Source organism: Xiphophorus hellerii, chromosome 1 (genome assembly GCF_003331165.1).
Source record: "Xiphophorus hellerii strain 12219 chromosome 1, Xiphophorus_hellerii-4.1, whole genome shotgun sequence".
Lineage (NCBI taxonomy): Eukaryota > Metazoa > Chordata > Actinopteri > Cyprinodontiformes > Poeciliidae > Xiphophorus > Xiphophorus hellerii.
The window spans coordinates 13425109-13569287 of NC_045672.1; the positions used below are offsets into that span (position 1 = coordinate 13425109).

The 144179-nt window shown below is 39.3% G+C and overlaps 4 protein-coding genes across 8 annotated transcripts; all 4 read right to left on the minus strand.

Moving 5' to 3' along the window:
• Window positions 1–14091: 14091 nt before the first annotated feature.
• Window positions 14092–38823, minus strand: LOC116726012 (beta-catenin-interacting protein 1). The gene is made up of 4 exons (XM_032572470.1): window positions 38683–38823; window positions 27983–28097; window positions 26529–26619; window positions 14092–16736 (listed from the first exon to the last, which is right to left on the minus strand). The coding sequence occupies exons 2-4, from the start codon at window positions 28076–28078 to the stop codon at window positions 16678–16680; spliced, it is 246 nt and encodes an 81-aa protein (XP_032428361.1). The 5' UTR covers window positions 28079–28097; window positions 38683–38823; the 3' UTR covers window positions 14092–16677.
• A 1829-nt stretch (window positions 38824–40652) lies between these two features.
• On the minus strand, window positions 40653–67045 carry LOC116726019 (phosphatidylinositol 4,5-bisphosphate 3-kinase catalytic subunit delta isoform-like). Of its 5 annotated transcripts, none has more exons than XM_032572519.1 (23): window positions 66788–67045; window positions 65864–66041; window positions 65024–65252; window positions 63611–63843; window positions 63130–63306; window positions 59300–59455; window positions 57084–57170; window positions 55944–56165; window positions 53195–53291; window positions 52703–52833; window positions 52057–52107; window positions 51785–51952; window positions 50638–50759; window positions 50409–50552; window positions 50207–50306; window positions 49957–50123; window positions 49548–49657; window positions 47823–47901; window positions 47561–47728; window positions 44999–45122; window positions 44350–44495; window positions 44134–44266; window positions 40653–42761 (listed from the first exon to the last, which is right to left on the minus strand). In XM_032572519.1, exons 2-23 carry the CDS (start codon window positions 66002–66004, stop codon window positions 42624–42626), a joined length of 3123 nt encoding a protein of 1040 aa, XP_032428410.1. In that variant the 5' UTR covers window positions 66005–66041; window positions 66788–67045; the 3' UTR covers window positions 40653–42623. The 5 variants fall into 5 exon arrangements, with proteins under 5 accessions (XP_032428410.1, XP_032428401.1, XP_032428383.1 ...); XM_032572510.1 differs by having other exon boundaries at window positions 57084–57173; window positions 66849–67044; XM_032572492.1 differs by having other exon boundaries at window positions 57084–57173; window positions 66809–67044.
• A 6468-nt stretch (window positions 67046–73513) lies between these two features.
• Window positions 73514–86850, minus strand: tmem201 (transmembrane protein 201). Its single transcript, XM_032572532.1, has 11 exons — window positions 86640–86850; window positions 85456–85577; window positions 85147–85341; window positions 84857–85036; window positions 84221–84579; window positions 83931–84131; window positions 79336–79559; window positions 78254–78316; window positions 77874–78164; window positions 77569–77697; window positions 73514–74940 (listed from the first exon to the last, which is right to left on the minus strand). Exons 3-11 carry the CDS (start codon window positions 85303–85305, stop codon window positions 74843–74845), a joined length of 1704 nt encoding a protein of 567 aa, XP_032428423.1. The 5' UTR covers window positions 85306–85341; window positions 85456–85577; window positions 86640–86850; the 3' UTR covers window positions 73514–74842.
• Window positions 86851–87544: 694 nt separating this feature from the next.
• foxl2l (forkhead box L2-like) lies at window positions 87545–88874 on the minus strand. The gene has a single exon (XM_032562071.1). It carries the CDS (start codon window positions 88835–88837, stop codon window positions 88055–88057), a length of 783 nt encoding a protein of 260 aa, XP_032417962.1. The 5' UTR covers window positions 88838–88874; the 3' UTR covers window positions 87545–88054.
• Between the last annotated feature and the right edge of the window lie 55305 nt (window positions 88875–144179).

The window sequence follows — 144179 nt, forward strand, 5'->3', positions numbered from 1 at the left end:
TAAGCAAATGAGCTATAAAGAAATACAAACTAAAAGTTCAAACACCTACAGATCAGCTGTAGTACAGTGGAACATTTTGTCAGCCCAAAAAAATCTATATTTGTAAATATAGGTTTATGGAGTTCAAAGTCATTCTCAGTGAAAACGTCTCTTAAAGCTTTAATTGCAGCTCTCCTCGTCTCTCCCTGTGATCAATTAGAGGCCAGCTTTGGTTTCCCATTTGCCAAAAGGTGCTATTTAGCCAGGTATTCATCTGTGGTTTCTCGTGACCTTTTAATCATCGATTTTTACATCCTCTGACATCACCTCTCCTCTCATCCCTCCTTTTCTACCTCTCCCATCCTTGTTTTCTTTTTTTTTCCATTTCAAATTTGTTTTTTCTTAGCACAAAATCCACCAGAGCAACATAAACATCCGGTGCTCACTCACGCTCCCCGCTGTGTTCCCTCTCTCCCGCTCCTCTCCTGCCTCGTCTCCCGTTTTTAAAATGTGTGGCTGCGGGCTATGAGCTGCGATGTCAGCAGGGGGAGAATGAGAATGGTAATTCGTGCCCGACTGTCACCTCTGCTTGGAGGTGAGTAAGCACACCTTTCCCCCAATGAGACAGTTGGATTCGTCTGTAATCCTGCAGTGATGTCGGCCTCAAACAGTCTACAAATGGCAGCGCCACTGGAGTATTTAACTTGGAGTGAGATAACTTAGACATCTTTCCATTGGTGCTACGAAGTAGAATACTTGTTTACATGTAAGGTCAATGAGCAATATTACTAGAAAAAATAAAATATCTCAGAGAATATAGTGACGCATCCCCCCCTAGAAGAGATGTAGGTCCTGTGTGGGTCTGACAGTCCTTGGAAAACTCTTGAATTGTTAACAGGTGTGGATGTATTTTCCATAGAGGATACAGTGCAGCTCACTGGGGCACTTTTCAAAATAGACCGTCACACTTCTCATTGTGGCTCTATTACTGACTCCATGAGGACACACACACGCATATATATATATACAGTATATATATATATATATATATATATATATATATATATATTTTAATCGCTGCAACTTCATAAGTGACAAGTCCAAAACATAGAGTCCTAAGTAGGACTTAGGACTTCCTAAGTCCTTCCTCACTTAGGAAGGACTTGTCACTTCCTAAGTGACAAGTCCAAAACATGAAGCCTCGCCCAACTCTAACCTTAATGCTAAACTTTTATTAGCAGTTTATTTTTGAAACGCTTCACTGATTAAGAAAAAAAAATCTCCTAAAGCTTGTTTTTCTTTCAGTATGTTAAAAAGAAATGATGACTGGCAATGACTTGTTTGCATTTTTCGTGGAGGAAATATATATATATATATATATATATATATATATATGTTTTTAATTCAATAACATTTGAGGGAGAGTAAAGAGTTGGATCTCAACCAGAACTCTGTCAAGACTTTGACTGAGCCACTCCAAAACCTTCATTTTATTAACGAACTTGCTGGTCTGCTTCAAGTACTGGTCTTGCTGCATAGTATAAATGTGGCACAACGGTCACAAACTGATGGTCAAACACTTTCTGGCAGAGAGTAGCATTTACTGGTTCCATCAATTATGGCAGGTTATCCAGGTCATGAAACAGCGAAGCAGCCCCAGACCACCATGTCTGACTGTCGGCATATTGTAACAATCATCAAGATGCTTTCCGGGTTATTTTCGGTCTGTAGGGGTTTTCTCCTTTCTGTGGATGCTGTTTTTTTGTTATTATTGAATCACGAACACTGAGCATAATGGAGACAAGTGAAGCCTGTGGTGCTTTAACTGTTGGAACCATTCTCAGACTGAAAGATAGCAATGATTGTGTTTATTATCCGTAGCTGAATTTCTTTAGTGAAGAGCTTGATGTGTTACCGTTTGAGTTTTTAACCTTTGTCTTGTTGACAGGCTGTTTTAAAGGAAGTTCTTTATTCCAGGCATCATCAGGCAGTAGCCAGGCCTGGGTGTTGCTTGTGAAATAAAGTTCAGCCTTCACTGAAAATATATTTATTTGCAGTAATTCACTTAACAAGACGTCTTTTTTCTCTACAAAGAGCCAAGTTGAGCCTTAGGCTCAAATCTTTTTTCTTAGATATTTGAAGTCATCATTTGAGAAACATTTTATTTTATGTCTCTACATCTGACATAAAACATGTCTGATTTTCTGAAACATTTAAAGGTGACAAGGATAGCACAAATCTTTAAGAGGGCAAATACTTTTTCACAGCACTTAACTTTTAACCTCTGACCCTCACATGACCCACGCTAAAATTAGGCCTTAAAAAAAGATGCTGCAGGACAGGAGGTAAAGCGTAACGTCTTCCCTTTGGCAGATTCATTTCACTACACAAACAAACCAAACCTCCATGCCTCCCAGTGATACATTTCAAAATGATATTTTTGTACACTGAGCCGAATAAGTGGCTCCCGGCATTCCCCCGCCCCGCGTCGCCCTGCTGGTAAATCCGTCCGGAACATTTCAAGAATCTGTCTCAGGACAAGATAATCCTGGGACAGCTGCCCTCTAATTTTGAGTGCAGGACAGGAGGATCCGGGTGTTTCGGTCAGAGCTGAGAGATTGGCTGAAGTTAAAGTGGCAAAAGAAAAAAAGAAAACAGAAAAACACATTTTGCAACTGCAGGGCTTAACGGTTTCTGCGGCACAGTTTTATCAAGGGATGTGGAGAAGGTCAAGACCTGATCCCGAGGCGCAGAGTGAATGGTGAATGGACAGTCAGTTAATGATTCACCCAGGCAGTATCCTCCACTGTTGCCGTAGCAACAGCACCTGCGTTCAGGTAAAAAAAAAAAAAAAAAGCACGAGCCGGTGCCACCTTTCTGATCAGACAGTGGAAAAATGAGTACACTTCTCTGTGTGTGGCTGTTTATGCTTCTACCATCACCTCACAAGATCAGCTCACAAACAGCCTTCAGCTGCCGATGTGTCGAGGCGAAAATGTGCCGCTGCTGCGTCAGCTGTCACTTACAGTGTCGCATGAAGCCGAGTTGGATCGTTGGAGAGCATCGACGTCAGAACACTGGTGTACGGAAATGCCTTGACCGTCTTGCTCCACTGCTTTCTGTAAAGCTTTGGATTCAAGAAAATGCTATTCAAAATGGTTTTCTTTAGATTTATCCAAGTGTTACGTTGGACCCAAACTAACTTTTCGCTCATTATCATACTGCATATTGAATTGGCATATTGTGCTGCAAGAAGAACCGGTTCTAAAATCCAACGGGAGTAGATGGAGGTCATGTTTTTCAGCAGGCGGCTCTTTGGGAACCACACTGCCAGTTTTAGACTGCTTTCTTTATGCCTCTCAAACTACATCTTTGGAATATTTTATAGGTTCAGCTACACAGGTGTGCTAAGACAAAAAAAAAAAAACACAATAAAAAACATTCACATCCTAAATAGGTGGCAGGTGCTCAGCAATAATCGAGTTAAGAATATCTTGAATGGAGAAAGAAGCACACACTCATTAATGCATAATTTCTTTGTCTTATTTTATTGCACCAGTTGGTGACATGTTGAGAATTGCTTTTAGGTACACGCGAACCTCAGATCAAAAGTTTAAACTACCTAGAGAAGGTCATTTTTCTAGGGGAAACCAGTTCACAATATGAGAAGAAGCAACAAAACCCAGAGTATAGGAATAAAGACTATAACTTTGGAGGCTGTGTTCTGTAGTCTACATAAAGTTAAAACTGAAGGGGTTAACAAGAGGGATCATCAGTACATTTGGTCAAAAATGATGGAGAACAACATTCCAACTCTGAATAGGTGAGTGACGGCATCATGTGGTGGGGGTGTTTGGGTGGAGGAAATATGGGTGCACCTCCCAAAGAAGAAGGCATCATGAGGAAACTATGTGAAAATATAAAAAAAAACAAACTCTGAAGACATCAGGTCACGTGTCTTTTCATGGACTTTACGTGAACATCTGGTTATAACTATAACTGTCCAGCTCTGGGGTCAACATTGATTTTCTGCATAAGGAATAATCTTAAGTGAAAAACATTTAATATACATCTTATTGACTCGTTTGTCAATAAAATACATTTTCCAGTTGGTCTGTTACCACTGTAGCAACAAACCAACTTGTCACTGACCAGATGTTACTGAAGTGGGTTGTTGAATATAGTATGATAGAAGAATATTTTTTTTAACTTTATGTCTGCTGCATGCAACGTCTGTTGCTCTTTAAAGGAGCGACAATCCCATGCAGGTTGTCTGGTTTGGTGGTTCTAATCCAAAATTTCTGCAATTTTATGTTATTAAATAAAAATCTTATTAGACATTTTGAGGTTATTGTTTGTTAAATTTTTAGTAGTCCAGGTATGAGTCCCATTTTAAAGCTCTAACATTAGTCATTGTGAGATAAGCTATTGCTTTGGGTTGGAAACATATCTCTGCATGCTGCATCAAACTTCTGTGCTGTGAAATGAAATGAAATTAATTATGGGCCAGTCCATTTGTTACTAAGAACTGCTTAGCAGAATCCCTCCACTTACAGGTGCATTCCTCACACTAACGTGTTGAGTTCACTCTTTGAAAATGTAAGTTTAAAAGTCAGGTTTTTATTTAAACCATAAACAAAAGATGCCCAAGATGCCGAGCTAGATTTTTGGTAACGTCCACGATTGCTTTCTCTTTAACCTGCTCCCGACAAGGTCAGCTTTAATATTCTCCCCCCTGCAGCAGCGTCGCTTCCTCCGCCTGCCCAGACTCACTCTGTCAGAGCAGGCGGCCCCGCAGCCGACAGACTACTACAGCTGCCGGCATGATGGATGTCTGCCCTGAGAGCTCCAGCTGAGAGTGCTGAGTCATTCAGCAGATTCCTGCAGATCAGCAGGATGCTCCGGCGCTCCAATTATTTATTCGAGGTCAAATCCCCCTCTGCCCCCCATCCCACCACCCCCCCAAAAAAGAAGCCTACCTCCCAGTCAGGCATGACGTGCTGTGTGGATCCGAGCTGCTGGTTTTTACAGTGCGTAAACGTCAGAAGGAGTTAAACGGTTTCAATCAAGGGAAATGAGTCACACAAGCATAGTACGGTCTGTCTCTCTCTCTTTCTCTCTGTGACCGAGTTTGTGTTTTTGCAGACTCCATCATGTGCGGAGAGGAGAGCCGAGTAATAAATACAGTTTTGAACTTGAGAGCTCGGGGTCTGTTTCATTAATCAATGCTTGAGCTGTGGCTGCTGCTGCTGCTGCTGCTGCTGGCTCTGCATCAGTCTTTTCCCTCCCCTGCCTCTCTGGCTGGGGTTGAAGTGGCGGATGGGTGGAGATGTGTGTGTGTGGGGGGGGGGCTAACGTTCAGCTTTTTAGGATTCCTCCTTCAGGCTGTGGAACTAAAATAGAAGCCTTTGGGGAGTTTCAGCTTTATTTCCGCTTAATCTGAAAGAAAAGTGAAGCTCTTGGTGTCAAAATTTACAGATAATAATAAAAGCAGGATAAAGTTTGATTTAAGAAAAAAAAGAAAAGGAAGTTGTGGATAATATATTTCTTCAGCAGGGTGTTATTTTTGTAATGGGATCTTTTCTAAACATTGTCTAAATTTATGTCGGTCCTGCAGCAACAGGACGCGCTCAGCCTTTTTTTAGTCACCATGTTACATACTTCAGGCCTGCTGGCATTCCCTCAATCTGGCTCCGAGACGGTGGCGAGAGTCGATATTTTAGGCTCAAGTGATTATGTTAGTATCTCCCATCTGGAAATAAAAAAAATAAAAAAAACTACAGATTTTCTTCTCCCCTTCTTTCATGACAAAAAAAAAACACTTGGAAACATAAATTTTTTCTTCATTGTGTGAAGTCAGTTTCTTCCCCCTCCCCGTGTGCATCGTTTGCAGAAACCTCCTCAAAGCTGCAGCCCGCGTTATGAAATACGCCTCATGTTGACGGAAGCAGAGGAGTGGGAATCCTGGAGGTGGATAGTTATCCTGCGAATATATTGTGGAAATAAGCTGCTGTCAGAGCGAAATCGCAGCCACAAAGAGCAGGAGCAGATGGCAGGAGCCTTCAGGCTGAGCTGTGCGTCATTACCCTCAGGTGGGCAACAGAGTGGAAACCGCAGATCTTCCTGTTACTGATGTCGTCTCTCGTGGTCGGCGTTTGACTTGGTAGAAAATTTGAGCTTTTGTGTGTGTGTGTGTGTGTGTCCACTGCACAAGTAATTGAACATATTGACCGACGGAGGTGTTTGTGTTGCAGGATTAGACTCGTATTCGGACTAGGAGGTTAAACTTTTTCATGCCACAGCAATAAATCTGATTTGGAAGACATACTTGTGAAGTAGAAGGAAAAGGATAAAATTTCTATTATTTTCAAATAAAAACTAAAAAATGTAAAGAATAGAACAGAATAGAGTAGAACAGACATATCTTTTTGTCCGATAGTGGGGAACTCCAGGTGTCACTGGAGCAAGTTAAGCATGAATGCTCACAATGATGTAAAACAATATGAAAATAAGAACAAACTGTACAGTAAGGTCAAAGTGCATACAGAACAACACACTGTTTACAAGAGGCTGTGAAGAACAGCAGGGACGTGACGTAAACATGCCTGCAGTGGTTCAGTCAGGACTTTGTAAAAATATTTTTTTGCTGCTGTTACTTCTGCAGGTCCTCTTGGTTTTGTCTCTTTACATTTACAGACTCACACTTTTGCTGAGTCTTCTTTGCAAAATAGATCCAGGTCAGTCAGACTGGATGGAGACGAGTCTGTAAACAAGAGCCTCCTTTAGATTTATGTCTGGACTGCAACTGGTCCAGTTTGGGGTTGTTCAAGCTTCAGTCTGAGGTATGTTGCAGATTTTAACAGAATTCCCGCCAGGATTACAGGTTTCTCCCACAGCTTGATGGAGCCACCACCATGCATCATAGTGGTGCTGGTGCAAATCAGTGTTCTTCCCTCCTCCTGTTTGCCGTGTCTCAACTGCAAATGGCTTCTTCTCATCATTGGCTTCCTTCTCGCCACTTTTGTCTGATTCAGAAATCTGGGACACATTCTCTCACTTTTCCCAGAGTTAGGCCGACAGCGGGAACATCAGGATCCCGTTTTTTAGCACAGCGTGGCCCGGCCTCATGCAGAGATGTTTAGCTGTGATGCAACATTTCCGTCTTTCAAAACGATGAATTGAATCTTTTGGGTTTTTTTTTTTTTTTTTTTTTTTGCTTCTGCTTCAAAAAAAAAAAAGTTTGCCAGACCTAATATAAAGTAATCGTTACTCCCTTACATTTAAATCTATAAATTATGTAAACTTGAAGGTCTCCTTTTGGAAAGCATGTCAAATTTAAAAAAAAATCACGCTTTTACATGAGCACGCTAGGTTTACTAATGAATATGCATGAGAGAGCGACTGATCAAGGCTGATGAATAAAACGGGGCTCCGTTTCCTCTGTGGTGAAAACTTTCGACCGTTCGAGCTGCAGGAGCCGAGAGCGAATCTCATCCATTAGTCATGAGGCTCAGAGTGCAGGCATGGCTTCGTGTAGGACTGTTACTGATTCTGCAGCGCGGTACTGCGCCACATTCGTCCTCTCTCGTCCTCCTCCTCGCCTCTGGATCCCTCCCGGCTCAGCTTTAATATGTTGAGTCACAAAGTGGGAAGGAGGGACGACCCCCCTCCCTCTCTCTCTCTCTCTCTCTCCTCCGGCCGCCGTGCTCGCGCTTTTGAAGATGAAAGGTGCCGCCGATCAGATTATTTTTCCAATGAAGCTGCATCGATCCCACTTAGTTTTATCAGGGTGGGTGTATTTTAGTCGGGGCTTCTGTAAGTTGAGGTTTTCCTCCCTGGAGAAGTTTCCCACCCTTTTTTTTTTTTTTTATTATTTTTTTTTTTTATGACTCATTATGACTTTTTTTGTCCAGGTGTACAAAAAAAGAGAGAAAAGATTAGCTCTAGTGCTTCAGTTCTCACTCTAATATATGTTAAATACCTCGTCCTTTTGAAAATGAGAACCGGATCTCAAATGGGGTTTTTTTCCTGGTTAAATAAAGAAAAGGGAAAAATTAACACAACTGTGGGTTTTGTTAAGTAAACTTAATAATAAAAAACTCAGAAGACAAGAGAGATTTGTCACATAGAAGTACAAAATAAAGCAATGAAATAGAAAGTCAGGACATTCACCATATAGTTTTTTCCTCTGTTTTTTTTTAGGATTCTCTGTTTTTATTGTTTTATTCTGTTATAGTTGAGTTTATTTTTGTAGCTGTGTGCTTTAGAAAAATTCTCAATGCGTTTTCATCTCATCTTGCTCACTTTGTGTGATTTTAAACAAGCAACATTGGGCTGCTGACAAAAAATGAATAAAAAACATTTTTTCCTTCTGCGTCTTGATCACCTGAGGGCAGCTTCAGACTTTTGAATATTTTTTACAGGATTATATTTATCCAGAATATCATGTGGGTCACGTAAAACACTTTAAAACTGAGTCTGCTGAGGCTTGTTAGCGAACAGGCTTGAGCTCACGATGGGTTTGTTTGGATGGGCTCCAAGCTAAATGCAACCAGTGGCTAAAAGTAGGAAGAAAATTGATTCAAAGTGAGCAAAACATGCAGATTCCAGCCTGGATATTAAAGCAGATCTTTAGCTGCCAATGTTTACGCTTCAACCTCCAAATATGTAATGATAAATTATTATTCTCCAAGTCAGAGAGACCCAGTCAACAGAAGGTGAAGCAGGCATTCATTGTGCTGTTTGCGGCCGATGCAGGTTAGTCTGCAAGGATCACAACTGAAGATTAGAAACTAACTTTAGTCTAGAAAAAAAAAAAAAAGTCATGAAATAGGAAAATGTTAACTTCAAAGAGATGGATCATAATGCAAACTGGAAAGACGACAGCAGCAAAACTGAGCTGAAGATCTGGGGCTTACATATTTACTTTAAGCGAATGACTGAAATGAGGGAGAAAGGCTAGAAAACAAATCATGACTGAGATGAGGAGAGAGAAGAAAGTAAGACCAGGAACAAAAGAATTAAAACAAAAACAGTCCAGTGGGAAATCAAGACAATCTCGTCAAACACAGACCTAAGAAAACAACTAAGCAATAAAATGAACTTCAACAAAATTAGAGGAATTGATCTTTTTCTTTCCTCCTTATCAAAGTCATTACTTGTCCATTTCATAAAGCCATAAATTAAAGAGGAGGAATAGCTCAACGTCCCACTTTGGTGCAGTAAATCTACTCCTGACACTGTGAGGCGACCCGGGACCCATAGTTCTGCTGGCTAAACGAGCCATGAAAGAAAACAAAGAGAAGCAACCATTTTTATAGGTATTGTGTATTAACTGCTCAAACTAGAGATTTGCAGCGGCCGCCGGGCGAGAGGCGGGATACACTCTGAAGCTTTTGCATCAAAAATATATCCTGCAGATGAAATTAACCGACTGAAATTGTGTTTGCATTGACCCGAGTTAAAAAAAACAACAACAAAAAAACCCCAGAGCTGATCAATCAATCAATCAATCAATCAAATTTTATTTGTATAGCACATTTCAGCAGCAAGACATTTCAAAGTGCTTTACATCATAACAAACACAGAATCACAATGCAATATAGAATCAATCATTAAGTCAAGTTACATCAATAAATTTGTAATTGATTACATTTCAAATACAATTCTAAACAGGTGGGTTTTCAGTTGAGATTTAAAAGAAGTCAGTGTTTCAGCTGTTTTACAGTTTTCTGGAAGTTTGTTCCAAATTCGTGGTGCATAGATGCTGAAAGCTGCTTCTCCTCGTTTGGTTCTGGTTCTGGGGATGCAGAGCAGACCAGAACCGGAAGACCTGAGAGGTCTGGAAGGTTCATACAATAAAAGCATATCTTTAATGTATTGTGGTGCTAAGCCGTTCAGTGATTTATAAACTAACAACAGTATTTTAAAGTCTATTCTTTGAGCTACAGGGAGCCAGTGGAGGGACTTTAAAACTGGTGTTATGTGCTCTATCTTCCTGGTTTTAGTGAGAACGCGAGCAGCAGCATTCTGGATCAGCTGCAGCTGTTTGATTGATTTGTTGGACAGACCTGTGAAGACGCTGTTGCAATAATCAATACGACTGAAGATGAACGCATGGATGAGTTTCTCTAGATCTGGCTGAGACATTAGTCCTTTAATCCTGGAAATGTTCTTCAGGTGATAGAAGGCCGACTTTGTGACTGTCTTTATGTGGCTCTGGAGGTTCAGGTCAGAGTCCATCACTACTCCCAGGTTTCGGGCCTGATCGCTGGTATTCAGTTGTAATAACTGAAGCTGTGCGTTGACTCTAGATCGTTCCTCTTTAGGTCCAAAAATAATAACTTCAGTTTTGTTTCTGTTCAGCTGGAGAAAGTTTTGGCACATCCACACATTTATCTGTTCTAAGCATCTGTTCAGTGATTGGATGGGGTCAAAGGTCACCTGGTGACATCGTAATGTAGAGCTGTGTGTCATCTGCATAGTTATGGTAGCTGATGCAGTAAAGCGAGCCGGTGTTCTGTTCATCTGTGCTACTCATAAATCCGTTCTACCTTGTGGTAATGCGCACGCGCACATTGATGCTGCTTACTCAGCAGATTTCTTATAAATACATCCTACCTGTGGAAGTTTCGTTTCATGTGTTTTATTTCATCGCAGAGTACGGTAAGCTTTATTGAATTTATTTTATACCTGGCTTTCATGAAGCTGCTGTATTACTTCATGTTTTTAGTTTACATGGCAGGCAGCATGTAAACATATTTTAATGACTTTAGTTTGCCGTCTGCAATGTCGTTACTACTATAAACAAGTCATTGTTTGGCGGTTAATCAGGGCAAAATATGTTGTTTTGTGGGCTATTTTGTCCCTATACTTTAAAATATTTTAGTTTAATTACACTCTTTTTTGCACTAAACCTTGCTAAATAGATTTTTAGCGATATTATGTGAGATTGAAGGTGTGTAATAACATATCCTATCATTTCAGGAGCACTGTGACCTGAGCAGTTCTGCTGACAACAGACATACATTGTATGAATGCGCAACATGTGTCTGTTTAACTTAATTCCAATAAAACCCTGTTTCCCCTGTTTGATACTGTTTTATTCTTACAAACACCTCTGTACTTAAAATATTTTTTAAAAAGGTAGGATATTCTAGTAAAAGGATTAGTGCATACATCTATAGCTTTTCATTTTAAATGGGTAGGATATTCAGATGAAGGAAGTGATCTTCTTGTGGTTTCTTCATGTATGCAAATTGTTCCAATGCTAAGCTAAGTAGAGCTCCTAAGCTTCCACTTCAGTCCCGTCACTCAAATAATGTTATCCAATATATTTAACATTAGCACAACCCGGTTTTCGGTTTGGACGAGTAGCACTGCCAGATAGATTTAGCTATCTATCCGTGCTACTGTAGCAAAATCTGACGGGGTAGCACTGATAGTCAGAACGCCGGGCTCACACAGCTGCGTAACGTGACATGGCAGAGCTGGTATAGCAGCTCCATGCTGGCGGCTGCAGGGCGCAGAGCTCTGGATGTGATCCGTCTGACATCAGATAAACACAACGCCAGGGCCTCACGTGGATAAGAGAAAGAGAGAGAATGAGAGAAATGGAGCTTATGTTGCTGGAAGTGGAGGAAATGTGCTGCATGCTCTCTCTCTCTCTCTCTCTCTCTCTCACACACACACACACACAAGGTGCACTCTGTGTGTCTTTCAGCCAGCGGGAGCCAATTAGGTCCAGCGTAAGCAGGGCTCTGCTGGGCTTCTGTTTGTCTGAGGCCGTGTGGTAACACTAATGAATGTCATCGACACAGTGGGGCAGAAATCTGCTCTGTCATGCAGACAAAAAAAAAAATCTAATAACATTTCAGACCGTTTTTCCTTCACTAATAATTCATCCCTCCATTGTCCGTATACCCGTTTGTTATTATTGGGTCACAGGTGTGTCTATCAGGTGTCTACCTCCTGCAGCCATTAGGTGTACACTCTGGACAGGTGGCAGCAAGAGACATACAGGACAAACCACCATGCAGACACTCACACAGAGAGACCAGCTCAATTCGCCACGTTTTTGGACAGTGGGAGGAGGATACCCGTGTATTTAATTCCTCTTTGGGAGCAACGATGTATTTTTGAATTGGCAAGTCTATAGGAGAGACATTTTCTCAAAAATAATTTTCCCACTCACAAGTGAGAAAGGGATGTCCTCTTGTCCTTCCGTCTTTGTAGAGTTGCAAAAATACACCTGAGTCGTATATTGAAGGAAACACGAAGTCACGTGCGACTGAAACAGTATAGAAACCGTTCTCATTAGTCTAAAACATACTAATCTGCTATGATTGGATGTTGTGAACATCTGTTATGAAAACTATGAGAAATTAATTATTCCAAACATTAATCAAAAATTAAACACTAAAATATTAACAAAACGAGAAACAGGTCCCACAGAGTGTGTGTATGTTCTTGTGTAAGCTGCTGCAGGGATGCTGAAACACTGGCTGTCTGCTTGTTTGTATTTTCCCCGAGCTTGTTGGCTCTTAATGGAACAATTATTTCTTTTTCTCCATGTGTGAAAGAAGGTACAGGAACAGTGAACAGATGTTCATAATTAGCAGAAAGAAACTCTCTTTTCTCCCCACAAGTAGAGTGGCTAAGTAGCATCCTATTCAGAGATCTGACTCAATTAGCAGCTGAGTAAAAAAACGTGTGAAGATGTGCCAGGTTGGACTGGGGGGCAACAAGGCTCTGACTGCAAATGTCAGCTTTAAAATATACACATATATATAAATATATATGCTTACAAACAAATTTCTGTCAAAATGTATGCTGCTGTTGCTGTTGGTTTACAAAGCTTTCATTCTTCTGCCATGGGGTTTCAATCAGGACCTTCAATATGTCAATTGTTTGTCAATTTTGATCAGTCATGTCAACTATGGCGGCCCATATTGGCGGCCTACTGCATTGGATTTTTGACGAAAGGCTATCGAAATTCGTACCGCAGGTCCTGAGGCGGAACCAGCTCGCCAGATGCGTTCAAGGCACTTTTTAAAGTAGAAATTTAAAGTGAAACCTTAAAAATACCAATAAGCAACTCGTTTGTCGAATAAAAATGAAATGATAGATAAAATGAAGTATGATTAATGCATATTACACTTTTTCTTTTCGCTTTTCTAGGGTTGGCAGAGAAGACTTTGCTGGGCTTGACAGCCCACCACTGTTCTGTAGTTTTCAACTCTTGGATCTGAAGGCGTCTTTTGAACAGACATGCCTGGTACTCAATTAAACATTTCCAAATGTTCAATAAGTGAGACAGAACGTATCTATCGATGTGTTTCCAACAAAATGCAATGATTCATCACGTGAATGAATATGTTTTGATGTAAACTTGCATCTCTGGCTGTATGTTTGGGGTCACTGTCCTGCTGAAAGATGAATCACCGACCCAGGCTCAGCTTTTTACAACCTCTAACAGGTTTTCTTCCAGGACTCTTGCATATTTTGCTCCATTAATTTCCCCATCAGTTTGGACCAATCTCCAAAACAAACAAACAAAAAAAAAAACGTGGCCTTCTACTTTCTTGGTTCTGACTTGTTTTTGAAAACTTTCATCACTTTTTAGCTGAATCTGCGTGTTTGGACAATTACTCCTTCTGGTTTTGGACGGACTGCTGCAACAAATCTTTTATTTTTTTTTTCAACTGGGGGAGCTGATTGGTATCTTCAAAGCTCAACTATTACAGAGATTTAAAGAAAAGCAGCAAAAGCAAATGAGGTAGATTAGCTGCTGTTAAATATTGTCAAGCTGTTAGCATGTAATGAAACTGTCGTACAGAAACGGTGTCTTCAGTCAGAGGCTTCTTCAGATTTGTTGCAAGACTGACTGCTACCAAAGATCTGCCGATAGTATCAGAATCCACGACTCCTTGAAGATACTTGGATACTGTGAGTTACAACTAAATTTTATTTCCCTTTGGGACAAAGTAGCTTTTGCTTATACCTGAATTCCTTGTTGAAAGAAATGTTGGTGGTGAAAAGTCTCTGGTTATTTTGATACTTTTTCCACCCTAAAAGCTTGTTTTCTTAGAGTAAAAATAAAGAAATGTAAAGTTTTGCTTTTTAAAAGTTCTTTAATGGTTCAGTTGGATTTGGAAGCATTAGGGCAGTATGGTCAGCAGCCATACAAAACCAAAAAGAAACCAACTAATCAATGTAGACTGGAAAGGAAAATAAAATACAAGGCGACAAAATAAAAAGAACAAAAACAATTAAGCAACATCCGGTCACAGTAAGAAGATACACAATCCTGCCTTCAACTTAACAGCATGCTGAAAATCAAAACAGGGAGATTTTAAGTTCAATGAGGATCTCTTTCTCTCTCCTCTCTCACACACACACACACACACCCCCACCCCCACCCCCACCCCCACACACACAACTTGATCCAAGGCTGCAGTCCAGCCCTGATGGGTACAATGTACAGTAAGACACCTTAGAAAAAAAAAATGCATAGAGACAAATAAAGAATGTTTTATAATAAAGTAAACATAAAATACAGACAGACCTGTTGGCTGTTTACATTGCGATGATTCTTGGAAACATTCAGTCTGAACTTGAACTTACCGCCAACAACAACAAAAACAACAACAAAAAAACATTTCTAAGAAGCTGATAGCTTCCACAAATACCAACAATGTACAAACAATGGTCATTGTGACAAGGCTGAATAAACATGAGAAACCACAAAGCAGACATGCTTGGCTTTAAAACATCTTAAACCTAAATTAAATAAATCAGCATGTTGTTAAGAAATATGCCTGTTGAGACACAAATATTCTTTTTTTTTTTTTTCAAAGTCCAGCTGCATCAATTAAAGATTTAACTTGTTTTCTTTTTTTTTTTGTAAATGACAAATAAAAACACATTTACAACCATACTTTTCACCCCGCAGTGAATCAAACAAATAATCTTTGTCCTAGATATTAAAACGTTTTTCTTATTTTCTATTTTTAAAAACAAATATCCCGCTGATAATAGTGCAACAGATACAGTACAGTTAAAAAAAAAAAAAGAAGAAAAAAATAGCACACAGTTGTAATGTTTGGCGTTATGGGTTTGATTACAGGTAGTTAAAAGTTAGAGTTTGTGTGAATTTAGTGTAAAAGAGTCGCTGCTTGCTGGTTAAATTAATTCCTGATTTAGTGAAAACAATATTATCAATTCAGGAAACAATAAATTACACCCAAAGCTTGTTTGTTTTTTTTTATTAAATTGGCACATGGAATTCATTCTTCCTAGTTTCCAGCTAAACGTACAATAAAAAAAAAAACTATCATATTATAGTTTTACTCGTCACAATGAGTGAAAAAAAACAAAACAAGCAGAGAGGATGTTTACACCTGTGTTTCATGTTTGATTCGATAACGTCTGGTAGTGTCTGTAATTTCTGATCAATCGCTCATGATTAAAAATAAACACTGACAAGAATAAAGAAAGCAGCAGAAAGATGAATAATAAATGGGGCCTCATGCACAACATATCCAGATTTAAACAAAGACCTTCAGGCGTTTCTCCTTCATAAATAGCGTCGATTGATCCAGGACTAAACTAAACATGAACGATTGATACTCGCACTCTGCTCTACCGGCCTGTCGATACCTTGTCAGAAATCCTACGGTTCATACCATGATTCAGTAAAGCGTCACTGTTTTTCTTCTTTGCAGCTTCCAATTAGAAAACGAACGAGATCCAGCTGCGCCCGTCGCAGAGCACGGCTGAAGCCGACCAAAGCGGCAGACGGGGGTCGGGGGTCGATGCGTCGCTAAATGAGTTTATCTGAGTCCTGCAACCAAAATGTGAGCCTCATAATCAGGCCACAGTCCGGTGTGGATAGTTGATTAAATTTAAAACCATCCAAGCGAAAGCAGAAAATGTCTTCAAACACTGATGCGGTCATATGCAGCTGTTTTTGAGTAGTTACTCTTAAAATTAATGTTTTCACACCAGCTTCTTCTTATGAGTGACCGAATGAGATGAAGAAGTGGTAAATACTAAAGCTGGACTCCACCGGGGAGACTTTCTACCGGATCCTGAGACACGGTTGTAACTTTAAATCTGCTGAGAGTTTTTTTTTTTTTTTTTTTACAAAACGAGGCCCCTCGTTAACAAAACAACGCACAACAGCTAAAACCCGAAACTAACGGCAGGGCTTTTAAAAGCAGAAATACTTGCCAACCGTCTCCTCTAACACGATTATCACTTCTCTTCGCTTCGGGTCAGCTGTCGAAAAGGTCCGCCTCGGTGACCGCAGCAGACGTGACGCTGCCCGACACCTCGACGCTGACGGAACCTAACAAAAATCAACCCTCGATGCCACCACAGAAAATGAAAAGAAAACCAAAACCGACAATTACCCAATTTGTGAGTGTGTTCACAGATTGCCTTATTGCCAAGGCCACGGCCCACAGTGACCCGCTCGAGTGCATCCCAGGTGCCGTCAGTAGGTGAGGAAGGGGCAGGATGTAGGAGGCGAACGCCGCGTCTCCTCCTCCTCCTCCTCTGCCTCCTGCAGGCGCCCCTCTTCTCCTGAGCTCATCGGTGTGTGTGTTTGTTTGTGGAGTTGGATGTTGTTGTGAATCATGCACAGGGCGGGACAGTGGGTGGGTTTGTTTGGGAAGAGGTGGAGAGAGGCCTGGGTCACTGTCGTCGGTCTTCTGTCTCTGACCGTGAGAACGCCATCACCACGTCCTCTGCACCTGGGATACGGAAAAAAAAAAAAAGAAAGAAAGAAAATGAAACGTGTTCAGAGAAAACGGGTAAAGCATTTAAAGGAGATTGGAGAGTTTCCTTTTGTAATAAGAGATAAATGATTCAGAGAGGAAGTGATTCCATCTCATTTCCCAGTGTGTCAATCAGAGACTTTGACCTTCAAAGCCGAGTGTGAGACAAATGAAATGCAACAGACCTTCTACTTTAAAACGAGCATCAGTAAAATGCAATGACTGGTGCAGTTTCATCATATATTCATCTTCTTCTTGTTTAAGCTGCAGTATTTTAGATTTTATTTGGCTTAAAGCTGCAGTATGTAGCGTTTCTTTAAAAGAAAAAGAAGTAAAAAAAAAGAAAATTGGTTAAAAGAGCCGTGACAGTATAGACAGACATAATCTGTGAAAAGATCAATCTCCTCCACCCTTTTCCTTGTCTTCTATTGCCATGTGAAGATATGCACAGCTCTCAGTCAAAAACAACCAATCACAGTCAGGAGGAGTGTCTTAGCGCTGTCAATCACTCATGTACTCCTGGTGCTAATGGTGGAGAAACAATATTCTGTTACAGGAAAACTGTTTATCTGCCGTCATCGGTGGCTATGCTAACTAACCTGAGCATTCATGACATGCCGTTCTAGCTGCAGTAAAATGAAAATGTGTCAGATATTCTAAATGAATCATATATGCATATACTTTAGAAGCCTCTCTCAGGTACTCACTGAAAATCACTAATACTTGAGACCTGATCTACTGTCCTGGTAACTGCCTATTTTAGTAGTTCTAACACAATTAGTACTCAAATTAGAAACAGTCTAATATCTAAGGTTGTGCTTATTTTTGCTCTTGAAGGTTTAGCCAATCAATGTCGAGGAAAATGAGTGGGGCGTCTGGACTGTGCTAAGTGTTAAGTAGCATTGCATCTGAACATTTCAGCTTCCAAAGCTGCATTCTCTTTTAAACATTTTAGATATGTTTTACAAAAACATACATGAATAGGCAAATTTTCCATGAATCATTTAAAGTTATGGTGCACAAAAACACTGTAGTCCTTCAAACATGGACGTTGTGGGCCAAAAATATTTATTTGATTAAATAAAACAGCCCTACAACTCCGAAAATACCAGTGAAAACTAAAGCCTGTCTACTCTTTAGAAGGTATGTGTCATTGCCAACAAAAAATGGTATTTTTAAGGGTATAAATAATTTTCTTTTTCATTTAAAACAATTTTGTTTCAAAGAGAGCCTTTCATATTGCCGATCAGAAATAAACTTGAAAGAACATTTTAAATCTAAATCTGCCAGAGGTGTTTAACAACATTCACTAACGATCAGTTCTCCTCATTCGGTTATAGACTGGTTATCCTGTAAATTATGTAGTAGAGAAGACAGTAGAAAATAAGTGGGAGACAGAACACAGAGGGAACAGAGTGATTGTACAACATTTTGTAACATTATATGAAGAAGCTCAAGCGTTTTTTTTTTCTTTTCTTTTTCCATTCTGACACCCACGGCTCAAACACCAACTCTAGTTCGACACGTGAAACGTGGGTTCTTATGAATCCGGTCGGCTGCGACCGGTGAAGCTGGAGGAAACATCCCACTGTGAACGTCGGCTTGGTGGACGCAGGTAAACTCTTCCCTTGCCAGATACACCTGCAGCGTAAAGCTGCTCGGTCGTCTTGACGGGGACGTGGCGACGCTCTGAGTGGGCTGCTGACAGCAGAATCCTGATAACCTCCAGATCTGAAGCTTCACTGCCATTCAATCTCCTCCACTGAGGCGGCCTGAGGCGTGAGGCTGCCTGATACTAAAATCAACCGATATTATCACCATTAAGCATCATTTAGAGTCGACTCGCAAACATGACATGCTTGTATTTCTTCCCTGTTCCTTTTGTGTTATCGTAGATTATAATTACAGCCTCTTATGTGATTTATGTCAAATACACAATAAAACCTGTCTGCTGGCTTTTATTTAGAAACAAGCGATTCAGTAGTAGTTTGTCAAATTATTAAACTATTTATATGGCGTACAGCAGAACTGTTTAAGCAGCTTTCGTCTTTTAAATACCAGGATTTAAAAGACACAACATTAAATTAAATGTGCAGCTGTTCCTTCATATCACAATCAAATAATAGTCAATTTCAGCTCTTCTTAAATTTTCCGCAGGACAGTAATTTTTTTTAATAACATGCTATTGAAGAAAATATCTCAATCCACTATTTATAAAATTATTTTGGTTACATAAAACTAGAAATAAAAGGGAGGTTCTTTAAAAAAAATGAAACATTTCCAGTAGCAGATAATTTTCAGAAATTAAAAGTCACATTTTGAACAGTTTTACTGAGGGCAAAAATTGCTCTTTGGAGTGTAAAGTTTGTAGACCCTTATTCTAGACATTAACTCAGGAGAAATGAGTGGTTTAAAAATTCTTTGAAAACAGAAAAGAAAACTGTTTTGATGCTTTTACCACCTGGCTCAGTATCTGAATAAAAAGTACACAGATATTATGTGGTTCTGGTCATTAAAAGGAATAAAATGAAGGAGAAATCATGCTTTGAGTGCGATAGTCTACTGTCACCACCATCCTGTGCTGTAAAAACACACCTTACAGTCTCAAGCATGTTTAACACCAAGATCAACACCTTTTCAAAAGGCTAGGAAGCCGTTCTGACAGCAACCATTTTTTTTGCTTAAAAACCCCCACTTTCACCGCAGCTTTGAGGAGTGCCTGTTAGGTTTAATCATTAGAGATATGAAAGTAGGCCAAGAGACTGTGAGCCTCGATCCTCTCTTTGACACAAAGAGAGGATCATCTTCATTAGACATAACAGATCCTACAAACAAGTTTGTGTTTGACCTGGGTATCGCTTTCAGAGAACATTTATCCTAGGATACATTCAGTACATTTTAGAACAACAGCAAGGTTAAATCTATAGGGAGAGGATGTCTTTTTCTCTTTTGACTGGGAACGATGCAGGTAAATAAAGGAGGAACAGACAGAATCTACAAGACTAGACTAGTTTTGTGTGTTATTGTGCGTCAAATTGTTTTCTTTTGAAAGACTTTAATCTGGAACAATTCAAAATGGAGATAATTTTGCACCTGGACACATCTGTCACCTTCACTGCTGCACAACTAAAAACAGCTCCGACAAGGTCATGCTGCAGCACAGCTACCAATATTAGGCCAAGGAAAGGAGGAAGGACTGAAGGACGCAAGGACAGAAAGGAAAGAGGGAATGGAGGTACGACACAAAGAAGCAAGTTAGGATAAACAGTAGGGAGGACAGAAGAAGGGAAGGAAAAGGAACATTATAAAGAAAGAAAAGAAAGGATAGAAGAAGAGAGGAACTATGGAAGAAACCAAGAAAGGATGGATACAAGGAAGGGAATATAGAGGGATAAACAAAAGGAAGGGCACAAAAAGTATAGACATTAAATAATGGGAAAGGGCATAAAGCCTGGAAAACCAGAACTTTTCCTGAATCCTTATTTTCTTTTTCCAACCTTCTCCAGTCCTGAAAAATACAGAAACCAAGTTCCAGTTGCCGTAGGAACGCTGTAGATTGACGGAAATAAGCACCGTCTGAATTGTATGGTGTTTGTGTGAAAGATTTCTCCTCCCCGTAACAGACAGTTCAGGCCAAGGGCACAAAGCGACGCGAGCCAGAAACCAACAGATATTCTCTCAAAATACTCCCAGAGGCCGAGCTAAATCTGAACACAGCGCCTGAGAGTCATGTTCGGACCTCGCCCTGATACCAACACGCGCTCTCAGAGAACACACACAGCAACAAGCTCTAGCCGACGAGATGGAAACGTCAGGTCCCTCAACGCTGTTGCCTAGCAGCAGATAAGAATCGGGCCGCGCCGGAGCCGCTGCGCACGAGCGGGCGGCTTTTGGTGAGCTTTGATGCAGCTCTGCTTCCAGCCGTTCTCTCGCCTTCCCATCTGCCTCAGGCTGAACCGCTCCTTACCTCCGCCCCCCAGACAGAGGTGAACACAAAGACCTGCGAGGGTCGATTTGCTCAAAAAAAAGAAGAAAAAATAGCAGCACTATGTCTTTACCTGATATGTCCTCTACAAATCCCTCTGTAGAAGAAAACAAATGACCCAGAGTAATTATAGGAATCATTATTTTGATTGGGCAAATTTCTATCAGCATCTAGAGCTGAACAGTCTTGTTCACTAAACCACATATTTAAAAAGAAATACAGCTAAAGAATTTAAATTCTTAAATTTCCTATTAAGAAAAATTATCTAAAAGAGCAAAGAGTGGATCATTTTTACCGATATCCCTGCTTCAGGGTAGCATCATCAGGAACAACCTGAACACGCAGTTCTCCTCTACACTTCTGAGGCAGCATAAATCAATATTTAGCTTGCTTGAAATTAAAAAAAAAAAGCAACATGAAAGCTTCGGCGAAACCTCTGAGGAGACGAAATCTTTTATTAAGCTCAAAGGGAGCCTGTTTGAAGTGAGAGGAATGAAGCGCTTTCTGTCCGTCTTTCTAGATGGAAAAAAAAAAGCAGAGAAACGTCTGGATTGATGGCTCTGGTGTTGCAGTGGTGCAGCACCAACAACATTTAAGGTCACAATCTGTGCAGGGTCGGCTGAGGGGATAAAGGCGCCGAGAACAGCGGCGTTGGAAAGACTGTAGGGGCGGGTTATGTGAGGTTCAACACTCCATTTCCAAAGGTTTGGGCTGAAAATAAATAATCGATTATTGAAAAAAATTGTAAACTAATTTAGTAATCAATTAATTGTTAGCTGGAGTAACAAACTCAGAAAAAAAAGGCCAAAAAGTTTGAAAAAAAAAGTGTTTGAATGAACACAAAGCAGTAATTAAGCCAAAACTGTAAACAATATATATATACATTTTACATTTAAGATGAAAATCCTCCTTTGTCTCCAGTTTTAGCTTCATTTTTATTTAATTCACTAAATACTTCATGTAACAACTAAGATATCATGAACGAAGAGGAGCAGAGAAGCATAAGTATAAACTTTTAATCTGTGTCCCCTGGTTTAAAGTCTGTATAATGGTAAAAATATAAATAAAAAAATCCTATTTTTGCTAACAGAATTGCTAAAGAAGTCAAACAGAATGGCCTGAACTTTTCAAATGTTGCTGTAGAAGTATTTTTTAAGCTACAGATGCATCCTTTGGCAATTGTTTTCTCAAGTAAGTGCAAATTTCAGATGTTAGAAAGCGGTTGAGGTGTGTAATCCTACAGAATACAACAACAACAACAACAAAAAATCCACAAATTCCCATAACATAAACTGCACACACAACTAATTTTAGATCTTAGATGTGTCTAATTCAGTAATTTTTAGTAAAGGAAAACATTTCATCTCTCTGAATGGTAATTGTTTCAGAAGACGCCTTGAAATGATTTTTGCCATGATTTTGCATAACTATTAAATTTAACCTGCCAAATTTCAGATCTTTTATTTAAGCCATTTAAAGGTTACATAGTTAATTCAACATATTTATTGTATGACTGCATTAGTGTTCATTTTCATCTTCAACTGAAATTATTAAATTAAGTGAAACCCCCACACATGAAATCATCTTGCGCTAAAGATTTAGCTGTGTAGTCTGACAACAATTAGCATTCTCTCAGTTTATAGAGCAACTACAAATCCCTGAAGGAAACTCTGGTTTCCATGGATAACTGAGGTTTCTCTGGCAACTTTTCCTCGCCTCTCATTCGCCGAAGCCCTCCACTGGAGGCAACTGGTTTCCTTAAGAGAGAAACCAGTGGCCTCGTTCTGTAATACAACACAGATTCTACCAACTGTTGCCTTTGTGTGTTTAAATGAAATGTAAATACCGCAAAGCCGTAATTAAAACGGTTAATTAAGAGCACCAGCAGCCAGATTACAAAGGAAACGCAGTCACCACTGCGTAACAGAATTTCTGTTTCTTTGTGTCTTAATCCACTTAAAAAAAACAAAACAACACAGTCACATGAGTCAAGAATAAACTAATTTACACTAAAACAAGCCTCACTTAATGGGTTCATGCTCTTCCCAACATAATAACAGTGTTCATACAAAGACTACGGGGTCCTGCAAGGCCAAAGCAATAAGAATTCAGAACAAGACAGCTGAATAAAGAAAATCTCAGTGCCGGCGCCTTAGCAGATAAATCCTCCTTGGCTTTAATTAAAATCTGCAAAACAATTTTTTCCCCTCACTTTTTGCATTTATGCTAATGAGCCAATTAAAATAATCCAAGATGCAAATGAAGTGACCCATAAACAGAATGACAGCTGACTTTTAATCAGTGAGGGAATGACTGATTGGAACGGGGGAGAAATTAAATTTCTGCACAGATTAAGAAAATACAAGCAAATACTCTCATCACATTTTCCTCAATTGTAAATTTTAATCAATCACCAGATTATTCCTGGGACTCCTTGACTGTGCTGATAAGAGGGGATCCTGTCTCAACACGTTCATATTTTTCTTTAACTTTGCATCTCACTGCTGTGAACTAAAAGAAGCTGCAGCTCCTCAGACCTGACAGGGACCAACATGAACCAGTTCAGATCTATTAATCAATATTAAAACTGTTAACTGATCTTCTATATCAACTAATGTTATCAGTGGAAGTGTAATGTATCAGAATAACCTATTTTATAACCTTTAAAGATCTAAAACAATTGCATTTTAGTTTATTTTTATAGGATAATAATGTTGCCATTCACTGCATCCGAAAAAAGAACAAAAAAAATCCCTGAGATAAATTGGAAAGTTAAAAGAAACAAAAAACAATTGAAATGAGTGAAAATCATACAAAACTGGAATTGAAAATAATCCTTTTGCTACTGATTTAGATCAACTTGAAATAACAATAAAAAAAAATTACAATATTAAATCCTGCTGAAATGAAGTAATAGATACAGCAACATATCCATGTATCATTCAAATTAAATGTATTTATTAATTGTGTTTTGAGTCTGGGTTGCAATTTATTGCAGTTTTCTCGTTTCAAATAACATTGTTTCCGTAATTTGCAGTTTTTCCACTTCTTGTAAATACTATAGTTTTTTCTTCTCCAAATGACTTTACTCAGCTGCACATCACTATTAATCTGACTATGCCCCAATTTTTTTTTAAACTTGACAGTATCATCTTTCTTGTGTTGTAAATTTACCCGTACAGCACAGTCTTATTCCTATTTCTATATTGTTGGACTTTTGTGTGAATATGAGTGCTCCCACTTACCTTAAGTTCTTGCTGTGACACCCGATTGACAACAAAGCATGTTTCTATTCTACTGTACCAAAAATAGGCAGCTGGGAAACTGATATACTCTGTAGCGGTTTAACACACAACTGCAAAGTGTTAAAATAATCAAACATGAGCTGAGCTTCTCGTCTAAATGTTCCCTTAAACATTTTTTCTGAGATAATCCTGGCAGACAGATGTGGTAAGTTTCACGAAGTGCCTTCAGCAGCTTAAAATAAATTCATGTCTGACATTCAAGCATCACAATGTGCTCCTATGTGAAACCGTAAACCTTCTGTTCATCACCACCCAGCTGGAAAGACTCATCTTTGAAAAGACGTTTTAAACCTTGACAAACTTCGTCACTGCAGCAGATAATTTATCCACCATCATTGTTTTGACGTGGTTAGGTTGCTCACAGAGAGTGAGGTGAAAATAGAACATTATTTTTGCTTTATAACAAACAATATTGGTGCTGACAAATGTGATATAAACTGTTTTGTTACTATAAAGCAATGTCTCATCTCTTTTCTTCAGCTGTAGCATCTGATTCCTTAATTATATACACCAGCTTGGTCAGTCGGATCAGCGACATTATGAATTACCTTAAAAGTACTGTGAAGATTATCTGCTTTTTAAATTAAATACGGATTTCATTAAAATTAGCTGATTAACCGTCACTCACTTCAGCAACAGATGCTTGTGCTGTTACTGTAACAATGCAAAAACAAAAGAGTCCGAATGAAAGAAGTTAGAGATGTGCAACAGCCTTGCCCTCATTGCTTTTCATTTTGTTTATGGAGTAGCTAAAATCTCTCCTTAAAGTTTTAAGGAGAGGTCGAAGTTCACTTGGGGGGTGAACTGCAGCTGCTCACTCCCCAAAACGACGGCCATTAATCCCATCGGAATGAGAAACGGAGAGTTCAAGCATCTCAGGTAAAAAACAACAAACAATTTCACGTCAAAACTATCAGCCTATTTTAACACCAAACAGTTTTGTGTACAACACTGGACAACATCTGGCCGCTCTAACAGCCTTGTTATTTTCAGACAGACCACTGATGCACCATGAGAAACAAAACACCCTGCTGCTGGACTGAAGCAGAAGCATATTGATGGAGCAGCTGCTGCATATGACAACATGAACCAACACCAGAAACTAAAACCAGGACAGAATGGTTCGTTCCATCTAACGTTTAAACTCATCAGTAAAATACATTTTAAAGTTCATCATATTATTATTATTAGAAAGTGTAAATGGAAGAAACAAGGTTGCCAGACATTAAATATCAAATCCCATCAAACACACTCAGACTTGCCAACACACACCGAAACACCTCGTCCTTTGTGCAGCCTTGATTATTTAGAAACGGATTACCTCTCCAGCGTGTGTGTAATACCTAATCACAATACCTCGGACCAGTTCTGGACTGTGAATAATTCATGGGCGCACGAAGGACATTCAGTGCATCTGTTCTCTAACGTACGAAGAACAGAGCATCTTTCACGTCTTCCATCACTCCATAACTTATAAGAGATGATCCCATTGTATTGACAAAGCAGAGACGGCAGAACGTCTGTGAACTTATCACTGATGAGGCTTTTATAGATGCTATAAACCTCCTTAAATGGTGCCATGCTTCATGTTCTGCTGGTTAATGAACAAACGTGAGGCTGTAATGAAACCTGCACAGTCTTAACTGCATCTCGTATAGGAGTATAAAAAAAGAGAAATTATCTCCACTTCTCTCTGGTAGTGATTTTATCGTTACAGAGAAAGGACACAGGGAAGGACACCGACCTAACACTTTAAGACGTTGTAGGCAATTTTCTGTTTCCAACGCCCCCTGAAGGTGTGAACGTCATGAACAGGAAAGCAGGACCTGAGACACAGCAGGCCGCTGCCTAATACATGATTACTGGACTGGAAATCCAGCAGAACAAAAATATCTACACTTCTCTGCTGGATGACTGCAGTACCGCTGCACTTACACTGTTGCTTTAATGCAGCGCCATCTTGTGGTTTAACCTCAAGCAACCAGAGGGTGGGAGAAAAAGATCAACAGCGCACTCTAGTGGACTCCTCTGAAAAAGAATGAATGTTCACGAAGCAAAACGGCAGACCGGAGTGCTGATTTGGTTTACAGAGTAAAATACTTTCTGATAGCGAAAGAGAGAAATGACAGCGACGAGCGTTTCGCTCTTGCTGAGGGTGAGTCACTTGTTTCCAGCGATGCGCACCGTTTGTTGGGTGAGTAATCTCAAAGCTTGGTGGGCGGCTGGATGGTTCCCATGCACAGTCAGGGAACGCGATTGGTCTGCTGAGCTGTGCACTCTTTGAGAATGAGGTGTGTAGAGGGATTTTCTCTTGTTTTTAGATTAACCAGAGCAGCAGCTCTGCAGCATGTCAGAGTGGCAATGTTTGGATTACACCGCAGGGGGAAAAAATCCCAAAACATAAACATTTGAAAAGAAAAAAACCTTCTAACACAATTATTATTGACTTTATGAAGTGTGTGTGTGTTCCAGCCTTACCCTGGTCTATATTGTGCTGTGGTAGCTGGCTCATCTGACTGTGAACCACTCCTGCGTAACTCCGGAGAAAAGCTTCTTCGCTCTGTGTAAGCTGAGAAAGAGTAAACAGAGCAGCTTTATGAAGCCTAAAACAAGAACAAGCAGGCAGAAACTCTGATCCCACTGACCTGCATCCTGCTGCTTTGCTCAATAATAATAATAATTCTATAACAATTCTGGAAACCAATTTTCTCAAGGAAATTATTTTGCTCTCCCACTTTCTTCACATTTCATAGTCAGAAACATTTGCATGTATTTTCACTCTGCAGTCATATTTCTTTGTGTCACTGAGTTAAAGAGGTTTCTGTTGGTGTATGCTGGAAATACAGCATCCGTAAGTATTCAAATCTATAGAGTCTTTTCACATTTTGTCACATTACAACCACACATTTCAGTGCATTTCAATAACATTTATTGTGTTGACCAAAGACAAAATGAGACAATTACGATCACAACCAGTCAAATCTTTTGCCACTTTCAATTGGTCATTTTTCAAGATTTTCCAGTATTTAACTTCATCCATCTTTCCTTTAACTCTAACCAGCTTCCACAGCATATACAAATATCATGGTGCTGCCACCACCGTGTCCCATCATGGGATGGTGTTAGGGTGCTGTGCCAGTTGTAGTTTTCATCAAACAAAGTGTTTTGCTTGTAGGAGACGAAACGCTTCCTCCAGGCGTTTACCATGAGGCTTTCTTTGAACAGTGATTTTCTTGCTGCTCGTCTTCCATAACGACCAGATTTATGGCATGTATAATTTATATTTCTAATGTCCACAGACTTTGCCACCCGAACTGTAGGTTTCTGCAGCTCCTCCAGAGTTGACATCAAATGTTTTAGCTGCATTTCTGAATTATGCTACCCTTACCTGGTCATGTCTTTGTAGGTTTTTTCACTATCCTCTTTGTTTTCATATGATGCATAATGATGGATGGCTTGAACAAGATTCTGACAGACTCATAACTTGGCAAACAGTTTTATAACCTAACAGCTTTAAGCTTCTCTACATTTTTCTTCCTGACCTGTCTGCCGTGTTCATTGGTCTCTGTGATGCTTTTTGTTCTCTAACAAAGATCTGAAGCCTTCACAGAACATCTGGATTTATACTGAGATTAAATTAAATGTAGCTAGACCTTTAGGTGACTTCTCCAAATGCACATCACACTTTCTAGATTTTTACTGGTAAATAACTTAAAAAATGATTTATCATTTTCCTTCCACACTAGTTTTTGTTTGTCAAATGTAAAATCCCCACAAGTTTGTGAATATAATGCGACAAAAGTAAAGAAAACGCTATGAATACTTAATGAGATACTATATGAGAGTATATGGCAGAGGAATAGAAGCCCATTTGTTCTTATCCTACACCTAAAATGTGAAAACCAGCCTGCTGTTCCGGTCACCATACTTACATTTGAACCCATTTTCTTAAGCATGAGCAGGACCCGCACTTTATGCTGGATGTACATGTCTTCAGGAGACTTCCCCGGCGCCTCCTCGCGGTTCATCCCCTCTGCTCCTGTGGCTCTGGTGACACAAAACCCAGCAGCATTAACACAAATACTGCAACACATCCAATGTACATTAATGGTGCGAGTTAAAAATATGACGTTGTGGGGGTTTTTCCAGCCACAAAGTCAGACTACCGTTAGATAAGATTAGATGAGATCACAACTTTCGGCTACTGTTCATTTGCTGTAGATGATATTTTAGGTCTGGCGGTTCTAGCTCACCTTTCTCAATTTTTTTTTAAACACGTTCTGCGTTAAATTCTGATTTATAGGGGCTGGACAACAAATTATTTAAAAAATAGCCAAAGTACACACATGGATGCATAAACCGGAGTGTGACCACATGAAAGCCTCTGCATACATCCCGTCTGACCTCTTTGAACGGACTCTTATCTTTTAGTACAGTCACAGTGCAGTGCAGGTTAGGCGCCTCACCACTTCATTAATATTGCGAGGTAGTTTTCGCACAGATCTCACTTCTGCCTCTGACCTATTTTCACAGCCAGTCTGCAGAGATGCAGAATATAGGAAAAAAGGAGTGGAGAAAAAAAAAAAAACAGAGGGAGGAGGTGAAAGCAGGCGATAAAAAGGAGCTGCCAAATCTAATGTGGGTGATAAAAAAGGGAGAAGTTATGCTGTGATCGCGTGTACGCATCAAGGTCGGTTGATGTCGCATTGAATCTCACAATGCACCAACAATGAGCGCTGCTGGATATCCAGCTTAAATCTGCTAATTGAAAAACCAAATAAATAAACCCATTAAATACAAAAATGATGTAGAAAGAGAGCACATCACTATGCATGTCAGGATTTTCTCTCCCCAAAAAATATCTTGTATAAAAAGCCTGAGCAAACCACAGAAAATGATGATAGTTCTGGCAATTTATTTTGGCCTCTTATCTGAACAAAGGGCCGCTAACGCATGCTGACAGGTCGTTTGATGTTGGGTTATATTTAATTGAGGAGCCGGCTGATCAGCCCTCTTTTCCAGAACCCACCAGAGAGAGGAAGAGTGGGGGTCCTGCTGGACACTTAGTTGTCAAAGTGAGGCAGTGAAATCACCCAGATCAGAGCAGCGGGAGCTCATGCTACTAGCTACAACATCTGTAACTGGAGAAATCAACAGAGTCGCTTATTCGCCTCAACCTTGAGGCTGATCACGTTTTTTTATTTGGAGAGCTGCTGAAGACTCAAAGACAGACAGACAAAAAGATGGAGAGCTCTCTGGCGTCAGTTTAGCTGCTCAGGAAACCTCCAGGGGATTGGTGGCGGTGGGTTGGGGTTGGGGGTGGAGATGAAGGGAGGATGCTGGCGGCTCATGTAGGGAGGGAGGCTGGTGGCGGCAGCGTCTTTAGATCAGCCTCCGTGACGCTTTTGATCACGTCTCTGAGCTTCAGACGAATTGGAGAGCTCGTATGCCGAGCAAAGAGATTTGCAGCAAGGAGACGGAGTGAAACTCAGGAGCATCAATACGTCTTCCTCAGAGGTTCGAATCAAACGGTCACTCCAAATAACGGGACAAAAGATGAGCGGAGACTGTGGTTACTCGGCCAAAGGAGCCGTCTTGAGATAAGATCTTTAGACAGGTGATTTTACAACACCCACCACATTTATTGACTTCTTCTAAAAACTCTTAAATCATATTTAGATTTTATTGTAGTGGTACAACTTGGAATTAGAATGGGATAAAAAAAAAATCTGCAGTAGGAAATAATAGTTTTAAGAAAAATTAGTTGTGTTACACTTACTGGCACATTTGAACAATTCCTATAAAATAAATGCAACTAAAGCCTTTCCTAATTAGACATCACTTTTTTAGGATGATCAGTTTGAATGCTCCCCATCTGACACCCAGTCAGTCATTGCAACATTCACCTAAAATGTTGAAGACTACACATTTTTCATGTGTTGTGCAACATTTCAAATGATTATGGTAAAAATCTGCCCCTTTTTGATAAAAACTATCTGATGTTTTGAGAAACACAAAAACTGCCTGGGATTGTTATTTTAGATGTTTGAACAGATTTTCACAGGTTTTTTGTTTTACAGTTCAAGCTATGGTTAAATGTATCTATGGGGTAATTCAGCAGTAAAGTTTACAGCGATTCAACTCCTGTGATAATGGAGAAGTTTAACTTTTACAGCAATGTTGGTTTTTGGGCAGCTTTGACTGTGTGCAGTGACAGACTGATGAATGTTAATACTTCTTATCGTCACAACAGTTTGACTCCATGTTGTCAATCTTGTGGAATGTTTCAGGTGCAAACAAAGTGCTGTCTAGTTGACAAAAGCAGTTCGTACAAAGTATTTTAGTTTGATTTAATAAAAATAAGTAGATATTTCTTAACATGGATGTTTTCCTACTGAATATATAGGAAAAAAGTCTGGATTTGAAATGTTTCTGTTATACTGTGCTGCTGCAATAATAAGCTACATTTAAGGCTTTTCACACATCTTTACCAAGGATACCAACAGATATTTATAATAAATATTTTCCTGTCTTAACAATGATTTCTATGAGTTTGTTCGAACCCGGGAGCACTTCATTCCAAAATCACTTGCAGTATAAATAAACATTGATTTTATGACAAGGCTTTACAAATCCATGGAGGTTTGCTTTTGAAGCTTGAAAATCCATATTTAGCATCATATCCACGCAGGACTCTGCTTTGAGTGCTTCAGGTTTTATTTTTAACCAACCCTAAAAGTGTCACCCTTTCACAGCAATACACAAAAACGTGTGTATTGCTTGTAGCCTTGTAAATAAAACAAGGGCCACAAAAGCACAATATGAGAATGTTGGCTCAAAAATAAAAGTACTGCACGATTGTAGAGACGTGTCATCAGAAACGTGATGAGTACCGCAAACACAAAAAAGACAAAAAATCTGCCTCTTTCCCTGATGTGACGGAGAATAAACTCCGCTCCAAGTTTTTAAAATTTTTATTTATACATTACATCTTATTCTGAGCTACAGATGAAAATGAGCAGATGACTGGCATCATTTGCTCATCTATTGAAAGAAGCACTCTCTTTAGAAATATTTTCCTCCAAATAAATAAGCCTGATTTATTTTTACTTAAACCATTTCTTTCAATCTTGGACCCGACTGTCCCTAATTGAGGATATAAGTGGGTAACATTTTATTTAAGCCTCTTACAATAAGCATCTAATCATTCAATTACATGATAAACTAAAATGAGCTTGATCATTTTCATTCTGATAATTAACATTATTTAAAGGGCAATTTTGCTTGCAGAGACATTATAATCCATTTTATTTATGATTCCAGTTGTAAGTAGTTTTTATTTATGTTTTATTTATTGGTTTTTGGTTGCTATGTTTTATTTGGGATATTTAAAATATCTTCCAGTTAGATGTTAAGTGTGCTCTACAAAAGGTTTATTTATTTAAGACCAATAAATAATTACAATGATAATCAATAATGATAATAAAATTATCATTAAGGTAATGATATTGGAAACAGTCTCAAAAACAACATTAATGGGACCATTTATCATCCAACAAAATTTATTAGGAGTGACAGGCTTACTCCTAAAGGGTATTAATGATAAAACTTAAAAGAATTATGTAGCTTTATGTGTTGATATTGCATTACCCTGTCATTTGTTGTTAGTCTTAACTTTGGCTGTCATGCGACCATAATTAATACTTGTCACACATATCAGTATGACAAGATACTGTATGTGTCACACATAACAGATATGTGTGACAATATCTGTCACACATTTATAACAGATTATGATTTCTTGGTTAACATCCATTTGTCCCTACAAATAAATATTTGCCTTTGTTAATGCCATGTTGTCTCTTTGCATTAAATGTGATATTAGTTACTGACTTTAATTCTTAATATTAGTCATAAACATTTGTGAAGAGTCCATGATCATGACAAGTGTTAGGTCAAGGCTATAGCAGAGCCGTGTCAATATTATGCCCTGCCCTTCAAATAAAGTTGATTTTATGACTGCAAAATAAGAAACTTCATTACAAAATTGACAAAGACTGTAATTATGATCTAAACAGACCTATCAAATCTATAGTGAATAATTATTTACATGCACATATAAAAATCTGGAACATACAAACTGAGAGGTGTGCAAATTTAAAATAATTGCAGATTTACCATTTTAATCAGAGTAGATAAGCTACTTTGTACAAGTTTAAGAGCAACATTTAAACCCAAACCACAGGCCGTGTAGCCTTCCAGGAGCTTGGTACTATATTTCATGTCTTCCAACCCTTCAAGTACCCAATCAGGATCCTGTCAGATTCCTTTGTGTGTTCCTGAGGTTAGCATGTAGCGGTGGGCTGGCTCTGCATTAATCCCTCGAGGGACACTCAGTCTGCCTCGACTCAAACCGGGTAATATTCCAGACATAATCAAAGGCTTTCTTTAATGCTGATCCAGGTCTAATCCCCCTGAGACACACCCCTCCTTGCTTTCTCTGTACCAGCGCTGGGCTCTTGTTAAGAGTTGTGATGTTTATATTAATCAGTTAGGATATCAGGGGCTGCTAAACCAGGCTAAGAATTGTAATAATACAATTCTTTTAATCTAATCTTAATCTTCAGGGATGTAACAATTATGATTTCGTCTTAAAAATGACACATTTTTTAGCAATTTACTTCATATTTAAATGACAAACCTTTTCAATTTTCCTTCCTCACTATAATGAATGTCAAAATTTGACGATGTAGAGCACAGATTTGTTTCTTAAAAGGAAAATGTCCTGATTCTATGGGTACTACGGGAGTTAGACTGTTGTATTGTTCATTTTGACGTAAGTACACAGAGCAATTTAACTACACATGCATGTTAATGTCCCAAGAGTGGACCTCGCTAACTTTTAATTAAAGATCCTTCTCCTACATGCTAAATATAGCCTACCTTGGCTCAAAGTTTTGCAACAGGCTGCAAGCATTTCTAAATCCATTACACAATATTTGCAGTAGGCCAGGTTTACTGAAAAAATATATACATACATGTAAAATTAGGCATAATATGTTCCATCAAATCCAGACATCTCCAGGTTGGATGAGTAGAGTTTAATTTCAAATTAGATGAGGTTGAAGAGATTTGTGATATTGCATATATATGCCATTGAACACCGAATCTAGCACATCAGGTGTTGATGATCTGAGTCCGCATATGAATCCAAAGTGTTACCAAAGACCGGGTTTCCCCCAGTGTATTATAAGCCTGGTGGGCCACCAGGCTTTACTTGTGCCCCCGCCAGGCTAAACATTGCTTATTTATTTTAGTCTTTTTAAAATATTTGAATTTCTTAAAGTGTTATAGTTGTTGTTCAGGTGTTAATCTTCCAATCTTTCAATAACACATGATTATTAAGTGATATTTTCAAATTTCCTGTCAACTTTAAACGGTTTTTTTTTTTTAACTCAAAAGCATGACGAGCTGCTGGCCCGTCATTCGGGGATGAATGACTGCCCTGACACCCAACTCAAGGCTTAGCAAGTCTTCTGGCAGAAACCTTGAAAGAAGTGAACCTTTGCTTTCTTTTATTGTTGGCTAAACAACTGCTGTCAGCGCAACTACTAGTCATTAGACACTTTTGTACCTTTACAGTTTTGATCTGTTGTTTTTCTGTCTTTACAGCCACATATACTCGTACTGACGATTCAAAACCACAACCGCCTGAAGCACATGGGTCCAGTCTTCGAAAGTGGCCAAAAATAATGACATAAAATCCAATTACCGAGTTTTGGACAAAATGTTATATTTGTGATCTTTTGGAGACAGATTCAAAATTAAATAATACATTTTGTTATTTGCACAGCCCTACTTTAAACAATAGCTAATTGAGCTACAACTCTGGTAATGTGCAGCAACATGTGGGGGTGAGGGCAGGACTGTGTGAGGAGATGTATGCAAACAAAATCCTGCTCACTTTGAGATTTTTCCAGCAAAAAAATTATAAAGGACTTTAAACCAAAGTAACTCCATGAAAGAAGCTTAGAGCGGTTCTGAAACTGTAGCTTTTTAAAACCTCACTGTTTTGATATGGATACCCGGACCATACCAAGTTAAAAGCCTAAACGCAATCAGAGAAGTTATACAGAGGTGGCGTTCAACATTGATAAGAGACTGGAGAAAATAGCATTCCCAATTGTCTTTGCCTCCTTTGATTTTCTCCTAAACATCTTACTGACAGTAAAAGTAGAAAACTTTGAATCATTCTAACTTCAGCAGTATTTCTGTTTATGGGGCTCTGATTTATGAACAGTGTAGCCAAAAGGGCTTTTTACTGTTAAAGCAAAAAGATAAAATATTTTATGCGAGTCATCCTTAATCATAACTTTGAAAACTTTTCACAGTATAGATGTGCCGTTTAGAACAATTACTGGCTGCTTTAACAGCATCACATGATTTTTGGTTCTCCTTATTTGAAGAACGTCCAGTAATGGTAACCAAACAATCAAATGGTGCATCCATTACCAAAAGTATCAATTGTCATTTCTAAAAAGGGACAAAGATCATTTCTCAAAATCATTTCAGATTCCAGACACGCCACAAAGTGCAACTAGGGTACACATTATGCAACGTGATATGCTCACACATTTACAGGAGGTCAAGAAGGCCAGAGCCCGTCGGAGAGCATAGAAACAGTCGCACCCACCCCAGTTCGTTGCATGATGCTCGGACGACGCGAAACGTCCGGTTTACAAATCACATTCCTACAGCAAGCATGAGTCCTGCAATATGACTCGAACAGTTTGATGGCTTGAACAGATAGGAAAAACTGAGAGCAAAAAATAACCTGAATTCAATCATGAGCTGCTCCAACGTCCTGAGCAAATGTGTGAGAAACATTAGTAGGCCATGAGGCTGGTGTGGCTGCCAGCTGATCAGCCTGCCCTGGTTCTGCAGAGCAGCTGTGCCACTGCAGGTACACCCACACACACACACACACGCCCCCACACCCTGACAAACACACACACACTCTACCAACATCTTGTCATATCTTGCTCACTTTTCAGTCAATGGTTTTATTAATAAAAACATTTTAACATGTAAAATCAGTCAATACAGTTTTAACAGCAAGCCACGTTGATACTAATTTGTGTCATAAGCCTGTTTCTTTCACACTATTAAATCTAATTTAAGCCAATTTGTTCTTATGGAGACCTTCATTTGTGAAAAAAAAATTCTTTTTATTATTTTTAATGAACTTAAAGAATCATTTGAATCAAAGAATAGCTTAAAATTCTGGCTGCCACAGATCACAATCAACGAGTCAATCAGTAATTCTCTCAAACTCACCTGTTTTTGTGCAAAGCACACCTGCCTACAGAATCGATTCTTAATCATTTCTGGAGCAATATTTGGAAAAAATAAAAAAAATGGCAGACGGATATACGTAGATAGATAAATGATAGAGAGATAGACAGTGACAGGCAGAAAGACATAAGAGTTGTACTGCAGATTTTCCACGCCATTTTCTTTTTCCTAACTGATCCAGAGCTGGAAAAATTATTTTATCAAATGTCATACTACTCCAGGCTACAGGAACAGTGAAACACACCATAATGGATTTGAAATCTTCAAATGAATTAAAGATGCCCCCCTGTTCAGGTCCGTCTTAAATTCACCAGTGAAGATCTGAATGATTAATTTTGGGAGAACGTCTTGTGGACAGAAGGGAACGCATTTGAGCTCTTCTACATTCACCGGACCCGATCATAATCCCCACAGTCAGGCATGGAGATTGAAACTCTATGCTTTGGAGCTGTTTTTTCCGTTAAGGGTGGAGAAAGACTTAATTGCTTTTAGGGGCGTCTGGACAACATGTGCCGCAAAATCTCTGACAAGGATCTTCACCTCTAAATACAGGCAGTGTTGATGCAATCAGCTGTTCATGAACGAACACAGAAATTAGAGGAAAAAAACTGGCACAGTCATTGTCTTTATTAACTAATAAGTATGCAAATATATTAGAAGACTCTTCATTGAATAATACATATTTAAAATGTTACTGCTAATTTAAAATATGAGCTATCTAGGTCTAAACACATGACAAAAATATTTCCCTGAAGCACATATTTGTATTTGCCAACACAACATAAAATTTAAGGGAGGAAACATTTGGATTTCTTACATCAATTACTTTAGAGCAATGAATTGCTTATCCCTCTTCCAAAAAACCCAAAAAAATTATTATAATAATCTCCAGAGACTAAGAGTGGGTGACATGGAATGAGAATTTTATCACAATATTTTGTAGCATTAATGTGAAACGAATAAAGATGGTGATAAATAAAGTAATTTTATGGCACAGAATTTATAGTGCCACAAACACAAATACTGCCCTTGAAAAACGTTCCTATTTAAATTAGGCTTTTTTAGGATGCAATTTACCTTGAAAAAGTGTGATTTGTATATATCACTAAACTCCACAATAACAGCATTTAACCATATTTTAGTGATATTTATTGATGCTCTAGTAGAATAAACAGTGAAGGAAATAGTAAAAATAACCCATAAAACTGTCAGGTTTTGTTTAACTTTAACATCATCAATTGGAATTTATCAATACAATGACGAATCAAAATTCTTATCATGACAATAAATAATTAATAAATGATACGATAAATGCCCATCCCTACTCTAGACCCAAGCACTCATTCATTCTTTGATTAAATTCTCATCTGAACATTCACATCAAGTCAAGACAACACAAGTCATGCCCAGGTAGTAAATCATAAACCTGGCACTAGACACACACACACACACACTTCCTGGAGGTCAAACCAGTTTTGGTCCTCCAACACCGAGAGCGTGCCAAGCAGACACCAGAGGCTAGAAAAGGTCCGACAAGGACCTGCTGGTTGTATCGCAGGCATCTCTGCTCATGCAGTGGCCTTACAACAATAGTGACAGTATTTGGGACAATGGTGATGAACTAGATTGTGAAAACATCAGTGATAAGTGGGTCATGTTTTGTCGTCGTCATGTGATGCGTGAACTCAAATAATTTGGCAGAACTCAACAAACTTGAACAGATAAGTTGACAGATGCCTAAGATGAAGATACCATTTCCGTACTTACTCAGACCCCGAAAATAGCTAATGCTTAATTAAAATCTAGACTATTTCCATACATTTTCAGACTCCATTGAAACCCTGTGGAAAAAAAAAAAAGAACATCTCATCTGGTCTATGATCACAGAGCATCTATTCTCACTCCTCAGGGTCCCTCAAAGGACCTGAAACAGAAGCTGCTGCCTTAAGCTGGTCCCTTGGGGATGCAGCAGCACGATTTTCAAAAGCGCCAGCATCAAAGCAAGGCAGAAAATTCTGATTACAAACAGCTATATATATGTTCTATGTTCTGAGAACAATTTAATGCAAGTGGCTGTGAATAAGAGACGAGGAAACAAGGATATCTGGAAATGAGAAAAGGGGTAAAAAAAATATGAGTGACTGATTAAAATTATTCAAAAGATTTATAAGTGATTTTGTGAAAACATCAAGTGTGAGATGATGACACGCTGGATCTGGGTAGCAAGACCAGGACCAAAAACGGAGCAAGTGATTGCGGAGATTAACCAGCCGTTCCCCTTCCGGTGTGGGCTGCATGCAGGCAGCTGATGATGACCCCTCAGGGAGTATAAGGAGGCAAGTGGTCCTAATCTTTCCGCAAAAATCTAAACAGCTAAGAGAATGTGCAAACTAAGAGAGGCTTAACATGCTGTGGTACACGACCAAGTGTGCCAGTTGCCAGGGGGATTCTGTGTGTTTGCCCATGACCAAGGCCTGACACCTGCTGGCTGCAGCACTCATCAATGTCCTGCTGCCAACAGGGAGCCAGCTTTGCCACTAAAAGGGCTGTCAGATACTGGGGAGTGGGGGTGCAGCAGACACTCTAAAAGGCAGGGCAGCACAATGGATCTGTGGCTGCATTAAAAATAGAAAACCTCTTAAAAAGGGTGTATTTGTGGCACTAACTTAAGGGTAAAAAAACCCATTAAATATTAAGTTGTATCTACAATATCATGGTTGTCTTGTCGATATCTGTTATAACGTGTAGGAATTCATAATATATACTGCAGTTACTGTCAATTGAAATCTAATATAATTTAGAGAAAATGTACTTTCTATTAATATTTGTGGACAGAAAATGAAAAGTCACAGCTTCAGGAAGCCTAAATTGCTCCTTTAGCATATTAGTACTGCTCAGAAATCATGTTGCGGGACGTAGACAGTTTTAAACTGTAGCTCTATTAGCAAGCAGCAAACCTTTCAGCGATATCCCCCCGAACCGCTTCAGAGCTATAGCCATTGTTGCAACGCATATAAGCATGAGTCCTAACCAGTTATAAGTCCTCTGTGTTTTAATATGAACTGACATTTTAATTGGAGGGAACCAAAGCCGAGCCGCAGAGCTAACCAACCAAGCTAGCTCGCCTAGCATGCCACAGACAAAAGCCTGAATGAAGTTCCAGCGGAGGGAAACAGCATCCAGGTGCCGCCGCTACACGTCCGAGCACCGCGGTTCAAACTAGGAAAAAAATAACCCTATTGACAAACTAATACCCGTCAAGTAAACGACAGCTCACCCCTCCTGGTCCAGCTTTACTTTCTTGTGTGATCTGTTTGAATGGGGTGTTGTTGTATTAGCAGGGCGTCCTTTTCCGGGGTCACATCCCTCCAGTCGGCAGAGCTACGGCGGACTGAATCAACCAGCAGAGACCGCGGCTGGAGCTACAGTACCGCTGCATGCCGCAGGGGGCGCTCACGATCAAGCTGAGGATATTATTAATTTTGAATTAAACTTTTCCCCATTATTACAATCATTTGTTTATGGTTTTTATTCCTTCATTTCTTTTTTATTTAAACAGAGATGGGCAGTAACTAGCTACATTTATTCAAGTGGAAAAGAAAAAGAACAATTTTAAGAGCTACATTTTACTTTTTAGTATAAAGTATCGCTACTTGCATTACATTTCTGGATACTCCACCCACTGTGAGTGACTTCACTAAAATGAAAAACAAACATGTTTCACCAGACACGCACCAAATAGGCTGTGAAAAATACGAGACGTCACAAAAACTTTTTTTTTTTTTAATTAATGTTTGTTTTTTTTTATCTGCTGAGCCTGATGTACCAAAAGAGCAAGCACTAAATTGTCGCTGGAAGCATTTTAACTTGTTCTACTATACATTGCCTAGTGGAAGTGATAGCTGAATAAGTTTTAGATTGGAAAAGTATATTTAGAATACCTAATTTGTTATTTTATAATTATGTAGTTTATTTGTATTAATATTTTTAGTTTTTAAAATAGTAGAATTTGCACAAAACTATATTCTTTGCCTAAAGCATGACATAATAAAAAAAATACAAAGTTAGTGCTAGCTCTTTTACCAAATATTTTTTTTACTCTTACTGGAGTAATTTCTTGGATGACTGCTTTTTACTTTTATTTCAGTAAAAATGTGTTACAAGCATTGCTGCTCTTACAATTTTTGGGTTAATTCAAAAGATGCTTCAACAATATAGTGTACAACTAGCTTATTTAAACTTTCTTTTAACATTGACCTTGCACCATACGTATGCTTTTTTCACATGAAAAATACAAGATATACTTAGCAAAGGAGAAAAAAAAAGTTTAAAAAATTAGAGAGCTTTCAAAATGATTAGCTTAATGAACAGGTTGTGTTGTGGCATGTTTAAGAAGCCCACAACGGATACAGCACAGAGAAAACCAAGTGAGAATGCATAATAAAAAGTTCTGTTAATCTACTTATTGCAGTCTAATAAGTACGGACTAAAAATGAAAGCAGAAAAGCTTCATTAAAATAATATGTTGGGCAACGGTTGTGTTAGACTTTTTCCATTGTCATTTGTTATCAAAAAATTCTAATATAATCTATATCTACCTGTCCATTTTTAAAATGATATCGACAAATTCAATTGCATTTAATTTTCATCCAATTTAAAAAATATTCAACAAGCTAAACAGAGAATTCACATCTCGTCAGACATCAAGCAGATGAATATAATGAATATATTTAACTTTTTATCTACAGTGACAAGTTTTGAAATCAGGGAACATTTTTCAAAGTGAAGTGACCAGAAGTTGTCAAGACTCTCTGCACTAGGGGTTAAAAAAGCTGTCAAAGACAGAGGGAGAAGTAGTGGTGTCCCGATACAGATAACTGTATCCGTATCGGGACACCACTTTCCTGATACTGAAAGTGACATTTTCTAATGAAATGTAATTTTGTTGCCTTTTTGAACAATTCTTCTGATATCTTAAATTATGTAATGTAAAAAAAGGTGGTGTCCAATTTACAGAATTCATGTTGTAAAATCTAGAAAGTTGGGTCCTTTTACATTTGATTGCAAGTTCAAAATCATCTCTTTGAAATGTGAGCTTTCAATAAATTTGACCAGGAGGACATTGCTTGAAAATACAAATTATTTCTAAACCCCCACCCCAAAAAACAGAGACCAAGGACTTTAAAATAAATATTGACACAGCGAAGAAACATCCAGGCTGCAAAAAAATTCCTCCTGAAAGCCTCGGTGGTTGCAGACTTTTTTATTCGGAATTAAATTTCACTCATAAACAGCAAGTGTGGCAAATGTATAAAAAAGGAGTGCAAAAAAAAACGTCACATCAAACTTATGTTTTGATGATAATTTATTTGCTTTAGCTACACAACTGAAAATCTGGCATGGACCTTAAAGGAGCTTCTAACAATTTAAAAATGACAACCAGCATAAAAGGCAACAGCATCATACTTAATTAGCAAAAGGAGCGACTGATTTCCCCCAGTGTTGCTTAAAGAAGCAGTATTTAGTGAGGCCCCTTTTAAAGGACAGAAATGATAAGTATAGTCAACTCAGTGCTGTTAGATCTACAGCTACACTTGCTCTTCTTCTTGTCATGATTGCACAGAGACTCATAATAAGAAGAGACTGTTTAACAATATATATTTTTAAAAAGGCAAGCAGTCCTTTCAGGACATACAGTGGGGTATGCAGCATGTAAAGTAATAAAAATAATAAAAAAAAAACTTGTCTGGAAATAAAATCAAACCGTACACAGCCCCACTTAAGCTGACAAAAAGCACTTTGTGCTGCAGTTAAATTATGACAGTGATTGACCTTAAAAGCATGAAATATTTTCATGTTACCTGGCACATTTGACAAGAATGTCAATGGAAGTGCAAAACTTAAATATCACAACACACACAAACTCACAAACACAGTGAACACTCAGAGAGTCTGCATCGACCACGCTGACCTCTGACATGAACAGTGTGACCAAAATCACAGTATGAGAAGCGCATCCATAAGTAAATGGCTCTTTTTCTTTTGTTACAACCGATTGTCTCAAGAAGCAACCCTCAGCATTTTTCTCTTTCTTCACAAGACATCTTTGCTTTAGAGCATCTTGAGTTTCCTTCCTACCAGCTGCCAGTGGCATGCGTCTTTAAAAGCTGAGTTAAGGCATTTCAAATAAAATCCATCAGTTTTACACGAAGCACACGTTCAGGATGGTTCATTACCATCAACACTAGAGCAAGTTGCTATGTTTTGCAGAAGAAAAAAATATGAGGTAAACAAATGAGTCTGACTGTGTTTCTCTCTACAAGCAACTCTTATGATTGTGATTGTGAAATCTAGAGTTGTACGGAGGCAGATGCCAGGTTAGCCTGAACAGGTTACTTCCTCCTGCATCACACTCAAACTTAAGCTAATCTTTTCTTTTTTTATTTAAAGAAAAAAAAAAAGCCCCGTTAACAATGGCATTAAAAGCTTTAATGCAAAAATGACTCTATAGCTAGATTCTGGACAAAGCCTGGTCTTCTGGTGTGTTCATGAAAAACAGAAATGAGAAACTTTGTGCCTCGCATTAGGTTTAACGTATACTGGCACTCAGTAAAGCTTAAAGGCCAATGACACAACTATTTTAAATTAATTTAAAATAAACATCATGAATTTACAAGTTCTCTACACCAGTCTAATTAAATAAAGCACATTATAAAAATACACAACACTGTCGGAGAGAGGCCGTTCAAGACAATATGTGACGGCTCCATTGCCATCCGGTGCGTTGCCGTCTCCCCCGGTGAGCGACATCTAAAGTCATCCCACAGGCTGTCTGCAGCTTGCTCTCTGCTGAGTAATGCAGTTGCCGAGATGAACTTCCTGTTTCGGTGATGCGCTTTGCAGGAGCAGATGGTTTTCAAGTACCAATTTCCACTAAATCCAATATACATTTATGGTTTTGCTTGGGTAACACAGTTCATCTTGTAGATGGAAGAAAGATAACGGGAGCAAATGTCCTTGACTTTGAAAAGGCCTGTGTGGAAAGGACTGCTGGATGCCTCTGTTTAGTTGTTTCTCAGCCGCTGGCATGTAAACATTTGCTGCTGTCTGTGTTTGAATGCCATGTGTCAAATAAATTTAGATCCCTCATTTGTTTTTTTTTCTGTCTATAAGTTAAAAGTTATCATTTTTGGCAGGCTGCACCGGTGCGGTGCTCTTTCACGGCCTGTTGTCCTTGGCCAAGGAGTGCATCATCCAGTTGACTTTCGTCTTCCAGCTCTCCCGCAAAGCTTCGTTGAACTTCACTTTGAAATTCTTCAGTGCTTCGTCCTCCGATTTGCCCAGAGCTAAAGAATCCTGTTGAAAACGAGACGCAAATGAAAACATGATTCTCATCGTCACTAAACCACTGTAACTAAAAGGCGTACAAGTCTGATTTTTTTTTTTTCAGGATACCACTATTTAAAAAAAAGAAAAATCACCCTTTTTTTAAAAGACGTAAAAATTTTACATCTCAGTTTGTTTTAGTGGTGGAAGTGGCAGTATTCAAAGTGCTCAGACAGGAGAGGCAGAAGACTTGCAGGAAAGGTCCTGACACTAGGAGTCGAATCCTAGAGGGCTGCCTTCAGGACAAATAGTCTGTGTATCTGGGGCGCAGGCCCTCATGAAGCTCTTTTGATAACATGCCAGATAGCACAGCTCCCACCTCTCCAGATGTGAGAGACTGTAAGCTGTCAGTCAGCTATGTGTGCAAAGAAGGAAAACTCCACGAAGTTATGGTGTTGCGATCGCAACTATTGGAAGTAAATTCTCTCATCAGTCGCAATTCTGTGCAAACCTGCAATTTTTACCAGCCATCACAATTTTTCAGGCAAATCGGAACCAATCACCTTAATGTTTTCTGTACTTCCTTCTTTTCTGACCAATCACTGCAACTAGGTTGAATTTTGACCAATCTCCTTTGACCTCTTCTAATTTATTTTCCTGTTTCACGTCTCGATCGTCGAACCTGCCAGATGAAACCATGTGATGCTGGATGGTAACATCTGCCTTTTTAAAAATTTATTTACAATGTGTAAACATTTTTATGTTAACTTGAACAACCAATAAAGAATTCCTCTTTTGCACCTCAGGACAGGACTTTATTTGTTTTAAGGGTGTTATTTCAAGAAGGTCCATTAAATAATAACTATCTTGTTATTATTTAACAAGATAGTTAAATAATACCTATTTAACTATTATTATAGTTGATAATAACAACTATCTTGTTATTATTTAACAAGATAGTTATTATCTTGTTAAAGAATGCTACGTGTAGCAATTTAAACTTTTTGGTAAAACAATGTTATGGGAAAAATGAAGCTTAAAAAAATTTGCAACTTTGACCACAACCTTTTGAAAAAGGTGCCATAAAATCAGTAAGTGTCAGCTGCAATAATCACAAAAAAACATCGCAACGTCCTGAAGGGAATGCTTAGTCCTATAGCAGTAAAATAATCTCACATTGAAAATGATAGAAAATCCAACAAATTGTATGTGACATAATTATGGAATGTACAGTTATTGACATTCATTACAGTCCTTTTAGAATAAATGTCACAGGAAGCTTTTTTCAATAATATCACGCTTTTTTGGAGCAAACACTCCAGATAAAATGTAGTGCTTTTGATGTAGGTTATCACAGTCCTAATCATATACAGACTCACGCAAAATTAGCTGAGTTTTGTACCTTTAAATACTGGATATCTTTGGAGGAGGAGAGCTCCGGCAGCCCCGCTGCCTTCATCATGGCGAAGAGGTTGACAAACAGCGTCCCGTTTCGACACAGGATCTTGTAGGCCCGCTCACAGTATTCCCTGAACCTGGCAAAGCAGACAATCGCTGTAAGTATTTAAAGACATCCCCAAAGTCCCTTGGTAAATGCATTAGGCTTTATAATTTGTACCTTTCAAACTTCTCACTGTTGTTCGTCCTGCCTTGCTGGATCACATGGACAAAGTCGTACGTCAGGATAAAAGGCACACGCTCCCTGTTGATCCCGAGTTTCCGCTTGAAGTTTCCCAGGAAGTGTCCGAAATCAATGTGAAACAGCTAAATATGAAAGATTATTGTCTCTGTTAGAAAGATTCGCAATGGATAGAATTTGTTGAATATTTTACTTTGCAGGTCCACCTTGTTTAACTAGAATTTTCACCGTCGTATAAAGTTTGAGGCCTGCACATACTCCAAGAGAACAGAAATTATTATCTCTCCCATAAATGCAAGAATAGGACCTGACCAAATCTGACCTGCCCTCTGTTCTTGCAGGTCCGGTTTGGACGTTTTCGTCGGCTACTGAACAACTGCTGTGTTATTACTCCATAATTTGAAGTGGGTGTGACTACTAGTTTGAAATGTGCTGCAATGCTTCAGATGTTCTATGAAGACTTCCAGGAATTACGTTTCTTGTGAAGTCTGAAACCAACTTTGCTCCTCTTTCTGAAATCCGCTGCTCGTGGAGAATATGTGTAGGCCTTTTACCAGGCTCAGAATATCCAGACTAAATAACTCAACAGAAAAATAATATTGATTCATGTGAGTGCGTTAAATCTGACCTGTCCAGTTTCCCTGATCATGATGTTGTCATTGTGGCGATCTCCAATCCCCAGCACGTAAGTAGCTACACAGTAGCCAGCACAGGAGAGAGTGAACTCCTCTATCGCTTGATCGAGTTTGTCCCTGGAGAAACATGAAGTCAGAGAAGAAAAGAAAGACAGCATAAATGGGTTTTATTTGTGCAGCACATTCCTACTTTTCCAGTTTTTCCCTGCTGTTGCACACGATGCGTAAAGTATTCATAGAGGAGATCCTGTGGCAGCTTAATGATCGACCGTCACATCCTTTCAGTTTAGATGTGCATGGACTCCGCTGTATTATGTTCTTGCTAATTTCCCCTGCTCTTCTTCGGTCTCTGCAGCGTTTAAGATAATTACCTTTCTGTTCTGTCGTGCGGTCAGCTGTGCCTGTGCTGCCGAGTGACGTACAACACCTTTTTTCATTTCCTCCAACAGACCCGTTTCTTCAACAAGCTTTTAGAGAATACGAGACCTTCAGACGGTTTGGCACCAAATAAAAATGTACTCTCGTTTATTGCTCAAGGAGCTGCCGGTGCACTTCGTTCCGTCCTGCTGCAGCGTTGAAACACAGCTCGGAAAAGCAGCAGGATGAATGGGAATCCACCAACCGTACGCGTTGCAGCTTTTGGCTCAAACTTCATCGACACAAAGGTTATAAATTAGATATTTCAGTCACACAAAGAACTTTGAGAGGCAGGAAACAGAATGGCCTCTTTAAATACTGGCTATTTAAAGAGGCATCTTTAAATATGGCCTCTCAAAGGCCTCTCAAAGGCCATATTTAAAGAATGGCCTCTTTAAATGGCAGCTGGTTAGTAGAAGTAAAGATGAATATTTCACAGAGGGCTATAAGAATTAAAAAATGTTTTGGTGGAGAGACACATCTAAATGTCTAAAAGGTTGGAATAGGACACCACCATGCTACAGAGAGTAAACGAGGAGCCCATTTGGACTATATGACTAACATATTTATGTTGAGGAGGAAATATATTATGGATTATATTAGGTTTGAGTTTGGTTCATAGCTTTGTTCACAATCTGCTTAGGTCCAGAAAAAGATGGAGGCTGTGGAAAAAACTCTTTTAACTAAATTTTAATAATGATCAGGGTAAAACTCCCATTGAGGACACGTGGAAACCAAATAGGTCCCTGCAAAAAAATAAAAACGGTAATAAAAAAAAAACGGTAATAAAAAAAAATAAATATTTTTTTCCCCCACTTTAACGCTCAAGTCTTTCTTCAGCTTCAGGTCTAAACAGAACTATAAAAAATTGTAGATTTTTTTTTCTAACATTTTTTCTGTCATAATAGCAACTCCTACTTTATCAAGAAAAAATGCTAAATATAATTTATGGAGTGCAGAGTTGAATGCCTAGGTCGTATAGGGCTTGTTTTTGCAGCAATGCACAACAATATGGTAGAGCAGTGCAAGTTCTGCTGCCAACTAGTGGTTGAATATGTAATATCTTTACTGATTAATGTGTTCTTTGATATTTTTGTAAATCTGATGAAGTTGCCTGAACTTCACTTTGTTCCATGAAAAGATGTTAGCAAATTGTTCTGGCCTCAGCAGGAAACCATTTGAAAAAGACAGGTAATGTCTGACAAATCCATTTCAGCTTATGATTTAACCCATTGTTATATATTATAGTAATCTAATTTAAATCACTGAGCAGAAACCAGCTTTTATGAACCATCTTTAGCAGGAACTGTACACAAATTCAGACCAACAGTTTTAAATTATATTACATAGCCAAAAATATGTACATATTCATTTCCATTGACCGTAATAAGAAAACTCCCTGATGTAGAAATACATGTCGTCGTCTAAAAAAACCCTAATTATTTGAAATCCTCCTCAACATTTTTGAGATTTTAACACATTTTTTTCCCCCTCTATTCCAGCACTGGATCTATTGCTCCACTGCTGCAGCAAATTGTAGATTATTAACATGAATATGTTATAGCATTAGAGTTGATCTGACTGATGTTAACATTAATCCACAAAAAGTGTCAGAAAGTGCTTTTTACACATCCAGCAGTAAGGCTGCCACACTACGTCAGATTAGTGGTATTTTGTGCTAAAATAAAGTTATAACATAACACCACCTTAACATGTTTTAAACATAACGTTTCTATTAGTCTTTTCATCTTAACTTATTAACAGACAAAATCGGAAATAATGTCTTGTCTGCCTCCTTGAGATTTGAATTATTTTCCGGAGGCGAACACATTGCAGCTCATGCAGAAAGACGGCAGGAGCTACTTTCACATTCACAACTGGGACGGGCCTTGTGACGAAGCTGTCCTGGGAGCACTGGGGAGGCCCCTGTGTAGAACTGGAGCCATTTGCTAGTAAAAAATCTACATAAACAAACCCCACTGATCCTATGTGGCTTCTTAGAAGCTTAAAATAGTCCTTCGGCGCAAGCATAATGCACATAATGCTGTTTTTGAAATAAAAGGCAATTGCGTCTTCCATATCGAATGATAATGTATCAAGATGGTTTAATTCACATCGTTACTGTCGACTTTACTCACCCTGGATTCTTGGACTTAAGCCAGTTGAGCAAGGCGTCCTTGTTGAAGGCAGCGGTGGCCGCGCTGTTGCTGCTGTTCCTCTGGATGTTGGCGATCGTGTCGGAGCTCTTCACGACCTCAATGAGCCCCGTTTTGTTCCCGGTGGACAGGCAGCCGTATGGGATCATCCTGACAGCGCGGGGCGGAATCAGCAGGATTTAGTTTGAAAAGGAGTTCTTCTCGTTTTCAAAGCACCAAGCAGGATGAGAAAAGCGGATCCCACCTGAGATCCAGGCCTTCTTTCTTCCACAGGTTCTCCATGAGCCGGATCATCTGCAGGGTTAACATGTCCTGCCGGAGATCTGAGGAAACAAAGCAAGAAAATAAGTGAAAAAATGTAAAAATAAACCAAATGTATTGTAAAATTTACATCAGAGTCAAAAAGTATTCATGCCCCTTCAACTGCTATGCATTTTGCCATATTTCAAACAAAAACGTCAATGCATTTCTTTTTTTTGATAGTGTTATTATAATTAAATTCATGAACACACACTTTAAACATTTTTACACACAGGAAAAAAAAGCTCGATGTGACCTGCATTTGTATTTAGCTCCCTTTATTCTGCTACCCCTAAATAAATTGAAAGGAAAAAATATTTTAAGTAACATCATTGGTAAATAGAGTCTGTAATTTAATTTCAGCATGAACAGAACCGTTTGCTTTGCATTTATATTTAGCAACTATGAGTCAATACTTTGTCTAACTACTATCCATCGCAAAGAAGTTATTTAGGGTTCTGGTTTCATTCATATTAAGGATAAAAGAAATTTCACTTCCTCTTTGCAAAAAAGCCAAGTAAAACTGGATGGAGAAACGCTTCGCAATACTAATGTTTTGCCTCAACTTTTGGAGTCTCAGACAGATTTACTTCCTCCCACAAACTCTGACTGGCTTCCTTGATCCAGCTGAAGAAAACTTCACTGCAGCATGATGCTGCTACCACCACATGTTACCATGACAACTGTGCATTCAGGATCATTTGCAGTGTTAATTGAGTTCCACATAAAATCCACTTGACCCTGTGTTAGTCTCAGTTTATTATTCAAATTAACGTTTTCTATCTAAGGTAACCCAGCAGATTGCATTGAGACGTGGACTTGCAGAATTCACTCTTCCTAAAAAAAATGTAAAAACAACACATTATTTTTCTTTACCATTTACAATTATGTGCTGCTTTGTGTAAGTCAAACACATAAAATCCCAATGAAACACAAAGAGACGTTTGGTGGTAACGTTATAAAATGCGGGACAGACTAAGAGGTGTGAATTAGACCAGTCACAATAACAAATTTTGCCGGACAATAAATTGTCCACAGATGTTATTGGGATAAATGATAATATTGTTGTTTGAGACCATTTTCAAGTAATATTTAATGGTAATGGCAAAATAATAATAATAATAATGCAAGAACACCTTCTCAAAGATAAGTAAACGTTAAACTCTAATGAACACTTAACACTGGAGCTGGAAGAAATCTTAAATATCCAAAATAAAGAAACAAAGCAACAGAAATAACAAATTAAATGAATAAAAAAGTCTCTATAAACAAAACTGTCCTTCAAAAAAGGGGTTAGTTCAAACCAAAGCACCAGACTGAAGATTTTTGTCATCCAGGTTTGGTGGAAAAAGACAGAAAAAAAATTGTAAAATATTCAAATGGGAATTATTGAGTTTAAATTGATTATGTAATAATAAATATTATGTGATTTATTGCTTATTGCAACAGACGTAGTGTGAATACGTTTCTCAGGCAGAGTAGTTAGATTTTGTTTGTCATATTTTATGTTATAAGCTTTCAAATACAGAGGTATGTTTATCTTTCGTTTACAACTTAAGAGTTTTTCTTTTTCACCTTTTGTTAAATTAAAGTCACATTTACTTTCTAAGTTAACACAGGTCAAGTGTTCATGTGTGAGGAGACGTTTTAGCATCGTCTCATTTCTCACCGTCTCCGTTTTTGAAGATGATGCCGACCATGTCTGCTTGTTCCAAAGGGTTCTTGTACATAAGCCAGAGCGGCTTCATCTTTGAATCCATAAATCTGCACTTATCGGTGCTGTGAAAATAAAAAGCTCATGTCAATCATGCCACCTTTTAAATATGTCTCAGAGTTTACAAAAATACTTTTTGTTTTCTTATATTTCCTCTAAATTAATATCTAAAATACCTTTTAAAATATGCATTTGTACTGATAATTATTTATTGTAAGCAACTAATTCATAAAACAAAACTTGTAGGATTTTGGAGAGAGTAAATAAAGGTGGAAGCATTTCTTATTGTGAATTAACATTAAGACTTTGGTAATTAATCTTCAGAGGGCATAAACCGCTGTGCGTATGTGTGTGTAATGCTAACCAGATCTCAAACAGGATGACGCTGGGGTTGAGCGGCGACAGCAGGTCCGACAGCGCCTCCAGGTACGACTCCTGCCTGATGCACAGCTTCAGGTCGTCCACCGTCATTTTCTGGGAGCCCGTCTTGACGATGTCGCTCAGGGCCTTCATTTTACCCAGAGCCTCGTTCTGGGTGGCGCAGGTTGAGTTTTAGAACAGCAGATACGTTTAATGTGGGAGTCAAACGTCTGACTAAACGAGCGGCGTGTTACCTGTTTAGACAAAAGCTTGATGTGGTGGATGTTTCCCCTGCAGTAAGCCTCCAGAATCAAGCCAAAACGTAAACTGACCGATGCCACGTGAATCTCAGATCTACAATAAACAACAAAAAATGTCAAGAAAAAAAAAATTATCCTGTGTCTTTTAAAATATATATATAAATAAATACTATTATGAGATAAGACTATGGCTTACTTAAGATGCCAAAACAGAAAGTGTCCTATCCTCCTGTTGGACAGCGCCCTCTCCAGCAGGAAGGTGGTGAGGTCGCAGTCCAGGTAGGACTCATACTTCAGGACCTGGACCAGCTGGATCAAGTACTGCAGCAGCTCATCGTCACTGTGGAAGAAATTTTTATTATTTTTTTAAATTCTGATATTCAAAAATAGAAATCTTAAAGCCTGTTTTCTGCTAGTCGATGTACCTGAGCTTCTTGAGGCATCTGATAGTGAAGGACCGGACTGCTGGATCAGGAAAGCTGTAGTCCAACAGCTCCAAGGCGTGGATGGCAGGGAGTTCAGGCCAGCTTTTCAGCAAACCCACCATCTAACAAGTTCAAAAAGACAATTTTCACTTTAATTACCGATAAGGCTGCCATTTCGGTAAACTAGCTACGTTGAACCCCTCCACTGACAGGTATAAATAACAAATCTTTTTAATGCCATATCCAAAGTGTGATCAAAGCCACGGTGTTAGGGTGCATTTGAACTCATTAATAATGCTAGCAAGTAATATCAGGGTTTCCCCCAGTGTATTATAAGTCTGGTGGGCCACCAGGCTTTACTCGTGCCCCCACCAGGCTTAGCATTACTTATTTTTTTTAAGTCTTTTTTAAATGTTTGCATTTTTTAAAGACTTTTATAGTTGGTGTTCAGGTATTAATTTTCAATCTTTCAATAACACAAGACTATCAAGTGACATTTTCAAATTTCCTGTCAACTTTAAACATTTTTTAACTCAAAAACACGACGGGCCGCTGGAGGAATGACTGGGGAAACCATACATTCAAAATATTATTTGAAGATTTTATTTATTACTACTCATGTTAAAACTACTGGAACTGTGGAAAAACAAGCCTGGATGAGGATCCAAATTTATTTTGTCGCCAAGTCCTGTGGGCAGGATTACAAGGCTACAAAAAAGTGTTCAAAGTGTTAAGGTAAAGCCACAAAAAGTATGGAAGAGTGTGAAAATGTGTGCTTTTGAGGATCAAACACAAAATGAAACATAAAAAATATCTAATTTCTCTTAGTACTCTTCAAAATGGGAAAGACAAGAGAACATGGCACTTCAATTAGAGCAGAAAGTGAAACATATATGAAAGCTACATATGCAATAAGTCAACAGGCAAAAAGAAAAGAAGATAGAAATGCCAATGCCTTCAAAACGGGAAAGACAAGAGAACATGTAACTTCAAGTAAGACAGAGCACGGAGTCAGGATAAGACCCTCACAAGTTGAAAGTAAAATAAAATAAACAACCCATTAAAACTAATGTAGCGTGTGGAATATGTGTAAGCTACACGAGTTGAGTCAAAAAACAAACAAAAAAAAATCGAACTATCTCCACACCTGAGCTACATCCTCGCGCTTATTCCACTTAGTGATGAGAAGCAGCTTGGACAGGCACTCGGGGAAATAGTCGCGGACCTCGGCTCGGAGCTTCCACAGGAGCTCTTTCTCATCCTCAAAAAACTCGGTGTAGTTTTTGTTGTCCATGATTTCTTTTAGTTTCAAGTACTACAAAAAGACAAAGAAGCAGCACACAACTCACTCAGCAAGACACGCTTTGTTTCATTTTACTTTAACAGTGTTCAGGTTTTAGAAGGATTTTATTGTTTTACCTCGTCTTTGGAGGGAAAAACAGTGTTGCCGTTCATTTCTGGCTCGATGGTCTGAAATGGGTTGGAGACAGAAAAAAATCTATTTCAATAACCAGTTAACATGAAGTTGTTTTTGCGGCAAAATATCAAATTCACGTTTACGTGGTGTTTACGTGCTAAAAGGCAAAATAAAAATAAAAATGTTCTTTCATTACCGCAATGGTGCAAAATTACAGAGAATATTTATGAAAAATCCATCATTTCCAAACAATGAAATCCAACCAAACAATATAACATATTGTTCATTTCTTAATATTGTACTTAATATACAGTTAAATATTAATACTTTATGTCTGCACACCTTGAAAAGCTGAAGTCAAATTACTGTAATTGCTTGTGCGAACAGCGATAATGTGGGCCAATATCGCCGATTGTGATTTGTTATATTGAGTACATTTATCTAGTACAAAAATCGCTTCTTGAGATATAATTAATTCAAACTTCAGAGATGTCCAGTGGATCTGGTAACTTTGAAATTGCTATACACTACTTTCTGTTTTTAGAGGGTGTAAACCTGATGTGACATCTTGGAATAATAAATAATAATAATAATAATAATAATAATAATAATAATAATGCTGCCCATATACATTTAGGATAAAATGACCTTGTCAAGGGGAGGATAGTAGAGCGGATGGGGCCGGATGTTAGGGAAGCGAATGAGGAGTCCGGCGGCGCTGTCTACGTTGGGATTCCTCTGGACCGTTCCCATCGGGTTCAGCAGGTCACTTTTGTCATCTGTGGTGAACAAAATTGTGCATTAAAACATTTTGCATTGAAGGTAAACATGTTATGAGAAAAATGTTATCTGCGAATAACCCTTTAAGCTTTTACTGCGCGTTCAGACTGAGCATAAAAACAGTATATAAACAACTGAAAAACAAGAAGCGAGTGCATTTTAAATACCTCTGAATCTAACAGCTTGTCTGTCTGCAACCGACAACACAGAACGTGTGTAAATACGTTGGGTTTATTTTGCATCACTTCCCACTATGGGTATTTCTGATGGGATCACTTGCTACTAGGTGTCGGTGAAAGATGCTGTGATCATGTCAAGTGTTTTTAGAGATAGGGAAATGTGAGACTGAACAGGAAGTACCAGGTACAGATGGCCACATGGATAAGAGGAACTCCCCGGTCTTCAGCTGGTCCTTGTAGTCGAACAGCATGGTGTTTACCCAGGCAATCGGACAGTCCTGGAAACATGCAGCGTTGGTTAGGTTTCAGCGATAAACAAGTAGTCACAGCATATAAGAAATACAGCGAACAGGATTGGGTAGTGGCTTTTTAAATTGACCTAAAAAAACCTTTTTTATTCATTCAAACTTTTTTCAACTAATTCTGTTTTTTGACAGAACATCCTGATCTGATGGTGAATATATGCCTATCCTGTGCGTTTAAGCTCATGCGCAATTGGGTCATTCAGTAAATCCACCTTAAAATGGCAGTATATAAACCAAACTAAGGCTTTGGAGTGGCCTAATCAAAGGCTGGTCTTGTCCGATTGACATGGTATTGTGTTAACTTGAACAGGCTTTTCATGAAGGAAAACATTTCTGCAAAGAAGAGTGCGGAAATATTCTTCCACATTGATTTAAGATATCGCAACTTATGGAAAACTCTTAATGGAAGATGTTGCTGCCAAGATTTAGGGAGTAATTACTTTTTCAACATAAAGAATATGTTAACAAAAAATACTAATAGTTTGAGCCTACTTTTGTATTAAGTCATGTAATATGTTTGGTGAACTGACAAAAAAGCAAGAACATTATGTTTATCTATGTTAAATTAATAGTGTTCTCTTATAGCATTGCCTTTATGTTGTTCAGGTTGTGCCAATTATACGTTATGGACACAAAACCTTTGCGGCTTTAACAAAAAACATTCCCTGGTTGTCATTTCTGTCATGATGGATAAAAGGAACTAAGCTCCGGGCAGGTCTTAGAAATAACAACTTTCGTTCATAATTTCTCCAAAAAGCGCAAATATATCCGAGTCGAGATGCGCGCAGATAAAAACAGAGGCACAAACAAGTCGAGCTAAAATAGCCCAACTTCCGTCTGCCTGCAGGACTTCTCCTCCGGACATCAGAAAAGAGAAGTGGCTAAGAAAGCAGAAGTGGCTTCGATACCCTGGAAACACACCTGGGCAACTTGTTCAGGGAGGCGAACCCAAACATGCTGCCAGCAGCCGCTGCAGCGCTGTCATAACAAAAGATGCTCAGACCACAGCTGCAGAAAAAAGGGGAATTTGTTGTTCACCAAGTGGGTGTGGGGAAGCTTCTTTACCTTTCACATTGGTTTCACAGTTTAGTGCGGAAAACATCAGCTTGACAAATGGACAGAGGAGAAAATTGTTCACTTTGTTAGTTGCAGGGTGACTGGTTCGTGAAATAAGAAGAGAGCGGTTAGCGTTCTTCAGCTTTGATTCATTGCACTGAAGTTGTTGACGACTAGTTTCAGAAAGTGTGCTACGTCTTGAACTAAACACCTCCGTTTGTCCTTAAAGAAATGAGATGGCACCATGGTGCTCTGTATGTGAGGGGATTTGAAATCCCCTCACATCCAAGTTTATATTCTGACTCAAACTTTCTTTACATTGAATGTTTTGAGATTTGCAGAGACAGTGAGAGAATCATGTTCCTTCCAAATGATATTATGAAATATTAGGTCAATTTTTAGACCTTATTTAAATCTGTCATTAACCAAAACTGATCCATTTTAAAAAAAATTTTTTTTACATAATAACAATCTTGGTGAAAAGCGCCACATAACTCTGTCTCAATCATTCCTGGTCTTTAAATTCCATTTGCAACCATAAACTTTGCAATTATTATTTTTTTGACTATTCTGATCATTATGTTTGTAATTTGTATTAAGGGAATTAAATATTAGCAGTTTCTTTCTATGCATTCCACAGAATCCTCATAGTGCAACACTGTAGTGGAATCCGTGGAAAAACTTAAAAATCAATGTCCCACACACACTCTCCAGCAAACCTGACTGGGTTGGACAATTTTGCAAAGTAAAATGGGCCAAAATACAAATACAATCTAGACTTTTCCCATTTTTATTGGTAAAGACTTTTTACCAGATCATTTTCTTTCTACTTCACTACATTATGTTGGTCTTTCACATAAAATGCCAATAAAAGACAATGCGGTTTGTGGTTGTAATGTGACAAATTTCAATGGGTTTAAAGAATTAAGCAAGGCTCTTGTATGTTATTTGATCTTCATGCTGTTTGTGGATATAAAGGAGTGTGCTGGGTCTGAAATATGAAATAATTAGATTAGGTAAAAATGATTGCATCCAAAGTACAAACAATTAAACTGTGACATAAGCTGTGCATTAAGTCAAAACCTTTCTGACTCAAATGACTCAGAAATCAGTAACTCGCATCTTGATTTGTGAGTCTAATGTTTGCAACAAAAACTGACGTGCAGGTTTACATAGAAGCCAAAAAAAAAAAAAAAAAAAAAAAGGTTCCACAGTGGGAACGATTTGCTTTGTGCTTCTATAGGCCGTCGCAGCGCAAGCTCCAATATCTAGCAATGAAAAGTTCAACTTTAAGTGTGTGGGTGTCAACTGTGAGTATGTATTTAGAATTCCTTCCTTCCTTGGACTAATGTGCAGATAAAAGAGCAAAAGCGGATGAGACGCTAACCGCAGCCTTGCCACTGAACACACTTGCACAACCAGACGCAGCAGCAGAACACACCCACAGAGCACACACAAGACAATACGCACCAAAACACAAGCAGCAGAGCGTTTGTACCTGCCAACTCATTTACACCCGTCGGCCTGAGCATCAGCCTGCCAAATCCCAAACCCCGACGGGCCACTTACTGCTTTCTTGTTCTTCTTCTTCGTGCCGCGGGGTTTCTTGGTCTTCTCGATGACGGCGTAGAGCGCAAAGCAAAGGCGGCTCATGCGCGGCAGGTCGGACACGTTTATGTCGAACTCCAGCCTCTGGTCCCACGACGGCTCGGAGCACACCGTGACCTCCGAGCTCGTCATCATCTTGCACAGGAGCTCGCTGCCGTGGAAGAGGCCGGCCTGCACCACGAGCTGCGTTGGAGCAAAGACACGCAAACGCACATTTACACATGTGTGGGGGTGATTAGAACAAGGCCGCCAGCTGCAGTCTGGATGCTGCATCGCTTAGCTGTTGCGTGAGGATGATTGTTTTTGGAAGATTCACAGAATTGGCGATAGATGATTCAGAGCTTCCTGTGTCACTCGAGTTATGAGTCAAAGGGTCGACGCTCTCAATGTAAACAGGTTGCTGTGACTCTCGGGGTTAGTCCAGGCAGCATGACAAAAAGCATTGAATTACAATTGAACACCGCGCAAACAATATGTTCATCCTAAATTAGGAAAATCTTAAATCTATATTTTGTAATTGTTAATGTCTCTGTATGCCAGTGGCTGAATGGACCCAAAGGAAGGCAACACGGTAACTTTGGCATGAGTCACGAAGTTCACACTCTTGACAATAAAACGGCTGGGTAGTTACGCACTATGTCATGGAGTGGAAACACAATACACAAATGAAAGAGGAGGATAGTTTTTGCAGATCAGGCCGACACGCGAAGGTTAACAGAGCGTGTGCGACGTACAGCCATATAAAGAAGCGCATCTGAGAGCAAGAGAAGGGGAAAGAGCACGAAGCCCGCCTTTTTTCTTAGAATTAAGGCCTCAGAGTGAGACATAAAAAGCCAGATAGGCCCTCCCCACTTCCTGTTTTGAAGTTTTAACCAACCGACTTGATGAATTATGGGAAACGTGCGGTTTGGACATGTGACCCAACCCCCCCCCCACACACCCCTATCGGCGTGCCCCTCTCCCTTCCCCTCCTCCCCATTCTGTCATTTGCATGTCAACCTGACAGTTCCTATAACTGAAGTTGAGATATTGGTAAACAAACGAATGCCACATTTCAATGAGCAGCAAAGTGAGAGAAAACCTCCACGAAAACACACCGACCTTCATCCCCTCGTCTGCATTGACTCTGCTCCCCTGAAGGAGGTGAATGTAGAAGGGCTCATTTATGGACCAGAGGGAGGAGGTGTTCTGCTGCAGGAGAGGGAAAGAGAAAGAGGAGGAAAGATTATTCTCTCTTTTTTTTTTTTTCTATTTACCTAAAAATAAATTTGCATTCTCTGCCTTCGGTGTAATCTAAGTGGTGAAGCTCTTGGCGCAGTTTCCTGTTTGGCAAGAACGTTCAAAGTGCACAACAAACTTACTCTTTCAAAAGTAAGCAAACAAAACACCACTGCAGTATTGAGCTGTCAAAAAAAAAAAAAAAAAGAGAACAAGAAGCTCTCTACAAACGGTAGCCTAAGTTAATTTCCTCTGGTTTGAGTAACGGTTGGATTCCTTTATATTTAATTACAGCAAGTGAAAGTAAACTATCTACTTCATTTACTAAGGAGAAAGGCTTAGAGACGGTGATTTTGAGTGCAAGACTAAAACTCGAATTGGACTTGAATTACAAAAATAAAAACCTTCACACTTGACCTAGACTTGTGCCCTGAAGACACGAGACTTCACTTTGGCTCCTAGTATAAGACTCAAATATTGTTTACATGTATAAAGAAAAAAAGGAAGGAACTAAGTGAGCTACAGATCCTTCTGATAGGTGATGCACCGCAGCGTATGTTTTACTCAGAAAGAATGCGCTTGATTATTAGTCAGTGGCTAGGCCTGTCACGATAAGAAATTTTGCTGGACGATAAATTGTTCCAGAAGTTATCGCGATAAACGATACTATTGTTGTTTTGAGAGCATTTTTGAGTAATATAACGGTAATGGCAAAATAATAATGCAAGTACAAATTCTTGAAGGTCAATAAGCTTTAAATTATAACAAGCATTTAACACTGGAACTGAAAGACATTTTAAATATCCAAAAATAAATAAACAACACAGCAAATAAAATGAATTTTGTAAGCAAAATTATTCTTCATACAAAGGGGCATGTTTAGACCAAAGCACCAAACTGAAGACTTTTATCATCCAGTTTTTGGTAGAAAGAGGGAGAAAAAAAGAGATAAACGATAAATCATGCCAATGGAAATTATTGAGTTTGTTTTAACTTTTCATGCGATTAATTCATCTGTTGACTATTGTGACAGGCCTATCAGTGGCGTTTGTGAATTATGGGACGTTAATGGCTCATAACGATCATAATAATGACCACATGAATGGTTCTCCAAAGGAATAATTTGGATAATTTCATAACAAAATACACTTAAACATAACTTCCTACATTATCTCGTTTCTGTCTGAAATCATAAAACTAAAAGCACTTTCGGTTCCATTCATTCAGATGTTCAAAACTTATTTAATTTCTACACAGGAACTCAAAATTTTACTCTAAAAGGGAATATAAATATTCCATATTACATTTGATAACATTTTCAATATGATATGAAGAAGACTTCAGCAGATTAAAGTCAATGAGAAATTGATAAAGGATGACTGTTAATAAATATTCAAAATTGAAAGATAATTAACAATGTTCTAATAATTATCATAGTATAATTATTAGAGTCCTTAACCTATGATGATGCAGGGTTAAAGAATTGATGACTCTGACTTTAGGCAAAAAAGACTGAATCAGAAAAAAATGACTTGTGAACATCTCTGATACAAACATACAAGCTGACAACACATTTCTCTGCTTTTTCCACTTTCACACTCGTTTCCTAAATGAATCAGTTCAGTGTGCGCAACAGACTTACTGAGACATGTTGACAGAAATCAAACAGCCTAAACTATTTACTGCAACTATCACTAAGAATTATGTGCAAGGCAGCCATGTTGGATTTTTGGACAAGGTTGGTGCAAAACCTTGAAAGGATTACGATGTTCTGCTAATTTCTACCAACATCAAACCTGAAATTTTCAACCTCCCAGTAGCCTTTTAATCAGTGAACAAAATTGTTAAAATTTTGGCATTTTTACCGGTTCCTTAAATTTTTGTGAAAGTAAACATTCACTTTAATTCGATAACTTTACCAGAAAACTGGTAAAGTCTAAGCCCCGTTCAACCTTTGGATAATTTTGCATTTATTGAGACGCTCCGTCTGATCTGCGTAATTTTGCACTGTAGCCATAAGCATGCTAAAGTTCACAGGCTGGTGGAGGATTAACTGGAAACAGAGAGCGCTGCTGGGTTAAAGGGCGACGACTCCTTACCTTCTTCAGGGGCAGAGGTGGCGGTCTGGACAGGGAGCGGGTCTTGTACATCTGGCTGCACACTCTGCCCTGATCCTCCTGGTATTTGCTGATGGTGCAGTGGTGCACCATGGTAAGCTGGGGGTTCTGACCATTCCTCAAACAGGAGAAAATGTACTGGGGAGAAAACAAAAGCGACAAGAGGACTTTTTTTTTTGTTTTTGTTTACCGGTAGAGCAATCAGTCAGCTCAGCAGCCACAGATATTTCCCAGCGTCCTGATGGCACTGGTTAAACTCCTGAAGGCTGTTCATTTGTTGTAAGTTAATGCAGTGAAAATCTCATTATGTGTGGATGGAAGCAGTTCCTCTCTGCAGCACTGCCGGACAGATATGAGTCACTCCATCAGGTAGCTGGGGTTTCAAAATCAACAGGGGAGCCTCCTGCCACCTAAAGTCTCAACTCAAGCCGCCTCTGATGCGACAGCCGCCCCGGCTTTGTGTCGGACCACCCGCACAGGTCCAAACTCACATGCAGACGTGTGAATAAACACGCTTTCAGCTGCTGCAGTTTTTCCCTTAAGACCAAACTGCAGATCTGAAATGAAACCAACTGATTATGAACATTTTCACTTTTTGTCACAACTGTCTGCATAAGTGTGTTTCTTTTGTTGTTGTTTTTAAGTGACACCGCTTAAAATGAGCTACAAGCGTGTATATTTGCTTTGAATCCCTGTATAAGAAGGACATAAATGATGGGAGGATACTGGCAGCTCTGCCAGACATTTCTTCATGGAAAGAGAGAGAAGGAGAGCGAGAGAGAGAGAGAGAGAGAGACAGCCTGTTGGAGGAATTACTGTGACATCTGTGTTAACCGCCTCTCTGCAGCAGGTCCAGAAGGCTTGAGAGCGTAGGAACAAATACAGCAAACTATAAAAATATCTGATTCGGTCTAAATGAAACTACATTTTGGGAAACGTTGCTTCAGAAACACAAAACTCAACCGGGACGGCAACAATATTTGAGTCCAGGACAAACTGATTTCTTCATTTACACACCTAGCATCCATGTGAAGAATATTGGCAGTAACTTTCACTGCTACATGAAAGTGAGAAAAATGTGTCTTTAAAATATCTATACTATTTTGGATATTTATTTACAAACAGCATTCGTAGTTTAACAAACACTTAAATTTTCAACACGGCACATTTCTGCAGAGCAAAAATGTTTTGTTCCCGTCACTTTAAGGATCCCCCTCACCAAAAAGCAGTCCGATCTAATTGATCTGTGGATTTATTGATAAAAGGTTTATTGAAAAAAGAATAAATAGCAAACAAACAAAAAAAACAACAACTACTGTTTATTTGTTCTCAGAAAAGCCATCATATATTAAAGACTAAAGGAAACTAAAGACTAGCCAGAAGTTGAAATTAGTCAATTCTCTGTTCATTGCTTGGTCAGACAATTTAAAACGATATATTTTACCCCTAATTATTGAATATCTTCTAACTAAAAAAGCTGTTCCAGGTTATAAACCATAAATTGACTGCATAGACTCTGATGCACTTTTTTGAGTAAAATAAAATAAATTAAAGGTCAAGATCGTATGTCAAATTTTCCAGGATGATAAATTGTCCCAGAAGTTATCGCGATAAACGATAATATTGTTGCTTTGAGACCATTTTCAAGTAATATATAATGGTAATGGCATAATAATGCAAGAACGCATTCTTAAAGATCAATTAACTTTAAATCATAATGAAGATTTAACACTGGAACTGGAAGACATTTTAAATATCCACAATAATAATCAAAACAACAAATAAAATGACTTATGAAGTCTCTGTAAACAAATTCTCTGTATTGTATTGTATTGTATTGTAGTCTCTGTATTGCAATTTTTTTGCTCAGGTCCCTCTTGAAAATGAGATCTAGATCTCAACGGGGTTTACCTGATTAAATAAAGGAATATATAAAATCGTCCTTCAGAAAAAGAGGCTAGTTGAACCCAAAGCACCAGACTGGAGACTTTTGACATCCAGTTTTTGGTAGAAAGAGAGAAAGGAACGAGAAAAATGGAAAATTCTTGTTCTTACTTATGCAATTAAATTTATTGCTTATTGTGACAGGCCTGGCGCCTTCCCCAAGGACACACTGACATGTGGCCGCAGATTGAAGCTGATATTAGGCTCACAACTTTCTGATTACCCTTCAAGGACACCTTGAGAATTATTCTGTAATTTCTTTCTTCTTTTTTTTCCCCCAAAGTATTCAAAACTCCTAGCTCTAACCTGCAGCAAGTTTTTGCTCATTTTTGTGTCACAGTCCCCAAGAAAAATAGATCAAATCAGTTACAATGCGCAAAAGCAAATCTACAAGCTGAAGCAGGGAGTTGGATTTTCTGAAATGCTTGGGATTACAAGATAATAGAAATAGCAAAAGCAGAAAAAAAAACCCAAATGTATTGTATGCCATTAGTTTTGGACACTAAATAGTATCTCATAAAATTTGGAGAATATTTTCAAATTAAGGAGAAGGTGTAGGAGCTGCAGCAGCAGTGGAGCGGGTGGCGTTTCATCCTCATTCAGCTATCCCACTGCAGCACCATTTAGAAATCAGCATAGTATTGCAGCGTTGATAAAATCGCTTCTCTCTTACTGGTAAATTCTCAAGTGAAAGCCGATTAACGGAAAATGATGGCTGAAAAATCTAAAAATAGCTCCTTAAGATAACATAGTTCCTTGCAGAACGATAACGGAAAGCTATGAGAAGTTGACACGAAGCTTCAGCCAAGCTGAGCAAACGGCAGAGGTTGGTCTTTAAGTATTAAAAACACTGTTGAAATATATAATTTGAGGTTTTGTGGCACTGAAACAGACAAGGACGAGATCAGGGAGCCAGACGACATAATGTTTGGTCCAGGTGATAAAAAGCATGAATAGTTATGACTGCGAAGGCTTAAAACTGGAGACAAACCAATCAGGCGTCTTTTCTCGATCAATACCGATTATAGGTTTTATTTGGAGGACTGACCTGTTAAATCAGACCTTTTTCCAAGGATTATAAAACATAAAAGAGAAAAAATGTGCAGCAGCTTTTAATAGAAGCAATAGTTTTGAATTTAGCAGAAAATCAACATGTGGAATATAAAGTATTTATCAGTAACAGTATTTATTTATTTAATTTTGAATGAAACAGCTCTCCATATAGCCGTACATGCTGTTAATTTGTGTGTTTAAAGGTTAGAAACAGTGAGTGTTTTTGGTTTTCTATACATTTAATGAACAGAAAACAAAAAGTGGCAATGAAAGAAAAAGTCCAATTCCCGCCAGTGGCCGATCGATCGGTGCATCTCTATTCAAGCCCCCACATTATATAAACACAAACTGAAACATGAAGTAAAAATGACTTTCATCAGCGTACAGTCTGACTGAGCGCTCAAGGTCGAGGCCGACATCTCTTTACAGAGTTATAATCGTGCCGAGAGCTGGAACATGTTTTCATTCAGTTTAGATTTCTTTCTGCGAAAGCCTTGGCGCAAAAAAAAAAAAAACAACAAACAAACAAAAAAAAACAACTTTGTTAAGTTCACTCTGAAAAACTAAAAATGATTCACATGTGAGATAAAATCCACATTCCCACACTAAACTAAAGCCATCATGTTTTCTTCTTGTCTCTAGGAAGCTTAAAGGGACTGATCATGACAGCAGCAGTTGTTTTCAAAGATTGCAACTTTCAATTTGTCATAAATTACATGTTTATGTAGATTCATATGTTAACTGTGTTGGGTTGGATGCAGTTTTACCTTACCAGTTGAATGTAAACAACATTGGCCAGGCGTGTTTTTCCTCACCTTGAACTGGCCCAGCGGGTGTTGCCCGTAGATGAACTCCCATCTCCCGTTGACCTGCAGGGTGTAGTCCTCGGGTTCCTGTCGAACCGAGCGGAAGACGGTGGCCTTCTTTTTCAGAGCGCTCTTCATCAGAGCCACAGGGAGATCCTGGGAGTCCTGCTGCAGCATGAAGCTTTCCTGCAAGAGCCAAACGTTAAAAAAAAAAACAACAAAAAGAACAAATTTAGGTGACAACTTTAAATTAAGTAGCCGTCAAGCTTGTTTCTTGAGAGATGTTTAGAAGGCGGGGTTGTTGCAGTGGGTGGGGGATTTCCAATTTTTTTAATGCTGCCTAAAATTAAAAAAAAGAAATCAACCCCCACATTAAATCTACTCAAGTCGGAACTGTTGTTTTTCCAATCAAAGCGACAGCGCTCTTTGTGAGATCAACAAGTGTCTACCAAGTTGACTCATAACCCAGTAAAACAGCAGGACGACTCACATCGCTCGACTCAAACTTGACGTTGACGAAGAGCTTTTTGCCGTGCTTTGATTTGGAGCTCCCGCCGGCCGCCGGGGAGCTGCACGGCTCAAGCTCGCACGGGAAGCTGTACTCCATCCACCGTTGCCACGGCAAATTCTGCCGCTCCAGGGACTTCTCCTCGCAAAACGTCCGCATCTTGGTTCGAAACTCGTCCACCTCGTGGTTCTTCTGGGCTTCAAACTCGTGAAGACCTGGTGGTTTGTAAAGGAATAGGCTTTAGACGTGCGAGACGCTGCAAACACAAACAACCGATCTCTCTGGCAGAAATCAAGCTTCACTTTGTTGCAAAGTGATGAAAAAAATAAATAAACAACCGAAAGACCCTGGCTGAGGGCGATGCATGAATGGTCACTTGTTTTCATTTTCATTAATTCATTACATGTAATATATATACAAGTATCTAGCTTATTAAGAGCAACTCTTGCTAAATTCCTGCTTTATGCACAGAAATTTGTTAATTTTCTTTGGGGAAAAAAAAGCTCAACAAATTCTGCTAACCACTGCTTTAGCTTACTCATACATATCTGCTACAGCACTTTTTGAGATTCTTATTTCCCCTATCTGACAAAGAAACAAGCAGAAAAGAATGATAATTCAGTTTTCCTTCCCAAATGCATCAATGTGTGTAACATCGAAGGCTATAAAGGGACAGATAGGAGATTTTAAAATGAGGTTCAAACAATAAAAGGAACATGATCACATTCAGAGGTTGTAGAGAACCATCTGTGCCACTATGTTAATGTGATTCAAACAGTACGAAGTGATAATAAATAGACAAGATCCGCAACTTTTGAAGCAGCCATATTGGATATCGCCCTGCAACTTCCCAGAGATGCAAATCTTTCAGTGTCTAGCAATTCGATTACAATTTTCATGGTCAATTCGGAAATTATTTTTGATTCAGAAACCATGTTTTTGCAACATTTATTGTAATTCTCTACTGTGCCGTACAGTATCAAATCCCATCAATTGATATTTGAACAAAAATAGATTTGCGCATAAAATTCTGTGAGCGTTAGGCTAAGCTTCAGCTGGCTTTTTCTTAAATAAAAGAAAAATATCAAAGAATTATTCAAAATATATTTCTACAAAAACAATTAAGCGGCCTAAAATCGATTTTTGAATTCATTCAGAATTTCCAGGACTAGGAATTGTGACTCTCTACAGGTTCTCTACAACCTTCAGCGTTCCCACTCAGACTTCAGAGGATTTTCTTGCTCCACTTCAAACCGGAAACTCAGAAAATCCGACTTCCAGGCACCATTGTATTAAATGACTGGAGTTTTCTAGTTCAGGTAATACACTGACCTCTCATAACCTCAGAGCAGGTCATGCCAGTGACAAAGCACTCCAGCAGAACCGTGGGCTCACCTTTGCCGATGAGCAGACTGATCTGGGCGTTGGTGAGCTTCTCGCCGCGGTCCCCCTCCCTCGCCACCAGCCTCAAAACACACATGAAAGGCCGCACGTCGCTGATCCTCCTCGACTCTTCCTCCAGCTCCTCCCGCTCTGCCGTCTGGTTGATGCAGGTGAAGACGTACAGGTCCGGATCACGCAGTCCACAGAACATAGCCTCGCGACTGGCGTTTTTCCAAACCATCTGATACACATGCAAAAAAAAAAAAACAACAAAACTCAGAGCTCTCTGTTGCAGAAACCAGTAACACTTGGGGAAATCTGCTGATCACATCCAGAGTTATTCCAATAAAACCACTGAGTTCCCTTTGACCAGGAAGGGCCTTCGTCTTTCAATAATCTTCTCCGGGCCTCAGAGAGAGAATCATTACCTAACACGGCTGAATGAAGCAGCATGAAGTGGCAGAACTGTTGGCACACTCACACTTCGCAGCAGATCTGGCCGCGTTCGCTCTGGGAAGCATTTCTGCAGCTCCCTTCTCGAATCGCTGGATGAGAACCAGCGAGCACTGCTTGAACCGCGGCTTATTTAAAAAAAATTTTTTTTTATTAGCTTAATGTTTGAACCACATCTTAAGCCAGCCTAATTACTTTAAAAGGATGCATTGTGAGTGACAACAAACAGCTATAGTAGGCAGTCTGTGCAGGTCATCTGAGCCACAGAGAATATCTGCAGTCAATCGATTAAAGCCCATTAATGATACAGGGGCACCTTATGATCCTTTAACAATGTGGGATATAACAGAAAACACCAATATTGAACCAAGAGAGGTGAACTGAGGTGAGGAGACGTACTTTCTTGATGTTTCTGATGGTGTCGTTTCGAGACACGGGGAATTTCAGGAAGATCCCGGTGGGCAGCAGGAAGTCCATGAAGATCTCCTGGTCTCCGTCCTGCTCCCACTCCTCCTGCGTCCCATACTTCCCCGGGGGCATGATGGTGATGGCCTCTCATTTACCGTCAGCTCCCCTGCTGCTGGCCGGAAAACACAAGCCAGTCAGAGGAAGTGGCGGCCAAGCTCAACAAAATAGGCCCACGATTAATTTAAGAGCACTAAGCAGAACCGTCCCAGCTCATCTGATGGAGGAGGGGGATGTGTAGTTCAAGTGTAGAGCCAATGAATGACATGAAATATGACAGCAAAGTGGAATCTCTACTTATTCTCGTCAGGTTTGTTCTACAAAAACAGATTTCTAGTGAATATCATACATGTTTCTGTGCATGCTGCTCTCAGTTGGATGCCACTGGCCTTGATTTTTTATGTTTTTTTTAATAACTGCTCTAAGGTTCAGCCTTTCCACAGACAGAAATACTCAAAGGACAAATAAAGTCAGGACAAACAACACGTAAACTTCAGTTCAACTGAGCTGAACCGTAAAGTGCCTACAGTCTTGAAAGCTGCTTCTGCTTCCCACAAACCCCACCGAGCAGTTTGACGGTTTGCCTTGAACTCAAACTACCATGTTTGATTTTACTAAGAGGAAACGTGCGCTGAGAGCCGCTCTCTCTCCGCAGATCAGCTCTGTGGCGTAAAACAAAAACGCGTCTCACTTCAAGTCTATGATTCCGTATTCGTACATTTACTGAGCTGGTGCTGGGAAATATTCAATAAAAAAAAAAAAAACGCGAAGGGTTGGGGGGAGAGAGGGAGGGAAGCCGATATCGAAACGTTCAGCAACTCGGGTCCAGTTGACGTGATGGCGAAAAGCTTTGCCAACCTGTTGGCGCACATTCCTTGCCTGTCAGCGCCACAGCCCGGTCACCTCCTCATGGTCTCACCGCGGCGAACATGGAAGCTGGAGCATCCCGACGAATCTGGCCGCTGCTCGGAAATCCACCTGCTCGGGCCGGGCTGCGGGGCGTCCTGCGCGGCTCCAGCAGCTCCTGCGAGGCGGCGACGGCGGCGGTAAAGTGTCTCCCTGCCTCGACGCGACTCGCTGTCATTCATGCGGTGACGCTGTTGCGCTGCTGCGCGGCGGGGCCAAGGGACCGTCCGCAAAGAGACGCTGCAGAAACGCCTCCGCCTCCCCCTCCTCTTCCTCAGAGGTTGCGCTGTAAGATAAGCGCCGTTAGTTTAGCATCAGTAAACATGGAGTTAAAGGAAGCTGTAGAACCTGTTTGGGTTTTGTTTATCTTTTCTGAAGCTGATTAAAATACAAGGGGCTCCTCTAGAAAGTTTTGTGAATTGGGCACAACAAATTAAAAATGACTAAAATTCACATTTTAGTCATTTTGATTTGATTTGTTATGAAGAAACCCGATATGTAGATCCGATTTTTTATTTTATTTTTTTTAAAAGAAGGATCTTAATCTTCCTTTGGGATCCTGTCAAACACTATAGCGCTGAAATAAAGCTGCAGTATGGCACTCCTTTGGAAGAAAATATTTAATTTAATTTAATTTTTTACATATTTGCTAAAACTGTCACTATGTCTTGACAGTATAATATGAGACAAATAATTAGTGAAAAAAAAATCAAGCCCCTCTGCTTTCTCCCTGCAGTCCAGCTGCCATTTGCAGAAATTCACTGCTTGTCAGAAACAACCAATCAGAGGCAGGAGAAGGGTCTCAGTGGTGTCAATCATCCTCGTCCCACCATCCCCCTTTCTCTCTGCTACATTAGAGAGAAAGAGGATTCACAGCTGGTTCACCTGCAACATGAATCATAACTAAACTGCTACGAACACTCAGTCTAGTTAGCATAGCTACTGATAATGACAGGTGAAACAGTTTTCCTGGAGCGGTAAGTTGTTTCTCCACCATTATCATACTTAGCAGCGCATACACGAGATTGATTGACAGCGCTAAGCCACTCTTGCCTCTGATTGGTTGGTTTTGACAGGGATGGGTGCATTTCTGCTGACGCCAATAGTAGCACTTGGATGAGCTCGATATTTTTTTTTACAGATTATCTGTCTGATATTGTGCTGTCACAACATGATGATAGTTTTAACAAATATGAAAAAAAAAATTTCTTTAAAAAGTGCCCAGATTCAGACCTATGTATTTTTTTCCATTGAGGTTTGTCCAAACAAACTGCCTGATCTAAAAGGGATGTGTGCTCAGACTTTGAATTAAATAACTATAAGGTCCACAAAAAATATCAATAATATCAGAAAGAATGAACCATAACACAGATAGCTTCATTTGAACCAATGTTATCCTTGTTCCAGAGGAGGTGACAACATCAAAGTGTGTGTCAGCTTTTTTTTTTCATAAAAAATGTCCAACGTTCAGCACAAATCTTCATTTCCAGTCAGAACTACTAGACTTCCACTTCTGTGGCTGAGTTGTTCAGAGTTGTTCTGAGACACAGAGGACGTGATACTGACAAGAATATGACAGACGAGGAACAGAGTTGAACCTTTGCCTGCACATAAAAAAGAATTCGTTTTCATATGAAATGCCCACTACAGAAACTCTAGACCTAAATATTATCCAGCTAAGGTGAAGAGTACCGAAGCACAATCATTAGGTAAAAAGATATTGGGTGAGAAAGTGATCATGAGTTTGAGCCCCGGTCCTTCTGATGTTTTTTATGCTTGTCTAACTTGGTTGAAATAGGTTTGCATTTCTAGTAAACGTGTAAAAAATGAATTACTACGTGGAAAAAGGTCCTATCCAGACCAAATTTTAGCAAAGATGTCTACGAGGCAGTTTAGATCATGTTTTAATATCATTTAAATGCACACTGAGTAAACAGTGTAAAACAGCTAAGTCTAAAAATTCATGTTTTCAAATGCATTTAAAAGTCCAATGTATTGATAGTGTTAAAAATATGTAGATTCCTGCGTTACATTGTGCTCGTTTGCTATTCTTTCACTTCAGTATTTTTTGTTTTTGTTGTAGCAAAATCAAACAGTTGCTAACGAACACATTTAAGTTCTTAAAATGTGTTGTCTTTTTTAATCAAAACTCATCCTAAAGGGATACTTCAAAGGTCTTTGAAATGGGGTTCTGCTGAGAGGCTGTGAGTAGTTCCTATCTCCTGGTAGATAATTCTCTTAAAATAATCACCATGAAGTTATTTAAAAAAAATGAATGAATGAAAATCAATGACTTTCCAGGCAGTGTACCCTGCTCATTGTAGCCATTGGTGTAATCCTCACATGCAAAAACAATCTGTATTAATTAATAAAAGGGAAATTAATGCTGCTGTCGCATGGTTATGTCTTTTCTTGCATGGTGATTGCACATTATGTATTACTTCAAGTCCGTGAAGCACAAAGCTTTCAACAAGATTTGCTGGTTATTTATTAGCAGATAAATAACCAGTTTCATTTTTGCTGCAATGTATTCTGAGACGTATTGTGACCCAGAGCAGAGTGCCAGTGTTTCTGTAGATTTCAGCCTGCTTTTCTCCAATTCACTCAAAGATCAAGTCCCCACATCCGTGTGCAACACAGACATTTAAATGAATTCATAAATTTAAGATCGCTAGTCAAATCTGAATGCTAAGTAAATACATTTGTACAGAGCATTTCACGCTAAGAAGCCTTCTCTCTAAATAAACTCTATGGGAATCTCCCTTTCTGTTTTCTTCTTCTTCTTTGTGAGAACACGACAATCAACTACATTTCAGCTCTGCGGCGTTTTTGTGGCACTTCCATGAACAGTGAGTTCATGGAAGTGCAACATAAACCACAGTAGTAGCTACAACCGTACAGTAAGAAAGAGGAAATGTCAACAGTGTGACAATAGAGCGCTCTGCACAGCAAAGGGCTTCTTTTCAAACTGAATTTAACTAGGAATAACTCTGACTAAAACATACTAGAGTTAAATCAAGACACAAACAACTTGTCTGTTGTCCAGGTGAAGTTATCCAGTTTGCTTCAGCTTCTCTGTGGTACACATCTTCTGAAAGCCCCTTTTTTTTTACCGTTGAATTTCACAGAAGGCTGCTCCCCTGTGAACATAAGACTTGCTTTAGTAGATCTTATCAAGTGCTGTGAAAAAATGAAACATGAACTTGTGAGTTCAATTCAGACCAGCTGGTTAAAAAAAGAAGAAGAAAAGAAACAGGAAACGACTGTGCAGAAGAGAAACCTTTTTGGCCAGATCGGCAGACTGAAAGCATGAACATGCTTCCCACCTTTTCCCTCTACAAAGCCGGTAAACTATTTTTGACTGCTAGCCTAAAATTTAAAAAAAATTTAAAAATCCCCCGTCGGTAAATAAGGTGCAGAACTGACACTCTGGCCAAACATTTTCCTGATATATTGCTAAATTTCACTTTCTTTGATGGAAGCATCTCTGTTGGTGTCGATTTAAACTGGGGGCTTCAGCTTCAACATCGAGCTTTTACCACGATTCTCCTCCAGAGCAACAACACGATCATCTCACACAATAAACAAACACGCAATAATAGTTTGAACCAAGTGACGTTCAGATGGGTGTCTTTCAGCTGAAGCTACCTGCAGTGCTGTGGCGGAGACCCGAGAGGGTCTTTTACTTCCTGGATTTGAACTGCAAAACATAGTTAGCACAGGCTGAAGCATATATAGATTTTTTTTTCCTAACAAAACAAAAAAAGTGGGATTGATGAGAACAATTTAGGAGACACTTATGCAGAAAAGCATAGTGTCCAGGAATTGGATTTTAGAGTGCTCATAGTGTCTGACAAAAAAATATTCAAATCACCTAAAGTCTTCCACATATTTTTTCGCATCACAACTCCAAACTTTGATTTAAAAAAATTTAAACTCTCAATAATAATAATAAAAAAATCTTATATTAATTTTGTGTACAAGAAAATGTGTAGCTTAATTGTTAATATGAAAGAAACATGCTTCTCACTCTTTTTTTTTAGAAATACGAATCTGAAACATGCAGGGTGCATTTGAATTGAGCCTCTCTTACTATGATAACCTCACATAAAATCCAGGTCAATTACGGATTTCAGGAGACACTTGATTGTTAAACAGTCTGCCTGAGTGTAATTTAATGTCAGTATGAATCCATCTCATCTCAGAGGTGTGGTGTTCGAGAACATTAGAGGAATAAAAATAAAAAAAAACAGAACTGTTGGGCAATCTGCTAAAAGAACAAATAAGTTGTGCAAGAAGAACAATATCAAGTACTTACAAAATAGTGGCAAACTTCAATAAGCTATGTAAGGTATGCGGCAAACGTGAACGATTGTGCTCTGGTCAGACGAGCCCTAAGATGAACTTTTTGGCCTGAATGCAAAACTCTGCGTATTACCCCGAATGCACCACAGCGAAACATGGTGGTGGAAGAATCATCGACGCAGACATTTTCTCCTATGGAAACAGAGCCGATGGGAAAGTAGCTCAATAACACAGAGTGATCCTAAACACAACTAAAGACTTGAGCACATTGAATGGTTTAGAAATAAAACACATTTGTTGTTGGATAGAATGGTCCAAGAAATTGGTAATAAAATCTGTCTGGCAACACGAAGCTGGCTGAAGGGCCTCACAAAGCAACACATCAATCTCAAGAATGTCAAGAGCAGGTCGGAAACAAAATTTCAGTTTGGTTAAAGCTACAAAGTAATTTCTAAAACGGTGCGAAGCACACCAGCAAATTCTCCTCAAATACTTTTTCATATGGGCATCAGGCTGATTTTTGCCTTATTAAAAATTAGCATCATAAGGTTAATCAGGGTTATCTTTGTTTCATATTAAAAATGGTTTCAACATGCTTCATGCCACCATAGTCTTATCTTAGCAGTGCAGAGAATGACCGCCTCCTCAAGTCGTGAGCAACGCTGCAGAAACGGCCTTTATGGACAATATAACCCATAAAATAATAAACTTGTTTACATGTTTCCAAAAACCAGCTGTTTTCTGCATTCCTTTAACCACCCGGCTTCGCTGTGAAGCAAAGCCAGCGAATGCTCGAGCTTCCTCTTTTGAAACCAGTCGTTCAGAAAGGTTAAATAAGAGAGGCAGTTCCGAGAAAAAGTTATTCTGAGAGTTACAGAGAAGGGGGCCCAAATCAAACAAGTAAAAAAAAAAAAAAAAAAGGAAGCAAAACATGTACTAATTTAGAACAAAAGGAAAAAACAAAGTCAATACACAAGGCGGCCAGACGGAGCGATATTTAGAAATGAAGGAAATATGAAAACAAATAAAATTGAATGATTAAAAACAGAGTGCCACAGCTTACACTCATAATCCCATTGGTGATGTTTCGTTCAGAAATGTGTCTTAGAGGAAATCTGTGGATGTAAAAGCGATATAACATAGATTTGTAACCAGAACCCAGATATTTATTTTAATATTTACATATTTACGGTTCTGAGCTGATGCCACAGCAGCTTAGTCTGGTCACATTTTATTCTGAGAGAGGCTTCAGGGTCAGCAGAAAGACTGCTTACGCAAGAAGCCAAAAAAAAAAAAAGAAAAAAAGAACTGAGACTCCATAGAGAAGAATCTTGTTTAACACAAACAACCCCGAATGCAGGTGAACGTGCTTTTAAGAACACAAAGTAGAGATTTTACGTCCATCTAAAACAGAGAAATACAACTGGGAACAGTAGTTTTTACGAATGATAAAATTCATAAAACAATAAAGAAATTCGATGCTTTAGGTTTGATGGTCGAGTAGTTACCCATCAACAGTGATTAGATGAAGGGTAAATGAATGCAAAAGTAATGAAAGCTCATTAAATGCCATCTTCAACCATAAAAACCTAACTTTCAGTATAAGTGAAATGACGCGTCAGCATCAGTATCAATGACCTTATGGTTAATGTAAGGTAAAGTGTTCAGATCATTTTTCTTTGGACAGATGTCGTCTTCATTGCTTTGGATCAAACTGGCTTCACAGGCAGGAAGTTGAGGCTATTAAGATTCAACGTGAATCAACAACTTATAGAATATTTAGAGTTTCTTCCTCTTTTCAGGACCGTTTGGGACATCTGGAAACGTATCTTCTGTTTACCAGAAGATATTCACACATGCAGTGGACCATTTTGAGAACATTAATGTCTATTATGGGCTACATCTTCTGCACCCATTTTCACCCACGTAAATGGCTGAAAATGCCTCAGTGAATAAATAACTATCAAATTTAGAACAATATAAAAAACTTTAATGACTTTCTAAGTCGGGAGGACGAATGCGTTTTTCAGCATGAAGGAAGAGCACATAAGGTCATTTGGTACATGCAAAAACTAAGTGTTCAGAGGTCAAAACAATGAAACGTTGTGTCAGTTATCAGGAATTTCCCCCAGACAAATTTTGGTCTGGGGTCAAATTTTAAAAAGAAGGAATGCATCACTGTAAGCCAGGATCTCCAGCACAGCAGGGTAAATTAAAGACATAAAAATATTTGATGGATTTTCCTATTTAATGTGAAGTATCAGTATGCTTCAAAAAGGTTTGACAAAAATACTAAACCCTAAAGCAGAAAATTGTGTGAAAAAAGTAAATCTGTTGGTCTTTAAAAAAAGAAAAGAAGAAAAACGGCTCAAATCGAGTTACAAAAAATACATTTATTTAAAAATAGCACTGGTACAGATGAATATTATACCAGAGAGTAACACACTCAGCTGAACAGCAGAACCACAAACCTTCAAACCACTGATGTAAACAGACAACTTCATCTCATCAATATCTCTGATTTAGCACTAGTGAAGTCCAAAGAAAACAAAACATGCACCGTGTTCATTTTACCGATAAGAAAAAATCTTTTTGAAACAAATAAAAATGTTTTTTTTTTCCCTCTGTGAGGTTAATCTTGTTGGGAGTAGAAAAGATCATTTCTGTTTAAACATGATTTCAAACGTAAGCCCGTCACACATCAAGTATAAATGCGTAGGTACGTTCAGTGTACAGTGTGTTGAAAACCTAAAGGCTGCCTAATGAGAGCCTCATGCATCTGTCATTAAACAGTCATTCAGAGACCTTACAGTAGCATTTTTTTTTTTTTTACACTGCTACAAATCACTTAAAAAAAGGTGAATTAAAAATTCTAATTAGCATCATTTGTCTAAGAAAAAAAAAAGTCACGGCAAAAAAATAAAATAAAACTAAAATAGTCCCGATGTACACCAAAAAAGTCCTATACGATTTTCACAAGTGTAACTTACATCAAATCAACATTCACACTAAGCGTACCAAAACACCTGCACTCACGTTACACGATTTTAAACCCACATAGTCCAAGAATTCAATATTTAACTCAAACAGTCCAAGCAAACTTGCAATGACTAAATACTACTACTAATAAAAAAGATATTCTTCTTGATGGTGCTAATGGTTGACTGGATAAATAAATATAAACAAAGATACTTAATTTTCTGAGAACCTTTTCAGTAGTGAATAAATGTAACCTTTGCATCAGGCGAAGGTAACAACAGAGCGCCAGTGAACCGTTTCGCAGCTGAATGTACACGACAATACACATCAACACCACATATCTTTACATTTCAAAACAGAACACGTTTCATCTCAGGAACAAAGCGTGCCCCTTCATTTTGACAGAGAACCAGAAAAGATTTTCTGCTAATGAAAGGCACCCAATCACGATCACTGCCAGCAGGCTACATGTGACCCCTCGGCGACGAATCGGCATCGGCTCAATCGTGCATGGAGCTTATTTCAATCTAGACAAAACAGGAGGTCTTACTCGAACTGAAACGCGTCTGCTGAAATCTGCTGTGTTTTTAAGTCAAACGCCAGCAGATGGTGGGGCAAAGGGGGAGGTTTCTGGTATTGGAGGCCAGAGACATAAAAAAAGGTCCAGAGGCTCAGTCTCTCTGTTCAGTTCATGAGAAAACCAGCAGCAGACTCGCAGAGGCTTCAGCCCCAGTTGTGGTAGAGATAGAAGCAGCCGAACAACAGGTTGGCAGTCAGGCTCGTCAATAAAACCGAGGGTAAGATCAAATGTTTCACAAAACCTGAGGAGAGAAAAAAAAGAAGAAGAAGAATCTCAATTAGGCAACAGGAACTTTTCGGCTTGTTGTCAGCATTTAAAATTTCAATAAACCGGAAACAGGACTCTTCTAGACCAAGGTTTAAAAAAACGCTAAATATCTAAATATTGACATTCTCCCATTTACCATAAAACCCAGACAGACCTTGAGATGATGGGAATTGGTAAATAAGTACAGATCACATTAATTAAGCATGCAGCTGCAGGTTTTCTAATGGTGGGGAAATCTGCATAAGACTGAACAGCTCTCAGGGTAATACTGCTTTAGAAAAACATTACCACAAAAACTATGTGTGCATCTAAATGGTTTCCCAACTTTAACAATTTAAAGGGCAAAATTTGTGATTTTCCTTTTTAATTATGCTCAGGCTCACAATAGTCGCATTTATTACCATCCTGAAATTTAAGAAACATCTGAAACCCCCCCCAAAACAAAACAAAACAAAAAGAAAAAACGGAGCATTTAGCAGCAAACAACTCACTCAAAAGTTGGATTAGACTCGCCTCATGTACAGTTCGCAAAGCTCAGCCTTTATTACAAAACACCTGGGACCTCATGCATAAAGCGTGCGTACAAGTCGGCATGTATATAAATTAACTTTGAGTAAATATACGCACACTTTTTCGCTAGCGTGAAAATGTGCGGCAAACTTTTTCTGTGGAAAATAAACTACAAAGCGTCAAAACTCACCTAAACACACTGAAATCTGACTACATTCAGTGTTATTTAGACCAAGAAGCACCAAACCCGATGTTTTTCATGATTTTAATATTTTACTGTTTAAACGTAAACGATGAAACTGAACCGCATTTATCCTCAGACAATAAGCTAACACGCAGACACAATAAAGAAAATAAAAATAAAAGTATGTGTGAAATGCATCTGCGGGGTCATTTCATTCTCACTAAAAGAAGAAAACAGGGTTGGATCAGCAGATTAACTCAAACCTGCTGATTAAAAATAATCAACAGGTTTGACTATTTTTAAGGTGATCAAGGTGTGCATGCAGTCACACGTATATAAATAGCTGAGTAAAGGTGAGCCGCGTAATTGTGGAGCGCTTTGGCTCTGATGGAGAACAACGCCAAAGGAAGAATTCAGAGGGAGCGATTGATCAGAGATCATATTGATCTGCTGGGAAATGTTGATGATGGTTTACGAGCGTTTAGATTGCTCAGACTGATCATCCTGGATCTCTGAGCAAAAGAGCCGTGCGGTACCGGTACCGGTCCAGCTGCAGTCATCCTTCAGTCGAGCCGCCCGCTTTGTGAATGCGCCTTATGGACATAAAACATTCTAGTATTTAGAACAAACGTCCACTTTCCCCACTCAAAGGACTCTCTGTCTGTCTTTAAATGCCCAGCTGAACGCGCTACTGATTCAAACAGGCATTTGCACAATCTCTTTATTTCTTTAATTTGGATTTTTTTTTTCTTTAAAATATATTTTTTATTTTTGTGAGATGACATTATGTGCCCTCAAAGCACATTTTAAATAAAATCTATAATTATTATTATTATTGTAATTACTTATACTGCTTCGAACAAGGGACGTTGCCATGGTTATTGCTTCGTGGTGGCAGACTTCCAGGTATTTATACTAATTTACATATATATTTGTGGGTGGCGACAGGGCGGACCAGCAGCTACGCTCTATTTCCTGCAAATTAGGATTAAGAAAGGAAAGCTGCGTGGCCACGTGCGTGTACACGGCTTTATGCATCCGATTTTTTTTGTGCGCCGCACTTTTCTAAATTTTTACGTACGCCAAGTTTTAGTGTGAAAACTGCACACTCTTTTATGCATGAAGCCCCAGGACAATTGTGAGCCACACAATGAGGAGTTTTATAGAAATTTCTACAGTCAGTAGAAACAGCGTTTTGACAGCAGCAGCTTGGAGACCTTATAATCTGACACCTGACCAAGGAATTCAAAAGGTCCTGTGGTCAAACCCAATCTGCCCTGTAATTTACCACGTTGATATGGCCGATAGTCATAAATAATACAATTAAAAAATTTAATATGGCAACATTTAGACAGACCTTGCCATTTCTGCTTAAGCCTTGACTGTTCGTATTATCAGTAAAAAAAATAAATATTATTATTTGCACAGGCGTCAAACAATTTTCTAACATAGTGAATGGAAGCAGCTGAGAATTTTTTCTACAAATAATTAGTCCATCCTTGAGAGTGAACAGCATTAAATGGCAAACAGGTAACTATGCTATTCATTGGCCAACGTACAACAATATATATTCCCATGTAGCTATATTTTACATATTAATACATGCAATTTGATCCTACAGAGTTACATAAAGTCATTCATTTTGGGTGGAAAAGTTCAAATACTGACACAAAAGCAAGTCAAACACTGACTTCATCATTATTTCGCTGACACAATGACAAAAAAAAAAAAAGAAATCACTGTTTCAGCTTTTTTTGTCTGTAAATTCATGCACTGAACATCATCTGCAGTCTGGGAATAAAACTGATAAAAATGACAAATAATACTGCACAGATTAGTAAAATATTTTATCAGCAATTATTGACTTAATGAGTTACTCTTGCTTCTACTTACAAATAGGACCCCTACCTTTTTGAGGAGAGAAGCTCTCAGGACTTTGTGTTGTTGTTCCAACCTGGCAGGCGGAGGACGCTGAGGAGCTGCTTTGTTTCTCCTCTTCTTCTATCACACTTCCATCTCTCAGTAAGCAACTTAAATCTACAACACAATCACATCAAATTACCCAAAACCACTAGCTAAAGCATCTCAACCATGCCATAAACCTTAGCCTTACACACACTCGGGCTCGACAATGTTCTACACTGCCATCTAGTGATGCTACATCCAACCTACAACAAACACTACTCTGTCCAGGTCAACCGGAGGACTCCTACCGTTCTGGCTTTGGAAAGGAGAGAAGTCTCGTGAGAAGCAGCCGCTGTAAATTGAAGGTGTCGGCTCTACGCAAAAAGGAAACGAGGACAAAGGTGGAGAAACGAGCTTTGGATATGCTTCACTGGAAAAAAGACGGAGCTTCTGGCCGGTGATGTTGAGGCGAGCCGGACTGATGAGGGGACGGCGCTGCCTGGCCGAGCCAGAACTGGACGTGACCGACCCGGCCACTGAAGGCGTAGGAGAGGGGGCCGGGGACGATGGGCGGCTCCCGGACTTCAGAGAAAAGTAATCTGAGAAAAACAAACCGGTGAAAAACCCCCCAAAAAAACCAACAACTTCATTCTGTACTGTGGCGTCAGAGAAAACTAGAGTTTGGTACCTGATGACTGTGAGTCTTTGTATTGTGAGCCAGGTCTACTGCCACTAAAAAGATAGCCAGAACCTGAAGATGAGAAAAACACAAAATGTATACATTTTCTATAAATAAAATAAAATCCATAAAATTTATTTTTGTTAGCGAAAAAGAACAACTCTAAGTTTTGTCATGTAGAGCTCAAGGCAATGAGAGAAAACACCATGAAAACACACAAACACCTCACCTAAACCATTATAATGAAAGTTTTGAGGTTGTTTTTTTTTTCTGAATTATTTATTCAGATTTATTTGTGCAAATAACAAATTGTCAATTTGATATGGCGTTGCTATACGTTGGATGTTTTTATTCTTTGCCATGACAATCAGAACCAAACATGGAGAAGCAGGATTCAGTTTTATGCTCCTCTAATCTGGAACAGACTTCCGGAAAACTGCAAAGATTCTGGAAACTCTGAGGCTTGAAACTCAAACCTGTTTAGAGCTGCCTTTGATTAGTAGGTGGTTGAGCATTCATTAACATATTTGATGCATATTTGCTTGATGATTTTATTCATGATGTTTGACAAAATGTAATATTTATTGCTTGTTTTGCAATTGGTAACAATATTATGCTTTTATGGTGTAAAGCATTTTGAGCTGCTTTGCTACCGATATGTGCTACACAAATAAATTTGACTTCAATTTATATACTATACATATATATACATAACTATAACACTGAAAGTGTAAAAATGCCCTTGATCCCACATTAGCAGCAATTTTATTTTTTTTAAGTTTTCGCTTTTTAAATTTTCGCCCCCAGTTTCAATCTTAACTTAAAATGAAGCATTTTGTTCCATGTTTTAAAAGCCATACCATTTTCATAAAAACATTCAAGCTGGACATTTTTGAACCTTTTGTTTACTTTTTTTTTTTTTAATATAGTGCGGGATGATAAGTTAATGAGTTGATCACACTATTGCAAGAATAATCCAAATCTATTCAAAAAGAACTATAGCAAACTCCAACCTGTAAGTTGAATCCTACTCAGAAGCTGAAAAAAAAAAAAAAGGTTTTATAAACTCCATTTTAGATTTCCAACGTTACCTGTCCTTGTGAGGGAAGGGACCGTCCCGAGGCAGAGGGCTCTGCTGAGGCGTCCGGGCAGAGTGGAGGGGGAAGCTTTGCGCTCGCGAGGACCGTGCTGGCGGCTGATAAGCTCAGAAATGTTGGGGGGTGGGGTGAGGATGAAGTTGTCTGCCATGTCGGTTGGGTGAAAGGGAGGAGGCTGGCTGCTGAAGGGTGGGACTGCAGAGCTGCCTGAAAGGTATCTGCAACACAAAGGCAATGTAATGGTCTACTGACTGAAAACACGATCAGAACCAAACTGGTCCGTTGCTGAGAAATGATTCTGGGCAGCATCAATAATCGGTGTGGAAAACTAGACGGAACAACAAACGTTAAAAATAGCTGGGTTTTGTTGGAGTACAGTTGAGACAAAAACGGCAAGCAGACCCAACTACCTCAAACAATAAATTACTGCAGGTGGACATCCAAACCGGGGTCGTAACTCGAAGTGTGTTAATGCTGCATGTGAAGAAGAAAAGCAACCACATAGCATTGGCTTTACGAGAAAGAAAAGCATAAGAAAACACAAAAAACAGAGATTTGATCTCTGCAAAAAGGTGGAAAAACGATATAAAATGCTACATTAGGTGTGTATAGTGCAACATACAAAAGATAGAACATAGAAACATAGAAAAGAAGCGGAGAAAGAGACAAGAGCACAGATGTCACATGATGGTTGATAAATAAAATACCAGAAGTCAATTTTGTATTTATTTGTTTATTAAAGCCAACAACAGGAAGCACAAAAAAAGAAAAGAAAAATCAGCAAAGTAAAGCCAGACATCAAGATCACGCTAGTATCCATAACAATGTTTCTATGTGTAAACTCCAAGAAACCTCTCAACAGTGATGAAGCTCCCTTTTCATGGCTGCTACAGATCAGAAACCAGAGAACAGATTGATCGGAGACAAAACGTTGGAAACAGATACGACAATCTGTTAAAAAAACAAACAAAAAAACCCAGCCTTTATGTCTATGGGGTCCACACATCGCTGCAACATCCATGGATGAAATATCACATTTATTAGCTACATGCTACACATTCACAATAACAGGAGAAGGTGAAAAATATCAACATTTGCTGTTAAAGAGGAGCAATCAATATTTAAACCACACAAAATATGTTTGTGGTTCCCATAAATAGTACCTTATATGTGAAAATTACCATAAGGGTTTTAATACAGTGCTTTTACAGCTTAATGTTTACTTAGCAAAACTAACACTCAGACAGCTTATTTTACTGATACAGGAATTCACCCCAAAAGGCAAAAAAAGATAAATATGGAGGCTGGGGATAATTAATATCACAGCATACGAAACAAACAAACAAAATATTTACAGCCAGTTTTGGGCACAGTATGTAAAACTTTGGCAAGTTGTGCTTTTACATAAATACGTAAGACACAATTACTTAAGTAGTAATTTGGCATTTGAAGAAACAAATAAGGTTTTTCAGTCTGATGGGTTTTGAAAAAGGCCAATTTCTCCTTCAGTACTGCAATACTTACAGTATGGAAAGTTTTGTTTGCTACGACTGTAAGACGCACTTGAATTTTTCCACATTCATCTTGTTACAAACACAACATTTTACATATTCCTCTAGGATTTAGTGTAACACACAATTGAGAAGCAGAAAGGAAAATAACAAATTCTAAAGAAATTTTAGAGATGAAGATCTGAAAAATGAGACATGCATTTGAATTCAGCGCCCTTTACTCCAGGGGTGTCCAATGTGCGGCCTGGGAACATTTGCGGCCCTTAGAATAATTTTGTGCGGCCCCCGACTAATGGTCCATAACAGTACAAATTTGTTGTTGTAATGCGACAATGTGGAAAAACAAAGGGGCATGAATACTTCTAGAATGCAAATTTCATAATCAACAGACGTGGCATCAAATGCCAGTATATGCAATACTCTAAAATCACCGTAAAGCATCTAATTTATATGTGGGGTTCCACAGTTATGGGGAACCAAAAGTAAATTCACAGCAATAAATACAGAAAACTACAATAAGTCGATGTTTTTTCTAAAAACAAGCAAACTACTGGTACATTTCTCATCTTATGATTTTCACAGCCTGTCAAAACGCTGAAATGTATTTTTTATTTTCTTTGAAACGCCTAACACTACAGTTAATAACTGCACTAAAAGAAAACATCTGTGCAGTTGGAGACACATTTTCATCTGTTATTATCCATTTTCATTTAGTGAGGTTAAATAAAGTAATACTGAGAATTGGTGTGGTTTGACGTGTTAACTTCATGCAACGTTAGTGTTAGTACAAATGTATCAACAAATTAGAATGATGATTAGAGGAATATCAGTATTGTACAAATATTGTAGTAATCATTGCACTGCATTTTCAGAGCATCTCTGTGTACATAATCCCATAAAACACTTTAACAATGTTTTAATCTACAAAGCAAACCTAAACAAGCTGTTTAGTTGTCAGGTATTCCTCTATCAGATTGCTATGATCAAGTTAAACATGTTTAGATAACTACAAACAGTATTGTGCAAAAATGTAGGCACTTTACATGTTTTTGCTAATGGAAGGCATTTGATCAGATCCAATCATGTTACTATATAATCCAAGTGTCAAAGACTTAAAATGGTTGTTGGTAAGAGTATGCAGTCCTGCTTTAATTGACATCACCACTACCAACATGTTACCATACATCAGTCTACAATTATAAAGAAATGAAAAAGCCATGTGTAGCAGAGGACTTTCCACTCAAAATGAACTTCCTATGAACTTTCCACTCAAAATTAAAAACGTTCCAGATTCAGATTTATTTATCTTTTTACATTTTAGACACTTGAGTAACTGAATAGCCACCTAGCTGGATTTTACTATTTGTTCTACTAAGAAATAATGAAAGCACACACAGCTGAAGCTGGATTCCAGACTGCTAAAGGCAGCGTAGGAAGCCATGAAAAACAATCTTAATACTACTTTACGTTTCTACAATTTACAGTTGATCACTACGGACAAATAGCATTTCAGCTTCTTGCACAATATTGTACAGAGCAAATGTTTTCCAGTGATTAGAGGCATTTTGGTGGAGACAGATGGAGGATCATTTTAAAAGAGGAGAGGAGACAGTAAAATGTCAGAATATTCACATGGAAACCAGACAGAGACTATGACCGTGCACAGTTAATAATACTGGCAAATGCAAGAACTTATGGCAAAGGAAAAAGGTTCAAATTTTAATTTTAAAATATCAAACCTGATTATGACATTAATCATCTTAAATGCTTTACACATCATAATTTAAGATAAAAAAAAAAGCTAGAAATGTAACATATTTAGATGACATAACTGTCTGGTCTCCTAGCTACAAAGAGCTACTGTACAAACCGAAAACGTAACAAGATCTGCCTGAAACGGGCATCGTCCCCACAGTATGCTACCTATAAGATTACAGGCTTTTCTTTAGTATAGATTTTTAAAGTATTCAGCTAGTTCAAAGTTCTTGCTAAGTTTTCCGTTTTTTTCAGCTCTCAGTATTATGACAAGTAAAAGCTTTTTTGAGCAATTCTTAGATAAGTCAAACTTACATGGGCAACTTTTTTTTCTATACCAACACTGTGTAAGCAGCAAAGCTAACACACTGAGTGTTTGTATGAAACAAAACCGTCATTCAGCTTTAGAAGTCGCTGCTTTATGCGCTCAAGGTAAAACTTTTCTTTTGTGCAGCTGCGAGTGATTCGTACGAACACAGGCCGAGATTTGTTCACATTTTGAGAGTTAACATTAGTAATTCATGCAATGGCGTCTAGGTAGTGTTAATATTAATTAGTACATTCAAGACATTTTTAAACAGAAATCCTAGAGCTATAAAAACATACAGTAGCTAAAACTGATAGGAATGTGACTACAGTCCCGCAACACTATCACCTTAAATGTGATTTTGTTAATGGTTTGTATAGTTAATAATCTAAACTAGTAAAATAAATGTTAGTTTCACACAATGGATTATATAAATGTTTGTCCCACCTTTGAGAAACATGGAGAACATTTTCTAAAATCATCAGACCTCATCGGTTGAAGATGATCTCTTCAACTTTTTCTTGCATGATTCAGTTATTATGGCAAACCATGTGTCTATTGTAAATTATTACACTGTCCGTAAGTAAAGAGTTTGCTATTTGAATGTCATCAGTCGTTCTCACAACAGTATAGCAAAGGGACAGAATAAAAATAGACAGTGAAATAGGGAGAAATGACAAATAGATTTCCTCAAATAAAAACAAAGTCATTTAAAACACTTCTAGAGGACTGGATTTAGGTTAAGCTCTATAGTGTTGCATTATCCAATAAAGATGCCGTCATTCGTTCTGAGATCAGTCTGACAGTCACTGCAAGAAAATGACAACTTATTCAAACCACGATTGATAAATTAAAAGAGCTATTTATCTAATAAGGGGCAGGTACGGGTTTTTATTTGAGGAAAAACCGACCACAGCTATGTTCGTTCTTGTTACACAAACCACCCAGAGAAGACTACATTTAGACTCTCAACATTCAAACACAACGTGAACATGTATTACTGCTCAGAATCTGACCTTCGATATCTGGCTCTTCGATGACCCAGTGGCTTGTGAGTCGCGGCGGCGGCGGCGAGGCTGACGAGGCAACAGAGGGAGGTGCTAACAAGAATCACTGAGTTCATCCAGCTTGGCATATCGGTCAAGTAGCTCTCAGCCAGGCAGAGGCCCAAGACGACAAACCACAGGACAGAGGCTATAGCGTCGATTCTCCTCAACCTGGAAATTCAAACCACCAGAACTGTTTTTGTTGCAAATTATAAGTTAAAATATCGAACAGAAGCGACAAAGACGTGGTGGACGCTTACCGCATCGGTCCGGCTAAGAAAATAGCCGTGAGACAAGTCATCAGGCCCACGGACACCATCGCCAGCTGGTTGTCCCTGCCGTGCTGCCAGACTAGCTTGGCGTTTTCAACGGCCTTTTCTGGGATGACGTCCAGCAGACCCTGCCACACAGGCAAACCTGTGGCGTTGCTGGCGGTGGACTCATTGCTTGATTTTGGCTTTGGAGGAACAACGCCCCCACTTAAGGTCTGAGGCCCATTTGGAGAAAGAGGCTGTTCTGGCAATTTATAGACAAACGTAGTGAGAAGGAAAGCACAAATCAGGAAGGCCAGGGCCCGTAACAGCACGACTCCGGTGGGCGAGGTCAGAGAATGGGAGCTCTGTGGGAGAGAAAACATGGCTCCATTTCTACTCCTTCCATTGAAGAAAAACAAGGAACAATGCATCATTGGAACATAAGCAAAGGTTGACAAAATAAGACTTCAACAACTCTGTATGTTTGTGAAAATTCAGAGTAAATCTATCTACATGTTTCATATAACATGACAATTTTCATGGTGATATTTCCACGGCTGCCGACATATACTAATTTATTATGTTTTTCTTTGGCTAAAAGCTCTACTATATTGACCTATTTAGACTTTTGGTTGCACTCACCTTCACAAACCCCGAGTCCGATTCTCGGGAGCGCCAGAGCTGGTGGGTTAGGACCCTCGTACGAAGCTGGCGGTTTTGATATTTTATGTAATATTCCACCGCAGTCTGACATGGTCTGCATAATTTAAAAGTCTGCTCCAGGTGATGCTTGTAGGCTTCGATTTCCTCATCGTAATTGTCCTAGAAATGCAAAGAGAAAAACAAAAAAAGGGATCAGATATGGAATCCGTGCCCCACTTGAAAATTTGATGCTTAATTTTAATTTGAGCACATTCAAACTGATTACTTACGTCATCTCTGGGAACATATGAAGCCAACTGCTTGATTTTCACAGTCTGGTTATTGTTGCACTTCCTGCACAGCAGCATTTGACAGTTAACCCACTGCAGAGTCTTCGGTGTCTCAGATGAAGGAACGCTTCCAGATACACCGTGGTTAAGATGCTCCATGTACTGAGCTGGGATGGGTTTGTTGTAATCTCCATTCTTATAGAGATAAAACAAACAGAAAACAGAGAAAGTACATAAAAATGCACCTACGTGATAAAAAAAAAATAAAATAAAATTCCAAAGCTAAAAAAAAAATGTTTTGGAAATTACCTCTTGGAAGCCATTGTACTGGTCACAGTTGGGACAATCCCAGCAGTTCCTGTTTCCATAAGGCACCACTGTGTTCTGATTGCAGAACCAGCAGTTTACATTTGCATAAGCAGGGCTTCTTCCTGTAAGCAATAAGCAAGTTTTAGTTGATTCTGTTGTTTACCAAACACGCTGATGCACATTCCATCACGTTAGGTCCCAGAGGTACAGATGCTACAAGCGGAAGGTGTGGAAGAATTAAAAACTCATGGGCGTATGTGAACACACCCTGCAGAAGTTTTAAAAAGGTTACGCTAACAAGACCTGTTATATTACAAATGCAAGAGAAAAGTGGTGGAGTAAGTGGCAACAACTCCAGTTGTGAAAAGTTGTGACAGTCATGGTGTGTAAACTGAGGAAAAAGCTACTCATCACCCTCAGTAACAATACATGTTTAGGATTAAAAATGCATCAGTCAATAGGCAAGTGGGGAATAATTTTCCCCATTGCCTATTAATTTTCCTCTTGCTTGTTAAACATGGAAATTGAGATTTTTTTCCCCTGTTAATTTAATGTATTAAAACTAAGAACTCCCATCATCCTCAATAAGTAAACACATATAAGCAAGTGAGGTAATGTAAAGCAATTTTTAATTTTTAGGTTAATAGAAATCCGACAAAGCTGATGAGCGCAAGCTATGATGCATAACCGGATCAATCTTATAGTTCTTTCGTTATTTTTAACAAGTAAAAGCATACTACAAATATCAAGGCAGCTAGTAGCATTTTCTTAATTTACATGTTCCGCTACAAAAAAAATGGAAAAAGTAACTCTCAGGTTTGACAGCTGGGGAGCTCACAAGGTCGGAATGGGCCAGGAACGATTGGACAACACCTTATTAGCCCTTGTTCTTGCACTGGATAGCATCAGACTTGAGCAACATGAAGAAATTATATCTGTATGGAAGTGTTTGACAATAAGTTGGTACAGCTGTTAGCATCGTTAGCACACAGGCTAGCGCATGTTCGCAGACAAGTGCTAAACACGAGACAAAATGCACGTATGCATTCTTGACAAATAAGCACTTAATCTAAATAGTTGCAACAGTTCTTTAAAAAGCAAATTAAACGTAAAACATTTTTTTCCTAACCGTGTTAGAAACCATGGGACACTGGTTTAGATGGCCGAAAAGGCGGAGCGTTTACCTGGAAGCTATTTTGTAGATCAGCGATCCGCCTGCAATAAGCGCCGCAGCTCCAACCCCGCCGTACATTAGCTGAGGGTACTCCAACAGCAGCATGTTAAATGTCTCCATTTCTAAGCTGAAATATTGTCGTAGTGTTTTAAACTGCAGAGGTAAACACTCCGCGAGGGCGCACGCGGTGAAGAAATTCCTTTTGGTCACGCCCCCTTGTACAGGAAGCGGAAGTGCGTAGGAAACTACAGGACGCGTTCCATTCAGTTTATCCGCTGTTCTCTGGGGTAACATTTAGGCAAATATTTCAGTAAATGGGTCACATATTCAAAATTGTGGTATATTTGACCTATTTTCCGTTAAGGTACTCAATGACAATAAGCGTGTTATATATATTTTTTTTGGCAAACTGTTATTTACTTTACAAATTACAACGTAGGACGTTTAAATTTCATTTCATCATCTATTTCAGCAACAAAGCCAGGGTCAAATGAAAAATACATCGAAAACAGTTTTCCCAGTTTTTTCCCCCTCCAGATTTACTACTTCCGAGGTACCTCAAATGCAGCACCAAAATCTTTATCTGAGATTATGACTATTTATACATTTTTTATTTATGACTATTTTTTTTTTTTTTACATGTTGTTCAGAATTAAATCTTCCTCTTTTCAAAAACGTACAAATAAATCTCCAAAGAAATTCCCAGGAAACTTCAGTCAACTTCTATAATCGCAGAACGCAACAGCATCATTCAGCTGAACTTGTCGTTTTGCCTCGAAACAACTTTTTATTTAAAGTCAAAGATGTTTCCCTAGATGAGTTGCTTTAAAATATTTATGTTTTCTAGAAAAAAAATGAACATTTATTCTATAATTGAACAATAATTTCAGAACATACAGGAATTAGACAGTGAACGACAATATGCAAAACTATTTTATTTAAACAGTGGTACTGAAACATTCACAAACAAACAATATAAACGAGTCAGTGCATCAATAATGTAGCAGCTCAAAGAATTAGAACAATAAAAAAAAATCTGTAAATAACGTACATAAACAGCCTATTTCAGAGTTTTCTAAATACAAAAATAAAAGTTAATAAAATATGTAGGTTGACAACATTTTCCCTACACAACTGGAAAAAAAAATATCTGTGTATTTATTTCATGTCGTTCTGGGAGCCTTAATCTATTTAATTTTGAACAACTTCAATTAAATCGGTTACTGTCTTTTTGAAACCAGAGCCGTTGCGCCCCAAAAAGAAAGAAATGCTACAAATGTGTAAGAGCTAACATTTGAAAGTGTGATTTCATTAATTCATCCATTAAATAGTGAACTTAACGAACTTGATGAACGTCGGCCAGCTGACCTGAAATGAACCGTGAGTCTGTGAACAGGCGGCCACCGGTCAGAAAACATGCAGTCCTCACTGCTCCGAGAAATAAATCAGCGGCGACTCCGCTTGCCGAGAGTAGGAAGTGAACTGCGGGCAAGGCACAGACATGGTGCCACCGTCCGGACTCACCGGCTGGGTCACTCCTCCGTAAGGGTACCCGTTGTGTGGAACCAGCACGGGCGGGTGGTAGGCCCCGTAAACGGAGGGATGGAAGTGTGGCGGCGGGCAGTAGGAACCGCCGATGGGCAGACCGCGGGTGGATCCGGAGACGACCTGGCGCGCAGGGTACCCACTCGCCCAGGTGCCGCTCACATACGGCTGAAGGTAGAGAGACTCTGGATACTCCACAGGGTTTCCCGTCAGATAAGGCAGGCTGGCGGGTCTATAGGGTCTCCGCACCCTCCTCCGGCGCCGGTAGTTCCCTTTCTCGAACATGTCTTCAAAAGCCGGGTCCAGCATCCAGTAGTTGCCCTTCCTGTCCGCCCCGCTGTCCCTCGGGACCTTGATGAAGCACTCATTAAGAGACAAATTGTGCCGAATGCTGTTCTGCCATCCTTTCTTGTTCTTCTCATAGTATGGGAACTTTGATATGATGTATTCATAAATCCCGCTCAAAGTCCTTCTCTTATCCTGGCTCTCTTTGATTGCCATCGCGATCAGAGCCACGTATGAGTACGGCGGCTTCTCCAACTGGACGGTCCCGTCCTCATACTCTGTTTCCTCCGAACCTTTGGACTCTGTTTGGGGAGAGCTGGAGCTGATATCCAGCAGCTGCATTTCCTGGGTCCCGAGGGTTTTCGCCTCTGCCGCCATGGCTCAGCTAGACTGTCCGCCTATGCGTCCCTCTGATGGAAACGGGAGTGTTTTGAGTGGCATGTGCGTCCACAGGTGCAGAAACTCCGCCCACAGGTGGCTAAAATGTAACAAGCGCCTTCTTTCATGTCACACAGGCTCTCACGGTGTTTATGCCCAAGTGTGTGAATCTAATAAGAATGCTTTTGGTTAAAGTCACTGATCAAAGGATTGCTCTTTAATCACATTCATACTTCTGACTTTGAAGGGACTCTTGAAACAATAGCTCTCGTTTGAAATCGGTATTTTTGTTTAAAAGTCGTTGACCAAGAAATGAGCATATAGAATCGTCTGAATAAGGAGTTTATTGCATTTTATTACAGTAGTTCTTGTTGATCCGTAACACTTTTGCTACCTGAACTTTATGTATTTTAAACTAGAGGCAGGTTAATTCATTGCAATGTCATTAAAAGATTTAATGACATTAAATCATTAAATTACTCATTTCAGTAATTCAAGTGATAAACCAGTCAGCACACATTTATTTTCTTTATCCAAAAATGACCAAAGTGCAAAATACACCAAAAATAAAATAAAAAAATAAATAAAACAAAAGCACAGAGAATAGCTTCTTAAACACGTGAAATGCCATGTGTAGACAGATAGATTGAATTCATAGTTTACAATTTTTGCTTTCAGCAAATAAAAACTCAATATTCAGTTTTTCAGAAGATTACCTTACCTTTATATGTATATATATCATTACTGTTGCTTGTACGCCTTTTCCACCACATGTTTTCCTTCCACTCAACTTTCCATTAATACAGCACCCTGCGAACAGCCAGCTTCTCTAGGAACAATGTCTTGTTTCTCATGAAAGATACCAATGACTGTCCTAATGATGGTTAGTATCATTATATTGCATCCAATATTTTTCATTGATTTTCATATCTGTTTTTTGTTTGTTGTTGTTTTTTTTTTTGTTTTTTTTTTTTAGAAATTTGATTATGGTATTTAATTAGCTGTAAGCCGTAATGATGAAAAGAAAAAAAGATGCCTTGGAACATTTTATTGTCAGTAATGATTGTATCTACTGTATAGTGTAATAGGTTTTCATTTTGAAGTGAATTATTAAAGAGAATCAACCTGTCAGCAATATTGTGATTTATAAAGATGCAACTCAAAATCCGTCAAAAGAGATTAACATAAAATTCTACAATCCTGAATTTTCTTAACTGTACAGTTTTTTTTATGCTCTTTGATGCTTGCAATTTAGATTAATTTAACTAGGCCCAGCTGTAAGAAAAACACCTGTTTTATAAAACATTTCAAACACCGACAAGAAAGAAGGTATGTACTAATTTTACATATTACATGCAGATAAAATATGTATCATGTGGTAAAGAAATATATTAAGGTTATGGATTGAACGTGAGAAGTTATGATTTTCATCATGTTTCGTAAAATTTGATTTCCTTCATTTAAATAAAGTGCATTTGAGCAAAGTATTTTAAAAGGCAAAAGCAGGAAATCAGCTGTGGATATTGTGATATTTCTCTGACTTATTAAGACAATAAAGGGAAATTTAACCATTTGTGTTTCTGAACATTTTGTAAAGGCTTCAATAAACTGTTGACATTTATTTGTAAACAGACCAGCAAGTGTAAAATTTGATCTCGCTTCAGACAAATGTATGATAAATAATTTAAATATAGACACATCATTTGTTTGTGTCTATATTTTACTTTGATAGTAGAGAACAGACATTTTATAGTTTTACTTTGTGCCGACAATTGTCAGTTCTTTTAAAGCTTAAGTTTATGAAATTCTGCATTCATTCATGTGAATTACATAAAAATATTTAGCATGAGATGGATACTGAGTGGGAACTGGAGGGCTCTTGGAGGCCCCCTGCTGGCCTGGAGGTCTTAAGCAGCGATTCAATTTACGTTTGCCTGAAGCAGGTTATTCTACTGACTTATAAAACAGGGCTGATTCAAGGTGGGAGCCTTTAATAGAATTAGATTTGGGCCTGTCTTCCTGTGTAGACCATCATCACCCCCAACAGATTACAGATTTGGTAGAATCTGGGAGAGGAGACCAAGCTTAATTGGCTTTGATAAAAGCTTATTTTCTGCTGAGGTGTAATTTGTAATCAAACTGAGCTCCAACACAAAGAAAGGATTAAACTCGAGCAACAGATTGTAACTATGGTAACACAATAATCAAACAGTGACAATGATATTTAGCACTTTTAAAGAGTAAACTTGCCAATTCCTTTATATTTAAATTTTTACCCATTTAAAGTCCTTTATTTTATCTATGCTAAGAGTGTGTAATTTTTTTTACTAATATTCTCTTTACCAACAAAAAAATTGTAAAAATGTAGATTCATGATCAGACCTTTATGGGACGAATAGTTTAGAGGTCCTAAACAGCAGCTTAGTTCACTAATGCCTTGGTTTCAGCTCTGTTAAATGTAATTCTAATATGACCTCACTTAAAGTTGTCTTTTCATTTTTTGTTTGACTGGAACTCTAAAAGTATCCATGAATATAACCCATTACAGCACACAAAGACTCTTTTTTCCCCACCTTTTCCATGCAGGCGATTTTTTTTTACACAGTACACATCTATGGCAGTAAGCTGCTGGGAATTTCCGTGGACATGGTTGAGAAGGACTTTAGCAGGTTTTCAGGTTATCAGCGCCCAACTTCCCACCCACGTACGGTGAGGTATGAACAGCGGGCCTGTCGATATGCTGAGGGAAGCAGATAATGATCGCCCACTCTGCCCAGGCAGTCTGTCTGTCTGAACTGATCTATAAGGGAGCAGCCAGGTGAAAAACAAACATCTCCCCCAGGCAAAGGGCATTTTTTAAATGATTATCTTTGGCGCAAAACACATCTATTACAGTCATGTAATGCATGTTCAAACAAAAAGTGGATTGTGTAGGATAAAAAGATGGAAGTGTTGTAGTTCAGAATTAGGAATATTACCAATCTTCATCATTTTTACCAGGACCAGTCGTGTCCATACATACACAGGACGCCTGCTGCAGTCCAGATTGTGAGTTTGTTCAGTGCAAAGTTTTTATTTGTATTCAATGTGTGAACATAAAACAACTAACTTTAGGAAACCAAAGACAGATTCCCAAAGTTAGACACCAAATGAAAATAGAGACGGGAGGCTGTCTCTAATCATAATAACAATCACAATCATAATGAAACTGGATGGAAAAAACCTAATGTGCCCCTACAGAATAGTTCGCATAATGCACATAATGTGACCAGATGGACATATTTAACTTTGTGTAGTAATTAGAGTCAAAGGTGTTCCGATGGCGTAATCAGTCAATCTTTTCATGAGGTGAAAAGTGGTCACTGCAAGCTTGGGATCATGTTGTGAACAGGACAACAACCACCTTCTATCAGCAAGAAGAAAATTAAAAGTTGGACTATGCGAATGCTAGCCAAGAAGAACTTCCAAACAGATTACAGGTGAACTTGGAGGTAGCTAAGATTTGTTCAAAGCAAATCGTAAGCAAAGCAAGTCTTGAAATTGCCTAAATACATTTTAACCGGCTGCAAAGATTCCAACACACAAAATGGTGGATTTTTGTCAAGCCACGTCATTTCTTTGTGCACGAACCCATAAACGATGTTTTCAAAGTGAACAGTGCCATTCCGTCAATGAAACGCGAAGGGGCTCGGTCATCAGTCTGCGGCTGCAACATGCACAATGTGTCTTGAATCGATGCCATCAAGACTTTCTGGAGCAAAACGAACTGGCCAGTGTCAGAAAGCGTGGTCCCACCACAGACACATCCGGGGCTCGTTCAACAGCATAAATACAAACAGCTAAAAACAGACATTCATCCTGGCAGGACCAGGGTAACTGAGGCTGCACCTCTGTTTTCTGTTTTCATAGGAAATGTGTGGGTTTGTCTCCCAAAACCAAAAGATTGATATTTGAACTCATGAAACATAACTAGAGAGGCAATTTGAAGCTACGAGAACAATATGAATCATTGACAGCCTAAAAATGAAAAGTAATCATTAAAAATGACTGAAGTTCATATTCTAAGTCGGACAAACAACAGGAGACCACAAAAACTTATTTAGGCAAATTTGGAAAGACAAGTCTGCAGTTTATCTTTGGGTAAAAGGACAGAACCGTTCACTTCCCAGAAAAATAAACTTCAAATGTAAACAACTGAACCGAGAAAAGAAGGAGGGACATGACTGATTCCATCTTGTTTTGTAGCTGATAAGCAGCCGTTTTAGAGCCGATCTCTGATCATCCTCAAGTTTTAAACATTTTACCTGCTTACAGGAATTGTGCTGCCTTTTGTAAGTTAAGCTGGACCAGCAAGGTTGAAAACCGCACTAGAACGCCCCCTGGTGGATATTTTGTTTTGTTTTGATGACGCTAAAAAAGAATATAAATCCAAGATGGTGGAACGCGTCACCGAACAGCTCACGATTTAAGCTGATTATCATCCTAATACGTTGTGTTTCAGACAAGATTTGTTCGTAAGTGTTGGTTAATTGTAAAAGCAATAATTGTCTCTTTGTTTTATGTAACTGGTGTAAATAATTGTACGCTGGAGTCAGTTAGGAAAAGTTTTTATTTTTAGCTAGCAGCTAGAATAGCTAATTTGCTATGTTCGTTGGCTAATACTCAGTTTGTATGTTTCAGTTTACGATGGCCAAAGTGATGGCAGTGGTCAGAGGCCACTCTTCAATAAACAAGTAGAAAAGAAACAAGTTTGGTTATTGGAGCGTCGTTGTCTGGCTGTCTAGCTGCTGAAAACTCGAAATCTCAGGGCGAGGACAGCACAGTAAAGAACATCAGCGCAGCGGGCCACAACCACGAGGAGATATTCAGCACATTAACCATGAGCCTGCGGTCAGGTAAAGCAGATGACATGGAGAACAAGGATAATGCAAGCAATACAGACACAAGTTCTAAGTCTACACGCTCATGTACGTCCAAACGTTCGTCCACAAGTTCTGCAGCATTAAAAGCACGAGCAAAAGCAGAGGCTGCACGTGCTCAGTTGGCGTTTTCAGAAAAAGAAGCAGCCATAATGAAACAGAAAACTGAACTTGAAGCTAATTTGCACATTTTGAGTTCTCAGAAGGCTGTTGCAGCTGCAGAAGCAGAAGTTGCAGTTTATGAAGAGGAGGAGGTTCTCTCAAAAATTGAACAGGACTATCCATTAGCAGGACCACCTGCCAGCCCAAAGCAGCGTACGGCAGAGTATGTTCAAAAACATTCAGACATTAGTTTTGAAGGCTTCTCGTTGCCAGCAGATCCACTCACCTGTCATAAGGCTGCACATGAACAGTGTGAAAACACCATGAAAGAAGAAATGGACAATAACAGCTCACACAGTGCAGAAACAGCCAAGCCTAAAGTGGCGCACATAGCCCAACACAGAGAGCGACTGAACCCCCCCATACTATATCCGTTCCACACTCCTCCAACATCAACAGAGGCACAAGGTGTACAGGAGATTACTAAGTACCTTACACGGAGAGAAATGTTAAGTTCAGGACTTTTGCAGTTTGATGACCAGCCAGAGAATTACTGGGCGTGGAAAACGTCATTTCAAAATGCTATTAAAGATTTGAACGTTACAGCCCAAGAAGAGCTAGATTTAATGGTCAAATGGCTGGGAGCTGAGTCTGGACAACAGGCAAAAAGAATCCGCTCAGCCAACATCTTTAGTCCAACTAGAGCACTGGACCTTGTGTGGCAAAGACTGGAGGAATCTTACGGTTCTCCTGAAGTAGTGGAAAATGCACTCTTAAAAAAGATCGAACAGTTTCCCAAACTCAACAACAGAGACAACATAAAGTTAAGAGAGCTGGGTGACATTCTTCAGGAAATTGAATGTGCAAAAGATGGAGGATACTTACTAGGACTCTCATATTTGGACACGGCTCGCGGAGTCAATCCCATTGTGGAGAAGTTACCCTATGGACTACAGGAAAAATGGATCGCAACAGGTGCAAAGTACAAAGAGGAACATAAAGTTGCCTTTCCCCCTTTCAGTGTTTTTTCAAAGTTTGTAAGACAACAAGCCAAAATAAGAAATGACCCAAGCTTCGATATCACACCTGCCAACGCAAGCTTCAAAAAAGAGAAAAGCTTCAAAAGCAATAACAGGCAAGTGATTACTGTACACAAAACAGACGTCCCTATAGATGCTAGTACATTTCAAACTAGTTACAGTAAGCTTATAGAAAGCCCTGACAAGGTTTGTCCTATACATAAGAAGCCTCATCCACTTAAAAAGTGTAAAAGTTTCAGAGCAAAACCCATAGATGAGCGCAAGTCATTTTTAAAAGAAAACAGAATCTGTTTTAAATGCTGTGGCTCTACCCAGCATCTAGCAAGGGATTGCAAGGTGCAAATAAAGTGTATGGACTGTGGCAGCGACAGACATTTAGCAGTGCTACATCCAGGTCCACCGCCTCCTCCAGCTGAGAGCTTTGAAGCTGGTAAAGATGATGGCGGGGAGACGCAGGAAGATAGTGCAAATGTCTCAGTTGTTTCTAAGTGCACAGAAGTCTGTGGTGATGTAGATATCCCACATTCATGTTCAAAAATAAGTCCTGTGTTAGTCTACCCAGAGGGGAAAAGAAAACAGGCAAGAAAGATGTACGCAGTGCTTGACGAACAAAGTAACAAGTCTCTAGCTAAGTCTCAGTTTTTTGAGCTCTTTAATATTAAGACACGCTCAGACACTTACAAACTCAGGACATGCTCAGGACTGTCAGATAATGTTGGCAGAACAGCATTAAACTTCACGATTGAGTCAATAGATGGTAGAGTAAAGCTCCCACTTCCAAACCTCATTGAGTGTGACATGATTCCGGACGACAGAAGAGAGATCCCGTCTCCACATGTTGCTATGAAGTTCCCACACTTACAGAAAATAGCTGAAAAAGTACCTCCTGTAGAAGAACAGGTACCTATTCTTTTGCTCTTGGGAAGAGACATTATTCAGGTTCATAAGGTCAGAGAGAGAATCAATGGGCCACATAGTATGCCCTATGCACAGCGTTTAGATTTAGGCTGGGTTATCGTTGGGGAAGCCTGCATGGGGAAAACACATAGATCCCCTAATGTGAATGTGCTTAAAACACATGTTCTTCAGAATGGACGTGCTTCTTACCTCTGCCCATGCCCTAACATATTTCAAGTCAAGGAGTCAAGTGGTTGCAATTACCAACTCAGCACCACACCTGCCTTCCAAATGGATATCGAAAACACAGCTACCAGTCAACTGGGAGAAACGGTGTTTGACCGAACAAAAGATGACGACAAACCAGCACTGTCAGTAGAGGATAAAGAGTTTATTGACATTATGGTAAAGGAAGTGTACCAGAATGAAGGTAATAGCTGGGTGGCGCCTTTGCCATTCCGCTCTCCTAGACCAGAGCTTCCAAGTAACAGAGAGCAAGCACTCAAACGCCTCCAGTCGCTCAGAAAAACACTGGACCGGAAGCCTGAAATGAAAAGACAATACACAGAGTTCATTCAAAACATGCTGGACAACGACCACGCAGAGGTTGCTTCACCTTTGGACTCAGGCAAAGAACACTGGTACTTACCATCTTTTGGTGTGTACCACCCACAAAAACCGGAGCAGCTGAGAGTAGTTTTTGACTCAAGTGCGGAGTTTGAAGGACTGTCCCTTAACAAAGTCTTATTAAGGGGACCCGATCTAAACAACACTCTAATAGGTGTTCTTATGCGTTTTAGAAAAGAGCCAGTAGCATTTTCAGCTGATGTGCAACAAATGTTTTACTGTTTTGAAGTGAGAGAGGACCATAGGGATTATTTGAGATTCCTTTGGCATGTGGATAATGATACCAACAAAGGCATTTGTGACTACCGAATGAAAGTTCATGTCTTCGGTAATAGTCCATCACCAGCTGTGGCTATTTACTGTATGAGGCGCACTGCAGTTGAAGGAGAAAAAGAGTTTGGCCATGACGCAAAACAGTTCATATTGAGACATTTTTATGTTGATGACGGCCTTTCATCCACAGCAACAAGAGAAGAAGCTATTGAGATACTCACAAAAGCACAAAACATGCTGGCTCAGTCAAATCTAAAGCTACATAAAATAGCCTCTAATGATCACAAAGTAGTGGAAGCATTTCCTGCTGCAGAAAGAGCCAAAGATCTAAAAGACTTGGACTTGGACGACATACCCCTGCAAAGGAGCTTAGGGGTGCTGTGGAATCTCAGAAGTGACTGTTTCACTTTTCATGCTACAACTGAGAAAAAGCCATTCACCAGAAGAGGTGTCTTGGCCACCGTGAACAGTTTATACGACCCATTAGGATTTGTTTCACCCATCACAATGCAGGGAAAAGCTCTTCTCCGTGACCTATCCACAGAACGGAAAGACTGGGATGAACCACTTCCTGTAGAAAGAGAAGAGGAATGGGACAAATGGAGAAACTCGTTGAAAGATCTGGAGCAGCTACAAATACCAAGGTGCTACTTCTCATTCTCCCAGTCCATCGCTGCAAGGAAAGAACTGTGCATGTTTTCAGACGCCTCCACCATGGCCATAGGAGCAGTGGCATACCTGAGAGCTCTCGACAGTGAAGGTCAGTGGCATACAGGTTTCATCATTGGCAAGTCCAAAGTTGCCCCCCGACCCGCTCACACTGTTCCTAGATTGGAATTATGCGCAGCAGTTTTAGCTGTAGAAATGTATGAACTCATTAGAGATGAGATGGACATTGAAGTGGACACTGTAAGATTTTTCACAGATAGCAAAATCGTCCTTGGTTACATACACAACAACACAAAGAGATTCTATACCTATGTAGCCAATCGAGTGATCCGAATCAGGAAGACCACACATCCAACACAGTGGTTTTACATATCCACTTGTGACAATCCAGCAGACACAGCCACTAGACCGATCCCAGCTTCCACATTAGCTTCCACAAACTGGTTTAGTGGTCCTTCCTTTTTGACACGACATGATATTGAGACATCACACTGTGATAGTTTTACACTCATTGACCCTGACACAGATACAGAGATCAGGCCTGATGTGAAAACCTTTGTTACCAAAACCTCAGTAATGCAGCTGGAACCATCTCGTTTTGAAAGATTCTCTCATTGGATGAGATTGTGTTGCACTATTGCATCACTAAAGCGTGTGGCAGCATCATTCAAGAAAACAGACACAGAAAGTAAAGGCTGGAAGTGTTTCAGTGACAGTAACACTGCAGGAGAAATATCCAAAGCAGCCAAGTTTATCATTCACACAGTACAAAGTGAAACATTCAAAGAGGAGCTCAGGTGCATAAAAACAAATCAACCACTTCCAAAACAGAGTTGTCTACAGAAGTTGAACCCTGTCATTGATGAAGAAGGACTTCTCAGAATAGGAGGACGCTTGGCACCTGCTAACCTAACAAAAGAGGAGAAACATCCTGTCATTATTCCAAGGTCTCATCACATATCTATCCTTCTTATCAGATACCATCATGAGAAAGTAGCGCATCAGGGGCGTCATATAACAGAAGGAGCTCTCAGAGGAGCTGGATTTTGGATTACTGGCAGTAAAAGGCTTATTTCTTCCATCATTCACAAATGTGTCCTTTGTCGAAAACTTAGAGGACAAATGCAAACTCAAAAGATGGCAGATTTACCCATTGACAGACTGTCAACCATGCCACCATTCACTAGTGTGGGACTGGATGTCTTTGGGCCCTGGACAGTCTCCACACGTCGCACCAGAGGAGGAAGTGCAGACAGCAAGCGCTGGGCTGTACTTTTCACCTGCATGTCCACAAGAGCCGTGCACATTGAGCTCATTGAATCAATGTCAACATCGAGCTTCATTAATGCACTAAGAAGATTCTTCTGCATCCGTGGACCTGCTCAAATACTCCGTTCTGACAGAGGGACAAATTTTATTGGAGCATGCAATGAACTGCAAATTGATCAGACAGACACAGAGCTGACTTCTTACCTGCTAGAGAAAGGATGCACATGGCTGTTCAACTCTCCCCACTCCTCACATATGGGTGGATCGTGGGAGCGACTCATCGGAGTTGCAAGGCGCATCCTGGACGGTATTCTTTTGAAAGCCGGACACATCCAACTCACACATGAAGTGTTAAGTACATTCATGGCAGAAGTAATGGCAATAATGAATGCAAGACCACTTGTACCAATTTCAACAGATCCGGACAAACCAAACCTCCTCACTCCTGCAATGCTCCTCACCCAAAAGACAAATGCGCTATCTGCACCAGCAGGAAGCTTTGCACCACCAGACCTCTACTCGAGGCAATGGAAGCAAGTACAGTGTCTGGCGGACTCTTTTTGGAAACAGTGGAAAAGTGAATACTTGTCAACTTTGCAGAAACGGAGAAAATGGACTGATGATAAACCAAACATTAAAGTTGGTGACATTGTGTTATTGAAAGATGCTCTCGCTCACAGAAACAACTGGTCCATGGGAAAAGTTGTGAGAACATTTGAGAGTAAGGACACTAGGGTTCGAAAAGCAGAAGTAAAAACTGTAAAAGACGGAAACGAAAAAGTGTTTTTGAGACCCGTTACCGATATGGTTTTGCTTTTATTGGATGAAAATTAAAATGTTATAAGTGTAAACAGTTCATAATGTTTATTGGAAAAGGTTATTTGTAGTGGCACAATTGTATTGTACCAGGCGAGGAGTGTGCTGCCTTTTGTAAGTTAAGCTGGACCAGCAAGGTTGAAAACCGCACTAGAACGCCCCCTGGTGGATATTTTGTTTTGTTTTGATGACGCTAAAAAAGAATATAAATCCAAGATGGTGGAACGCGTCACCGAACAGCTCACGATTTAAGCTGATTATCATCCTAATACGTTGTGTTTCAGACAAGATTTGTTCGTAAGTGTTGGTTAATTGTAAAAGCAATAATTGTCTCTTTGTTTTATGTAACTGGTGTAAATAATTGTACGCTGGAGTCAGTTAGGAAAAGTTTTTATTTTTAGCTAGCAGCTAGAATAGCTAATTTGCTATGTTCGTTGGCTAATACTCAGTTTGTATGTTTCAGTTTACGATGGCCAAAGTGATGGCAGTGGTCAGAGGCCACTCTTCAATAAACAAGTAGAAAAGAAACAAGTTTGGTTATTGGAGCGTCGTTGTCTGGCTGTCTAGCTGCTGAAAACTCGAAATCTCAGGGCGAGGACAGCACAGGAATCAAAACAAGTTCTGAAATTGTCATGGATAAGCAAAGAATTGTACATTTTTTTTGTGAACGACATTTTCAGGGACCCGGCTGTTCTGTTATTTGTCCAGATCTATTGCTATGGATCGCACACAACTGGTAAAACGTGGTGGTGCAGGCATCATGCTAGAGGGGATGCTTTTCTTTAGCATTTTCTATTTGTGAAATCAAATTGAAAATTGTATTGTTTCTCTTCCTCTTTAGTACTTTGTGTCAGTATTTTGCATAAAAACCCATTAAAATGTCACAAAGTGTGCCACATAGCAAAATTTGGAAAAGTTCAAAGGGCATGAACACCTTAGCAAATCGCTGTAGATGTAAAGTATTTTTACGTTGAGCTCCTTTGTGTTTCCAAGAAGAAACATTTTGACCTTTTTCTTTACTTGCTTCAACCAGGAAATTTCCTGCTGTCATACCAAGAATACCTTTTGCGGGTTACAGCTGCAGCAATCCAGAACACCAACTCCCTTAAAGAGACCTGGTGGTTCAACACTTGGAGGGAGAATCCGACAGACGGTGGTTTGAAGACCAAAAAGGTCCAAAAGTTATAATCCTGAAAATTTTACGCCACTTCCATTTTCTCAGGTCTGTTGTCTCATTGCTATCTTATGATTTCTCCTGAACATAGAGCACAGCTGTAAAAACTACCTGCCTTCAGCTAATGTATCCAATATGTTGTTAAGTAAACACCAGTTACTCAAATAAAACAAATTATCCCAATAAGAATGAAAGAAACTGAATTCATGAACATACATTTTGTAAACTTGCAAGCAAAAACAAAGAACCCCTGTTCCTCTCAGACTCTCCAGACCACAGATTACATTTTAAATATCAAACAGATAAAATTTAAATGAGAAAAAAAACAAAGAACAAGGGTGGCTTGTTTGGACGGATTACCTGGACCAGGTGTTCTCTATAAATAGCATCTTGCAGCATAGAATATGCTTAGCAAAAATAGGGATTTAAACAACACAAAATACTTGTGGACCAATGTATTTATGTAGAAAGAGGAGATGTTTAAAATTAAGGGAGAACATTGTATTAGATATAAGCCAAACATATCATATCAGACACGTTTATCTTGATGTTTTTGTGCTTATAATCTTGGTTTGCTTAGCAGGATTTGAAGCTCACCACAAACTATTCTGTATGTCGTATTAAAGAGTCAAACATAAAGTCATCTGCTCTGAATCTGGTTGGACTGTGTTGACAATAGTAAATAATTATGTTTTTAAATTTACTTTATTAAAATCAATCAGCCTCAGATCACCAAGTTGAATAATTCACTGAATCCTCCCTGTCATTTTTTTTTTTTTAAATGAAATGGAGCAACAAAACATTCGATACAAATGATCTCCACCTCACGGCTTTTCAGATCAGTAGTGGAAGTCGATCTCTGAATGAAATAACAAAACAAAAACCCCACGTCTAACAGCTCTTGGATGAACACGCACTGAAACCTGAGTCGTCTCCAGGACACCTGCAAAGCTGAAGAGGTGATGAAAGGGAACGAAAGCCCAGTGATGGGGGTTCGTTCTGCACAGCGGCAGGTTTTGTAGTTCTCAGCCGACCGTAGTCATTTCATGCTCAAGAAGCAGACTTCCTTAATCCACAAGATTAAAAACAATGACAAGCCAAACAGGCTTGGCTGTAAATCAAACTACAAATTAACTACATGTAAGTGTAACAGTAACTTATACAAGATAAATCTCTCTCTCTCTCTCCTCTGCCTCTGATTGTTGCCCATTGTTAGGTGTGGCTGTATCTCATGCGATGAAAATATGAGTGTCATGATCAGGTCACAATCCAATTGACTTGTTCATCTTCTGAGAACATGTCACTCACTCTGCAGCGGTCTCGGTGACTGACTGTCAACCAGTCTTGCACCAGTCCTGTCCTGCCTGAACGCCTTTATTAGAACAACACTTTTAGCTGCAAACTTCCTGAATCTTTATGTGTAAGCTGTTGAAATATGAATGCACGTTCATTTTTTCTGTCCAATATAAAAAAAAAAAAAAGCAAGTTGGCCACAACTCAAGTTATTTGTTCAGATGCCATCAGAGCTGGTTTTGTTTTGTCAGTGTATTTTAACTGTTCATATTTAAAGAGTAAACGCAGAAAGCACAGGTGTAAGAAAACAAGCCAGTAAACACATTTCTGTAAATGACTTTTTACATGAGCTCCTGCTCAGTAAGTACACATCACTTGTAATTACACATTATTGCCAAGCTTGTTCATTTCAGAAAAGGTTCTTTTTAACATTTAAAATTCATAAACTGAAGCTTATGTGCTGTAGTTTAAGCCTCACTACAGAAAGTTTTCATCACCCCCCCCCCCCCCCCCCCACACACATACACTTTTTCCACATTTTGTTGAGAGCCACAAATTTTAAATTTTTCTTTCTTGCTTTTTTTGGGGGGGGGTGGGGGGAGGCAGGAGGTGTGGGAGGGATTTAAAACAGTTTTAATTTTTTTAAACAAGAATTCTCACCACCTTTGCATATTTACCTCTTTCCAAATAGCTCAAGCTCAGTCAGATCAAATGAAGAGCCTTTATCAAGATCAAACATTAAGTCTTGCCCCAGATTCTTAGCTGTAGCTCTGGCTGCATGTTTAGTTGTCCTGCTGTCAGATGAACCTCCATTCAGTCTCAAGTTGAGCCTCTAGCAGCTTTCCTTCAGGTTTGCCCCGGTGGCGAAAAGCAGTCCCACTGCACTCGTCTGCCTCCGCCATGTTGTGTCAGAATTAAGGATTCGCTGCATGTGCACAACAAGAAAGAGCTTTTGTATTTCAAGTCATGATGTAAAATTATTGAGCAAGTTAAATGAGGAGTTCAAACAAAATCAAAATTTAATACAATTTGAAAGGAAATTTAAGGAGGTCATTTTCACAAGATGTAGAAATATGGGTGAGAGATAGTACTCATGTGTATATGTAAAATGAGGCATGTGGGTATGGATGTAAGGATGTATATATTTAGACATGTAAACCCAGATAAGATGGAAAATTAATTAACATGTCATTTTCTTAATTTTTTTAAAATAACGAGGGTCCATCTGAATATATTGTATGTGTTTATGGGGTAGGAGTTCATAAATTTATTTCTTCCTCCTACTCCTTTTCAAGCAGTGGTACAAAAATATGAGTTTTCATATTCCTTGTTCATGTGTGGGATTTTGTACTTCTATCCTGTTCGAATGAGGCATAGAGCTGTAGTTTTCCTTCCCACATAACTCACTGCTGGTAGAGCAGAAAGTTCCATCGTCATCCTGCCTTCTTCATCATCCTTGCTTTGTCCCTTCACCGGTGTCTGTGGACTGCAGACAAATTTTTTTCTGACTTTACCCAAATAAGAAATGGCTTTCTTCTTGTCACTCTTGCACAAAAGCCAGATCAAACTCTTCAGAAAGTGCCTTTATTTACTGATGGACGCTGTTGTTTGTCATAGATTTTATCTAGTGGTATCTCAGTAAAGGTGCCTGCGTGCAAGTAAAACTGAAAACCTGTTATTTTCAGTTCTTTTGAGGTTCATAATTTTGTTGATCTATCACATCAAAAAATACATTAATGTTTATGGTGGCAACTTGACAAAATGTGTAAAAGTTTAAGCAATATGAATACTTTTAGCACATATTGTAAATCCGTTTAATTTCATGGTTCACTCTAAACACCTCCAGTCTATCTTCTACTTGCAAGCTTTTCCTCGAGTGAGAGTTCTGTCTTGTTGGCCTTTATAACTGACAAAGATATCAGCTTATGGGGTTTGTAGTGAAAATAACATTGTGTCTATCTGTTGTCGTTTCTCAAAATAACTTTTCTGCCAAGATAAAGTCAACATGGATTCCTGAGTGATGGATTGCAAAGATGACACTTTGTTTTTTCCACTGGCATTTTGAAAGCAAAATTCAGGTAGCCTTCTGTGTAGAAGCTAAAATCATCTCATCAGTGGCAAACAAAATATCCACTCTGACATATCTTTTCCAGAATGCTAGAACTGGTTTCCGATTTAGATTTTGAACCCTGTTACTGCTGCTCAGCGAAAATGACTGTGCCCAGGTTGGCTGGCTTGGCTCTTGCAGGTTCAACCTGCTGCCACATGCGTGCCCCACGCTGAAGGCTGTCTATGCAAAGATCTGCCTCAGCATTACTTTTCCGTTCTCACCTGTTTTCCACGGAACAGCTGGGAATACAGAGGCCATTCTGAGACAGCAGCAATGATTGTGACAAGCACACTGACAAATGATTTCTATCTAACTCAGAGCCTCTCCCACCTCTCCCACTTGTCAGGAGACACACGCAACTGAAGTGAGATTGCATTTGTAAGATAACAACGCTGCCAAAAGACACTGTTCAAGCCTAAACAAATGCATGTTGCTTCAGGCTTTTTTTTTTTTTTTAAATTTCACTTTACTTGGCAGTATTTTCAGCTTCCATCAGATCAAACTAAATATGCCCCCCCCAACTTTCAAAAAACACAAGTAGGCACTTATTACTAAGTTTATCGCCAGGGTAAACCGCATAGCTTTCAAGAAACAAAACAATGCACAAGATAAGCAGATTATACTTGATGTAGACAAAAAGAAGATAGATATTTGACCTATCTTTTAAATAAACAATGCACTGCGTTATGAAGCACTCTACATGTTAGTGTTGTGCTCAGTAATTGTTGAAGCGATACACAATTCTCCACCTGGAGCCCAAATAACTGGTGTACTTTTAACTCTCTACCGCCATCTTGTGGAGTTAGGGTAAAAAAAAAGAAAACATTGTTTCACACACCAGCCTGCAAGGATAAGAGGATGCAGCCAATGGATGGATGGATGCAGGAGAATATGAAACGCTAGCTTAGAGCCAGAAGCACCTCAGTAGACTGGGCTAACCAACTTCAAGGCCTTGTTCACATTTTTATTCCTCTGGAACATAAGATACTTTTAGAAAATTATTAAAAAACTAATTTGATCAGTAAGTTGTTTTACTGATGAAACACAAACGCTGAAAACCAGGCCCACTGCATTATAATGTTCCCACCTCTGACTTCACTATTTTAGGATGATGTAATGTCCTTTGACTTCCAAACATGGTGTGTTTCATTGCGCCCACACAAAAAAAGCTTTAGCCTCATCTACCAGACCATGTTCTTAGTGTTTCACAAGATTGTCTAAGTGTTTTAAACAGGTTTTTTACCTGCTTTTCCTTCTGCAGGGGGAGGGCTGCGTGATGAGTTGTTCTTTCCACCCCCCCAGATTATGACGCCTACAGTCTTCACTGAAACCTTTGGTAGTTTAGAAATTCTTCTGTAACCATTTTTATGTTTTTTTACAGCCAAAATTTTTTTGCAATGGTCTTGTGAGACCTCACAGGTTTTGTCCATCATGAAATTTTTGATCCAATAAACAAGCTAGTGGTTCAAATTCTTCTAGAGGTCAATGCTGCTTTATTGTCAATGAGGCTGTAAAGCTGCTCCTGATAAATCTATATATAAGGGCTTGAATTTTTTATCTAATTAGTAAATTACAGAAATAATTGTGTATTCAGAACCTTTCTCGATTCCCTCATTTCTAGCACACAGGTAACATTAATGCATTTACATTCTACGCCGATAGGTGGCGGTAATGCGCCGGAATGTTCCAAGCAGCCAAGATGATTATGAGAACTCAGTACCGGAAGCAATGTAAAAGTTCACATGACTGCTCATCAGTTCCTTACTACATAAAAAATACTTAATGCATCGAATTCGATAGACACGCAATTACATTGATATTAAATTCACAAATTAATTACATTAGCATTGCCCTCCACTAACATATGTATTCCTGACGTGACATTCGACGTCATGATGTAAATAAATCATAACTCTGTATTTTCAAACTTATAATTTTAAATATTTGAGATCAAATTAATATATTGAATCCCATCATTAATCCCCGACTCTGACTTTGTAAAGACTTATAAAGCAGCAGCTTTGTTTTTTATTTTTTGATTAAGCAGACTTGCATTTATTATAATACACAATCATTTTTCTGAACTTCTTAACTTTCTCAAGGCAAAAAGTCTTCAATAATAAAATGCCGTTTTATTAAAGTGTTTTAAAAAATTCTGTCAGAAGGGGGCAGCAAAGTGTAACTTAACATCACCACTTAGAGCAGGAATAACTTTAGTTTTAGTGCTGCTTGTGGAATTATTTTATCTTACAGAGTTTTGTTTTTAATAAATCTGAAATCCTATGCAACATGGCTGACTCAGTTGTTTTACATTTGTAATCAATTTTTATTTCAAATGCGCTTTATATAGTTGCTCTGAGCCAGCAAAAAGGCATGTAAGAAGGACTGTCATTCATGTGGAATTGGAGTAGATTTATGCCGATCATGACCTTATACCATGACCTCAGACATCAAACACAATGACTAAAAATGATCCTTTATGGGATTGATGCCCTGCAGGGAGCATCCCATCATAAAGATCATCAAAACAAAGGGGTCTTCTTACCCTGAAAGCACTTTGGTGCTTGAAAAATGTTTTGTGTTTGGCGCTGTGGGGACTACATAGTTTAAATGCTCCTAAACGGGTGGGGGTGTGACAGGTTTGGTAAACAACATCCAGCGGTGGACCTGGTAACACCTCCACCCTCTATCCCATCGCGTCCCCTAACATACAGCTTTGAAGTCAAAGACGGGAGTAAAATGTCACCAAGGGGTCTTTGGGATTCATGTGAAGAGCCACAAAAACAACACTTCATCAGGGGCACCATTCAGACTGGTGACCAGCAATATATGGGGAAATTCAAATGAGAAGCATTGTGTGAGGTAAAAGCCAAACAGATTTGTCTCGTCCCCGGCCCCTTCGTCCTCCTTACCGACTTTTTTCATGAGAGACTTTGATGGGGAGAAGATGACGGAAAAACAAAGCGGCGAGTCTCAATTGAGTTCAAATAGAAAATAGGTTGTCGTGAAATGAGTGGGTGGGACAAAGATGCCGCAGTTAGACATAAAACAACAATTGGGCCAGTACATCAATCTGTCAGAGACAGGAGAGAGGAGGGAGAGTAATCAGGATGAGAAGACATGCAGCACAGGTCAGAAAACACTGAGACAAGTTTAGTTCTCTTTAGAGAATCTTCCCCCTGCTCATCCTGCAGTGTTCATCCCAGGCCCCGTGCCCCTAAAATGCTGACGTATTGGCTGCACAACCCCTTAAAGAGTCTCCAAACCCCCCACCCAGCTGCCTTCATGTGCTAGGACTACACAGACAACATGGACCCCAGACCATGACATATGGAGGACAGGCCAAGTGACCCGCTCTTTAATGTGCTACCCAGCTGGAAGTCAACTGGATTGACTCATAGGGCATTCTGCCACCTCATGCTACCTGCCGACTCCCTCTTAAGCTTCAAATATAGCTCAAAACAGACAGAAAAATCCAATTTATGAAATTCAAATCCCAAAAAGGAAAGATATGTCCTTATTTTAATTATATGAAGCAATTTAGATACTAGAATTTGTGAATATCCTCAGTAAAGCAAGTAAAGACAGGACTTATGTGGTTGTGGTCTTGCAGACGTCTTTTGCTTCTTTGGGGGCAAGTAAAAAAGAATATTTGGATAATCCACCACCAGTTTTGTGGAACTGGCAAGGACAAACTAACGTAAAAAGTCTTAACGTAAAAAGTCTGATTGATTAGAAGCTAATCAATCCAAATGACAAAGGATTGTTGTAATTTGCAGATCACGGCGCCTTTAATCTGTTACATTAGACAAAACAGTTTAATTACAACATATTCTTGTCATATTCTTGTTTCCTGTGTTTTATGTCAAATGAATAAAGTATTCACACCCCTTCAACTTTCCCATGTTTTATCTCAGAGAACATAAAGTAGTGCATAATCGCAATGTGGAATGAAATTGATATAAGGATGTCATCTTTTTGGGCAAATACTGAAAAATAAAAAAACTTTCCCACTATTGTTGCAGAATAACACTGAAGCTGAAGTCAGACAGATAGTGATTTTCAAGTTTTACTACACTTTTGCAGTTTCTCAGCTGGACTTTGAATAGGCCACTCTAGAACAGGAATAGACTTTGGTCTAAGCCCTGGCTGCATGTTTAGTGTTGTTGTTGTGATGGAGGGTGAACATCAGCAACAGTCTCAAAACTTTTGGAGCTTCTATCAAGTTTTCCTTCCATCCATCTTTCCATTGACTTTAACCAGCTTTCCCAAACCTGCTGAGTGAAAACATCCCCACAGCATGACGCTGTCACCTCCATGTTACACCAACCGGATGGTGATTCAGGGTGCAAGTGGGAAATTTTTTGACTACACACAGAACATTGTATACAGGCTAAAAAGCCCCCTTTTCTACATATTTGATGTGTCCCCAACATGGTTTGTGACAAATTTCAAACAGGACTTATATCTTTCTTTCAACAGTGGCTTTCTTCTTGCCAGCCATTCATAAATACTAGGACTAATAGTTGTTGATAGATTCTCCCTCCTAACATGTGATGGTTCAGTATTGTTCTCTAGCAAACCTCTGACACATTCACAGTACAAATGCATTTACACTGAGACCCACCATTGGAGAAAACTCTATTTAGTTAGCAAAATCTGTTTGCACAAGGTTTAATTTAGTATCAGAGTAAAAGGGGCAGAATACAAATACTGTACATAATTCACTTGTCTAGATTTTCGTTTCTATAAGTTTTTGAAAACTGAATACTACTCCTTCAACAATTGTTCCTTTACATTTGTTCACAACTTACACGAATAATGCAATGTGGTCACAGTGTAACAAAATGAGAAAAAGTTCAAGTGACACAAATTAAGAGCAAAGAGCACTGGAGTAACACAAACATTTCATGAACGATGTCTTCCCAGGCATGCTGCTATAACACCGAATATTCAGACATCTTACAAAATAACCCAACAAGAAATAGCAGAAATTTTAAAACTGCATTTTGAACATACAGATTTCTTTTATTCACTTCTAATTGGAAAAATAATAAAACAACTACGTAGCCTACAAAGCATATTGGTAGAGTATTATATTGTATGCTCAGATAAACATTTACTAAAACAACTCTAGGAAGTGGTAAAATTGTGTCATGGCGCTTTATACCTGCCTACGTTCTTTTGGCCATCGCGCTAATGAAAGTGGAGATAAGGTCTCAGCAGCTACCGACCTGACCCAACAATAGCAGAGCTTGGCCTGGCGAGTCGTAGCAGCCAGAGCTGGAGAATGAACAGGTGGTCATTAAAACTGCTGCAGAGCCCTCCAAGACAATGCGAAGGGCAGGGAGGCCAGAGAAGAAAGTGGAAGACAAAAGGAAAGAGATAGAAGAGTAAGTAGAGGGTGGGGAGCGTTTGATGCCTGGACCGTGTGCTCCTTAGTTCAGTCTGAGGACTGTGCTTCAGAGCGGATGTGTTAACAGTTTCAGGCTCAATGGAGGGAGAAATCCCCACAAAGCGAGGTGTACAAATATTGTGGGAAATCCGTCCGCTCTTTAATATTTCATGAAGGCCCACAATCTATTCATAGGACTCCATTCCTTTGGAGGGGCCCACATTCAGGCTCACCCCGCAGGCTCAATGGGCAGCCCTTAATTGAGTGCCCGCTCATTCTTCGTCTCCCTGGCAGATTGTTCCCCATGAAAGCCCCCGGCTCTTCATCCTCCTCTTCTTCTCCATGAGAGGGGTGAAAGAAAAGGGGGCATGCCTTGCTGGTGGTGCATGTGGGAGGGAGGAATAAGCAAAGGGGCAGAGGTGGGGGGTAGGTGTGGATCAAATGTGATAATAGGGCAAGAGGTAGTGTCCTGAGATGTGGGGGCAGGGGGCTAATCCTCGGGGTGGGTGACGGAGGGGGGTGGCAAGGCAGGAGTGTTGTAACGTGTCTGTGGGTTGGTGTCTGAGGGCTAAGCATGATTGTGGATGTGGGATTGATTGGCAGGTTAATGCTGCGTCCCACACAAAGGGAAAGTCTGTTTGAGATTACATGTTCTTTTTATCTCTGCTGCTGCATCAAAAGCTATGAGGAAGACTACATCCTCAATATCCAGGTTTTCACTGGCGATGTCGTATAATTAGTCTGCAGACCATAATTTATAGATGAGGTAAAAGTTTCAGAAATCTGAGAAACAGATTACATTATACGGGAATATATTTCCTGATCTTATTTTTCTATACCATGTATGACATGAATAATTCTCAAAAGCACTGCTGTAGCAAATCCTATGCTTGTCTTCTACCCTCTGTTGGAGGACGTAAGTATTACAGTACAAGTTTTAGTCGAGATCCCAAGATGGCTGCACACACCTTTTTTTAGCAGTTACTTTTAATGGAGTACAAAGTGTTTTTGGAATGGTGAGAGTAAATCAAATCTAAAAAAATTGGATCATTCATAAAAATAAGTCTTTAATGAAGACTGACAATGTACATTGACTTCATGTACAACCTTTTATTGTCAACCTGTGGTCAAATAGTGATAGATTGGGCAACTTTTCTATATACATCAGTTATTTTATTAAACTGTCTGAACTCTTAGAATTATTAAATATTCACACTAAACTGTATTTGTTAGGTGCGTCATAAAACCTTAAAGATTAATATCTACTTCAAAATAGAGATAATATTTTTATCATTGGACACCAATATCTTTAGCCCATAGTATTTTTATTACCTCACTTCAAGTGTTAGGAACAATAGAGTGACTTTAGATCAGGTTATTTTCTTTATATGATTTGTCCTGGACAAAACTGATTAAAAAAACTACCCCGTCCCAAAGGGGGTCATATCTCCGATTGCTCCAGTATATGTCTTCACATTTCACATGTTTTATGCTACAATACCTGAAGATGCAGGATCTGGGGGAATGATGACTGCAGCAATGAATAGGATAACATGCTCTAGACCAGGGGTCCTCAATCCAGGCCTTGAGACCTCAAGTCCTGGAACTTTTAGATGCGAGTCAAATAATCAGGTCACTAGCAGAATTCGGGAGAACTTCCCTGCATGCTGAGGAGGTGATTCAGCCATTTGATTCAGGTGTTTTGGAAGAGGTCAATTATTGGGAGATATTTGAGTTTACAGTTAAAATAAATATAAAATAACACATCTAATTTTTGACTGAATGAAGTCTTCTCATCATGTCATGTCTGCAGTTGTCCTGGTTATAAATTATGTGATCAGAGCCATAAGGCATGTACAGTACAGACCAAAAGTTTGGACACACCTTTTAATTCAATGAGTTTCCTTCATTTTCATGACTATTGACATTGTAGATTCACACTGAAGGCATCAAAACTATGAATAACACATGTGGAAATATGCACTAAACAAAAAAGTGTAAAACAACTGAAAATACCTCTTATATTCTAGTTTCTTCAAAGTAGCAACATTTTACTACTTTGCACACACTCTGCATTTTCTTGATGAGCTTCAAGAGGTAGTCACCTGAAATGGTTTTCACTTCATAGGTGTGCCCTGTCAGGTTAATAAGTGGGATTTCTTGCCTTATAAATAGTCATGAAAATAAAGAAAACCCATTGAATTAGAAAGGTGTGTCCAAACTTTTGGTCTGTACTGTATGTCTGGAGGTTTTTCACCAAATAACACGCACACCCCCACACACAACATTTACCAGGCACAGTAAATGAACAAGCCCTTCATTGAAAGACAGAATAAGAAGTTGTGTTCAAAACCACTTCATGTGGATGTGTGAGCTGAAGCCTTGCAGAGAAACACGATCACTGCGTCATAAATTTACACCTCCGCAGGGAGCGCTTCATCCGGTCTACAGTTGAATCGGCGTACTGCCTCAAGGTGGACGACCAGCTGGGAGCCTGACCTCAGGGCTCGACTGCAGTCAGGGCTCCTGAGGGCCTCCAGCTGCAGCTCAGGCTCCTGATCCCTGATTAAAGGTCATCCCGCTTCTTCTAAGGGCCTGTAAGACCCTGGGAGCCCGGCTCACTCTTAGTGACACCCCTTCTCCACGCCAATGTGTGTCCAACAGGCTTATGCTGGCTGGTGATGGGTGGAGAGGACCTGCAGAGAGGAGAAAATCCTCCACCTCTACTTGCATTCACAACCCCCCCCCCAAACACACACGCACACACACCCCCACACACCGCCACACATACACACAGAGAAATCAAGCTAGGAGCTGCATACACAGACACTGGATGCATAATTTATCCTGGTGGTACCACCCCTGGGATCCAACACAAGCACCCCCCTGGTGGAGTGTGGCAAAGCCATGCTAAATGGATTGTGCAGAGGAAGAGATTTAAAGCTTTCATAGTGCTTAGTGTGTTCCAGGCGGCTGCATCTTGGGGCTTTGATGGATTGTTCTCAGGTTCATTTCAGGATTTTCGTGGGAGATTTTGGAATTGTCATGGACGTACACTGGAATTTGAAAACATAGGTATAATTTAAAATTTTAAGGGGAATGTTTGGACTCTTTCCGTTTTACATTTTGATCACATCAGATTCAATGTCACAAAATAACAGCAAAATGATCACGATGTAGCTAATCTTGCTGGTATGAAAACACCAGAATACTTCAGTCAGAGTTCACCTGTAACTTAACTTTCCTTTGAAGACAAAAGTTTTTAAAAAGTTTAACAAGATTGAATTAGAATGATGAGTCTTGTAACATGATTGCATTGTGCTTATTAACCTAACAAGTGTAGATTATTAAACCTTAATCCTTGGAGGCCCCCGGCTTCAGGAACACTTAAATCCAATCATCTCCGGATGCAGGACACTCCTGCCGCTCAGTTCCTGGGCCTTTGTATCAGAGGGTATTAACACCACAAGTACCGCCTGAGACGGAGATGCCCACATTATTACAGAACTGCTGACTGGATTGTCTGAATGCTCTAAGCAGGGGGAGTTTTATTTACCAGTGCAAGACTTTCCGCAAGTCCAAACTGTTTAATATACTTTAAAATAGACCAAAATATAAAAAATACACTGAAATGCAGATATTTATACATAGTGAAACTTAAAAAAAATTTTTTGCAATGGATCAATGGACACATGTTTAATTCTGGTCAAATGAGGAAGAATAGACAAAAATAGACAACTTTCTCCTTCTACACACACACACACACATTAATATACATGTATGTGTGTGTATATATATATATATATATATACAGTTGGACAATGATATATATATATATATATATGTATATATGTATGTATGTATGTATATATACATACAGTATATATATATACTGTATATATATATATTATTCAGGTCCAAGCTAAATAATAATAATTTAAATGTTTAGTTTTTGAAAATAAATATGTAATTTTTAGTTTGGCAAAAAAAAAGAAGACATTTTTTAAAAAGTATTTTAACAAAAATATTTATCTAACTAAATGTTTAATTTAATTTTAGTTCAGACCTAAATATTTAGTAGGTAAGTAAATATATTTTGTAAATTAAACATTTAGCTTATGAATTCAATATTTAGATTGGAACTACTGCATTTATAAATGTAAGAATAACATGGTGAAAACAATATGACTTTGAAAAATGAGCACACAGTTTTTTCCTCCATCATAGGCTAATTAAACCAAAAACATTGCTGTTTACTTGCTTTTACAGTGTAACTTCACAAATGACACCCCTTAAACTCACCCCAAGTCACCGATGGCAACTCTTAAAATCCACAACAGCCTTGGAAGTATTTGCCTATACTGTCTGTCCCCAGGGGTGGATCTGCATCATTTCGCACACAATACGCCATACCCCTGATCAGAACCATCTCCTGCTATTTGGTGCCCACAATCTTGATTTTACCACGCTCGTTGTGCGCTATTATTACCCCTAGCAACCGTCGCCATGCTGCTGACACTCAGACTTCTATGTCATCATGGGTGGAATTCTCTTCAAAGGATGATTGGTGATATCGTAGTCCATGACATCACCAACTGCATGTAATTATTGCCAAAGGATTTATTACCAAAGTTCAAATCAGAGTGTCAGACCTGCCTGCAAAATCAGCAAAATCGAAATGGAGATAGAGCGTGAATTTGTAAGTGACCTTTTGTGGCAAGTGATCGAGAAGGTTGCCAACGCACCTACTCTGCATCATGTCAGAAGAAACTTTGAGGGCGTCCATGATGTCCTCTTGTATCTAATTATGGGAGAAATTGAAGAATTAGATCTGGAAGTCTTGACTGCAATGTCAGAAGAGCTAAGTGAGAATATCTTCCAAAGCATCGCCAGCGATTCTTTTCAATTTGCTAGCGAATTGCATTTATTTACATCACTTACATACCCAGAAGTGCATCGAAGGTTAGTGAGAAAGTTCATGCGTCACCTGGAGAATCCCATTCCTCCAGAACCTACCAAAACGAAGAGATTTTTCTCATCTGTCAGAGCAAAGATCAAAAAGATTTTCTTTGACAGCGAGAGCTTATATTCAGATGAAAACTGCCTGAGTGACAGTTTTTCTGAGTCCACTGATCCTGAAGGTACAGAACCAGTGCAGGATGGCACAGACAAGAGAATCAGACGTGGAACAAAAGCAGAACGTGAAAGAATGGTAAGATTAGTTCTTTGGAAGCTAATTAGTAGGGCTAGTTATAGATCAGTCACGGCATATCAAATGAAAGACAGGGCACAACTCCACATTAGGCTTTTTGGAGTACTCTGGAAAGAACTAAAAGATCTAGACTTCGTCATTTTCCCTAAGATGGACAAAAAACTCAGTGCAGACATCTACCAACTTCTAACTGGAAACGACGATATAGTAAGGGAACGGCTTTTTTACCTCATGACAATGAACGACCCAATTGTTGATTTCAAGATTGTCACTTGTTTCAAAAGAACCCTGGCACATCCCAGAAAAGCTCATCTCCGACAAAACTGTCTGAAAATTGCTTGGAAACATTTCCGAAATGTTGTCTGTAACATGTTCTGTCTTAAACGAGTTCATCCATGCTCAAGAAGCCCTGAGCCTACGCCATCAACTGAACCCCCGACAGATTCAGTTGATGACTATGAAGGGCAGGACGCAACTGAATCCCCTGTCAGTGAACCTGAAACCTCAGAGCTGTTACAGCACAATTTCCCAGAACCTCAAAACTCATCCATGACACCTGTGGAGTGTGCTGAACATACACGCGTAGAAAGTGAAGACGTTGTGTCTGGGAAGTTCTGCAAAGTGCATCCTGATCTTGCTGCGTTAATTGCTGTGTGCCGTCCAATTTTTATACGGGTGGGTTCTTGTAAATCATGTTCTGAAAGATCCTGGAAGCCAACAGAGCACGAATGAAGACCCTACAAATTTGAACCTTTGTGATCTGGTTTCGGAAGATCTGGAATGATGAGGAAGCACACAATCCTGATCGGCTGAATGTTTGCTGAATGTTTCATGGTGTTTCTTTTTTAACCTTTGGCAAACTTTGTCTGCAAAAAATTGCATGTCAGTTGTCATGACAATTTGTCTTGTTATTTTTGTTTTTCCTTTTTATTGTCTGTTCAAAACAAACAAATAAATAAATAAATAAATACATATTCAATTATTTAGTTAATTAATCAATTGACCTATTAATCAATCAATGAATCAATCAATCAATCAATCAGTTGCTTGCTGGGTTGGTTGATTGATTGATAGATAAATTAATAAATGTCCACTATACATCCAGGATGAAGTTCAAGACATGTTTTCTGAATGTTCCATCCTGCTGGGTCCAGAATCATGAATGTGAGTTCATTTGATAAATTTAATCTCACTGTACTCACATTAAATTAAATTTATTAAGTTCATTCATAAATTACTCTTACATGGATGGCTGGTTAAAAAGCAGGACTGCATAGTGGAGTATTTTCTCTTACATGGACTAGTGGATAGTTAACCATACCATACCATACCAACTTTATTTATAAAGCACTTTAAAAACAACCACAGCTGATACAAAGTGCTGTACATCAAAACACAACATAACAATAAAAAAGCATAAAATAAAAACTTACAGTTTAAAAACAAAAACATACAATTTAAAACTAGATCCCGCTAGAGTTGAAAGCCAAATAAAATAGATGGGTTTTAAGACGAGCTTTAAAAGTGGACAGTGAAGGGGCCTCCCTGACCTGCAAAGGCAAGTTGTTCCATAATTTGGGGCCCATGACAGAGTTAAGTAGCAGAGTGACATGGTGGCAAGCTGCAGAATGCAGAAAGACCCTACCAGCTTCCCCCACAACCCCGCTAGCCAGCAAATGTTCAGAAAATGTTCAATAAATGTTGCCTGAAAGTTGAACATTCAGTGTTCAGGAATGGAGGTTCACGTTGATTGAACATTTACTTGCTGTAAGAAAAGAAAAGTTTTTCTTCGGGTTCAATTCCCGACCCGGGGCCTTTCTGCACGGAGTTTGCAGGTTCTCCCTGTGCATACGTGGGTTCTCTCCGGGTACTCCGGCTTCCTCTCACAGTACCCGTACTGTGAGAATTTAGAGTTAAATGGAAAATTTAGAGAGTGTGAGTGTGCGTGTGCATGGTTGTTTGTCTCTGTGTTGCCCTGCGACAGACTGGTGACCTGTCCAGCGTGTACCCCGCCTCTCGCCTGAAATGTCTCGCTAACGATAGGCACCATTAGGGACAAGAGTGTACAGAAAATGGATGGATGGATCTTATGACCGTTCTTTATTCTTGTCTTGGTAGAAACGGTGTGCACTCCTGATGTTCTCTAGACATTCTCTCGGCGTCAGCTATGTGCTGTTGGTAGTACTTTCCACCTCAGTAGACAAGAGATTGCCTACTGTTGCTACGTGCTCTTCCAGCAGGAGGGAACTCTATAACTTGCTTGTAGTGAACACAATTAATGTTCAGCCTTTTCACTGCAGATGCTGGGCGTTTTCAGGCTTCATGGACCAAAGAAGCAGCCTATAAATTAATTCTGCTAAGTGGCAGTTCACAATCCCCCTAATTATTTATACTTTTTCCATTGGTCGGGGTGTCACTTAGATAAACACTGCAGAGGTTCATCTCATCTGGCCCACAAAAACTCAGAGTGTGCCGTTACCAATGGCTCCGCTGAACTCTGACCCCACTGGGTCACAGTAAGCGTTTGTCCCTCGGTAATTGGACAGAAGGGGGCTTTCGCTCTTCATTTAACCTTTGGGGTCCAAATTTTTTTTTTCTTCCCTCAGCTCCCATAAAGTCCCTGGTCCTGACCCAGTGTTTTTCAGCCTATCTTTCCTCCCCCATCATGAGACCTTTGAAAGCTGGAGTGTGCTTGCCCTGTCATAGACAATGGCAGAGTTAGTGACCCCTGACCCAGCAGACTGAGGCCTTTCTTACCGGATAAGGCACTGCCTTTAGCTACGGTGGGTTATTGCCGCACAGCTTGGCAACAGAAAGAGGGTAAACACTTGTCAAGGTTCTCCTTGTCCAGACTCAACCCCCAACTTCTTTTCCGCTGTGGTTCTTTAGCACATATTCTCTCCTTTCGAAAAGATTTTTAGGTCTGTTGAAGGATGGGCAGAAGCAAAAGCAGGCCACTTGTTTGGATTTTAAGGCAGAACTTCAAAATCCATCATTCTGACAGTCCTTTGTTGCCTATCCAAAGGGAACAGGAGTCATCCTGGGTACATAATACACAATACACTAGCTAAAGTAATAAAGGCTTTGGGCATGCATCTGCTTGTGTACAGATGCATTTGGATGCTTTGTAGTAAAGGTTTTGTTTAAAAAAAAAACTGTTGCAAACTGCTCGAGTGGAACAGAAACCTCTTATCAAATCTATTTAATTCATTTCAGACCTACACCAGGCAACAAAACAAGACCTACAATAGTTAAAAATAAATAAAACACAAGTGGAAAAACAACACTAAATAGTCTTGAAAAAGGATTTTACATAAAATTAAGAAAATTATGGACAACCCTGACCATCCTCTTCATGAGACTGTCTCCGGGAGCCAGAGTGTCTTCAGTCACAGTCTTCTTCAAATTCGTTGTGATACAGACTGCTACAGGAGACGCCCACATCCATCACCACCTACAACAACTCTTTAAAGAGTCTGGAATAATTTGAGTTACCACAACATTTAATTCCCATTGGAATTAAAGTATTTTTAATTTAATTGAATAATGTGTGTGAGCTTGATCAACGGTGTGAAATTCACAAAGTTGTGCTGCATCAACACTGGCTACATGTTGCTATTCCATGAGGTCATCTTCTAATTTATTTTGTTTTTTAATAATAAATCACCAACTTACCATTGGAGTGTGGAATTGTAATGATCTTTTCCTTGTGATAAGTATTTTCCAAATTATTCAGACTTCAAGCATTCGCCATCAAGAGGCGAGTGAAGCATCTGTATATCATAACTGTGACAGGCTGGCTTATCAGGTGATCAGTTTGTGTATGCTACAGAGTTAATGGAGGGAATTATTTTCACTTTTACAAGCTACTAATATAAAAAAGATATGTTATGTTGGGACAGTTGTACTATATTTATAACTGACATTCATTTTGGACAGCAGGGCTCAAGGTTTTCCAACAGAACACTGCCTCACCCGAATGAGACTGAGCCACAAGCTCAGTCTCATTCCCACGGTGCATCCTGGTGCTGTGTGTGTAAGGTGTGCATCTATCCTCTGCAGGGCTCTCTATTTTGTCTTTTTTTCAAATTTCTTTTAACCATATTGTTATACTCACTTTATGCAAAATGGGCAAATACAAATAAATCTAGAACGATGAAGGACCTCTAGTGTTCTGAATAAAAAAAAAAACTGATCAATTTGATAAACACCACAAAATCAGCTTCTTCTGCATTAAAAAAAAAAACAAAGAAAAAACTTAATCGGCTGCTGCCATTTCTGTGCTATAAATGTCCTTAAAAATGAATGTTGGCTTTATATAACTTTCCTAGCCTCCATAAAATGAAGTGAGGGTTTGACATTTTCTCCAGACTTCAGTTTTGAGGGGTTTTTTTGTTGCTACTTTTAATTCAATAAAAGAAGAAGAAAAAAACCTACCGTGAAGTACTTCCTATTCATAATCCCTTGATTGCTGTCCCACATCCCAGTGTATTGCTGTGGTGTTACTGTGGAAACCCAGTAATCCTCCCTATTGCTCAAGTGGTCACTGAGGAGCGACCTCCCGTGTCCAGATGCTGAGCATGCGGCCGGGGCGAGTGGAGCATCCTGTCAGTGCTGCAGCCATATGGGCTGAATAGGAGGACTCCTCTGGGGCTGCTGGCCTTTATTTTTTTAGAGACAGAAGCTCATTGTCCCAGCCCTCTCCTCCGCGCCACTTAACGATGCAGAACAGCATTGTACAGTATTGTAAACTGCTTTCTGCTCTTTTTTCGCCCTGTCGGGTCTTCAATGGCAGAAGACCCTCTCTTGCTTTCCCTCTCGCACAGTGGGTGTTTTAGGGCCCTCTACTTTTATCCCATTCTTTAACCGCCTCCTGTCTTTTTCTACTTCTGCCATGCTTTCTCAGTGTACTCTTGAGTGATGGTCTAATTGTCGAGGAACAATTAAGCCATCTGATTTCTCCGCTCCGCTTTAGTTTCTTGCTTTAGATTGGAGCTGCACGAGTGCAAAATCTGTCCGAGAAAGCTACACCATGTTGTTTTCTCAATATTTTAAAGTTTTCACTTTGCTACAAGCAAAATGGAAGGGAAATCACATTGGGAACTAATATTCAGACACATTCCGGTCCATCTCTACGTGAAGAGCTGGGTCTCCTAGAAACATTAGGAGAGGTTATTTATAGGTTGTCTAATAATCAAACTGCTTTTAGGCTTCTTCCTTGTAAGCCCAGTAAATCTGTCTCTTCTCCTGTGTTCACCATGAAATGTGTTTCTTTTTAATAGACAGGTGAAGTAAACAGCTGGGGGACAGCTTTGCTTGGGATGTCTGCACACATTCACGCCCAGCCACTCCTTTTGTTCATGTAATGTCACATCTGTGACCCTGTCTGCTCCCTGCTCCCACTCGGCCTTTCATCCTCTTTTCTGCTCATAATTTCCGCTCAATTTCATACTGTCTCGGCTCCTCCCTGCGCGTGGAGACACATCTTTGCTTTGAATCAATGAATCGGACCCTCATTTCAAATCTTGATGAAATGTGATCCTTCTCGAACATGCAACGCTACTCCAAGTGAAGATTTTTGAAAGTGTAAAACAATACCGTGAACTTTTACACATTATCTTAATTTGTTGAATCAAATGCAACACTGCATCATTGTGAAGTTGAACAAATTCAATAATTAACACTGCAAGAGTGTTTTTCACTTGCATTCAGCCACTTTCGACTCCTACAGCTCAATGTAAATAATCTAATAAGTCCCTCTGCATAAAACGGAGAATTTCTACCATTTATCGCAATTATACAAGTTCTCATCTGTCAGCTGTGTGCCTAGCTGTAACAAAACAACTAGAACTAAAGATCTGAACATGTGAAGGTAGCGTCACAATTCAAAACTGTTGTGAGAAGCTTGTGGAAGATGGACACAGAGTTTAAAAAAGCAATTAAGCCTACCAAATACTATGGAAATGCATCTAGAGAAAAAGAAAACATTCTCTAAAAATGTATCTCTCATTAATCTAGTATTTAGCAAATAACAATACTTTTGGTGACCCTAGCTGACCTAAAGCAGGAAAGGTTTAGTGTGATTTGAAAACAATGTGGACAAAATGTTTTATGCCTATGTGTGTCTATTATGTAAGGGATTGGGATGTACTTCATTCCAATCCCCATTTTCATCAAAAAACTGAAAATGTATTTATATGATTGCATAGCAGTGGATCTTTTTGTCCTTGATAACTCACGAGGGTAGTAAATAAATAGACTGGTGACTTCACAAAACCTAATAATGCAACAAGAGCAACAATTTGGGAAACATGTATGATTTTTAAGACTGATTTGTAAAAAAAACAGCCACAAAAGTTTTGGTAAATGTGTTTTTTTTCATGTACAACAGCAGTGACAAGAAGTAGCCTGGCATTTAAAGCATTAAAATCATCAAAACTATTAAATATGCTGTTGTGTTTTGAAAGCGGTTTCTGATACTAAAAGCAGAAACAAAAATCTGTTAAGGTTTAGAAGACTCTTTGGAAGGAAATATTTTTGTCCTTAGTTATTTATTTTTCGATGTCTTACTAGTCTTCTACAAAATCAAAAGCAGCCTTAAGATGATCTAACAAAGAATAAGTTATGGTCTGATGAAGATTAAAATTTCAACACAAATGGCCAGAGTCACAGCTGAAGGCCCTAATATTTTTTTTTCATAAATATTTGAAAGCTGCTGTGTTTTTTAAGCAGACCTTTTCAACCCATTGAAGCCTAGATTATTTATCAAAACATCAAAGTTTACACATGATTATTACTGCATTTAGTTTGAGCTTTGATTTTCTATTTAATTTCTTTACTTTGTGCATCTGCAGCATTGTCTGCTCTTCAAAATAAAATAGACGTTTGAATTGGTTTGACATCCTAGATTCCAATAAATTCATACTGAAAGTTTTTAAAAAGAGGTTCAGCACTAAAATATAACCTGTTATACGTTTCAATATTAACTTTACTTCAAGGAGTAAAGTTAATGTTAAATGTTAACTTTACTCTTTATGTCGTATATTATGCCTATAAAATAAGTGGTTCGGTTTATGTTTTCAATTTTCCAAGTTATCATACAAGCCAGATAAATGTCAGAAAATGTAGGACTTTGTTGCTCACTGTACATTCACAGTGCAATGATGACGTCTGCTCAAATAAGAATACAAATAAAACCACAAGGTTTCATTTTATGAAGACTAATTTTGAGAAGCTTTCGGTGTATTTTCTCATGCCAGGGAGCAGCCAATGGTCGGCCTGTGGGGGCTCGCGCTGTGACAGGAGCTCGGTTGTGAGGTGCTAATGAGAGAAAAGGACGGCCCAGCCACCCCTCCCGCACATTCTGCGCTTTGTTTCTCCCTCTGCCCTCCCACCATCATTAGCTTAATGCGGCCTTCTCCCTCAACTAAGAAAACAGAAAGAAAAAAAAGACCACTGCCAGTTTGGTAAAAAGGTTCTCAGATGCAAATCTCTGCCCAGTGCTAATGGAGGTAAATGAAAATTAATTGATTCTCATTCAAAGGCCTTTTCGCTTGCCTGTTCTCCCTCCGTGTTTTCTTAAAATGCGAATAAATGTCACATCCAGCAAGTGAGGACGTTGTTGCAATACCTGGATGTATGTGTCAGATGGGAGCTGGTATTCTCTGACTACAACCACAGGCCTAATTTTTTAAAGTCCCACATTGCATGTAAATCATGTTGTTTTTAATGATACCTGACGGTTTCTCTCAGCCAGATAAATGCCAGAAATCTTTTGACTTTTTTCTCACTTTATCTACTTATTTTTCTGTAAATTCAGCTTGGTGGGATCAGAATCCAGCCAGATTTGTGGGATGCATGACTAATAGTTTTCCTGTGAGAGATTCTCTGCAGCTCCTCCAGAGTTATCACGAGCCTCTCAACTGCTTTTCTGATTTTCATTTGCAGCTAATGGACTTTGAAAATGCTCAGGGAGATTTTCAAAACTTTGGATATTGTTTTATACCCCAAAGTTGGGTAAAACTTAACCCACTCCTCCATTATTTTTCCCCCGTCATTGTTAGTCTGATGTGGACAGCATCAACATGTCAGCATGTTCTACCGAACAACTGACCAGAAAAGCTACTTCATGTTAGTGAACCAGGCAAGTCTTAGTTTTCTCCATATAATCAGACCATGTTGTACTCAACATGGTTTGACTTCACTAGCCTCCAAAACACCTGTAGCAACATCCACACTCTGTAAGTGCTATTAGCTAACTCACAACAACATGAACTCTGACCCCAATAAAGCAATTTAAGCTAATTCTATCATCAGACTGGAGCTGCAATCAGCGGTCATTCATTTGGCTCAGACACAGAGGAAAAATGCAGTCACAGCTGAAGAAAACATAGTAAGTAAATGTCCAGGATGACCACTGTGAGAGAGCAGTTAATGATTTGGCACCATGTGCAGACAAACACAGATGTTTTCTACTGACAGAAGGCACATAAAAAACAAAAACGTCAGTAAAAGAAAGGATTTTCTTACATGATAAACTTTATGTGAAAAACAACAGGAAGGCTAACTGATTTATTTGTGTTTCATGCTTTCAATACTTAAATGTTTTCTAAATTCTCCTTTCCTTTTGCAAATTTAATCCACTTTCTTTTAGGCCTGCCACAAAATAAAACCAATGAAATATACTGAAGACTGTGGTTATAAGGTGTCAAAACGTGAAAAATTCAACATGATATGGTTTCAATAAAAACATTTCCCACTTTCTTGTAACCAGAGACTAGATGTTAGATACAAAGCCACACAAAACAAGGAACTATCGCATGTAGAAGATAAGAACATTCTAATGCTGCAATCCTTCCTGCTCTTTGGATAGCATTTGCTTACCTATTAATCTATCAGATACTGTTTTCCTTTTTGTTAGTAACCAACCCTCGGTGGTACACCCTCTCCCCCTTTTTCTTCATTTTGAGGTGCAAAAGCGTAGAGTAGGAATGAAACATTAACCAGACAAAGAAGGGACAGCGACTAAATGAGCGAGCAGAGATTATGCCTAAACCTAACCCTACGCTAGGGTCAGCAGAGAGGTCACATTTTCAGTCAGGTTTTATTTTCTGATGAAGAAAAAGCCTCATTATATTGATAAACTAGTATATGTTGAGCAAGAGCTAAAAATACAGACCAATAATGAGCCCAATAGGCCTATAGCTGCCCAGGCCTATAGCTGGATGTTGGATGTTGGATGTTGTCCTACATCCAATAAAAATGCAGGAAAATCATAAAAATTCTGAGAGATAAAATTCTATTTAGTTCTGCACAAAGCAGATAAAGCAGTGTCACTACTCTCAGATACAGCTGATAGTGTAGCTCCAACTCCCCACTGACTACCCATGCATAAAGACCCATGGGTGGGTTGTTTAAGGTGTAGCTGATGAGTAAGTTGTGCTTTTTCAACTAATTCTTGCAAGCTCCCTCTTTTCTAATGCTGTCCTGTGTAAACGCCATGAAAAAACTATCACTGGCTAACTGGAAACCAGTTTCATCACTGGTCCAGTTTATTTCCCCCTGAGCTGATGAGAAGGGATGTAATCCTGTGTGAAAGTCTCGCTACTGCGCATCTGAATTTATGGAACGCTGTGAAAATTGTACACATGGCATTTAACTCATTGAGTGGAAAGAACTCCCGACCTCCCAGGAAGCGCTATTCATATAAAACTGAATCACATTCACTGGCTTTGACCGCTGACAGATAGCTTTACATCATTCCTCGGACCGTACCGTGAGACCGCGGCGTCCATCAATTTAACAACCAAAAAAAAAAAAAAAATAGGCACCCGTCAAAACGCCACCGCCGACAGATTTTCCTCCTCTGTGGCCCAAGAGTTCACACACACAAAATCAGACAAAAACCAACACGTTTCTGAATCCCAAACCAATCAAACCCAATAAAACTAACAAAGCTGGGCGAGGTTTTTGAGTAGGCCATGAAAGAAAAAGAAGAGATGGCCCTACAATGAAAGCTGGTGAAAGGAGGGCCATTTGCTAAGCTATCATTCATGAGGTATGGGTCCCATGCCTGTACAAGCTTGCTCCCAGCTCCACACACTTGTTGCCATTGTGACACAATGGCAGAGAGAAGCCTCTGTAGTCCCGGGGATCAATTCAAACCCTGACAACACCACACTAAACCAGGGTGCCATTTGTTCAGAAGGAACCCCCTGAAACCTCTCTCCCCATCTGTCAGGGGGCCTCCGAGCCACTTTGTGTCCGTGTGTGTGTGAGAATGTGAGTGGGTGGGAAAGAAGGAGTGAGCAGGGAGGTTAATCAAGATTTTGGATGTGGATGAGTGTGGGGAGGAGGTCTCCTCGCGTGAATGTGTGGCAGGGGAGCATGGTCATTATGCTGATTTTCCCTTTTTCTTTCAAGACGTTGGAAGAATACTTTCTTTCACCTTCCTTGTTCCCTCGGCCGGGCCAGTCTTCTGCCACCTATGCTGCCCACTTTTATGCTACGGCAGGGGTGGTCAAAGGAACAGAAATCTGGGAATCAGGTCAATTATGGATGGTGGCTTGCTGATAAGAGTGAAAGAAAGCTAGCGAGAGAAAGCGGCTGTGGCAGGGGAATGGAACCTGACAGCTGTTTGTTTCCTATTATATAATTTGGACGAACACTGCTGGGTCGATGCTGCGAGCTCGGCCCGACCCGACCTCTGTTTTGTCAGACCTGTTGTGACGCTCCTAACTAGATCCGTTCTCACACAGACCTCCCCCTCGAGTAAACGTTTTCCTCCTTCCTGTAACTTCACACGCATCCTTGCACACCTGCAAATTCTCCAGCCGCGCCTTCATTTTCCACTTTGTGCGCCGGCCATTGACGGCGTAGAAAAGAAGCAACAAAGCAGGACAGATATTTGTTCTTTACTTCATTAGGAAACCTGAAGGGTCCCTTTCAAGCGCTTCCGTTTGAAAGCACAACTCCTGTTCAGTTCACACATCCACGGTCCTAAAAAAAACCAAAAACAAAAAAACGGGCACCGCGTCCCGCTGACCGCCATATTCGGTCGAGGTTCGTGTTGGTTCTAGCTCACAATGGGACAAGTGGTGACCTATGGCCTTGGCACTGACCCCCTCTCTTCCAGGGGTTAGTAGCTGAGACAGATGTGGGTAAACTTCCCCACGTGAACAAGAAGAAGGGGCCCACTTGTTAAAAGACTCTGTTTTCTCCCTCGCCTTGGAGAAAGTAAACCTCAAAGTGGAAGGTGGGTCTAATTGGGAAAGGTCTGGATATGGGTTCAAATAGCAGCGGGTCTGCTAAAGGGGACAAAGAATATCAGTGAGGTGTTGGGATACTCAGGAGATGTCCCTTTGCCTTTAATTGGCACAAAAACATCCCCAAAATGTTTTATAATTGAAGACTTGTGATTATAAGTCTTTTTCAGAAAAGAAAAATTAAAGAAATCTTTCAACTAATGACATTTTTATGTGCATTTTTCAAGTCATTCTCAGACAGAGGTGCATTCATCGTAATTTAATGCGTTCCTAAACCAGATAGGGGCACAAATAATACCTTTAACAGATGATCTGGACCCATCTAGATAGACTAAACAACTCAAGACAGCCACTGATTTTACAATAAATCACCAGTAGGTGTCACTCTCGGTCTGACCGCTCCATGGTGCCACAGGCAGTTTGCCTTATTACAAAAGTGGGAGTTTTCTTTAAAAAATTATCCAGAAAAGACATTCAAGAAGCATTATGTGCTCTAAAATTTAGATCAACTCTGAACATAACATCTGTGACTTTAGTATATAATTTTTTATGTATTTAATAACTGTTGCTGAAATCCACACTTGATGCATGGCTAGGTGTGTTAAGCCCTCCATGGTCCAATGACATTTCTATAAGTCTTTATGAAATTGCATTTTTGCATAACTTTGACTGTGTTGATGTAAGCTGCATATAATGTGGCCAGACTGTGTATTTGTAGGGGAAATTTCTTTTTTTTTTCATATAATTTTAAACTAAACACAGCAATCTGACTCGTTAGCATTTTGTCAAGCTGTCTTAATATTTTAACTCAATACTGTAACAATTATAAATAATGGTGGTGCCTGGATTCTCATTTGTTTTACCCACTGAAAATTTACCAACTTTCTTCCTTCAGTTGCATCTGATTTTCAGACCTTAAGATCGGTGGATGAGATTGGTCTTACGTGTCAGTATTGGCCAATCGCTGGTCGCTTTGAATTAAGATAATGGGTGCTCATTTATCTGTGCACCTCTTCTTGAAAGGTTTGTTAAAGAACATTAGTTTAGTAGAAAAGTGGTGAGACGAATGCCATCGCTGTAGCTCTGATTTTCCATTTTTACACACCAGTATCAGGTCAGGTCACATCAGGTCAGAAAGTTGCTTTCTCCTGTGTAATAAACACCGGCACAGCAAATAATTAAAGACATTGTCAAGCTGGCATACCAGTTTAAGAGACAATGACTCAGAAATGTAATTACACCCCGTTTAAATCACCTCAAATGGGACAGCCAGGTTGGACACATCGGAGACCTTTTCTTCTGGATGCCTGACACAGCCCAAAAATGTGAGAGCGTTCAGCTGAGTGCAGCGTCTCTCCTAATGTGTCCAGGGGAGTACAACAGCCCCGAGTCCGAACTTCTCATTTTTGTCCCTGCTGATAAGTCATAAATGTCTTGTTCCTATTGTGTGGGAACTCATCTTGGACATTGTCCCCCCTGGCTTTGCCCACCGGTAGCCAATAAGTCGAACATGGTCTCCTATCGAGCAGCAGTCTAGCATTCCTGGCATTTTCAGTCGGCTGTCCGGTCATAAGGTCGAAAGAGACACCTTCAAGCAGAGAGACCGTGTTGTGGCGCATTTTCATGGAGAGGACGATCTGGTTGTCTCCACACTGGAATGCTTTTGTCTACAGCTGGTCTTCCAGCAGGCACACTGATGCTAAACTACTCAAAGCGCCAGTTAAAAGCCTCAACAAATAGAAAATGTGTTTGTATATCAAGATATTTTTTATCATTTCAGTCATTTTTTTACAATTAGATTATAGTGAAAATATGACTTTAAAGTCTAATGGGAAATTATACTCTTTTTTTTGTTGCATTTTATCAATGTGATACATGGGAATTTAGGCTGAAAAATCAACTATTTAAAATAATATTCATATCTAAGTAACAAATTAAATAGCAACATTTATTGTTAAACCCCCCCCCCAAAAAAACCTTCTGTTATTCGGACGAATCTAAAGCATTTCTGTACAAGTTAAAACCTTTAATTCAGTGGTGTTCAATGTGTTACCACAAACACAAGTAGGGTCCAGATATGAAACTGCTGGGTAACATTTTTTTGCAAAATGATTAGTAGAAATGAATAAAGTAACAGAAAATGTAAGCAATTTATAACTGAAAACACTGTAAGTTGTCGTTGCTGAGATGAGAATAGACCAGCAGAATAAACAAGACACTACAAGGATCTTTTGAAGCATACCAAAATATGGTAAAAGCATGAACGACAAAATTAAAACATTGCTTCTTTAATAATAACTATGTTTATTAATTCTCATGTGGAATAACATCCGGGACAATCAATAACTGTTGTATATTTTTGCTAAATTTACACATTTTATCCCCAAGGTTTAACTTTTAGCTGCTATTTTGAGTAATTGCTGAATATGATCCACACAGGAGTGAGTCAAGACAATGTGAAAAGATGGCAAACACATTTACAGAAACATATGATGGCAAAAGGAGTAGAAAAGAAGAAAGAACCTGCAGGACATGAAGCAGTAGCAAAGGGAGGCTCTGACAGTGACTGAAAACCAAAGAAAAACACACAAGGTGGAAGTGATCATTGGTATAAGGCTGAGGATAATTATCTGAATGTAGAGCAGCTGTGGGCAGACTCTGGCTAAATGGAAGCAGCTAATCTGAAGAAAACACTAAAGAAACGACAGGAAACACTGTCCAGTTCAAACATGCTTTGTTTTTTTTCTTACGTTTATTGTTTGCTACTGTAGAAATGTTATGGTTATCTGGTCTATTTTATGTGGGTTTGTGCCGTTAGAGGAAAACAGTTATGCAAAACAATGAAAATAGCTTCAAGTTTTTCTTTGTATGTCAGATACAAAGTGCAGCTGTGCATCTGACATGACGACACATGTATATAAATTTTAAAATTGGGCAGGTCAATATAAAAAGAGCCAAGAATTGCGGAGATAAACTGAATTCTGCAGAAAATTAACAGTAAAACACTTATGAAGACGCCTCTTATTCACCATTGTGTCTAAATATTTTTTTCATTAAATTGTATGAAAGAGCAATCCTGAGTAATTTATTCCCATCTGTCCCTGTCTATGTTAAACATTTAATACATTACATTTTACAATACGTTTTCTTGCTTCTTTTGAGACCAGTTTTTCCTGAAGTTCACCCACACTAACCGCTAACAGAATTTCTGATTGAAGGACTTGTATATTCAATAATGTGAGAGATACTACAACTGATAAACAAGCTGGAAATGTAAAGTCTCATCAGTTCAGAGTTAATGTCTGGTTAGTTCTGATTCATTTGACCCATAAAAAAAAATAGCAACAACACAACAGCATACATTTTCTAAAGCTTTCCGCTTACTTTTCGTTGATGAACACTTTTATCAACAATAGATGAAAGTGTTGAATTTAAACCATAAATTTATGATTTAAATTCATGGTTTAAATCTAAACCATAAATTTAAAGAAGAGTGACCTCTTCTTTAAACTTCTGAAAGCACTGTTACATTTGATGGCCGAATTTACATCTCTGTTGCAAAGGCTGCCAGAAATTTACCAGCGATGGTCATGTTAAATTAATTCAGAACCTATAGTTCCCCAGCAGACATGATGAAGTTGTAATTTTTAACTGAGTTCCCATCCAAACCAGCCTCTCTGAGTCTCATATCTTCCATCACCGGGGTTCCTTCCTGCTGCTGGTGCTTCAGGTCCTAATTAAATGAGAAGAGGTGGGGTGCATCATCCTGGACTATGTCTGTGCTGGACGGTGAATGATTGAACTGAGCTCCTGCAGGGAAAGAGACGAGCCTGAGACTGGGTCCTGTCTCCCAGCGAAAGCATCTGTCCAATTACCAGGCCAGTGGGAGGACCTACTTCATTACAGCCTCAACAGGCTTCTGAGGGCTACGTCGTTTTTACTTGACCTGGCCTGATAATTAGAATTGAAGATAAACTACATGTGGAAATTTATTTTGTCTCTGCAGTGTGAACACCTCTGAATCAAGCCCTTTAAGAGCAACAGATTACTGTTGTCAGGTAAATTCCCGCAGTTTAAATGATAGAGTAATGTACCTCATGCTAAAACACGCGGGAAGCGGTATGGATGAATGAAAAAAAAAAAAAGAAACAGTTAAGAAAAAGTGTTTCACTGTAAAGATGGTTTGTAGTGTGTTTTGTTGCAACGTGAAGTGTGAAATAAACTTCAGGGGAGTCTGAAAACAAAATATGTGTATAGGCTTATGGTTGAACGATGAGTGCGCCCAGTTGATTTTTTTTTTTTTCTTTATTGGGGGGGATTTTATTGTAATCCATAGGGGGGCCCAGAAAATCTTTGGGAAACACTGCATTTGCGATTGGGTAACAATTAAAACTTTAACAGAGTCGAGCAAGCAACCGTTTCCCCATAGCCGAGGATCCAGATACTCGGTACGAAGCAAAGCGAAGGGACAGTCTATGAGGGCCACGACTCTCACAGCCATAAAACACAGAGTTAACAGCAGAAAACAGTTTTCAGTGAGTGTTGGTGAACTCTGAGGCCCGGTGTTTTACCACTCTGCACTGAAAGCCTCGTTAATGGGAGATGATTAGATTTAATCTAGTAAAGAGGAGCGTGACGTTCAGATCGCCCTGGGGCTCATCAGAGTCTTCTGAAACAGTGGGGAAATTCATCCAAGCAGGCCATATGTTGCCTCTCTCATGCCCCTGGCTCTGAGGGTTGGGGGGGGGGAGTTGTGGTTGATTGTGAAGTCGAGGCCTTTCAAACACCACCTGAGGCACTTAACTGGAAGGTAGCGGTCAGCGAGTTTCTGTGTTGTGTTTTGTTGATGCATCTCCGGATTACCTGTGGAGAGGAGTAGGGAGAGCCTTGCCTCAAGGCAGGGGGTCCGCAGGACAGCAGAGGAGCAGTGAGGTACGGAGGGCAATCCTCCTGGGAGTCCTTTGAGTAGCTGGCTGCAAGTGGAATGTGCTTAGTCAGCAGGCTGCTGTTTTCATCCTGCTTAAGGAGTGACAATGGAGAGTCAAGCTGATGCTAATTGTCGCTGATCTGGCGGCCCGTGACTGAGATTTACCAATCCACTGTTCATAATAATCAACGCTGACTCGTCCTCTTTGATCAATTCAATTAAGAATCCAGGGTTTCTAAATGTTCTGTCCTTCCAAAACAATTTGGATTATAGAAATGAAAGAAGTGAAGACACTTTTTATTATCTGCTCTTTATTTTTTCTTTCCAACATATAAAACAAATTGTTTCTTTAAAGTGTTCAGTAACGAGTTGCAACAGAGTATTTTGGACCATAACAGTCTGTTCTTGTTTCTCAGAGCAAAATGCTTCCAAAAACCGAAATCTAGCTCAAGACTGTCAAGAACTGTTATCCTGTGACTGAGAATCTAAAAAACAAATTTCAGAGGGTTTGCTTCAGTCAGCTTTAGTAAAACTGAGATTGTGGAAAAATGTGAAACAATAATTGTGTATTAATATAATGTCTCTTTTATTCTGTAAAGTATTTCATCTCACCTGGGGGAACCAGGGATTTTAGTGAACATTGTTATTTTAATGAGTAACCCTCAAAACTTTCCCATGTAAAATGTAGCACTAATCTGTTATGATTCTAATAAAAAGAAAATAGCAAATGTCTAATCAAGAATTGTTCATTATCTCTATGTAGTTAACCTAACAGTCATGTTTTTGTACTGTGGGAGGAAGACGGAAACCCAGGAGAGAATCCAAACATATACAGGGAGAACATTCAAACGCTATGCAGAACGATCCCAGGCCGGGATCAAACCCAGAACTTCCTGCTGCAAGGGAACGGTACTACAAACTGTGCTGACCCTCCTTGAAAAACATTACAATACACCTGACCATCTGGAGCAATTTATCAGCATTCAGTCTCCTTTGGTTTAATTCTTCCAGCTTTCACATCTCAACTTCACTGTATTTGCCAACTTAAACTTGTTAAAGTCTTTCAAATGTATTTTGTTTTGAGGCCATCTTTTCTCTGCATTCCTCCTGAGGTCACCTGACTGTCCGGGTTCTGGTTAGTCAAGTCTTGATCTGAGTTTTCTTCAATGGTGTCCTTCTCATTGCTACTTTAGCATAAAGTTTAAACCTGTAAAGAACCTGGACAGCAGTGTCTCCTATCTCAGCTGCTGAAGCTTGTAACGCCTTCAGTGTAGTCATGGTAACCTCGTGTTTCTCACGACTTTCACTCGGTTTGTGAGGACGGTCTGATCACGGCAGTTTTACAGCTTGGCCATGTTCCTTTCAATTCCTGATGATGGTTTTCACTGAACTCAGATAAATGCTGACTTGACAGAATGGATATTTATTCAGTCACTTATTTAATGTTTTATATTTTTATTAATTGTCATTATTTCGTTGAAATCAATGTTCACTTTTTTCATATTTTTTGTGATTTTTTTTGTTTTGTTTTTGTCATTTCGTTGATCATAATTTCTATGTGAAAGAAGTAAGCTTAAAACATCCAAGGAGGTGAACGGTTTTTGTAGACACTATATTTCTACCTTGACAGGAAACAAATGGGACAGACTCAGTGACACAAAGCGGGCGCAATAAAAAAAAAACATGGAAACATTGACTCACAAAACACAGAAAAACAACTTTTTTAAAAAAAAAATCCAGAATTAACAACAGAAACTATGGTTTACATCCGCGTTCGAAAACTGGCTTTATAAATAAAAATTGCTTCAAGATTATTGCAAATTACGGCCTGGATGTAATGCCGCATTCCTGTGGATGGTATGTTCTCCAACATGACTCCATGGATGCAGTCTGCAGCCACATGACTCAGTAGCCTTTCTGTTCCCTGACTGGAATCCCTTTGTTTCTCTTTGGACACGGTACGACTAAACCGCAGGGGCTCCAGACCACTGAAGTACACACACAGACACACAAGCATACCTCAACGCCAGCCCTCCGTACCCACAACTGATGGAGTGAAGGTCATTCACGGCATACTGCGTTCCTTGAACAAGGCTGAGATTTACTGGCTGGAATAATGATGGGAGGGCAGCATTGAGGCACTGATGAGATTTTAAATTTGCATAAGGTCCTGGAACTTCAAAGAACACCAAAGGGTTTTGTTTCCATAATTGTTTAATGCGCTGTTTGCACTGCGGTGATACCATCAAGGGAAACTGTTATAAAAGTGACTTTTATTGAAGGAAGATGTTGAAAGGGTTTTTTTGTTTGTTTTTTTTTTACTCAGAGGGACAATTACATAGATTATACTCAAGCGTCAGGATCAACGTGTGTTCGATGGCGCTGTGAGCTGCATCGCACCAGCCTGCAGAAACCTTGTCCCCGCTGTGTGCCACAACGCTGCGCACAGCCAGCAGATTAAAGGCCTCGGCCCCCTTCGTCCCCCTGTTTGTCCCCATCCAGCCTCCAGGTGGGCACTGCTAATGAGCCCCAGTTTTAACTCCAGAGAGGGCCTCTTCTTCCCAGGGTTGGCGGGGGCCAAAGAGGGGGCAGAAGGGGGTCTACTGGCTGGGTCAGTACCAGGCAGGGGGCCGGGGGATTGGACAAGGCTGAGGTATACAAGAGTGAGAGCTAAAAAAAAATAAAAAATCACACTTTTCAGACCCCGTTAATGGCGATTTTGTCTACGAGTGTGGGAAGATCGAGAGTGAGAGCTTTAGGAGGAGAAAAGGTTGTGCCGCATGGTGCTTTCTGAAACAGAAGTCCACTTTGTGCTCTTTGATCTGTGTTGATTGTAAATGACCACACAGCATCGTGCTTGTTTGCATGCGTGCTCAATGCGCCGGCGGTAGGTTCCCTTTTGCCTTTACAGTGTGGGAGATATTCCTGAGCAAACAAGCCCTCCTTCATCCGTGACGTGACACAAGAGGAGAGCAGTGACTAATGGCAGTGTTTGTCCGACGCTGCCAGCCTCCACTTTTGTTTCCCAGCTGTTTGATGTGATTGATACAAGAGGTTTCAAAGACACAACTTGACTTGTGGGCAATGTTTGGCCCAAAATAAAAGTTAAAAGGAGGAGGGCTTAGCTGTGATCCCTGTGAAATCTCCACATCACAGGGAAGAGGAAGGGGTGCTACGAAAAGGGCTTTGATGGTGGGATGAAGTTTGAAGTGACCACAAACAGAAATGTGTTACAAGTAGGCCTGTCACGATAAACGATAAATCAATTAATCGTACAATAAATTCAAACAATCGACGTCATTTTAATTATCGGCATTATCGTCTCTTCCGGCCTTTTTCTCTTTCTGTTAATGACACTGAATGAAAAAAGGCTCAACTCCGGTGCTCTCCACTGACCCTCCCTTCCTCATTTCCTTAGTGTAAAGTCCAACGCACACTATCTTATCCTGCACGATCTTAGAGCTGTCGGCCGATTGTCGGCTCATTTTCAAAACCTGAGAGACCACACATTAGCCGACAGAAATCCTAGGTATAACTATTACCTACATCACACTTGGACATCGTGTGGTGTCCAACAATGGGCACCAAATAATGGCTACAAGTCCAGTTAACTAATTTTAAAACCAGGCATTACCGTAATAAATGCTTTACTACAATCTACCTGCAATGCATGTGGCTAGTGTCAGCGTAAAGTTCTGACTGAATGAAAATCATTATAACCTATTTATGTCACGTTAACGAAGAACAGCTGAAAAGTTACCGGGTTTATCAACTGCGGTAGCAGTTTCGCTCCAACTCCTCTCCTTGTCATTTCTATATTCTTTGCATGTTGAATAAACATTAATGTTGTTTCCACATATCATCTCCGCTGGACTTGGTGTTGCGCCATGTCAGCTGTTTGGGATTCCCCGAAGTAATTTCACCTCAGAAAGCAGGAGGAGAATCCGCGCTTTCTGATTGGCTACCTGTCACATTCAACAGGTGTCCTTAAAGCTCCCAGTCGGGGAAAACCCCTGATTTAGATCGGAGCGGTAACGACGACACACCACACAATCTTAGAAAGACCAACGTTTTAAGATTGTCGTAAGGGGAAAAATAGGAGCAAAAAATCATGTAGTGTGAACTATTGCATCAGGTAGTCGATGTGCCCATCTTCTCTATTTAAATCTAATTATTACTGAAGGGCAATATAATATGCAGACTTCATAATCTGCACTCTTTTGGTTGAATGCAGTATTTATTTCCACTTTGGCTTTATGTTTAGTTTTTTTTCAAGTGTGTTTTTTGTTAATGGAGACTGAGAATCCATTTTATTTTTGTTTTTGGTTGTTTTGTTTATTTTGTTCATCAGTTCCAGTGTTTAGTGTTCTTTTGAAAATAAAGTGTATCTATCTTTGGCAGGAAATCGCATGCATTATTACGTCATTTTCATTAAATCAGCGTAAAAAGGTCTTCAAACAATATTATCGTTTATCGCAATAATTTTTGAGACAATTAATCGTTGAGCAAAATTTGCTATCGTGACAGGCCTAGTTACAAGGAAGTCAGACCATGGGGCGATTCTGGGTGAACTTAGCAATGATCACAAAATACTTTTAAATCAAGACGTGAACGAAAACACTAACTGATACCAATCAACCTCGGAGAGGAAACGGCGATGATAAAGGACGACCACAAGTCAACGTGTTTGGCTCCAGGTGGCGACTGCTCTCGTATTGAAAAAGTAGAAACGTAAAAACTCATAAAAGCAGTGTAATATTTGATAATCTTACATCAGGACAAAGCAGGACAGATCTAATTTTGATATCTTACGTACCATTACTGTTGATTTAACTGCAGCAGATCTATAAAGTCAATGAAACGTTGAATTGTTCAAGGTCCAAATGAATTCAGTTTCGAAACTCTTAATAACGAGTTGAGTTATTATCTCAACTCTTTGAGATAGTAACTCTCTTTGAGGGTTTTTATCGCACAGAGATGGCACCAGATCCAAAACAGATTTCACAATCAAGCAGAATTGAGCATTTTATGGCCTTAAGGCCCTTTAGACGATGTCCTTCCCTGAAATTAGAATTCAAACATATTGATTATGGTTAGGATTGCAGAAGTGCTACTTTTATTTTTTTTTTTTTAAATAACTTTTACTCTTAAGGAATTATATTTTCTTTCATATGTAGACAACCAAGCGCAGTTACAGTATTGTACCACTATAATCGAGTTCTGCAGTGATGAACAATGCGTAGTCGGGCTCATACACAAGAAATACAACTAGAATTTATCTCATCGAAATAAAAGCACGGTAAAATATGAGGCAGCCTGAACATTTTTTATTTTATTTTTTATTTTGCTAAACTTTGGCCAAGTTGATGAAAATATCTTGATTACATGTTTACAGTCAACAGCAGGTGAAGTTCAACTCTTTTACTTTCTCTTGCATGTCTTCTTCTTCCATAATCCCCCTGAAGAGCACTCCCACAACATAATGCTGCCACCGCCATGCTTTACTGTTTGTCAGCGTGACGTGAGTCAGTTTAGACTAACAAAAACGTGTGCCATCAAAACAATAATTAGGCTCCTTAAACCAGCAAAAATGTCAAAGGAACCAGCCTCAGGATTGAAGAGATTCACATGAGCATTTACGTTCGTGTTAATATTCCGTAACCAGTATATTTCTCTATTGTAATAAAGGAGTAGCCCAGCCGCTGACCATTCGGTCACCACGTCTCTGAGACTCTGCACATGAGAATAAGCAGTGATCTTTTTTTTTTTGGTTGCTCTCTATCCTCCTTTGTGTGTCAGAGCAGTTGGTTTTACTGGGGCACCATCTTCACACATGTTGGACCCCCTGCCATGTTGGTCAGTCACAGTGGAATACCCCAGTTTCACAGGTTCATACCACAGCCATAGAGTCTTTGTCACCCGGTAAAGCGGGGTCATCTCTTCTTTCCGCTGGCCAATAAACGCTCACATTCATCGCCACTTTCTTATGATTTTGCTTAGCTCACGGCGCCCAAACAAAAGTGCACACACTTGAATTATTCACAGGGAAATGAATAAAGGATTCATTTGCATTGATTTTGCACCAGCATAATGGGGAGTCATTTTTATGAAGAAGAGTGAGAGAGTCCCACATTTCTTTCGCCAACAAAACTGGACAAAAAGATCAATGGCACCTTTAATATGGTATATAATCGAGAGGGGAAATCTCCAAACTGCTGCTTTGTATTTACTAGTCAGAGGGATTTTCCACTTAATCTGCGTAAGCATGGGTGGACTGTGACTTTTGTGTTTGGAAATGGTACTCTTTGGCCATGAACTGACAAGATATCAGTCTACATTTAAATAATTTGGCCTGAGAAGATTTGGAAGGGTTCTTTATAAAATCCAGACAAACTGATGGGCTGGTATGTTAATGCAGCAACAAATGTTCCCCTTTTTTAAGTCTAGTTCACCAAAAGCCTGTGAAAAATCTTGTTCTCCATTAGCTGTGTTAGGTTTTGTGTGGAACGGATTAGACACAAGCTCAATTTGGGCCAAAAGAGTTTTAAAAAAGGACAATTTTCTGCTTCATTTTATCTCAGTGTTTGTTTGGTGCTTGCATTTGATACACAGGAGCTTTCTGAAACAGTCACACATGACTTTTACATAGAGTTTGAAAAGTTTTGATCAACAATGATTATTTAACCAATAACAAGACACTTATTGGCTGAATAGAGTCTGAAATAACTTATTTTCCTTAATCTTATTTTCACACTCTGGTTTTTATTCGCACTTTGTTACATTTTAAACCCAAAAGTTGGTGTACTCTATTGGGATCTTTTGAGAAATTGATAATTATAGCTGCAAGTCCTTTGAATAAATCGTTACCAACTTTCTATACAAAAACACAGTCATTTTTGCCAATTTTTTGTTGCAAAAGGAAGATTCCTCATTGTATTTAGGTTGGGAATTTGACCGGGCCATTCTAGCTCGTCAGTACACTTTGATCCAAATGGCCTCATTGGATCAAACTGGGACCATGTTGATCCAAGTGAATGTCAAGCGAGGTGAGTTCCAATCTTTGCAGCCTCTTTCAGATCTTTTTTCTACATTGTCCTGTATTGAGCTCTATCCATCAATTTCTATCAGCTTCAATGTCTATACTGAAGCAAAGCATTGCCACAGCATGATGCTGCCATCACCATGCTTCACTGAGGTGGTGGTGTGACTGGGGTAATTGCCAGTGTTAACCTTTTGGTGTACATAGAATTTTGCATGCAGTAAAGGAGAAACATTTTTGGTGTGTTTTGACCTTATTTGCTGTGTCCTCTAATTGACTTATTGAGAACGAACTACAAACAACATTGAAACACGGCTTGGTAGGTTTCAAAATCTAAATGTGGAAAAAACATTGAAAACCACGCACTACTTTTCTTCTACTTCACACCTTTTAAAGGAAACGCTTTCAAGAACTTTTCCACAAATTCTGCTGTAAATTGAGAACTAATAAATCAAGAATTGATTCGAAGGAAACTGACTCATCTGCATTTCTTTGAGAGTAAATAGACTATACAAAAATATAGTTTTTACTTTCAGTGTCTGACTGGTTTTTTTTTGTGTGTGTGTGTGCCTAGAGGATGAGGAAAGTGGGGGCGGATCACCTGTTTCATGAAGCCCAACCTTTTTTTCTCAGAGTTCCCAGAAGGGCCAGATCTGTCACAGCACATTGCACTTCGTAGCCGTGACTGAGGTGCCGCGGTGTGGCCGATGGCAGAGCTCAAAGGCCTGCCGAAAGGCTGTAATGTAATTAAGTGGACAGTCTCTCAGACCCATTAGCTCCAAATGGCTCTGCAGCCCCGACACGTTCATGCAGTCGGTGGGCTGCCGTGTGTTTTGGAAAGGCAGGGCGCTGAAGTCATCTGAAAAGGGCCTCCTGTTGCACTCATGGAGCCCATTGTCTTTATAAGAATGTTATTAGCTGGTGAATCAGGTTTCTGCTCCCTCCTGAGGGCGACTGTAGAGATTTATTTGGCAAAATGCAGGAAGGTTTTGTTCTTGCAAATCACTTCAGATGAATTTTAAGGGGAAAAAAAAGACTTTGTTGTGAACTAGGCCAGACTTTAGATAGGCCTTACAGGATCAGTATCCCAGGGCCCCACAGATTTTTTGTAATATTTGCTTTATATAAAACTCATAAGCCCATATCACATAAGTTGTATAAATATTTTTATGAATATAAGCAATACCAAAGTATTTCAAAATAATAAAGTTTTGACATTTTTGGGGGAACAAAATGGAGTTACTGGCCAGGAGATGTATGAAATCTACCATGCTTCAGTTTATACCCGGACTTTTTATTAATGTACTGTAATTTGCATAATTAAAATTGATTTCCATCAGTGGATGGGGCACCAAAAGCAGACTCCAGCCCAGGGACGCACAACGTTGTAAATTCAACTGTGGTTGTGAAAGGAGAGGCTATTTTTTAACTGTTAAATCTAATTTAGCAAGAATTATTCAATAGTATTTACAAATATGTAGAAACACGATTTAATCAGATGAATTCTTTGGTTCACTTCATCCCTTATTTCTCCTCAATTATCCTCTACAAATTCAAACAAATTTAAATGCATAATCTTTTCTAAAACTTTTTTTTCTTTTTTTTTTTTACAGAATCGCCGAGTCTGATTTCTTGAGGGATTTACGTTTATTATCCCGTTCACAACATCCGTCTCATCTTGTGAGATATCCCTTCTAAATCTTCGTGATTTGACGTAAAAACTATTTAACAAGCGAGCCGTGAAAGCCCCGCTCCCTTCTAATCGCCTACTATATAAAAGCGTAGCTTGCATTAGCCATGTCGTTTGCGAAACAACCCTCAAACATTTATATAGGAATCAAATTAAAGGTTCCAGCGATTTCCAGAATTCGATTTAGTGCTTTGTGTTTACCTAATCTCTGGCATTCACACAGACACCAGTGGAAATGTCCAAATGCGTCACTGCACAGCTTTAAAGACCTTTCCCATGTATAGCAATCTAGTGACCCATTCTAAATAACCTATATCATTGGGGGGACTGCTGTTTATAAAGGAGTCCATTGGGATTTCTGCTGAAAGGCTTTTTTTGGGGGGGGGGTGAAAGCCTGGATGAAAAGTGCAAAGAGACGGATAAAGGAAGAGTATAGGAGATGTCAGAACGCCTTTGGGAAGAAAACAAACTGCAGAGGCCAATGTGAGCTGACTTAATCTGATTAGACTAACCTCATCAACAGCCCACTTAAAAGGAAGAAGAAAGCCCCGGATTGGGGCGAGGAGCAGGAGAAAAGGGTCTCTCTCCCCACTGCTCTGAAAGCCACAGAGAGCCAGTGAAACCAGTGAAAACACCACATTGTACTGGACATGCTGGTCCGCAGATGGCAAAATGACAACAAGCTGCTTGAAAAGCGAGGCAAATATAATTGATCACAGACTTTTTTTTCCCCCCCTCTCTTTCTCTCTCTCTTTCCCCTGCAGGTATGAAATCAGCTGGGGGAGTAATGAGATTAAGGGAGAATAAAATGAAAAACTACCACTTTCACCCCCGTTTGTGGTGCAAACATGCAGCTTTGAAGCCTTTCACCGAATGCACACAAGGCCATGAGAAATATCCCCAAATTTATATTAATTTATTCAAATTGGGGGAATTTCAGCAGAGCACCCCACTGTCTGTGTAAAACATCAAAGTGGGAACTATCGAACAACAGAATTGTTTTTTGGGGGGTTTTTTTGATAAAAGCTCAGTGGACGGCTGTAAAAAAAAATTAATAAAATAATGCATCGGGCGTCTCCCCAGATGTGTGAAATTTCCCTCAACACTACATGTGAAATATCTCACTCTGCTCTGATTGTTTCCTAAACCCCAGGAAGGAGAAATTATTGAATTATTCTACAGGAAAAAGTTAAACTTTTTATGCCTTAGAATTTCATAAGCCAGAGTTTTAGACACTTTTGTTAATCCCTGTTATCTGGGCAAAATGTGGACACAGAAGTGCTGGAGGTCTTTTGATTCAGAAGATCAGGCCTGTCGCTGTCAGGGAGCTTGTTTAAAAATGCAAAATTAGATATAAAAAAAATAGACTTTTGATGTTTCATTTATATTTTTAATTTAAAATCTTCAACATTTTTGCTGATTCGTTTTTTTGTAAAATACCTCAAGCTCAGTTTGACTGGGTGGAGAAGAAATGTACATTTTCAAGTCATGCAATGGTTTCTTGATTGGATTTACATCTGTACTTTCGACTGGACTCTACCCATCTTTCCATCTCCTCTGTCTGGCTCAGTTCTCCCGGATAAATAGGATGTGTGACCGCTATGTGTTTTTTGGGGGATGGTATGCAGATCTCTGCAGCTCCTCCAGAGTTACGATAGTCAATGCCCGCCTTTCCAAGTCTGGTAACAGAGGTGGAGATCAGAGTCTTGGTAGGATTGCTGTGGTGCCTTACTGTTTCTATTTCTGGGTATTGGATTGAACAGTACTCAATTTGAAGCTCAAATCCATTGACTTACAACCTAAATCTGCTTTAAAGTTATCCACAACCTTATTTCTGACTTATCCGTTGCTTCCTTTGGTAGGAGTGTAAGATGTATTCAGGGGTATCTGTCTTGTCAATAAATTGCTAAGTCTAATGAATTCATTTCAGGTCTCATTTAACCAGAACACCACAGCTTTTATGTTTTACGACTTTCTTGCAAACCACAGCTGTATTCTTCCCCTTTTTTCTAAGATTAAAAACCCAAAGGTTAGATATATTAACTAACTGGATTAACTCCGAGTTCAGTCGTTTGCCCTGGATTTTAAGGGAGCGTCAGAATAAAGGAGGTTCATATTTTTATCTAATGTAAAGTTTTGAAAGACAAGTATCGTTTCACTTCTAATTCACAATTATGCACTACTCTGTGTTTGTATTGGTCTATCACTTAAATTCTCAATACTCAAATTGAGGTTTGTGGCTGCAAAGTGCCGCAGTGTGAAAAAGTTCAAGGGGCATGAATACCTTTGTGATGCTTTGCATATTTCTGGAGTGACGAGGCTGCTCCGTCTGAAACAAATCCACAGCCACCCAGAGAGGCAGTGTAGCGACTCGGTGTTGAGGCTCCGTCGCTGTAAACACGTCACCTACAGCACTTGATTTGGGAGCGTGTGTATGAAGGGATTGCCCGGCCAACTCCGGCTAATGCAGATATAATTGACTCTCCGTCTGCATTCTGCTCGTGGATTTGGAGAAGTGCACAGACTCATTGTAGAACAACAAATTAAGCCTGCAGCAGTCAAAGGGAGCTGCTGAGCCCTCTGCGAATCCGGACAACAGACCGCTGAACTCTGCTAAATCTGCAAACATGGCTACTCCCTCCTTTTGGCTCCACTTTCATCTCCACCGACATCTCCTCCTGCAGACCTTTGTGCCTCGTAAAGCCAAGTCGAAAGCAAGTACTTCTGGCCCTCAACTGGTGAATGCAGATCAGCAGAAGAGTTACTTTTCTACATTCCTCAGTCCAGCAAAGTCAGCATCTGAGCTTTATAGATGCTCCTGTATGAGACTCATTCAATGAGTTTATTGGAAATGCAGGATAATGTCTAACATTGTTATACATGTTCTGACTTTCGCTCTACATGAACAAGTTCTACTTAATATATTGAGAATGAATCAATTAAAACCCTACCAGCTCCTCTGCTGCAGGAAGCAGTTGTGTAATCTCTGTAGCACTCTGTAGAATTAGCTCTGCTTCATTTGGGCAGATCCGAAAGCAAATAAAGGGAAGTCCACACAGCTGGCCCTTGAGACTCTGGATCCTGGGTAAACAAGTGTCCAGCATGCCCCAGCAGAGCTCACCCACAGAGGGGCATGAGCCACTGAACAATGACTTATCCTCCACCAGAGCCCAGCCGGATCTGTGGCTTAAGAAAGTTTTATTACATTCAGCTTGTTGCAGTCGACTGCAAGAAAGGGTTAAAGACGTCGTGATCAGTTTGAAGGCTGGCATATTTGCTTCCCTGAAATTATCACTGGTTCTATTATTAAACAGGATCCGTTGATTTAACATGCAAATCCGCTGCTGCCAGTTTCAGTCGGGACTGCAGGATTGAGGAGACAGATGTTGAATCTGCTTTCCGGGTAATTTGATCAGTTTCAAATTTTACTTATTATTGACACTTTCAGTTGGCATTTATTTTGTGTCCACGTAGCATAGAATAGCTTCAAAAATATTGTCAGATAGTGTAAATATACCAAATAATCTTAGCAAAATTGTTCAGCTTGATATTGAAAGCAAAACTGTGTGATTCCCAATAAATATTTAGGGCACAAATCTTGGTCTTCCTTGATGTGAGACTGAAAACTAAACATGTCTAGATGCCAAATCTTTGAATGTTTTCAGTAGAGTGACAGGTCTGTACTAACGGTGGGTCAGTTTGAAATTGTCTGCATGTGTATTACTCTGAAGCTGTTATGATAAACTGTTTATTTAGATGTGTGTCTGAACATGTTAAAATTCATGCTCTTTACAGAAATGATCACTTCCTGTTAGGTAAAACCCTTAGCTTGAGAACATTTTGTTTCCTTTTAGGATAAATGCATGTGATTACCTTCTTCAGTCCTCATACGACACGATACTGATTTTCAACAAAACATTTCAGTCTTAGTTTAAGCTCAAGCATTTCAAAAGCTATTAGCATTTTCACAAACTCAGATGATTAGCATTTTAGTTCTTTTTCACTCTAAGTTGGTGTTTCCTCACTGTTTCGCCTAAAGGAAGCTTTAATTGTTCATCTTAGATATTTCATGCTATAAACAAAGATAGTATGCTTACATCTTGCAGGATCTCCCACTCTGTCATGTTACACACATTATCATCATACATAAACTGTGGAGAATGATTACATCTGATTTACTACATTCACATTTATGATCTCCACAGGATGTTCAGTTACTGGCAGAGATTAACCACATGCATGATTTGAACTTTCTCTACTAATCATTAGACACTGCTACATATTGTCACCTTCCTAAAATAATGGCCTAAGTCATTTTTTGCCAAAAGTGTTGGTTTTTTTTTGTTTTTGTTTTTTTTCCGAAACATTTTTTGTAAAGAAAGATGTGGTGATTGGCAAAGGAATGTGACAATATAATAAAGTGTCTGCAGTGCTGAAGAAATACGTAAATTGACATTCATGTTTTTTGAACACTTTTGATCTTCAATTTAGATTTCATTTGTTCAAATTATTAGTTTTTTGTTTTTTTTTACTTTTTCTTAAGATGAAAGTAAGTAGCTACATAGCATCCATCTTTGTTCTTTCTAAATGTATTAATTTCTGTCACTGTAAAATATGTATAAAGTA

Bases quoted from the DNA above. Each gene is read 5' to 3' on its own strand.
- LOC116726012 (XM_032572470.1), bottom strand. From the start codon at position 28,078: ATGAACCGCGAGGAGGCGCCGGGGAAGTCTCCTGAAGACATGTACATC. The intron at 26,620-27,982 runs GTAAGTATGGTG...ACTCTTTCTCAG, and splicing joins TTAAGAAAATGGGTTCAAAT to CTTACACAGAGCGAAGAAGC. The intron at 16,737-26,528 runs GTAAGGCTGGAA...TCCGTATCCCAG, and splicing joins ACAGCACAATATAGACCAGG to GTGCAGAGGACGTGGTGATG.
- LOC116726019 (XM_032572510.1), bottom strand. From the start codon at position 66,004: ATGCCCCCGGGGAAGTATGGGACGCAGGAGGAGTGGGAGCAGGACGGA. The intron at 51,953-52,056 runs GTAAAACAATAA...GTCTTTTTGTAG, and splicing joins TTTTTCCCTCCAAAGACGAG to TACTTGAAACTAAAAGAAAT. The intron at 45,123-47,560 runs GTGAGTAAAGTC...ATGTTTCTCCAG, and splicing joins CTTAAGTCCAAGAATCCAGG to GGACAAACTCGATCAAGCGA.
- tmem201 (XM_032572532.1), bottom strand. From the start codon at position 85,305: ATGGAGCATCTTAACCACGGTGTATCTGGAAGCGTTCCTTCATCTGAG. The intron at 84,132-84,220 runs GTAAGCGTCCAC...TTGAATTTCCAG, and splicing joins TTCTTAGCCGGACCGATGCG to GTTGAGGAGAATCGACGCTA. The intron at 78,165-78,253 runs GTACCAAACTCT...TGTTTTTCTCAG, and splicing joins CAAAGACTCACAGTCATCAG to ATTACTTTTCTCTGAAGTCC.
- foxl2l (XM_032562071.1), bottom strand. From the start codon at position 88,837: ATGGCGGCAGAGGCGAAAACCCTCGGGACCCAGGAAATGCAGCTGCTG.